This window comes from Myxocyprinus asiaticus, chromosome 11 (assembly GCF_019703515.2).
Source record: "Myxocyprinus asiaticus isolate MX2 ecotype Aquarium Trade chromosome 11, UBuf_Myxa_2, whole genome shotgun sequence".
In the NCBI taxonomy this organism is placed as follows: domain Eukaryota; kingdom Metazoa; phylum Chordata; class Actinopteri; order Cypriniformes; family Catostomidae; genus Myxocyprinus; species Myxocyprinus asiaticus.
In genome coordinates this window covers 49,186,370-49,330,548 of record NC_059354.1, presented here as the reverse complement: position 1 = coordinate 49,330,548, position 144,179 = coordinate 49,186,370, and the positions used below count along the sequence as shown (strand labels likewise).

The 144,179-nt window shown below is 39.4% G+C and overlaps 4 protein-coding genes, 1 long non-coding RNA gene and 2 pseudogenes across 7 annotated transcripts in view; 4 read left to right on the top strand and 3 right to left on the bottom strand.

Annotated features, from left to right (window-relative positions):
• Positions 1-12,855: 12,855 nt before the first annotated feature.
• Positions 12,856-20,814, top strand: LOC127448047 (transmembrane protein 169-like; annotated as a pseudogene).
• Positions 20,815-24,921: 4,107 nt separating this feature from the next.
• On the top strand, positions 24,922-47,484 carry xrcc5 (X-ray repair complementing defective repair in Chinese hamster cells 5). The gene is made up of 21 exons (XM_051710637.1): positions 24,922-25,034; positions 26,091-26,204; positions 26,296-26,479; positions 27,074-27,122; positions 27,216-27,338; positions 31,291-31,476; positions 31,617-31,731; positions 31,835-31,973; positions 32,192-32,304; positions 32,976-33,038; positions 34,859-34,996; positions 35,084-35,174; positions 36,638-36,768; positions 39,012-39,208; positions 40,009-40,096; positions 40,215-40,284; positions 42,622-42,731; positions 45,452-45,548; positions 45,628-45,695; positions 46,835-46,909; positions 47,123-47,484. The coding sequence occupies exons 1-21, from the start codon at positions 25,017-25,019 to the stop codon at positions 47,135-47,137; spliced, it is 2,184 nt and encodes a 727-aa protein (XP_051566597.1). The 5' UTR covers positions 24,922-25,016; the 3' UTR covers positions 47,138-47,484.
• A 4,635-nt stretch (positions 47,485-52,119) lies between these two features.
• Positions 52,120-77,970, bottom strand: marchf4b (membrane associated ring-CH-type finger 4b). The gene is made up of 4 exons (XM_051710682.1): positions 76,553-77,970; positions 59,547-59,702; positions 59,081-59,273; positions 52,120-56,231 (listed from the first exon to the last, which is right to left on the bottom strand). The coding sequence occupies exons 1-4, from the start codon at positions 76,904-76,906 to the stop codon at positions 55,771-55,773; spliced, it is 1,164 nt and encodes a 387-aa protein (XP_051566642.1). The 5' UTR covers positions 76,907-77,970; the 3' UTR covers positions 52,120-55,770.
• Positions 77,971-83,936: 5,966 nt separating this feature from the next.
• smarcal1 (SWI/SNF related, matrix associated, actin dependent regulator of chromatin, subfamily a-like 1) lies at positions 83,937-111,416 on the top strand. Of its 3 annotated transcripts, XM_051710625.1 has the most exons (18): positions 83,937-84,515; positions 84,656-84,704; positions 86,872-87,148; positions 87,824-87,874; positions 87,957-88,217; positions 88,782-88,832; positions 91,249-91,432; positions 92,850-93,000; positions 94,747-94,908; positions 95,000-95,065; positions 97,293-97,433; positions 98,236-98,454; positions 98,945-99,015; positions 105,276-105,378; positions 105,560-105,742; positions 105,957-106,057; positions 107,815-107,911; positions 110,221-111,415. In XM_051710625.1, the coding sequence occupies exons 3-18, from the start codon at positions 87,058-87,060 to the stop codon at positions 110,326-110,328; spliced, it is 2,040 nt and encodes a 679-aa protein (XP_051566585.1). In that variant the 5' UTR covers positions 83,937-84,515; positions 84,656-84,704; positions 86,872-87,057; the 3' UTR covers positions 110,329-111,415. The 3 variants fall into 3 exon arrangements, with proteins under 3 accessions (XP_051566585.1, XP_051566583.1, XP_051566584.1); XM_051710623.1 differs by lacking the exon at positions 84,656-84,704 and having other exon boundaries at positions 110,221-111,416; XM_051710624.1 differs by lacking the exons at positions 83,937-84,515; positions 84,656-84,704 and adding an exon at positions 85,569-86,495.
• On the bottom strand, positions 110,640-114,178 carry LOC127448293 (uncharacterized). The gene is made up of 3 exons (XR_007898501.1): positions 113,988-114,178; positions 111,857-111,970; positions 110,640-110,767 (listed from the first exon to the last, which is right to left on the bottom strand). It is a non-coding gene; the product is annotated as an uncharacterized LOC127448293 (long non-coding RNA).
• A 4-nt stretch (positions 114,179-114,182) lies between these two features.
• On the bottom strand, positions 114,183-131,499 carry LOC127448046 (thioredoxin domain-containing protein 6-like; annotated as a pseudogene).
• Positions 131,500-140,092: 8,593 nt separating this feature from the next.
• LOC127448289 (death-associated protein-like 1) overlaps positions 140,093-144,179 on the top strand; it is a 7,900-nt gene continuing 3,813 nt past the window's right edge. The window contains exon 1 of the mRNA XM_051710714.1: positions 140,093-140,356. Within this exon, the coding sequence (XP_051566674.1) occupies positions 140,296-140,356 (61 nt within the window). The 5' untranslated portion in view covers positions 140,093-140,295. The remainder of the gene's footprint in view (positions 140,357-144,179) is intronic.

Below are 144,179 nucleotides of genomic sequence, written 5' to 3'. Positions count from 1 at the left end.
TTTTGACATTTTTATGAAAAGACGCATTTTGTTCAGGTCATGTTTTTTTTTAACTAGAAAAATGTGTTTGAAAACTTTTTTGAAATTAATGATTAAGTTGTGCACACTCATGTATTTAAGTAGGGTGACCATACATCCTCTTTTTCCCGGACATGTCCTGTTTTTCAGACCTTGAAAAAGCGTCCGGCCGGGATTTCTAAATTTGCGAAAATGTCCAGGATTCGGCTTTAATTGCATTATGATGTGCATCTGGTCTAATACTTCATTGTGTGTGCGTGCATATTTGCATTGCTTTAACCCCTCTTTGTAAGTCCCGCCTTCTCGCACACCAATTGGTCGATTATAAGAGGCTTGCAGCAACTATTGGCCAAATTCCTGCCTGTCAATCTCTCCGTGAACGCGTGAAGCGCTGTTGTGTTCGGCTTCAAACAGTTGCTTGACAGTATCAGCAAATGACAGCTGAGTGGAAACAATGCCCAAACGAAAGTGCAAATTTACAGAAGATTTGCACAAAAAATTCCCATGCTTTCGTCTAGGTCGGGATCCGTGGGAAGCAGAATGTATGACATGTAAAGCTGGCACTTATAAAAGGTGCAAGTGATTTAGAAGCACACATTAGCTCTGTGAAGCATATAGGGTCAGCAAAAGGTGAAAGTTCATCAGGTAAATTAACGGACTACTTTTTGCGACCAGGTAAAACTGATATCACGTTGCTTCATTTTCCATGGCCATTCCAAATAATAGTAAATGAAGGTACACTCATGGCATCAAATATTTTATTTTAGTACATGGACATTCAAAAGAATGTTGGAAATGTTTATTTATTTATATATATTTATGTTACGCTAATAGAGTGTCTTTCTCACTGTATTAAAGTTTGTATTCATAGTAACACTGTTTTGAACCCTATTATTCCACCCCACCCCAATGGGCGAAAAAAAAAAAAGGTGTCCTCTATTTGGAAAACCAGAATATGGTCACCCTAATTTAAGGTGCAAGGAAAGCATTGTAAAAACCTTTTACTTGATGGTTACACCACATGACATTTTCAAGTCATTGATGTTTTTTTTTTTTCTTTAGAAAATGCCATAAATGCTTTTTAAAAGCAAATTGGACACAAAGATGACATTTCTGCAAACTTGGCACACGTATTTTAAACTAGATTTTTAAAAGATTTCTCGATTTTATCACCCCGGACAACTAATATCTGACTAAACAAATCTGATTTAATGATATAAATACCTGTCAGCACCATCAGTGAGGGAGACTGGGTCATCTTCACCTATCAAACAGAGGAAATACTGTTTTAAAAGAATAGATCACCTAAAAATGAAAATGTTGTCATTTTTTATTTAGTAAAGAGATGCGTGAAGATTCTTTAAAAAATATAAACTCAAAAATATTCAACAACTAAGACATAAACTGAACAAGTTTCACATGTGACTAACAGAAATGGAATAATGTGTCCCTGAACAAACGGGGGGTCAAAATCAAACAGTCAGTATCTGGTGTGGCCACCAGCTGCATTAAGTACTGCAGTGCATCTCCTCCTCATGGACTGCACCAGATTTGCCAGTTCTTGCTGTGAGATGTTACCTCACTCTTCCACCAAGGCACTTGCAAGTTCACTAGACATTTCTGGGGGGAATGGCCCTAGCCCTCACCCTCCGATCCAACAGGTCCCAGACGTGCTCAACGGGATTGAGATCCGGGCTCTTCGCTGGCCATGGCAGAACACTGACATTCCTGTCTTGCAGGAAATCACGCACAGAACGAGCAGTATGGCTGGTGGCATTGTCATGCTGGAGGGTCATGTCAGGATGAGCCTGCAGGAAGGGTACCACATGAGGGAGGAGGATGTCTTCCCTGTAACGCACAGCGTTGAGATTGCCTGCAATGACAACAAGTTCAGTACGATGATGCTGTGACACACCGCCCCAGACCATGACGGACCCTCCACCTCCAAATCGATCCCGCTCCGCCTTTGTGTAACGCTCATTCCTTCGACGATAAACGCGAGTCCGACCATCACCCCTGGTGAGACAAAACCGCGACTCGTCAGTGAAGAGCACTTTTTGCCAGTCCTGTCTGGTCCAGTGAAGGTGGGTTTGTGTCCATAGGCGACGTTGTTGCCGGTGATGTCTGGTAAGGACCCTCAGTCCAGCCTCTCTCAGACTATTGCAGACAGTCTGAGCACTGATGGAGGTATTGAGCGTTCCTGGTGTAACTCGGGCAGTTGTTGTTGCCATCCTGTACCTGTCCCGCAGGTGTGACATTCGGATGTACCGATCCTGTGCAGGTGTTGTTACACGTGGTCTGCCACTGCGAGGACGATCAGCTGTCCTTCCTGTCTCCCTGTAGCGCTGTCTTAGGCGTCTCACAGTACGGACATTGCAATTTATTGCCCTGGCCACATCTGCAGTCCTCATGCCTCCATGCAGCATGCCTAAGGCACGTTCACGCAGATGAGCAGGGACCCTGTGCATCATTCTTTTGGTGTTTTTCAGAGTCAGTAGAAAGGTTTTATAACTGTGACATTAATTGCCTACCATCTGTAAGCTGTTAGTGTCTTAACGACTGTTCCACAGGTGCATGTTCGTTAATTATTTATGGTTCATTGAGCAAGAATGGAAAACATTGTTTAAACCCTTTACAATAAAGATCTGTAAAGTTATTTGGATTTGTACAAAATTATCTTAAAAATACAGTGTCCTGAAAAGGGGACGTTTCTTTTTTTGCTGAGTTTATATATCATTTTGTGTTCCAAAAATAACAGCATACAAGTTTGCAATGACATGACATAATAAATAATGAAATAATGTTCATTTTTGGCTTAACTATTCCTTTAAGGCTCAACAGAGTTTATGCCAGTGAAGCAGGAAAGTGTGACTGGTAAATTACCCAGTGCGGATGTCAGTTCTTTCTCTTTCTCCATTATTTGCCCCTCAGTTGCCCTGATTCTTCTCTCAATCTCCTCATTCTCGACTTGAATCTTTAGCAGTTTTTGAGCCAGTGAGTCTAGACAGTATCTGTCCTTATACTGCTGAAACACGTTCATGTAGCTGTCGATTCTCTCCTGGAACATTTTCCTTCAAGAGTGACAAATTCCAAATGTGTTGGTGAAGATTTGTATTAAGTTCATTCATGTGTGCAACATTAAGTTGTTTATAGAAGTGTGAGTCTCAGATACATTTATAAATGTACTAAATATCATGCTAATCTGGACCTACATGTCTTGATTATAGTTGTCCTGCCTCTTCTCGAGCTCAGCTTCCAAAGTCTTTTCATACTGAAGCAAGAGACCTCCTGTGCGCCGGAGACTGTTAAGATGGACAAAAAAAAGCGATATCAGAATATTTTTCAATCATACTATATTATACTCCATTTGAGATATGAAACAATTTAAATATTGTGAGAGCAGCCTCACTTTGCCTTACTTTTTTGTGTTTTCTTTGATAAACTTCAAAGTGCCTTGTTTTTCCTGAATCTCCTCATCAAGTTTCCTGGTGGTCTTCTGAGTTGTGGTAATGTAATCCTTTTTCTCCTGAATGTTGGACTCACAAACTTAAGACACACCAGACAGACCAGAATCACGACAAACAGGCTGATTTGTTTTAATTTGAGAATTAATTTAATCAGCATAAAATTGGTCTTGATTCTATTAACTGTAAAAAAGCAATTTGATTAAAATAATGATTAAAAATAATTACAAATAATAACAATGCAAAATACTGTATAATGGAAAGTCCACTTTCATTTTTATTACTTGGTGCTCGAGCACATACAGAATGCACCTGGGTAGGGTTGCACCAGCTGTGCTTAAGTTCTCACTTAAGTTGAGATGTGAAGTTCACACTAAGGGCTTAGTAACTACTAGATAGTTTGTAACTAAGTCAGTGCTTAATTTGGTTGCACCACCTGTTCTTAAGGCAAGACTTAACTAGTAGGTCGTAAGCTCTCCGTAAAGTAATGCGTAGTCGCATAATATGACGTTTACCTGTATTATCCAATAAACAGCCTTGAAATTTGTACACAGAAGTGTTGAAAAGCTGTGAACTTCAATTTGATCTTGTTACGGTTGATGCTCACGTAACTGTCAGCTGTAATAAATGATATCCCCATTAAAATACAATACGTAATAATTTACTAATATGTAATAATTTAATAATTTGCCCTGCGTAAATAACAATAGGAACTGCATCTGAAATAAATAAGGGGTGATAAATAAATACTAATACAACAGGCTGGAAAAATAGACATTTATTCATTTTAATATCCTATATATATATTTTGAATGGTTGAAACTTGACACCGGGCGATGCACCCTGAAAACTGCACCGTTAGAGCAGTTTCATGCTGAAGAGCCACTTAAAAGTACGTTTTTTTTCCTCTCTGTCTGTCTCGTAAATGTCAACATCATAATGTCGAAATGATTGATGCCTGTCATGCAAAACATGAGCTCACTGATGTCATAAAATATCATTCTGCTTTTTTATTCCAACCGTTGCTCCTGGTCGGAGTCTTCGTAAATATTTTGTTCATACGTAGGTTTACGTTCTACCCAAGTTTAATGGTGCAACGCTCACATATTTAGTAGTGCGTAAATTGTGACTCAGTGCCCGTTTACACCACAACTAGGCTAAGTTGTAACTTACGTATATAGCTGGTGCAACCGGCCCCTGTATTTTAATTTCAACCCACAATTAAAAATGGCTACAATGCAAGCAATGCTTCACAAGCAGCTGTATGACCCGTGAATAATTTAGCAAATGCTCTAATGGCCATTGATAGGAAAAAGGTTCCCCACCCCTGATTTAAGTCATACGCACAAAGTCAGTGGGCGTGGCCGTGACGTTTTGGTATTTCCGTGCAAGCATGCGCTAAATCTAGTTGTAAGTGGGTTTGGCGCAATGTCGGCCATGTTTGGAATGCTCTCGGGAGGCTATTTCCAGTCATGCCAGTGCAGCTCCAATCTACTTAAATGGAGAAAGACCAAAATCTAAAAACGGTTGGTCAAGATTACGATCAAAGAACATTTCAAATTAGCAGTAAAATCTGACAATACTGGTATCACAAATGGTGCTGCTTTACCTCATATTACGTTAAAAAAACGCAATTTTCCCAGCTTGTATAGCTAATGCGCACGAGTTGATTGACAGGTGATGTCTGAATCTTAAAGGAGATTGGTTCTTTTCATTGTAAGGCGGGACTTCTTTTCTACATCCGTTGACCGTTGGCTGCAGTTGGCCATTCCAATTTCTCCCATTTATTTGAATAGAAGTGGCCCGTCGAAGGTTGTTATCTCAATATAGAAGATCTCTGGCTCAAATAATACACAAGTTTTAACAGAAGAATTAATGCAAGTGCTTTTATAACATTATAAGCTTCACATTTCTGCCTTTAAACCCACTACAAATTGGCCCCATTCACTTCCATTGAAAGTGCCTCACTGGAACCTCGATTTTTGTTTTTTGTTTTTTTTAAAGAAAAGGAGGGATGAGATGAAATTATTTTTGTGGTAATCAACATCATGCCACAAATGCTGTCGAATGCACTTAACTTTTTATTGAACCCAGAATATTCCTTTAACTTGCAAACAATTGAAATCAATGATGCTGAACATACTTTTAATTTGTTGTTTGAGGTCATCCTTCCTCTTAGCAAGTTCTCGAGTCTCTATACCTGATTTTGATATAAGAACACACAGATAAGCAAAACCTAGCATGTAAAATGTGTATTAGATTAATGGGATAAACAGCTATATCATGTACCTAACTGAAACAGCAGGTTGTCCAGTTGATTTACTGTCTGCTCCTCCATTCAAAACCCTGATAAACAAACAAACAAACAGTGATTGGAATACCTCACAGACCACTTATACGGATCTTTATTAATCTAAAAAGTAGTGTATGAATGAAAGGTGGCTTTAAAAGGCGGATATTGTGTTTATCAAAGAGATTTCAACGTGGCGCTCGAGCGCGACCGTTAGAGCGGGAATCGAATGCGCTCTGTCCTAATATGAATCGGTTCTATCGGACGGTTCAAAATGAACCGGTTCAACAATTCTCCGATTCATTGGAGTCCTTGCGCAGAAGTACCTGCGGGCCGTTTCACGTCTTTCCGTTGCGAAATATTTAGTTAAACGCTGCTGTTCGTCACTATGTTTTCGATGCAGTTGTATAAATTAGATGGTTTCTGGTTTCGCGATTGCACAGTGTACATTACTGATCCAATGTGAAGGAGTCTTTTAGGTGAACCAAATCAAAAGATTCGAGTTACTGTGATGAATCAAATCTCCACCGCTGAACAGCGTAAAAACATTGTCTGATTAGCCTAGTTTCCATCCACTTTTCGTGGATTTGTTTATCGACAAAGTGAAAATGCGTAAAATATATAGATATATATTTTAAATATAGCGAAATTTGCTGTCTTCTGCTTGTTTCCATTCAAATGGCCTTTTATTATTATTATTATTGTTTTTTGTTTTTTTTAGTCAATGCCACAAGAACAAGTATTACACATAGTCACATCATTTATAACATAAAAGTTGCCAGAGGGGGATTTTTGGGGGGGGGCTGGGCATGTTTTAGTTTGTAAAGTCAGCTCTAAGACCAACTGACCTTTCTGAGGTCAGCTCTTTGTATTTTAGGGCTATATAAATTCCCTCATGTTTCCTCGCTCATTGTCTAGTCTCGTATATTGTCTTCTTCATCATTAAAAGCTGCAATTGGGTTCACTAACATCAATCTCCTTGTTCGTGCTGACACTCTGATGCTGCACTGGATCAACTGAAGCAAAAGCCCCTCATGCCAAATTAAGTCAAAAGCTTTTTTGAAGTCAACAAAGCATGAGAAGATTTAACTTTTGTTTTGGTTGATTTGCCTGTCAATCAGAGTATGTAGAGTGTAAATATAGTCTGATGTGCGATTATTTAGGTTTGAAGCCAATTTGGCATTTGCTCAGGACATTTCTGTCTGTGAGAAAGTGGAGGAGTCTGTTGTTTAGGATGTTGCAGAATAGTTTACCTAGGTTGCTGCTTACACATATTCTGCAGAAGTTATTAGGGTCGAATTTGTCTCCACTTTTATGAATAGGGGTTATGAGGCCCTGGTTCCAGATATTGGGAAACATACCTGCACTAAGGTTTATATTAAAAAGTTTGAGAATGGCCAGATTGAATTTGTGGTCTGTGTACTTAACCTTTTTTATTATACTGTTCATTTGATTTTTTTCTATTTTTCTTTTATTTTTACATATTTTAATATGCATGTAAAAAAGAGGCCACTGTAACTCATTGCCCAACTGGGGTGAAACTATCAAACTTGAACATTTACATGATCTTATAATATATATGATTTACATGATACTGTATATAATACACACACATAATTGGTTTTTTAATTAGTTATTTTATTTTCAAATTACAACATCTAAAGATGTCATCCGGGGTGGATTTAATACAGGAATGGGGACCTCTTCATTGTTATTATTTTTTATGATTATAATTATTGTATTATTTATTGTGGTATGCCATGAAGAAAAGTGGTAGCTCATTCAAATAATCACTTAATCACACAATTTGCTTCAACTACAATCTTTTTTTTATTATTATATTTTTTTTTATAACCTTTTCTCCCAATTTGGAATGCCCAATTCCCACTACTTAGTAGGTCCTCATGGTGGCGCGGTTACTCACCTCAATCCGGGTGACGGAGGACAAGTCCCAGTTGCCTCCGCTTCTGAGACCGTCAATCCGCGCATCTTATCACGTGACTCGTTGTGCATGACACCGGAGACTCACAACATGTGGAGGCTCATGCTACTCTCCACGACCCACGCACCCCATTGAGAGCAAGAACCACTAATCGCGACCACAAGGAGGTTACCCCATGTGACTCTACCCTCCCTAGCAACCGGGCCGATTTGGTTGCTTAGGAGACCTGGCTGGAGTCACTCAGCACGCCCTGGATTCAAACTCACGACTCCAGGAGTGGTAGCCAGCGTCAATACTCGCTGAGATACCCAGGCCCCTCAACTACAATCTTTAATTTTTTTAAATGCCATAAAGTTTGCAAGCTTTGGCAAATCTAATAAAAAAGTTTTAGACTAGTTCTTTCGCAGAGGTGCTCACTGTAGCAGCGTGATACAAAAAAAAAAAAAAAAAAAAAAACAAAACACAAATACTTTGATTTTAAATAAATGTTTTTATTAATATATTAATATATATATTCATATATTAATCTGAATAGGCTATTAGAGGAAATCCACGAACTTGCATAGTTGTGTAAAACCCTGGAATATTCCAATAAGGCCTGATCTAAGCGGGATGCTTGCATTGACGTTGCTGAAAATAACAGCAATATTAATCATATCGGTGTTATAAAAGCAATAGTTTAAGTTTCAGCATATGTTATTTTGCATTAATAATAATTAAAAATACAATTTGTATTTTTAGGGGACCCTCAGTTTTTAGGGGCCTAGGCGGTTGCCCAGCTTTGCCTAGTGCTAAGTCCGCCCCTGGATGTCATTAAATTAATTCGATTCAGATTCAGTTTCATTGATAAAAGCATGACGTCGCCAAAGAATTGTTAACATTGTGCACATACTGTACATACACAATGACACACAAATACAAAGTATCTAAAATCAAATAATAATACTGTTAATAAAGTAAAAGTAAATATATATTACTTTTTTATTATTATTATTAAGTTTCATCAAAATTATATTAGTATTATATGGGGGGGCAAGAAGAGGTTGGAAAGGGGGGGGGGGGGGATTATATACAGTGCATCCGGAAAGTATTCACAGCGCTTCACTTTTTCCACATTTTGTTATGTTACAGCCTTATTCCAAAATGGATTAAATTTTTTATTTTCCTCAAAATTCTACAAACAATACCCCATAATGACAACGTGAAAGAAGTTTGTTTGAAAGCTTTGCAAATTTATTAAAAAAATTTATTAATTATAAAAAAATCACATGTACATAAGTATTCACAGCCTTTGCCATGACACTCAAAATTGAGCTCAGGTGCATCCTGTTTCCACTGATCATCCTTGAGATGTTTCTACAACTTGATTGGACATGATTTTACCTGTGGTAAATTCAGTTGATTGGACATGATTTGGTAAGGCACACACCTGTCTATATAAGGTCCCACAGTTAACAGTGCATGTCAGAGCACAAACCAAGCCATGAAGTCCAAGGAATTGTCTGTAGACCTCCGAGACAGGATTGTAGCGAGGCACAGATCTGGGGAAGGGTACAGAAACATTTCTGCAGCATTGAAGGTCCCAATGAGCACAGTGGCCTCCATCATCCGTAAATGGAAGAAGTTTGGAACCACCAGGACTCTTCCTAGAGCTGGCCGCCCGGCCAAACTGAGCGATCGGGGGAGAAGGGCCTTAGTCAGGGAGGTGACCAAGAACCCGATGGTCACTCTGACAGAGCTCCAGCATTTCTCTGTGGAGAGAGGAGACCCTTCCAGAAGAACAACCATCTCTGCAGCACTCCACCAATCAGGCCTGTATGGTAGAGTGGCCAGATGGAAGTCACTCCTCAGTAAAAGGCACATGACAGCTCACCTGGAGTTTGCCAAAAGGCACCTGAAGGACTCTCAGACCATGAGAAACAAAGATTGAACTCCTTGGCCTGAATGGCAAGTGTCATGTCTGGAGGAAACCAGGCACCGCTCATCACCTGGCCAATACCATCCCTACAGTGAAGCATGGTGGTGGCAGCATCATGCTGTGGGGATGTTTTTCAGCAGCAGGAACTGGGAGACTAGTCCGGATCGAGGGAAAGATGAATGCAGCAATGTACAGAGACATCCTTGATGAAAACCTGCTCCAGAGCACTCTGGACCTCAGACTGGGGCAAAGGTTCATCTTCCAACAGGACAATGACCCTAAGCACACAGCCAAGATAACAAACGAGTGGCTCCGGGACAACTCTGTGAATGTCCTTGAGTGGCCCAGCCAGAGCCCAGACTTGAACCATATTGAACATCTCTGGAGAGATCTGAAAATGGCTGTGCACTGACGCTCTCCATCCAACCTGATGGAGCTTGAGAGGTCCTGCAAAGAAGAATGGGAGAAACTGCCCAAAAATAGGTGTGCCAAGCTTGTAGCATCATACTCAAAAAGACTTGAGGCTGTAATTGGTGCCAAAGGTGCTTCAACAAAGTATTGAGCAAAGGCTGTGAATACTTATGTACATGTGATTTGTTTTTATTTTATTTTATTTTTTTTTTGTTTTTTAATAAATTTGCAAAGATTTCAAACAAACTTCTTTCATGTTGTCATTATGGGGTATTGTTTGTAGAATTTTGAGGAAAATAATGAATTTAATCCATTTTGGAATAAGGCTGTAACATAACAAAATGTGGAAAAAGTGAAGCGCTGTGAATACTTTCCGGATGCACTGTAAGGTCAAATATAAGATACAGTAAGTGACATAGTTAGGGGCTTTACAATACAAAAGTGTCATTCTTCTTATTGACAATTAATAACAATATTTCACTAAACAATTATTTACGCATACAGTGACTGATTGTTCTACTTGCTTGCTGATTGATATTATTTGTTATGATTTTAGCTGTGGGGCGGGGCTTTGGTTTACCATCTTCTGATTGGAGAGGACAGAAGTTCAGACTCAGTGAGCGGAGTTTGCATTCATTGTGTCCCACTGGCGCATCTGCATGGCGGGCGTGATTGAGTCTCAATAGAGTTGATGCACATTAAACACACCTAAACAACTCATCACAAGAGTTGACAACCGTTCTTTCATGCGTGTGCATGTGAATAAATGTAAATGTAAATAAGAGGGTAAAAACTCACCTGCGTTCGTAAATGTATTTATTTTTTAATTTATTTTTAAATATGCAATTTGCATATATATTAGTCTGTCAGTACATTCTCCCTAAATATCTCCTTTGGGTTTCAATATGTTTTTGCACCATATATTCATAGCAGGGGTGGGCAACTGTTTTGATAAAGGGGCCACAGCGGGCTTATTGTATTCCATTTGAGATACAATGTTCTGCATTGATTTGGCTTTTGTATATTTTAAGCCCAGAAATGGTTGTGTACTCGATTTTCTGAAGTGTATATGTGACTAATGGGACTATTCTGCAATTGCCTAAAGTATTGTATTGCTCTAAAAAGGTAGATACTTTTCTATCATGCATTAAAAAACTGAATAAAGGCTGAGCTTATTATAAATTATTTATTTTACCATCTCTACTTCCCTGTTAATTTATTATTCAATTTAACACTCTCTACATCAAGGGTCTGTTTTAATAAGAAAAATGGAAAATGATAGAACTTTTAATGTTTGTCGCAAAGCGGGCGTGTTTACTTATTCTCAAAACATGCGGGTCTCGTCAATGGTTTGACTTTCCTTTCAGCATACAACTGAATAAAACGGGCTGCATGACTATGATAAATGATTACTGCTAGAGTTAGATTAACATACAGGTGTGGGGGGCCTGGGTATCTCAGCGAGTATTGACACTGACTACCACACCTGGAGTCGCGAGTTTGAATCCAGGGTGTGCTGAGAGACTCCAGCCAGGTCTCCTAAGAAACCAAATTGGCCCGGTTGCTAGGGAGGGTAGATTCATGTGGAGTAACCTCCTCGTGGTCACTATAATGTGGTTCTCGTTCTCGGTGGGGCGCGTGGTGAGTTGTGCGTGGATCGTGGAGAGTAGCGTGAAGCCTCCACATGCGCTATGTCTCCGTGGTAACGCGCTCAACAAGCCATGTGATAAGATGCGCGGATTGACTCTCTCAGACGCGGAGGCAACTGAGATTCGTCCTCCGCCACCCGGATTGAGGTGAGTCACTACGCCACCACGAGGACTTAGATCGCATTGGGAGCTGGGCATTCCAAATTGGGAAGAAAAAAAAAATATCAGGGAAAATAAGGTAACAACAGCAATGTATAATGGATGATTATGTATAAATAAAATTACACATTTTAAATAGGGCCTATAAACACAACACCTTGAAATATATATTTGTAAACAAATGTAAAGAATAAACACACATCTCTTAGAGAGCAGACATCTAGATAGGATGGTTTGGTTATTTTCCAGACTAATTGCTCATATTTTCACTCTATGTGAGTTTTTTGCGTCTTTATATATCGGCAGTGCCTGAGTTCCTTCCTGTCTAATAATCCTGTGAAAAGAAGCCACGCTTTAGTTCCCAGCAATGATTTGCGTTATGAATAAATTATGCAGATTAGTGTGTACTGCTTAGCTTCTTGCCGATTTTAGATACACTGCTGTTATTTTATTTGTTGTAACTTTCAGTTTTTTGTCTATTTGTGATTATATGTTTTTAGTTTTCACCGTCATTGTGATTTGTATGTTAAATGATCAGGTCCATCTGTGTTGCACGTTGTCCTGCATGTGTGCGTTCTAAAAACCCATTGGACTGCTGAGAATTCTAATTCAATGTTTTTTAATTGTATGACTTGTTCTTGTTACTTTGCATGTGTTCCCGGGGCCCACTCAGGCATGTCGGGGCCCTAGGCGGTCACCTGTATCGCCTGTGGGACGGGCCAGCCCTAGTGACGGGTACAGATATAAGAGGCTATGAGAGTCCAAAATAAATAAAATCCCAGATGCAGTTTATTAATTTTCAACCAAAATCTGTCATTTTAGGCTATAAAAAAGAACTACAAAAAAAGATTCTTCAAAAATTTCTCCTCAGAATGGCAACGAGTATCACGACTCTTTCTCTTTGTTACAGGGTTATCATGATTGGAGCAAATAGCTTTTTCTTGTCTCTTTAAGTTGTAGCTCTTCTTAAAGCGTGTGAGATACTGACGGTCATAAACTGAAGGATGGAGCAGGTGGAGCAGATCAGAGCCGAAAGCCCCCAGCAAGAGTCTGTAAGATTAGAGGTGCACGAGGGGCCGCTCGATGAAGGAAGTACCGGCATGAGCATTCGACGGAAGGGGAGAAAACGAGAAGCCCGGCCAGAGTGACTAATTAGTTACATGTTAATTAGTTAAGGTAGACACATTTGTATAGGTATAAATCTTTGATGAAAGTATACCTTTAAACGCCATAAAATCAGTGGACATGCTGTAATTAAAAGTTGGGGGAAATCTGACATTTTATAGTGGACTTTTTCCAATAATATGCTCAAATGGGCAGATTCAATTCATATCAAGATTTATTGGCAAGAGAAATTTACTTTATTGCCAATGCATTGTTAGACACTATACATACAGATATAAAACATATTGAATGATGAAGTTTAAAATCTCAAAACTGTTATTTTCTCTGTCTGCCGTTCAGTCTCTATTGTGCACACGACTGGTCTCTCGCACTCGGTTTCTCTTTTGAAGCAGGTTCAGATGAAAATGAGTGAGCGTTTTCGGGTGATGCGAAGAGATACAGCAGCTTGCCCGTATCTCTCCCACACCTGGTTCACCACTTGCGGTGAAGTCTACATTCTCCATACAGTAAATCCGCTCCCGTGTTTTTTATGACTGGACATGCTTCGCACGTAATGAATAAGTGTGCACTGCTCCACACAATCAGTTTCTGTGCTAGGATGTGCATTTGAGTTGAGCGTGTTGGCTACATCCTGGAAATTTATATATGGCAATTTTAGCCACAGGAAGTGGGGAAAAACATTAAAAGTTGACTGTGTAACTTGTTAACTTCACTAATTGCAGAAATTAACCCATTAAATTACCCATCCCTAAAAAAAGACATTCAAATATTAGAGCACAACTGTCTGGTTTAAGTAAAAATCTCATTTGTTTTTTTTTTTCCATAGGATAATTGATTATTAATCATAACTTAGAAACCTTTAAAGAGCACCTATTATGTTTTTTAAACGTGCCTAATTTTGTTTTAAAGGTCTCGTACAATAGATTTACATGCATCCAAGGTCAAAAAACACTTTAATTTGCTCATAATTTAAATTGCAGCGTTACCTTTATTTCCCAGTGTCAAAAACGACTCATTCAATGATCCGTTCTAAAGGATTCTTTCTAAACTCCTCCTTTCAGAGAGCCTACTCTGCTCTGATTGGTCAGATGTCCCAGTCTGTTGTGATTGGTCTACCGCTTAGTGTAGTGTTTGAGGGCGGGTCAAAGCTGTTCGTGAGCAGCCAATGAAGACCAGAGGCGGGTTTTTTGTTACCAAATTACGTAGGTTAGTACAGGAAGTAAGTCTGGAATTACTAACGACTCGTTTCAGGTGTTCAGAATCGGTTCTTTCTTTTGGGAGTCAGTAACTCCATTTGTCGTGCACTTTGATTTTTTAAACTTTGCAGAATTTTTTACATTCACAAACAGCTATATAACACACTACATGAAAGGTAATATTTGGAAAAACCGTAATAGGTGCTCTTTAAAGACAGACCTACCATGAGCTCTGAGGTTGATAATCAATGGTATATGCTTCTGTTGAAGCCATTAGTCCATGTTATTTCAACTTCATTTAAAAAAAAATCATGTTTAATAGTTGAATTCCTGCTGAAGAACTGCACCACCCATGATCCTGAAGAGAAATGATCCACGGCCAAAAAGGCGTGCCTGAAGAGCTCTGTAGGGAACACCCTCTCCCTACACTCTCAAACTACTTATACATTTTTATGTATCTGAATATTTTGTAATAAACTTGAAATAAGTTGTTTCTATACTTATAATGAACAGCTTTCAATCAATGGTTTTATTTATTTATTTATTTTTATTACATTGTCATACACAATGCCTCATGGGATTGTTTTATACCTTGGTCTTTTTGTTTGATTATCAAACACTTGTTTTGTTTTTTGCCTCAAATCAAAGTTTGTAATGTTGTGAGTCAAGTCAAATTCAAGTCAAGTCAAATTTGTTTGTATAGCACTTTTCACAACAGGTGTTGTTTCAAAGCAGCTGTACGTGAAATTATGTTATAACAGAAAATGAATTAATATAATGCCAATATTAGTTATTTATGTTTAGAACTATTAGTGGTTAAAATTTGTAATTGTGGGTCAATGATTAAACAAAATGATTTTATGTGAACTATAAGTTTTAGTGTTAAAGTCCTTGAAGTCATCCCAAATTAACTGAGGAAATACATGTAGATGCATTGTCCTATGATTTGGGCCGATGAAGGCTTTTGTTAGTGGTTAATTGATTTTCTATGTAGTTTAAGAGAGTGTTGTCCCTCCTTTGACCAAGTTGATATAGGTATCATTCAGTGAGGAGCATCGCAGTCTGCCTGGAAGCTGATGGCAGGTAATTTTGGTGAACTCCATCCTGAGCCCATGCTTCAGACAGTGGCTCATGAAGAATCCCATGTCTTTGAGTTTGCATCAGTTCATCCTCTGTGAAGTCTGTCTTAGTAGACTGAAGTGAAGTCTGGCTGGCACATGCTGCAGTTGGTCATCATCACTCAGCGACACAGTGGGAATCGGACATCAGGCAGGATCTGGCAGCTCTGGTAACCTCTGGATATAATTCTGAGGTTTAGAAAAGGAAAGAAGTAGAATAAAATGAATGTAGATGCCATTCAATTTAAAGCAGGGTTAAAGAATAAGAGAAATGTTTTCGGTTCCGGCAGACTTAACTAAAGCAGCATAGCTATGAATTGACCGATAAATTAGGTGTATGCCTGGCTAAATAGATGAGTCTTTAGTCTAGACTAAAACTGAGAGTGTGTGTCTGAGTTCCGAACACTGCTAGGAAGACTATTCCATAGTTTAGGAGCCAAATATGAAAATGATCTCCCTCCTTTTGTGGATTTTGATATTCTCTATATTGTTAACAGGCTGGAGTTTTACGATCGTAATGAGCGCTATGGAATATAGCATGACAGAAGGTCACTTAAGTACTTTGGAGCTAGACCATTCAAATTTTGTAAGTAATGAACAGAATTTTAAAATTAATACCAAACTTAACAGGTAGCCAATGTAACGATGATAAAATGGGGCTGATATAATCGTATTTCTTGGTTCTAGTCAGCACTCACGCTGCTGCATTTTGAACCAACTGAAGTTTATTTATTAAACCTGCAGGACATCCACCTAGTAATGCATTACAGTAATCTAATCTTGAGGTTATTAATGCATGAATTTGTTTTTCGGCATCAGCAACAGAGAGCATGTGTCGTATCTTGGCGATATTTCTGAGGTGGAAGAATGCAGTCCTACAAATATTGGAAATTTGTTTTTCAAAGATTGCTATCAAATATAACACCTAATTTTTTTGCTGCAGTTGTTGACGTTACAGTACATACATCAAGAGTCAGATTATATTTTAGCATTTTATTTTTTTTAGGTTTTTGTTCCAATAATTAGTACTTCAGTTTTATCGGAATTGAGTAGAAGGAAATTTCTAGTCATCCACTCATTGATATCCTTTATACACTTTTAATTTGGAAACTTGTGAAATTTTGTCAGGTTTCGAAGAAATATAAAGTTTATTGTCGACATAACAGTGAAAACTAATTCCATGGTTCCTGATAATGTCTCCCAGGGGAAGCATATATAGGGAGAAAAGCAGAGGCCCTAAAACTGATCCCTGTGGCACTCCATACTTTAATTTGATCTGACAGTTCCTCATTTACACAGACAAAGTGGTAGCGGTCAGAAAGATAGGACCTAAACCAATCTAATGCCTGTCCACAAATGCCAACATAATTCTCAAGCCTATCCAAGAGTGTGTCGTGATCTATGGTGTCAATGGCAGCACTAAGATCTAAAAGCACTAGAAGAATGAAATGCAGCTGCGATCAGATGATAAGAGCAAGTCATTTGTAACTGATAAGTGCAGTCTCTGTACTTTGGCCTAAATCCTGACTGAAATTCTTCATATATACTATTTCTCTGTAAAAATGTACATAGAGTTGTGCTCAAAAGTTTGCATACCCTTGGAGAATTGGTAATATATGTACCATTTTTAAAGAAAACATGAGTGAGCAGGCAAAACACATTTCTTTTATTTCTTATGGGATTCATATTCAACTGTAGGTTATAACAGAATGACTCAATCATAAAACAAAACATGGCAACAAAGAAAAAAATGAAATGACCCCTGTTCAAAAGTCTGCATACCCTTAGTTCTTAATACTGTGTATTGCCCCCTTTAGCATCAATGACAGCATGCAGTCTTTTGTAATAGTTGTCTATGAGGCCCCAAATTCTTGCAGGTGGTATAGCTGCCCATTCATCTTGGCAAAGTGCCTCCAGGTCATGCAAAGTCTTTGGTCGTCTTGCATGAACCGCACGTTTGAGATCTCCCCAGAGTGGCTCGATGATATTAAGGTCAGGAGACTGTGATGGCCACTCCAGAACCTTCACCTTTTTCTGCTGTAACCACTGGAGGGTCAACTTGGCCTTGTGCTTAGGGTCATTGTCATGCTGGAAAGTCCAAGAGCATCCCATGCGCAGCTTTCATGCAGAAGAATGCAAATTGTCTGCCAGTATTTTCTGATAACATGCTGCATTCATTTTGCCATCAATTTTCACAAGATTCCCTGTGCCTTTAGAGCTCACACACCCCCAAAACATCAGTGAGCCACCACCATGCTTCACAGTGGGAATGGTATTCGTTTCACTATAGGCCTTGTTGACCCCTCTCCAAACATAGCGCTTATGGTTGTGACTCTATTTTGATCTCGTCACTCCAAATAACAGTGTGCCAGAAGCTGTGAGGTGTGTCAAGGTGTTGTCGGGCATATTGTCACCGGGCTTTTTTGTGGCATTGGCGCAGTAAAGGCTACTTTCTGGCAACTCGACCATGCAGCTCATTTTTGTTCAGGTATCGTCGTATTGTGCTCCTTGAAACAACCACACTGTCTTTTTCCAGAGCAGCCTGTATTTCTTCTGAGGTTACCTGTGGGTTTTTCTTTGTATCCTGAACAATTCTTCTGGCAGTTGTGGCTGAAATCTTTCTTGGTCTACCTGACCTTGGCTTGGTATCAAGAGATCCCCGAATTTTCCACTTCTTAATAAGTGATTGAGCAGTACTGACTGGCATTTCAAGGCTTTGGATATCTTTTTGTATCCTTTTCCATCTTTATAAAGTTCCATTACCTTGTTACGCAGGTCTTTTGACAGTTCTTTTCTGCTCCCCATGGCTCAGTATCTAGCCTACTCAGTGCATCCACGTGAGAGCTAACAAATTCATTGACTATTTATACACAGACACTAACTGCAATTTTGAAAGCCACAGGTGTGGAAAATTAACCTTTAATTGCCATTTAAACCTGTGTGTGTCACTTTGTGTGTCTGTAACAAGGCCAAACATTCAAGGGTATGTAAACTTTTGATCAGGGCCATTTGGGTGATTTCTGTTATCATTATGATTTAAAAAGGAGCCAAACAACTATGTGATAATAAATGGCTTCATATGATCACTATCCTTAAATAAAAGACAGTTTTGTTTTTGCATGATCAGTCATATTTTCAAAATCAAGCCAAAATTTCACAATTTCTTCCAGGGTATGCAAACGTTTGAGCACAACTGTAGTTTGAATTTGCTCAAATATGTCTGTAGTTAGAGACACTATCCTTCCATGCACCGCAAAATACCTCTAATTTTGTATTCTTCCTCTTAAGCTTCATTTTCCGAGCTGCTCTCTTGAGAGCATGAGTGTGATCATTGTACCATGGTGCGGGAAATGCTAATCCCAGTGTATCATTTTCGTTAGCTATGTGGATGTTGAAGTCACGGACGATTAAAGCTCTATCCACAGCAACTACTAGATCTGACAGAAAATCAGCTAATTCGTGAAGGAATTCAGAATATGGCCCTGGTGGTCTATATACTGTTGCAAGAACAAAAGACAACAAAGATTTTTTATTTATATCTGACAATGTCACATTAAGCATTATCAGTTCATTAAACTTATATCCAGACCTTTGAGTAACACTGAAAATATCACTGTAAATTGTAGCAACACCTCCTCCTTGACCTTTCAGATGAGGCTCATATTTATAACAATAACCTGAGGGAGTAGACTTATTTAAACTAATATATTAATCTGTTTTAATCCAGGTTTCAGTCAAAAAGAGTGAATACAAACTATGATCTGTAATAATTTCATTTACAATTACTGAATTGGATGAAAGTGATCTAATGTTAAATAGTCCTACCTTTATATGATGTTTATTTCTATTTTTTTCTTATTTTCAAGTTTGACATCAATCAGATTTTTTCTAAATGACTTAATGTGGGTTTTATGTTTGGTAGTTCGGGGAACAGACACAGTCTCTATATGATATACTGGTGATTCATTCTCTATGTGTTGTAGTTTATGTGACCTGTGTGACGTCTGAAGACAACTAGCAGACGTTCGGATTAGCCAGTTTGTCTGCTTCCTGACCTGGGTCCCAGTTATTCAAATACTATCACTATTAAGACTATGAGCCATATTACTAGAGAGGACAGCAGCACCTTCCCAGGTGGGATAGAGTGATTCACCTTGGAGCTGGTTAGTTAGGCTTATAAAGGATTTTATGAAATCCCTATGGGAAAAATACTCCCGGAACCAAGACAGCTTAAAAAAAAAGGTGGGTGGGCACTGTTGCGCTTTATTGAAAAAAACATTAAAAACATAATTGCATTGAAGAGTTTGCCCACGATCAGCTGTACAGAACAAGTAGCAGGCCAGAGATCTCCAAAAGAGGGCGTGGTTACTTCAGAAGGGGGCATGGTTACTCCAAAAGGGGCGTCACTTCCACACATGGTTAGGGAAAGGGTTAGGTTAGGGGCTCCCGCACCTTTTTTGGAGCTCGGCATGCAGTTATATCCTTCTCGTACAGAAAACGGTCTTCTTTCTGTCTGTTGAAATCCTGATTATTTCACAAATATGACAAACTATGCAAAATATACAGTTTTGCTATTAGATATCTAGTTGATTTGCTACTAAGCTTCTCAAATGAAACTCTAAATATTTTTCCAGCCTGGTAAGCTTTGTCAAATTCAGTGATGAGTTCGTCCTCAAATGCCAATCAGATCGGAACTGCTGATTTCAGACAGCTTTTTTTTTTATTGGCATGAGGCAGAGACTTAAGGAAGGCTGATGTATTTATTTACTTATTAATGAAGGGAAATGCATTTAAAATACTGCATCACTCAGGATTCTGGTATCTTTGCTACTAAGTGACTGACATTCTTCAGGCTTGTTTGTTTCTGTATTTTCCTTTTTCTAAATTAAATGTCTTCACCTTATTAGGTTGGAGTCTACCACCAGACAGCCGCTATGTGACGCTAACAGGGACCATCACACGCGGCAAGAAGAAAGGCCAGATTGTGGACATTCATGTCACGCTAACAGAGAAAGAGCTGCGCGAGATGGCGAGATCCAAAGAGCGTCTGGGCGCTGAATGCGAGGCCAGAGAGGGATCGAGCCGCTTGTGCACTCTCTGGATTTCTCTAGGTCCTCACATCGTCCTGTGGAGTCTCTCTTGTGATCCCATAGTCTTCGTTTTGTCCTTCATCACCTCGTTTTTCTTTGGAACTCTCACATGGTATAACATTTTCCTGGTGTACAATGAAGAACGGATGTTTTGCCATAAAGTGACAATTTGCCCCTTCCTCATCATCTTCTACCCTGTGCTGATTGTAGCTCTGTCACTGTCATTAGGATTGTGTTCAGCTGTTGTGCAGGTGTCCTGGGCATTTAGTGAATGGTGGCTATCCGTCAGGGACCTGGAGAAGGGCTTTTGTGGATGGGCTTGTGGGAAACTCAGATTGGAGGACTGCTCGCCTTACAGCGTAGTAGAGCTGCTGGACTCGGACACGATCTCTGGGAGTTTGCAGGGAAAGACTTTGCAGACTTCCTCAGTGTGAGTTTTGGAGCCACAATGTTCACTTTTTGAGGCCATGAAGTTGTAGGAAACATGCTTTTGTCAAATATCGTACAAGTCCAAAATCAAAAGCTTATGACTGTGTTTTATCCAGGCGCGACTTGTTTCCATGTAATTTGTCTGTCTAAAATCATGCAGATACAGGTCAGGAGCTTCAGTTAATGTTCACATCAACCATCAGAATGGGTGAAAAAATGTGATCTGAATGATTTGGACCGTGACATGATTGTTGGTGCCAGACGGGCTGATATAAGTATTTCTGTAACAGCTGATCTCCTGGGATTTTCACACAACAGTCTCTAGAATTTACTCAGAATGGTGCCAAAAACGAAAAACATCCAGTGAGCGACAGTTCTGTGAATGGAAATGCCTTGTTGATGAGAGAATGGACAGACTGGTTCGAACTGACAAAGTCTACGGTAACTCAGATAACCACTGTGTATAATTGCGGTGAGAAGTATATCAGAATGCTATTTCGAGATGCGGGTTGGCGCTGTTTTGGTGGCACGAGGAGGACCTACACAATATTAGGCAGGTTGTTTTAATGCAGTGGCTGATCGGTGTATAACTCAGACTGATGGCTTCAATAGAGGCAAATACCATCAATTAACAGTTTTGGAGCTCACGGTAGAAAAATAGTTAAAATGAATTCCCCTTTGAAAAAATTGACTGGATTTTTACTTCTGGAAACAGACTGTTGGGCTCTATAGAAACCAAGCAACTGAGAAAATGTGCTGTCGCTTGTTGTGGTCATGGCTGGTCAGGACATAAACTCAGTTTTACAAAGAAGAGAAAACTCGAATCAATGTCACATCACATGGTTATAACATGGTGTTTGACAAAGAGCAAACTTTTGTTTTACTTATTTTGTCTCTTTCTTACCAACAAAGTCCTATTTTGTTATCTATTTTTATCTTAAGTTATATGACACAATGTTTCCTTCACGGGGTGCTCCTTATTTTATATTAAACTTTTTAACAATATTTATTTTATTCTATTTTATTGTATTTATTTGAACAGTTTGCATGTTTTTTTGTCCAGTAAGGAGATGAGAAATAATTTCTCTAAATCAGAGGGGTTGAAGAAAGTGCGGAGAAATACAGGCTTTTTGTAACCTTCTGTAAAATTAAGCCATATATACAGTATATATGTAAATAAACTGAAACTTTGTGAGATTGTGAGGAAATTATTTTCAAAGTAGTCTCATTTTGCTAATGACTTTTGAACAGTTTGTGTGTGTGTGGATGGAGGCAAACAATTATTCCAAAATGTCATGTCTTGTGCAAAGATTGTGTCTTGGGAATCAAAAGATTTTTTTAGATCACTGCATATCAAAACCATCATAGAAATGGATGTGACTTCTAACATTTGTTCCAGTTCATTGAATTTTTCTTTTATCTGTTAACAGTTTGCTTTTAATATCATCTAGTGATGATCATAACACAATAAAATTAATATTCCTTTATTTACATTTTATATTTTTGGGTCTTAACTTATTTTGAAAAACCTGATAAAGTTGCATTAGATACAGTATATTAGGAATTTTGCTGTTTGTCTTCAGTCCACTTCTGTATTTGCCCCCATCATGAGTTATGTTTTTGTGTATATCTCATACTAAATTGTTTCAAAAATTCAAACAAAATGTAACATAAAACAAAGGCTATCTGAGTAAACACAAAATACAGTTTTTAAATGATGTTATTTATTGAAGCAAAAAAGTTATCCAATACCATCTGGGCCTGTGTGAAAAAAGTATTTGCCCCCTTAGTAACTAAATCCCCAAATCTATGAAACTGCATTCATAATGGGGTTCAGCTGGACTAGACACACCCAGGCCTGATTACTGCCAGCCCTGTTCAATCAAATCAACACCTAAATACAACTTTTTCAGCAGCATGAAGTTGGCTAAAAGGTCTCACCCAGTAGCACACTATGCCAAAGTCGAAAGAAATTCTAGAAATGATGAGGAAAATGGTGACTGAAATACATCAGTGTGGGAAGGGTTACAAAGCTATTTCAAAGGTTCTGGTACTCCAAAGAACCGCAGTGAGAGCCATTATCTCCAAATGGAGAAAAGTTGGCACAGTAGTGAACCTTCCCAGAAGTGGCCGACCTTCCAGAATTCCTCCATGAGCACAGCGACGACTCATCCAGGAAGTCACAGAAAAGCCAAGGACAACATCCGAGGAACTGCAGGCCTCTCTCGCATCAATAAATGTCACTGTTCATGACTCCACTATCAGAAAGACACTGGCTAAAAATGCCATCCATGGAAGTGTGGTGAGGAGAAAACCACTGCTAACCCAGATGAACATTAAGGCTCGTCTGAATTTGGCCAAAACGCACCTTGATGATACTCAAACCTTTTTGGAGAATGTTCTTTTGGGAGAATGTTCTGTGGACTGATGAGTCGAAAGTGGAACTGTTTGGAAATCAAACACAGAATTCCACAAAAAGATCATCATACCTAAGGTCAAGCATGGTGGTGGTAGTGTGATGGTGTGGGGATGCTTTGCTGCTTCAGGGCAACTTGCAATAATTGAGGGAAACATGAATTCTGCTCTCTACCAGAAAATCCTAAAGGAGAACGTCCGGTCATCAGTCCATGAGTTGAAGCTCAAGCGCAACTGGATTATGCAGCAAGACAATGATCCAAAGCATAGGAGATGCTGTGGCAGGACCTTAAACGGGCAGTTCATGCTCGAAAACCTTCCAATGTGGCTGAACTAAAGCAGTTCTGCAAAGAAGAGTGGGACAATTATTCCACCGCAGCGTTGTGAAAGACTGATCTCCAGTTAACGGAAGCGTTTGGTTGCAGTTGTTGTTGTTAATGGTGGCACAACCAGCTATTAAGTTTAAGGGGGCAGTTAGTTTTTCACATGGGTGATATAGGTGTTGGATAACTTTTTTGCTTCAATAAAAATAAATAAATAAATGAACTGTATTTTGCGTTTACTCAGGTTGCCTTTGTTTTATGTTATATCTTGTTTGAAGATCTAAAACAATTTAGAATGAAAAATACACAAAAGCAGAAGAAATCAGGATGGGGGCAAATATTTTCCACAGCACTGTATGTTGAAACACGTAGGAATATTCTATTAAAAATCAGATGTATCATGCTGAATCTTTGTTCCTCATCTTTTGCTAGATTTTCCTTGCTACTGTCAGGTTTGGCCTGTTCACTGGGGGTAAAAAAGTACTTTTCTCTGTAAAGCTTTGGAACAATATGAAAGTCTGTTGTGAAAAATCAGTGCTAGGAGGTTTTTAACAGTTTTGTGAGTCTTTTTATAAAGTTGTTATATTTCAATTTAAAGTACTTTATTGGAATGATTGTTTAGCATACAGCTCAGAGACGGTCCACTTCTATTAAAATAAATGTGAGAAATTGGAACGCTCAACCAAGAAGTTCTAGCATCCAACGGTCAACGGACGTAGAAAGGAAGTCCCGCCTTACAGGTAAAAGAGCCAATCACCTTTTAGATACAGACATCGCCTATCAATCATCTCGAGATTGCGCATGCGCATTAGCTATGCAAACCGGGAAAATTGCGTTTTTTAACGTAATCTGAGGAAAGACGCACAATTTATGAAACCAGCGTTGTCCGATTTTATTTATGATTTGAAATATGTTCTTTGATCGTCATTTTGATAAACCATTTTTGAGATTTCGGTGTTCCCCCATTCAAGTAGATAGGAGCTGCACTGGCATGAGTGGAAATAGCCTCCCGAGAGCGTTCCAAACATGTCCGACAGTGGACTGACTTGCTATAAAAACTTTGGTCACAATTCGAAACATGATTTGGCCAGTTTAGGAGCATTTCAAATAGTGAGAAGCACTTAAAACATCAACAATTGGTTTTTTTTAACACGTTTCACTATATTTGTGAGGACGTTTCAATGACATAAAAATAAGATGACATTAATGGTGATAAAAATGAATACAACAATATACAGAAAAATAAATTAAATCGTATTATTTTAGGATTGTGTTCCGTGTGAACTTCCCAGCAAAGCGCATGCGCGACTGTGATGGCCAATGAAAACGTTGCTGAGGGTTTAGTAATGGCTGAGAGGCGTGGTTTGGGGGGACGGGATGGATCACGCAACTTCCCTCACTCTAGGTGGAACTTTGTGTTACGCGCTGTTTTGTTCACCCGGAAAAATAACAGAAGGGAATACGCAGCGATGGCGCGGTCTGCGAAGGTATTTCATTGATTATTTTATAAATATATGATTTAAGTATTACTGAAGAATACATGTTTACTTATACGCAACTAATTATGAGTCGTAAGATAAAATGGCCATCTGGATGGTTCTAGAAATACACACAGCGCAGTGAAAGTTTGACCCACTTTTAGTTCGAGTTGTTTACAGTTTGCGTATATATAAAAAGTAACAGGATGAATAGTAGCATTATGTAAATTCGTTAGTAAATTGGCTGTCAACTGTTCATTGACATCATCACGTTTAGTCACACTTATCAATATTCATAATTATGTTGGCTTGACAAAACAAACATACTGATCTGCTATTTAAACATTATTATTATTATAATGAGACTACAATTTCTGACTCTAACTCCTCCTAACGTCAGATCTATCCATCTATCAACTACTTAGCAATGCCCTAGACAACACGCGAGCAACCGCCCAGAACACCCTAGCAATGCCCTAGTGACCACCCAAAACACCCTGGCAGCCGCGTAGCAACCACCCATGTCACCCTAGCAATGCCCTAGTGACGACTCAGAACACCTTAGCAAACACCTAGCAATTCCCTAGTAACCACCCTGAACAGCATAGTTAATGCCTTGCAACCTCCTAGCAACGACCTAGTGACCACTCAGAACACCTTAGCAAACACCTAGCAACGCCCTGGTGACCACTCAGAACACCTTAGCAATGCCCTAGTAACCACCCTGAACACCCTAGTAAATGCCTTGCAACCTCCTAGCAACGCCCTAGTGACCACTCAGAACACATTAGCAACGCCCTAGTAACCACCCTGAACACCCTAGTAACTGCCTTGCAACCTTCTAGCAATGCCCTAGCAACACTCAGAACATCCTAGCAACCACCTAGAAATCTATCTATTTAAACTTTCAGACAATGCTTTGTCAAGCCAACATCAAATTTTGTCTACAAACTTTATCTAGTTTAGTATTTAAGAAGTTATTTCTCTGCTTGAAATTTGCGCCATATTTCAGATTTTCTGTTATGGATGATATTATAAATTCTGGTTTCTGTTGTCTATCATTAGTCAGCACTGGTACTCTGTATGGATGTGGGTTTCTCCATGAGCAACTCTGAGCTGGGTCAGGAGCCACCTTTCGAACAGGCCAAGAAAATCATCCAGAAGTTTGTCCAGCGGCAGGTTTGTAGCTTTGGAAATCATTTTTTCCATTTACCTATAATACTTGCTGGCTATTATAACAAGAGCTTAACTGACTTTCTGTGTGTTGCAGGTGTTTGCTGAGAACAAGGATGAAGTGGGTCTGGTGCTGTTTGGTACTGATGACACTAAGAACCGCCTTGCCCAAGACGGACAGTATCAGAACATCACTGTTCATCGCCATCTAATGATGCCTGATTTTGAGCTGCTAGAAGAGATTCAGAATGAGCTGCAGCCTGGTGGGCAACAAGCTGATTGTATCCTTCCTGACACCTCAACACTTGATTGATCCATTTCAGGTTTTACAGCGAGTTAACTTACACCAAGTTAAATAGCATCTAGTCTCAACCTCAAACGGCATGCCAAAAGGACCGCCCACAGTTCATTTACTGACCATGTGATGCATATTACACATAAAACTGGAAGCGTTTTCTGACAAATTCTAAACTGGTTTTGGACCAGACTTTACACTAAAATCAATAGCTTTTTGGCTGAACTTAATTAAATCATGGACAGTGGTTCCACTGGTTTGAAATGAGTTATCTTAACTTAAAATTACTATGTAATCTCTTTTATTTCTTTATGTACAGTGCTAACTAGTGAAAAGGAATGTTAACCTGCTAAATGCTTAAGTTGATTTTAATTAAGAAAACTGAACAAGCAGCTTGAGTGTATGCCGATAGTTAAAAATGTACCCTGCGAGACTGAATGGAAATACAAACTAATATAGTGAAGTACAAAAATGTAACATTTTATGGTACCTCAAAATATTCATGTTGTATTATTGAATATGTTGTATTTGCATGTTACTGACTATGTACTGTATGTGAAGCCCTTGACTTGTTTATCAGGGCTTGATGCTCTTGTTGTCTGCATGGATCTACTCCAGAATGAAACCATGTGAGATCATTTGTTTGTCACACATTCTTCTGTTGATCCATCTGGACTTGAGAAGTTTCTGTGCTGTAGTCACACTTGTGATTGGTTGTTTAGGGGGAAGAAGTATGAGCGTCTGAACATTGTTCTGCTGACGGATCTAAACGTACAGAGCTCAGAGGACCAGCTAGATGTCATCATTAAGAGCTTGAAGAGAGCTGGTATTACCCTGCAGTTCTTGTAAGAAACATTTATTCAATGATCTTATATACCAGTAAACCCCAGGTCAGAAGGTTTTAAATAACTGTACATTTACTCGTGGCCTTTAAACATCTTTTTTTAATTTAATACCAGGTGTGCTATGACCAAAGAAATAATCTGAAGTGATTACAGAACTTTTTCGTTTTTGTGATCTGTCTCTTTAAGTGCTGCATGCAGCTGGGTCATTCTGTCAACTCAACCAGAGTTACCCTTGAATATTTAGTTTTTGTAAATGTTTTGCTGGTGGAAGGAGTACTTTATTAATGAAAGCCAAAATAATAAATGCCATGGATCAATATTTACTGATCAGTCCATTATTTTGTAGAGGGTGGTCAAAATTACAATTTTCACTTATGACTTTTGAGCAAAACTCCAAAGTCTGTAACTAAAATCATTTGACTTCAGCACCCCTTGTTGCATTATATGCCAGTGGTGTGAGTCCAAAAATGACAAAAAACAAAACAGCACTTTTTTTGTGTGTGTGTGTGTGTGTTATTTTTCCAAAATTGGAGTGGCTATAACTGTAGAAACATTAAAGTTATGTGAATATTCTTTTCTGAAATACAAAAACTAGATATAAGTGTTGCACTAACTGAAGAGGCACATGTCGCTTATTCTTAATCATTGTGGATTTTTAGACTTGTCGAAAATTGAGATTTTGACAATTGTTTTTATGTGAAAGTACATAAAGGTACATTTCTAGTTTCAGTATTATTTGTGCTTCACACCTATATTTTTGTGGACAAGAAAAACTAGCTACATACCATGTAATCCACATTTGGTTTTTGACCATTGAAGACAGGTAAAATTTTACAAATTATGAATGGAGCCATATTGAGACCTCCATATTAGAGGTCAACCGATAGTGGAATTTGTCGATACCGATAACCAAGGTGATGGAAAAGGCAGATAATTGTTTAATCAGCTTAAAATTGATTGATAGAATGTTAAACAAAATGTCCTTACTATGAAGCACATAGACACAGATGCTACAAGAGTCCAAAACTTTTTATTTTTTAACCAAAATCCCAATAATATTGAGGAAAAATTAAGATTTGTTGAATAACATGGGACTTTTAACTATAAACAGGCCCGAAACACACCAGGGACTCTTATTTTGACTTGGCTCTGTTACAGTGCTCTATATTTAAGTATTTACCAAATTAAGCTTGTTATAGCCTATAGATTCACCACATGACGGATTTTGTATACTGTATATAAATATTTCACCAGATGAGGTTTAATGAGGAATGAGGTTTATTATTATTCACAAGACATGAAGTTGGAGACTCGATGTGTGTGCTGACGGTGCACGTCTTCATATAGTCTAATTTTTCTTTGCATGCCCTCGCTTCAATTTAGAACACTTGATTATCTAATAAAAACAACAAAATATGCATTGAAGTGAGGTTAAAATATGGATGAATATTGTCAGTTATTACAGATTTAGATATAGCAAATCCCCGCGAGCTGTCTGTAACTATGTTTCCATCCAAGGGTTTTTTGCGACAAAAAGTGTAATGCATCAAAAAGTTTACCGATATAGCTGATGGAAATGCAAATCATCGCTAAAATTTCACAAGTGTCGACATAATATTTTTCCGTTTAACTCTAGCACATAAACTCTATATCAATACTTCAAATGTAGCGGAAAACTGGTTTGGAAACACTTTTTGTCGAGAAAATTGGCATTAACGCAAAAATGTAGCGTCACATGACAGAATTTACCTTGAAGCATTACTCGCACTGTTATGAATTGGTCTTAACGGCAAACCTGCACAGATCCGATGCTGCAAACACATCTGCGTCATGACACTTCCAGGAGTGCCAACACAAATATCTCGTATCATGCACCTGTCATCGACAAGTACAAGGAGAACAAATGAATGGCCACTGTTTGTGATTCATTTAATCGCGTTAGACATCCGTTTATTTTTTAAAGTTGCTTTTCCACACCATTCAAAATAGTAGATGGCAGTCACGGAATTAGCCCACAATACAAAAAACATCATTTCTGTGCACAAAGATGTTTTAAATTAAAAATGAATACACAATACTAGGAGAAAAGCTTCAATGTGATTTTTTTTTGGAACACTAAAATGCCATCAAAATTCCCTGTATTAATTTAAATTAATTACCAAAGGAATAAAGCATTAAATTAAAAAAATAAATGACCAAACGAACAAAATTATATTGTTAGACCTATATATGCCTTTTCTTTACACAAACTTTAATTAGCCATACCCTGTTCTGTAGACGTCCTCAGAATGTTCTACACTTTTTTTCAAGACTATAAACTCTCTGAACTATTTGTCCAATGCTGAGTTCACGAGCTTTTGAAAATTTTTAAACTTTTAAATATTTTAAATCGAACCCTCTTTACCTCGGATCACATTTGCTGAGCTTCTTTAGATCATGTAAATTGCATTATGACACTAAAATTAATTTTAGATGACAATCAAGTTCAGTTGGTCATTAAAAGTTGCTGGACAAATATATGGGACATAATACAGTTGTGATGGCGATGCTTTAGATTAGATGATTGTTTAAAGTAGCCTGTTGAATATCAGGAATGTATCATATATGTAAACCCTGATATTACACCGCATCAATGTTTCTTTAATAGCTGTGTACACAGCACATACACATCGATGGATGCTCCTGATACTAAGACTGAAAGTTTCCCCCACTATTGGTGCAAGTTGCCAGCTTGAACAGGGTCATGAAGATTCGCTTTCGGGTCGGAACCGGTGACAACCTGCGATTAGGCGCAACATCAGGACCAATATTATAGTCCTATCAGAAGAGCAACTGCTCCCTTTTGATTGCAATTCCTCCTCTTCTGATTGCATATATTTGTGAAATTAAAAGGACAGTAAGCTGGCTAATGTCAATGAATTGTCTCAATACTCTCCCCATTTTACCAAAAAATTAGGGACATATGGGCGGCAAAAGGTACACAGTTAGCAATATACACACATTTCTGAATGGAAACGGCTTAAGGGCAGATTTATTTTGCGATAAACCAAAACATATGCGACAATGTGTTTTTTTAGGCATGTCGTCATCACGCACACCATCTTTATCGATAAAAGGCCATTTGAATGGAAACAAGCAGAAGATGGCAAATGTCACAAAAAATGTTTTTACGCATTTTCGCTTTGCCAATAACGAAATAGCGCGAAGTGGACGGAAACTAGGTTAGTAATTGCTTTTATTTCGACTCTAGAGGCTGCTGTTACACTGTAGAACCAAGTCGATCTAAATGTAAAATCCTCCAGCGCTGTCGACAACTATCAGCATAGATTTTTACAGATAACCCATAGTTCCAAAAAGCAACTATCAACACCGATTAATCGGTAAAACCGATAAATCAGTCTACCTTTACCCCATATCTCTGGGCTTTAAGCATGTAGGGCCTTAAAAATGAACATACTAAAAGGAAAGTTTGTTCTGAACCAAAATCTAAATGGATATGAAGATACTTTTAATACTTTTGGAGTTATAAAAACTCCAACTTTGGAGAAATCTAGTATTTCTCCCCCCTTTTTGGACTCACACCATTGGCATATAATGTAACAAGGGCTGATTTTTAGTAATAAACCTACCTATCTAGGTTTTTTTCACCTGTAGTTTTGCTCCAAATTCATAGGCAAAAAATTAATTGATTACTTAGTAAATATTGATCTATAGCATTTAATAATTTGGCTTTCATCGTCATTTTTATTTATCTTTCTTTAGAAAAATTCATTACAATAGCAAAACATTCTGCCAGGGGAGTTTCTTAAATTTGTTTGATTTGACATGGAATAATCCAGCTGTATTTAGAGTTTGTGTTTCTAAACAATTAATGCTTATTTAATAAGTGTCAACATTTGCTTCGTGTTGTATGAAGCAGAGCACTGTTAATAAATCCAGTCTTCATGTGTAGTTTGCCATTCCCTGTGGATGTGGAGGACAGAGCGGATGGAGGTGGGGGTGGATCGAGGACGTCGTCAGCTCCACCTCGTCCAGATAAAGGTTTGAGCAGAGAGCAAACTCAAGGTTTGGAGATGGTCAAACAGATCATGTCTGCTCTGGATGAAGAGGACTGCTTGGAGGAAGTCTACACTTTTAGGTTGGAATTAATATCAATAAAAGAGAACTAAAAACTTTGTAGAGATGTCAGTGTGTTTTGATGTTTGGAGGATCTGCTAAATAACTTGTGCAACCAAAGAAGAGGATGTTTTTGAGTCATTGTGTCATCATTTTCTGCAGCGATGCTCTGGAGAAGCTGTCCATCTTCAAGCGCATTGACAGAAGGCCGATGGCCTGGCCCTGTCAGCTCACCATCGGCAGCTCGCTGTCCATCCGCATCGTCGGATACAAAGCTGTGAGTTCCTCTCGGATGACGCTTAAAAACGTCAGAATACACAAGCAGAATTATTGTTGTTTTCTACTCTAGTTTGTTGTAATGTTGTGCTCGTAACGTCCAGGTAACGGAAGAGAAGGTGAAGAAAACATGGGCCGTGGTTGATGCTCAGAGTCACCAGAAAGACGACATCAAGAGAGAAACGGTCTATTGTCTAGACGATGACAATGAAACTGAAATACAGAAGGATGACACTATTCAAGGTGCGGCACCTATCATTCTCACATTCATAGGGGCAAAAAAGAGTCCAAATCTATCCAAACCTTGTTAAAGTCAATGAGAAATGCTGTTCGTAACCCATTTTGCTTCTGTAATGTAATGCATTTCCGAATGAAATGAGATATTCAACAACAACAACAACAGAAATAATGTAGGACAGGACTTTGAGTTTATTTTCATCTGTCCTTTCTGTTTTTCACAGGTTTTCGATATGGAAGTGACATTGTGCCATTTTCTAAGTTGGACGAGGACCAAATGAAGTACAAGTCTGATGGGAAATGTTTCTCTGTGCTTGGCTTTACTAAACAGGAGCTGGTAAGATTCTCTCCATTAGATGGTGCTCTTTCTCAAACAACAACTGCTCAAATGAGTGAATGTCGTTCAGTAGCAATTTACTGTTAAGTTGTGTTTATTTAGGGTGGTCTCAAAACTTGATGTATATGTGGGTCAAGCAAAACTTGACCCACACACACATACACACATGCACACAAACACACACACACATTTCCATTAATTTCCCATTTGTTTCGAATGTCATAATATTATTAGCTCAATATAAAAACAATGAGTCAATGGAAACAAACGGGAACAGGAACACACACGAATACCTTCTACATAAATAGTCCAATGTAAATCTGGAGCATTTATTTTATTTAAAATGAGTAAATGTTACATTTGTAAATTAAAGGTTGGTTTATTGATGATAAAACAGTTGTTGGTTGGGGGTGTACAAATTGTGATTGTTTTAACTGCCATTTAACAAGCCGGGTCAATTTGACCCACTAAGTGTTAAAGTGTTACTTGATTGCCAACTACACAGAAGGCTTAAAATCACTGTTCCTTTTACTGTATTTTAACTTGTTTTTCACCATTCTTTGGGAAAATCGCATATATCTTACACTGTAAAGATCAGTCTTGTGCCTTGTTTTTTTCCCTTCTAATGTACAGTGACATTTGTTTTTGTTTTGTTTTTTCATATAATGCAGATTCATCGTCATCAGTTTATGGGAAGCCAGGTTGTCAAAGTTTTTGCACCCAGAGATGATGAGGTACAGTTTTACAAGACATTTGTTTTTTGCTGTGAAATAAAATGCATTGTAATTTTTATTTATTTTTTTCCTAAAGTTTGGTCCAAAAAAGGTCCATAAGTTTGAGATAATGTTGAAAATCTGGGTTTATAAAAAAACATTTTCAGGATTGAAGTCAGAAGTTTACATACACTTAGATTAAAGTCATTAAAACGAATTTAACCACTCCACATATTGCATATTAGCAAACTATAGTTTTGGCAAGTCGTTTAAGACATCTACTTTGTGCGCAAGTCATTTTTCAACCAATTGTTTACAGACAGATTGTTTCACTTTTAATTGACTAGATCACAATTCTATTTGGTCAGAAGTTTACATACACGAAGTTCACTGTGCCTTTAAGCAGCTTTAACCAGAAAATGATGTCAAGCCTTTAGACAATTAGCTTCTGATAGGAGGTGTACTGAATTGGAGGTGTACCTGTGGATGTATTTTAAGGCCTACCTTCAAACTCAGTGCCTCTTTGCTTGACATCATGGAAAAATCAAAAGAAATCAGCCAAGACCTCAGAAAAATAATTGTGGACCTCCACAAGTCTGTTTCATCCTTGGGAGCAATTTCCAAACACCTGAATGTACCACGTTCATCTGTACAAACAATAGTACGCAAGTATAAACACCATGGGACCACACAGCCATCATACTGCTCAGGAAGGAGACGCATTCTGTCTCCTAGAGATGAACGTAGTTTGGTGCAAAAAATGCAAATCAATCCCAGAACAACAGCAAAGGACCTTGTGAAGATGCTGGAGGAAACAGGTAGACAAGTATCTATATCCACAGTAAAACGAGTCCTATATTGGCATAACCTGAAAGGCTGCTCAGCAAAGAAGAAGCCACTGCTCCAAAACCGCCGTAAAAAATCCACTCTACAGTTTGCAAGTACACATGGGGACAAAGATCTTACTTTTTGGAGAAATGTCCTCTGGTCTGATGAAACAAAAGTTGAACTGTTTGGCCATAATGACCATCGTTATGTTTGAAGGAAAAGGGTGAGGCTTGCAAGCCAAAGAACACCATCCCAACCATGAAGCATGGGGGAGGCAGCATCATGTTGTGGGGGTGCTTTGCTGCAGGACGGACTGGTGCACTTCACAAAATAGATGGCATTATGAGGAAGGAAAATTATGTGGATATATTGAAGCAACATCTCAAGACATCAGCTCAGGAAGTTAAAGCTCGGTCGCAAATGGGTCTTCCAAATGGACAATGACCCCAAGCATACCTCCAAAGATGTGGCAAAATGGCTTAAGGACAACAAAGTCAAGGTATTGGAGTGGCCATCACAAAGACCTGACCACAATCCGATTTTTGCAGGCAGAACTGAAAAAGCGTGTGCGAGCAAGGAGGCCTACAAACCTGACTCAGTTACACCAGTTCTGTCTTGAGGAATGGGACAAAATTCCAGCAACTTATTGTGAGAAGCTTGTGGAAGGATACCCAAAACATTTGACCCAAGTTAAACAATTTAAAGGCAATGCTACCAAATACTAACAAAGTGTATGTAAACTTCTGACCCACTGGGAATGTGATGAAAGAAATAAAAGCTGAAATAAATCATTCTCTGTACTATTATTCTGACATTTCACATTCTTAAAATAAAGTAGTGATCCTAACTGACCTAAGACAGGGAATGTTTTCTACGATTAAATGTCAGGAATTGTGAAAAACTGAGTTTAAATGTATTTGGCTAAGGTGTATGTAAACTTCTGACTTCAAATGTATGTGGATATATATATACATACACACACAATATATAATACCTTGTCTGTGTGTGTACAGCATGCAGCTGTGGCTCTGTCTGCTCTGATTCGTGCTCTTGACAGTCTAAAGATGGCAGCAATCGTGCGTTACGCTTACGATCGTCGCAGTAACCCTCAAGTTGGTGCGGCCTTTCCTTGCATTAAGAAGAAGTATGAGGTATATGGATTTTTATCAAATGGAAAGCATGTTATAATGTTTTTATCTTCAGTATATTTTACACCTCTCTCTGTCTCCTGTGTTCAGTGTCTGCTGTATGTGCAGCTGCCCTTTATGGAAGACCTGCGACAGTTCACTTTCCCAACGCTAGAAAACAACAAGAAGTTCACTCCCTCAGGTGGGTTTTCTTTAGGGTTGGGTGATATAGCTAAAAACTTATATCTCAATATTTCTTAGCCTTTTGAAGATATGCACTCAAAAAATATTTTAGCCTGTTTTTAAGATTTGCGCATTTCAATTTCATAACAAAATTTCAAGTTGAACGGAGTAATCTTTAATATTCTGTTTTATTTTAAGAGGGATAGTTCACCCAAAAATGAAAATTATTTCATCATTTACTCATTCTCATGCCACCCCAGATGTGTATGACTTTCTTCCACAGAACACAAACAAAATTTTTTAGAAGAATATTTCAGCTCTGTAGGTCTATACAATGCAAGTGAATGGTGACCAGAACTTTGTAGCTCCAAAAATCACACAAAGGAACCAAAAGTAATCCATATGAATCCAGTGGTTAAATCCATATCTTCAGAAGCAATATGATATGTGTGGGTGAGAAACAGAAAAATATTTAAGTCCTTTCTTTTACTCTAAATCTCCACTTTCACTTTCACATCTGAAAGTCAAATGTGGTGCCTCTTTAGTTTCACTTTCACGTCTGAAAGTGGATATTTAGAGTAAAATAAGGACTTAAATATTGTTCTGTTTCTCACCCACACCTATCATATAGTTTCAGAAGATATATGTTTAACCACTGGAGTCTTATGGACTCATTGTGTATCTTCATGTTGTTCAGTAAAATTCTTACAAGATTCATATTTGCTGCTACTGAGTTATATGAACGGGAAGGGTTAGGGTTTAGGGTAAGGGTTGGAATAGGTTATGGTTAGGTTTAGGCTTGGGGGAAAGGTTAACAGTGTATTTACAGATGTAATTAAATGCAGGTACTTTAAATATAAATACAATGCAACAACACGTATGTACGTAATAAATGCTTAAATACATGGTAGGTATGAAGACACCTAATATAAAGTGGGTCCCTTAAAATAAATCTCAAATAAAACTGATAATATTAAGTTTATTATTTATTTCTTTATTTGTGTTTTATTAAAGATTACTTAGTTCAATTTGATGTAGAGTAATCTTTAAATCTTAAAAAAAAATAATTATTTTTATAGATTTATGCATTTTCTCTAAAATGGCTCGAAGGTTGTTTTTTTTCAGAGGAACTGACAATTCAACAAAACCGTTGGTGCCAAGTGGATTACATTTTTTTTTAATGCAAAATACAATAACGGTTAAAATCTTGTTAAAATTCATATTAAAGGCACGTTTTCCCCTTTTATTTACTGAATAAACACAAGAAAGAATATTTAATCATTTTCATTTACATGCAGTAATATAACAATACATAGTACTAAACAGCAATATTTATCTAAATATATTTTTTCTAAAAAATTCTGATCCTGAAGCAGCCATTTATCTTATGCAGACAAATATGTAGACAGAGAGATACATATTTGTATACTCCTGTCAAGAGATAGTTTCAGTATAATTGTGTTTGTGTAAATGTGTGTTCAGAGGGTCAGCTGTCGGCAGTGGATGCGCTGATCGACACCATGATGCTGGTGGAAAAAGACGAGGATGGAGATACAGTGGACATCTTCAAAGTCAACCACATTCCAAACCCACAGTTCCAGAGACTCTTCCAGGCAAGATGGGATGGGATGCTGCGAATTTAGTGGTTTAAATAAATGTTCCGGGTTTTAAAGGAAAGCTTAATCATCAGCGTTTTGGCATAATGTTGATTACCGCAATTTATTTTGTCTCTAAACAAATAGACAATGTTGGTTAACATGATTTTAGTTTCAGATCACTTGGTTTATTGGCGTTACGTCGCCATGACAATGAAGTTGTAATATTGGATGTAACTTCACACCGATAACGTTAGTTAACAATTCTTTCAGACTAAAATCAGATTAACACATATATTGTTTACATTTACATTTATTCATTTGGCAGACGCTTTTATCCAAAGCGACTTACAAAAGAGGAACATATAAGCGAATCATCTTAAGGAGACAGTGGTACAAAAAGTGCCATATTACAAAGTTTCACTAGCATCAGAATAGCATTCAAAACAGATTAAACATTTTTTAGTGACTGGTTAAGTTTTCATGGAAAAGATGCGTTTTTAGTCGTGTTTTGAAGACAGAAAGTGAGTCAGCTTCACGGATGGAGTTGAGAAGGTCATTCCACCAACGTGGTATGATGAAGCTGAAAGTCCGGGAAAGTGTTTTGGTGCCTCTTTGTGTTGGTACAACAAGGTGACGTTCCTTAGCCGACCGCAGGCTTCTAGTGGGCGCGTAGCTCTGCAGAAATGATTTTAGGTTTGCTGGAGCATCCCAGTGACTCTTCTGTATGCCAGCATCAGAGCCTTGAATACGTGCATCAACCGGCAGCCAGTGGAGAGAGACAAGGAGTGGTGTAACATGCGCTCTCTTTGGTTGATTAAAGACCAGACATGCTGCTGCATTCTGGATCATTTGCAGGGGTCTAATTGCACATGCAGGGAGGCCTGCAATGAGAGCGTTACAGTAGTCCAGTCTAGTTATGACAAGTGACTGAACAATAAGTTGTGTGGCATGTTCAGAGAGGAAGGGTCTTATCTTCCTGATATTGTAGAGTGTAAATCTACATGATCTTTGAGATGTGGTCTGTGAAATTTAATTTGTTATCGATGGTTACCCCTAGATTTCTGACCGTTTTGGAAGGTGTTACTGTAGTTGCACTCAGCTGCACGGTGATGTTGTGTTCAACAGCAGTGTTGGCTGGAAAGACGAGGAGTTCGGTCTTGGTTGGGTTAAGTTGCAGCTGGTGTTCTTTCATCCAGGCCGAGATGTCTGCCAGGCAGGATGAGATTCGAGCAGTCACTGTGGTGTCGTTGAGCTTGAAAGACAAGTAGAGTTGCGTGTCATCAGCATAGCAGTGGTAAGAGAAACCATGTGCCTGAATGATGGGTCCCAGTGATGTTGTGTATATAGAGAAGAGAAGTGGCCCAAGCACTGAGCCCTGAGGTACCCCAGTAAGTAGCTGATGTGACTTGGACACCTCACCTCTCCAGGCTATCTTGAAGGACCTACCTGAGAGATAGGAATTAAACCAGTCAAGCACAGTTCCTGTGATGCCCAGTGTTTATGTCTTGTGGCTATACTTGTGAAAAAGTATTTTAGCATTTACGGATTGGCCCCATTTACTTCCATTGTACCTCATTGTAACCCTTTTTTAAACTATTTTTTTGTTTTAATCAATATTATGCCACAAATGCTGTCGATTTAGCTAAAGTTGTTTTAAACCCAGAACATTCCTCTAAAAATCAGTGGTATCGCAAAGGTTTTTGGGTCAAGTCCCAGAAGGGCTGATGCAGTTATGCACTGTCTGGTTCTCAGCTGGGTTCTCTTCAGGACCCAGATCAAGTGGCGACCCGACACCAATCATGGTTCTCTTCGCTGCAAGTGAACCAGACTATTTAATATTCTAACGTTTTTATCTTGCGTAGTTTTCTTCAAGGATGAGCGCATGTCACTCAACTTGTCCATGTTGGCATCTACCTAATTTGGTCAGATTCTACAAGAGGACAAATGAATTTGCGCCACAATACTGTAGAGTTTGATGGATGCACGGCCTTTGACATCAACAACAAAAGATATGCAAAGCATATTTAATTTGCTTTTTCAACTACGCACAATCATATAGTTATTTGGATTTTATTATTTGTATTAGCATTGTTTTTCCAGCGTCCGTGACCCTGTCAGAGCAGATCTGTGAATCATTTTTGGGTCACTGCTCACTGGTTTAGAACCAATGATCTAGTCTTTTTACTTTCTGTATTGGAGTGATTCCGGTCTGTGAAATTCATGTTGCCTCTCCTCCTTTTTCTGGCTTCCGCTTCCAGTGCTTACATCAACGTGGTGTGAATCCTGACGGTCCCCTGCCGTCCATTGAGCCCTGGCTGAAGAGAGTCCTAGAGCGCCCCCAGGCTGTGGCCGCCCGCTGCCAGGCCCCTCTGCAGAACATCAAAACAAAGTTCCCCCTGAAAGAGGTGATGAAACGGAAAGAGCAGAAGACAAGTGCAGACGTGTTTGGCAGCAGGTGAGAATGGATCAAATCAACAGTCGATGAGAAATGCGAGAGTGTGATGGAGGCCCCGGCGGTATGACAGTATGTACCGTGCAATCATAGAAATGTGTTAGCAGGTAGATTTTTGCTATACTGTTTATACCGCTGTAGATACTGTATATCTGCATAGCCATCAGAGGGCAGGACTGCTTTACGTATGTACACGTGAGAGCGACAAACAAACATGGATTAATGTGACATTACAGAGTGGGACGCATTCCAAACAAGTCAAGAACTAGAAATAAGGGGTTGTTAATGTTTGATGAGCAACAATGCAACTTGATGCATTAATATGTAATTCAGCTGTGCAGAAACACTTTAATAGTTCTACATTTTAAAATTTAGAGTTATAACCATTCGTTTTATAGTTAAACTCTGTTTAGTTTTTAACTCAAGTGCTACATAATGTGAAAGAAGTGTTCCAGGTTCAATACAAGTTAAGCTCAATCAACAGCTTTTGTGGCATAATGTTGATTACCTCAGAAATTAATTTCGACTCTAAAAAAAATAAAGCAACAATCTGTGTTCAAGTGAGACACTTACAATGGAAGTCAATGGGGTGTTTGTGAACATAAAATACTCACTTTTTCAAAAGTATAGACATAATACGTAAACAATATGTGTGTTAACATGATTTTAGTGTGATAGCATATTTCTTTATTTTTGTATTATTTTCGGGCATTTTTACTTTTTGTAATTTAAAGTCATATTAGAAAATGTTTATTTTATTGCTGTTGTTGATGTTGTGGTGACGGAAGTTGATTGTTTGTCAGTGCCAACGAGCCAGACACAAAGAAAGTCAAACTGGATGAAGAGACAGAATTTATTCTGGCTGACATTACAGAGGGAAACGTTACATCGGTGAGAATCTTATGTGCTCTATGTGTTACACAGAAGAAGAAAAATGTATTAGTCATAATTGATAATGTGTTCAAAAATCCTTCATTCTTTTAATCCTGCATGAATGGTGCTCTTTCAGGTTGGTAGTGTAAACCCAGCAAGAGATTTCTGCAAGTTGATTAGAATGAAGAGCATTCCATTCGATCAAGGTGAGACTTGATTCTTCACTTTTATATTCTTTCATTTTTCACTTTTTCTTTATTTTTAAGTAGAGTCTCCCCACAGTCATAGAAAACCTGGAAATAACCGGGAGTTCTAACATTGTGAATTCCAGGCCTGAAAAAGTCATTTAAATGAGGAAAATTTTGGGGTCATGGAAATTTCTTGAATCTATGCTGATCTCTTGGCTAAAATAGCTCTTTCTGAATCCAATCTCTTTAAAAAAATAAATAAATAAATACTTACACTGGTGGCCAAAAGTATGGAATAATATACAGATTTTGCTCTTATGGAAAGAAATTGGTACTTTTATTCACCAAAGTGGCATTCAACTGATCACAATGTATAGTCAGGACATTAATAACATGAAAAATTACTATTACAATTTGAAAAAAATGTTCAGAACTTCTTAAACTATTTCAAAGAGTCCTCATCCAAAAATCCTCCATGTGCAGCGATGACAGCTTTGCAGATCCTTGACATTCTAGCTGTCAGTTTGTCCAGATACTCAGGTGACATTTCACCCCACACTTCCTGTAGCACTTGCCATAGATGTGGCTGTCTTGTCGGGCACTTCTCACGCACCTTACAGTCTAGCTGATCCCACAAAAGCTCAATGGGGTTAAGATCCATAACACTCTTTTCCAATTATCTGTTGTCCAATGTCTGTGTTTCTTTGCCCACTCTAACCTTTTCTTTTTGTTTTTCTGTTTCAAAAGTGGCTTTTTCTTTGCAATTCTTCCCATAAGGCCTGCACCCCTGAGTCTTCTCTTTACTGTTGTACATGAAACTGGTGTTGAGCGGGTAGAATTCAATGAAGCTGTCAGCTGAGGACATGTGAGGCGTCTATTTCTCAAACTAGAGACTCTGATGTACTTATCCTCTTGTTTAGTTGTACATCTGGTCTTCCACATCTCTTTCTGTCCTTGTTAGAGCCAGTTGTCCTTTGTCTTTGAAGACTGTAGTGTACACCTTTGTATGAAATCTTCAGTTTTTTGGCAATTTCAAGCATTGTATAGCCTTCATTCCTCAAAACAATGATTGTTTCTTTTTTGCCATTTTTGACCTAATATTGACCTTAAGACATGCCAGTCTATTGCATACTGTGACAACTCAAAGACAAACACAAAGACAATGTTAAGCTTCATTTAATGAACCAAATAGCTTTCAACTGTGTTTGATATAATGGCAAGTGATTTTCTAGTATCAAATTAGCAATTTAGCATGATTACTCGACTATACATTGTGATCAGTCGAATGCCACTTTGGTGAATTAAAGTAAAAATTTCCTTCCGAAACAGCAAAATCTGTACATTATTCCAGACTTTTGGCCGCCAGTGTATACGTTAATTGCTGAAACAAAATCACGGAAATGTATTGGTCAAAAGGTCTTGGAAGTTGGGAGCCCTGTTAGTAGAGATGCCAGTGTTAAAATATTTAATCATGAATATTCCCACAGCTTCTGTAGTTAAAGGAATATTCCGGGTTCAATACAAGTTAAGCTCAATCGACAGCATTTGTGGCATAATGTTGATTACCATAAAAAGAAATTCGACTCGTCCCTCCTTTTCTTTTAAAATAGCATAAGAGGTTCCAGTGAGGCACTTACAATGGAAGTCAATGGGCCCAATTTTTGGAGGGTTTAAAGGCAGAAATGTGAAGCTTATAATATTATAAAAGCACTTGCATTCATTCTTCTGTTAAAACTTGTGTTATTTGAGCTGTAAAGATGTTTAAATAAATTTTACAGTCTTTTTAGGCTTTTAGTGTTTGTTGACATCACACAGTCATGGTAGCAAAGTTGTAAAATTGGCTATAACTTAATACAGAAAAGGCCAGTAAGTGATTTTTATCACACGAAAATCATGTTTACATGCATATTGTTCACGTCTTGTGGTTATGCTTCTCAAAAAGTGAGTATTTTAATGTTCAAAAATTGGCCCCCATTGACTTCCATTGTAAGTGCCTCACTGTAACACAGATTTTTGCTCTTTTTTTTTTTTTTTTTTTTAAACGAGGGGCAGTCAAAAATAATTTTTGTGGTAATCAGTATTATGCCACAAATGCTGTCGATTGAGCTTAACTTGTATTGAACTCTGAATATTTCTTTCATATTTCTGCTCCAGTGTATTGCATTTCCTGAAATGTAATTGTCTTCAATAGTTAATAAGTCAGATACTTTTTATGTGATATATTCACCAACTGCACAATATGGATTGATATTTGATTATGGAGTAGTAGTGTTTCTGGATATTTGCTACAGTTGTTGTTGTTGCTGCTGTGTTGCCGTGGTTGCGTTGACAGTCATTGTTTTGTAACCTCGACAGCATGCCAGCAGCTGACCCACAGGATCGAGCAGTTACTGGGTAACAGGAGCCCAGAGTACTACAGGAAGAGCATCACCTGTATCCAGGCCTTCAGGGAGCAGTCTGTGGCGGTGAGCACTCAATTAAACCTCCACATTCACACTGGGATCTCAGAAGGATCAGTTGTTTCTCACGCTGCTGTAGGGCATCAGATGTTATTTCAGAAGATCCTGATATGAACCCCACGGCTAAAGACAGACTGAACCAATCTATACTTCGCTCAGCTGTAGTCTGAGTGTTTTTTAAATCTCGTCGAGTCTTGTCTTGAGGGAGCAGATTCATGACTAGCTGATTCACAAGTCTTTTTGACAGATTTGTTTAAAAAACCGGCCCATTTCAAGAATCAGACTGCACTGATCACGCTGTATGTTTGTGGCTGTAGTCCAGCTCTCTCATCACATTCAATTTGTAAACTCTCAAATATAATTTCTTTATCTGTGATGGTGCAGATTTAGGATTAGTGCAGCACTGTGCGCGGTGATTGCATTGGCAAATTCAGACATTCGTTAACAGACCTGAACATTTTTAAAAATGGAACTGGGTTAGGGCCTGTTTACATCGGACTGTAAACACTGTATTTCAGTTGTTTCCCCTTTGTAAACGCCCTTGGCTGTTGTGCCACGCATCGCTATTTTTCTCACGTCTCATGAGACGTGGTCGCTATAATGTGGTTTGTTCTCGGTGAGGCGCGTGGTGAGTTGAGCGTGGCTTCACGTCATCCACCGCGGCAACCACGCTAAACTCACCACATGCCCCACCGAGAACGAACCACATTATAGCGACCACGAGGAGGTTGCCCCATGTGACTCTACCCTCCCTAGCAACCGGGCCAATTTGGTTGCTTAGGGGACCTGGCTGGAGTCACTCAGCACACCCTGGATTCGAACTCGCAACTCCAGGGGTGGCAGCCAGCGTATTTTACCACGGAGCTACCCAGGTCCCGATTTTGCGTCTTTTTAAAGTGGTGCAAGATACATGATAATGGTCAAAGCCGTTCATCTAGTGTATAAAAACATTTAATTCCAGATAGGCACATGAAGGTGTCCTGTGTAAGTTCACTTTGCTGTAGATGAATCTCCCATGACAGGCCCATCATTCTCCTCTTCACCTGTGTGAACGACTGTGAACACCTGTGGGCGGGGCCTATAGTGCCATGACTAAAAATAGGCGTTGATGTCTTGCTGGAGGCAGTCATTATGCAGATGTATTTGGTCCTTGTAACGTCACAAGTTTTAAATAAATGCAATTTTTCTATTAAGGAGGAAGTTTTCAGTTCTGAAACTTACAGTATGTTTTTATAATACAATTACCTATATGTCAAAAGAGCAAGGAACATTTGATTCCCCGTGTCATGACCCCTTTAAAAAGAATTTCAAATGTTAAAAATGTGTTTCTAGAAACCTGCATTCTGCTTTTTTTGTGGCACTGCATCTTGCTTGCTTTTTATTTATTTATTTCTTTTTTTTTTTTTTTTTGCACAATAACAAGTTCAGTGTGAACGGTCCCTTAGAGAATAAACCTATTCACATTTATAGCGGAATAAACTTCTGAACTTGTGAATGGGAGACCACAGCATATATTATTTTTGCGTTCCCATTCCAAAAAAGCAAATAAAAAGAGAGAGAAGGATTACGACAGTCAGAAGTGAAAAATATGACACATTTCTGTCACACTCTCAGCAGCTGTTTCTGAAACCTCATTGCAGCTATTGACTAGATTTTTCCCCTTTTTCTCCCAATTCGGAATGCCCAATTCCCAATGTGCTTTTTTTAAGTCCTCGTGGTCACGTAGTGCTTCACCTCAGTCCGGGTGGCAGAGGACAGATCCCAGTTGCCTCCGCGTCTGAGACCGTCAACCCACGCATCTTATCACGTGCCTTGTTGAGCACGTTGCCACGGAGACATAGGCTTCACGCCATCCACCGCGGCAACCACGCTTAACTCACCACACGCCCCACTGAGAGTGAGAACCACATTATAGCGACCACGAGGAGGTTACCCCATGTGACTCTACCCTCCCTAGCAACCGGGCCAATTTGGTTGCTTAGGAGACCTGGCTGGAGTCACTCAGCACGCCCTGGGATTCAAACTAGCGAGCTAGCGAACTCCAGGGGTGGTAGCCAGCGTATTTTACCACTGAGCTACCCAGGCCCCAATTATCGGCCAATTATTGACCAAATTAAAACCATCAGCATATCAGTTATAAGCATGAAAATGCTTAAATGAAAACAGATGGAAGAGTTGGCACTCCTAGGAACATGTAATATTTCATTTGTATTCTTTCTCATTCTCACGTTAATGCAGAAGATCCGCCATAAACAGACGTGACAGTTGTGAAAGTGGCACTTGGCTATAGGCTACATGATGAGGGAAACCATCTAAAATACTTTGAAACCTGTGGACTTTGACTGCTGAGATATCAGTAATTATATACTGTATTTTGAAAATGAGATATATTGGAAATTACTTGCTAGAACAGTGAAAAATCTTCTGTACCTCTTTATAGATTTTTTTAATGCATTCCTAAGTAAAACAGTGATCTGATTACAGAATAACGTAAGTGGTAAAATATCGTTATCAGCCTATTGTTTTGTTGTTGTTGTTGATAAAATTGGTATCAGCCAAAACTTTTCATATCAGTGCATCCCTAATTTTAATTAATGCTAGGGTAATGTAACACAAAGGATCATTTTATAAAGGTATATTAATAAATAAAGAAAATAAAAATATATTAAGTTTGCTAGATTTACTCGAAAATGCGTCATCACCTTGTTGCACTCTGTTTTATTCAGACTGGAAATGCAGAGCTGTTCAACAGTTACTTGCAGTCTCTGAAGGGGAGCGTTCCAGTCCGGAATCTTCAGGAATTCTGGGATCTGCTCGTACAAGGTAACCGAACAGGAGTGAGTGCAAGCGGCCATCTGTTTATGTCGAGCTGAAGTCATTCAACTTTTGCTGTTGTTTTCAGATGCACTTACACTGATCAGCAAAGATGAAGTGGACGACAGCACCGTCTCCAAACAAGATGCAAACCAGGTATCACTTATGGCCTTAGACTGCCATGGAAGCAATTCACATTAAAGAAATGCTATTAGGGTTGTCGTGATACCCAATGTCAGTAGTCACAAACAATACCAGTGAAATTTCACGATGACAGTACATAATAAACACACTTCTTTAACCTGTTGAGTCAGTCCCCTTTTGGAGCACATACCATAAAAATGGCATAACCTAAGTAGTTGCAAATTTGAAACTACTTTTTTATTGAGAATGTTGGTATCTCCTGAAAATGTTGGTGTCCTCTAAAGGAGGACACTTAGGGCTCCCAATATCCAAAGTAAATTAAGTAATAAAAGCAAAAGCTTTAGAGAAGACTAAGTATTTTGAAACTGGAATATTTAGTTCAAAACATTTTTTTATTATGAAAAAATATATATGACAAAAGTGCCATAGCACCCTAAAAAAGCAATGGTCTCAAAGTTGCAAGTCTCAGATCGTAATGTTTGAAATTTGAGGATGATAGCACAAAAAAGTCTCCTGCAAGCTTTTTTTCAATGTCTAGGCATATATCAAGATGTCTGAAAAGCCGGCTCAACTGTTTGGCTATTTTGAATAAAATACCTCCTCTTTAAAAAAAAAAAAAAAAAAGGGGGGGGGGAAAGGGGGAAACAAGAAGAATTTGGAGGTGGGCTCATTTTGTTTGGAAGACTCTATGGGAATAAATCACATACAGCTTTATAACAGAAACACTGTTTCTGGAATGCCCAATTCCCAATGTGCTCTAAGTCCTCGTGGTGGCGTAGTGATTCGCCTCAATCCGGGTGGCGGAGGACAAATCCCAGTTGCCTCCGAGTCCGAGACCGTCAATCCGTGCATCTTATCACGTGGCTTGTTGAGCGCGTTACCACGGAGACATAGCACGTGTGGAGGCTTCATGCTATTCACCGCGGCATCCGCGCTCAACTCGCCACGCGCCCCATTGAGAGCGAGAACCACATTATAGCGACCACGAGGAGGTTACCCCATGTGACTCTACCCTCCGTAGCAACCGGGCCAATTTGGTTGCTTAGGAGACCTGGCTGGAGTCACTCAGCACTCCCTGGATTTGAACTCGTGACTCCAGGGGTGATAGTCAGCGTTTTTGATGGTGGATGTTATTGTGTTTGTTGTATTAGTTCATGGCGATTGAGCAGGAGGAGGACATTCAGGCCGCTCCAGCACAGGAGGACACTGGTGATGTTGATGATCTGGTAAGTTATTGATGTTTTGATGGTGTCACTATTTCCGACGAGTGTGTCAAATATGATGCATTTTTGAATTTTGATTTCTGTTGCCTGTAGCGGTATGAAGCTTCAGACTAGCTGTTATCCATTATTACAGTTTTCACATACCTTCCTTCAGCAACCTGTTTAAAGTTAAACGTTGTTTATGTTTTTTGTTTTGTTTTGTGTGTGTTTATGCAGTTGGACATGATGTGAAAAACAGATCTTGCTGAAAACCCGTCCAACCACCTCGTGGAATGCTGTACTAGTCAGTCACATCATGTTATTTTACTCTTTGAGAAAGTTTGGGAAAGTTCTCCTTGCTTTTGAAAATCATCATTAAGGCTACATCTTTGCCTTTTGACCAAAAAAAAGAACTTGATTATTTGAATGTGTCTTATATTGAACAGTTTATATTTGTTGGATTTTCTCAAGAAAAATAAATCTAATAAATTGAAAAAAGAGTGGGGTTTACTTTATAAAAAAAAAAATTAAAAAAAAATAAAAAAAACCTAGGAAACAATTTCTATGCAGAAATTGCTAGTAAATTTAACAGACCATATTTTTATGTGAAGGCTACACACAATTCTTGGTAGCTTTAATTAGAAATTCTTAAAGGGATAGTTTACCCAAAAATAATTTACTCACCCTCATGCCATCGCAGATGTCTATGCCTTTCTTTCTTCTGTAGATTTTTAGAAGAATATCTCAGCTATGTAGGTCCATACAATGCAACTGAATGGTGACCAGAACTCAGAAGGTCCAAAAGCACATAAAGGCAGCATAAAATTAATCCATATGACTCCAGTGGTTTAATCCATGTCTTCTGAAGGGATATGATAGGTGTGGGTGAGAAACAGATCAAATTTTAAGTCCTTTTTTTTTTTACTATCAATCTCCATCTTTGACTAACCCCAACCAGTAGGAATGTGAAAGAGTAGATTTTCTGTAAAAAAAAAAAAAAAAAAAAAGGACTTAAATTTGTATCTGTTTCTCACCCACACCTATCATATCGCTTCAGAAGACATGGAATAAACAACTGGAGTCATACAGATTACTTTTAGGCTGCATTTATGTCTCTTTTGGACCTTCAAAGTTCTGGTCACCATTCACTTCCATTGTATGGACCAACAGAGCTGAAATATTCTTCTGAAAATCTTCATTTGTGTTCTGCAGAAGAAAGAAAGTCATACACATCTGGGATGGCATGAGGGTGAGTAAATAATGAGAGAATTTTCATATTTGGGTGAACTATACCTTTATATAAAGTTTACTTTGCAATACTCTTGTTTCAAGTAAATTTTACTCACTGTTTGTTTGTACATTTTACTCAAGCAATGTTGCACTGAATTAAGCCATGCTTTTAAAAGAGTACTAGTATTTCAATGCTTTTTAACACACTTAGTCATGTACCTCATGACACACGAAAGCCTTCCACAGGGAAGCTTAATGCATGCTATGTAGTCTATTAGACAACTTCACCTTGCTTTAATGGTGTTAGAAATGATATTTAGAGCGGCACACTCAGGCCTCATCACTTGGTGCACAAAACACGATGATGGTAACAATCAACAGATAATTTTTTTTTTTATCATGAATGGGTAAAATTGAGTAGAAAATGAACTTCATACTTAACAAAACAAGAAGTTACTAAATGTAACAACAAAATCAACAATAAAAACAGTGATAAACATGCAAACAGTGAAACCATGCATGCTCTTTAATTATTCAAGCCCAGTGCATGCTGAGAACAACAGCTTCAAAAAGTTACGTCAAATTTAGTTATTTTATTTACCTTTGAAATGTATTCAAATTTGAAAAATAAATGTGACAAGGTTTTCTCCCAATTTGGAATGTCCAATTCCCAATGCGCTTTTAAGTCCTCGTGGTGGCGTAGTGACTCGCCTCAATCCGGGTGGCGGAGGACGAATCCCAGTTGCCTCCACGTCTGAGATCGTCAACCCGTGCATCTCATCACGTGGCTTGTTAAGCGCGTTGCCACGGAGACGTAATGCATGTGGAGGCTTCACGCCATCCACCGCGGCAACAACGCTCAACTCACCACATGCCCCACCGAGAACGAACCACATTATAGCGACCACGAGGAGGCTACCCATGTGACTCTACCCTCCCTAGCAACCGGGCCAATTTGGTTGCTTAGGAGACCTGGCTGAAGTCACTCAGCTCTGACAAGGTTTTCTAATTCAGGATTGATACATTTTGACACATTGTAGATAGATAACAAATACTCATAATAAATATTTACTGATAAACTAGAGCATGAATTGTTACATGTTTGAAGTGAGTACAAATGTAGAATTTACTTAATATTTTCAAGTTCACGCTTTAACTTATTCAGTGTAGAGAGCACTAAATCTTCTCTGCTATATTTACTTCACCACAAAATCATTGTTTTTAGTGTAGTGTCTACTTTATAAAGCCAGCGAAATTTCAAATGCTCGAAATAAATAAAACCAATTTCTTAATCATAATTCACATTCTGTTTTTTTTTTTATAAAAGTTGATAGACACTTTGAACACATGCAAGGTACTGAAAATAATCCACTTCAAAATGAATGTAAAATCTTTAAAAAAAAAAAAAATTCCCCATCTGATCTCAGAAAAGCAGATCAGGTTGTGAATTCCAATTGGTAGTTCAACTAGTTTTCTTTATAGCACATTATAAATTATTATGTGTCTCTGTTTATCAACTTGTTATTTTTTGGTGTCGAACACAAAAAAAGGAATTTTGGAGCATCTTTGTGCATTTAACGACAGTTCATACACATGGCTTGAATAAAGGAAATCTGTCATGAAATCCACCCTGTATCTCACTGTACAACTGATATTAGCGATCAACAATTCTTCCAATCCCACAAGGATCAATGTTTCATGTACTTTTCTAATCTTTTTAAAAGGCCCTGTCTAAATCTTCATCATATATCACACTGTAATAGTTTCTTTGTATTGTGGCTGTCGGTGCTCAAAGAGTAAGATTAAAACAGTGGCAAGGGACTGCAGTGCATCAGCTCATCTCTGACGCAGCATTTTGATGTTTCCAGATGGAAAAACTCCAGCAACCTGTAATGACTGTCATTTCAAACTTCAAAAGGAGCTGGGAAGCAATCCGATGAGCTTTTCCCCCCATTCTACCAGTACTTTTGAGAGGGAAGATAAAAGGAAACGAATTTCATGGTTTTATGATCACAGTATAGTACAGATCTCTGGATAGCTCTGGATCAATTATGCATTGATAGTTTTCCAAGTCTGTTATTTCAAATGTAGGTCAGTTTTTCTGAAACCTGAAGTTTTAAGCAGAAGACCTAGATCAACTTTGAGCTGTGAGAAAACTTTGGAAAAATTAAATTTTTAATGTGCAGTTGTTTTACTTCATTTAGAAATTCTCTCTTGTTTTTTTATTGAAGTGTAAGTGACCCCAAAAAAACTTTTGTGAGTTAGGCCTTGTCCACACGTATATGGATAGTTCTAAAAATAGTTTTCAATCATTAAAAAATAAAATAAAAATCCTGTCCAAACAAACTGCATTTTAGGAATTCTTTCCACCTACACTACAGCACTAAAATACCTTAAAGGGACAGTTCACCCAAAAATGAAAATTCTCTCATACTCACCCTCATGCCATCCCAGATGTGTATGACTTTCTTTCTTCTGCAGAACACAAATGTAGATTTTTAGAAGAATATCTCAGCTCTGTAGGTCCATACAATGCAAGTGAATGGTGATCAGACCTTTTATAGCTCCAAAAATCACAAAGGAAACAAAAAAGTAACCCATATGACTAAAGTGGTTTAATCCACATCTTCAGAAGTGATATAATAGGTGTGGGTGAGAAACAGATCAAAATGTAAATCCTTTTTTTACTCTAAATCTCCACTTTCACTTTTACATAAGAAGTCACATGTGGTGCCTGCTTAGCTTCACTTTACATCTGAAAGTGGAGATTTAGAGTAAAAATTACTTGTATATCGATCCGTTTCTCACCCACACCTATCATATCACTTCTGAAGATATGGATTAAACCACTTTAGTCATATGGGTTACTTTTATGCTGACTTTTGGAGCTTCAAAATTTTGGCACCCATTCACTTGCATTGTATGGACCAAAAGAGCTGAGAAATGTTCCTAAAAATCTTCATTTGAGTTCAGCAGATGAAAGGAAGTCATACACATCTGGGATGGCATAAGGGTGAGTAAATGATGAGATAATTTTCATTTTTGGGTGAACTATCCCTTTAAAATTCTTTCATAAACATGCCAGGCCAGAGGTGTTGGCGGTATTGTGCCGTAAAGCTTTTATATCAAGAACCACAGAAGAACATTATGGGCATGTGTTCTGAAGTTCCTTTTTTACTGCCGAGAGGTTTCGTTATAATTAGCAGAAGCAATGTATGCATAAGCCTCCGAAAAGCGGTGTAATGATGAAGCAAATGCAGGCGGACTTGTAAACATGTCATGAAACCTATTACACTTAAACAAAACAAAACAAACCAGGGTTCTGCCATTGCTGTCAAATTCCAGTGCATGCCCAATATTTTTAAACAGTTGTTGCCATAGTCTAGCAGGCTGCGCTCATGACGTGTGGTGCTGATGCATCGCGGGTGACCTGAGTTCGAGTCCCAGCTCGTGAGGTCCATTCACACTCTTCTCCCTCTCATTTCCTGTCACCTCTCTACTTTCCCTATCCTGCCAAAAGGCCATAAGGAAAAAGAAAAGAAACAGCTGTTGCCATGCGCAAATTGAGTGCATCTTTTTACTATATTCCCAAATCTGCGTTTGACCCGTCTACACGTATCACGGAAAATACAGATGACCTCAAAACTTATAGATGTGGACTTAAAGCCACAAAAGATTCAAATCGTTCATACTCTTTAGAAGTAGTTGACTCCCTCCTGTTTACCTTATTTTTAAAGATACAGAAGTGAAAAGGTGCTGACTTTATGAGATCTGCAATTGGAGCAAATTAATTGCTGATGAACATGAGCTCAATTCTGTGGACGGACTGTTATTTGAACTCCTTCCCATTGATAGCAGTACTTCATCAACTGAATTATTCAGCACTCAAGAGTTACCTGAAGCCCTACAGGTACTGAGATGCGTAACAGTAGTGAGCAAAAATGGCCAAGAGGCTCTAGGAATGGATTTTGAAGGTCCAACATGAGAAAAAGCCTATAATAAATGTTTCATGCTGATGTTTGTCATTTTCTGCATTGATTTTATTTTTCCAGTGGATATGAAATGGCAACATGACAAAAATATGGATCTCAGCACACCATGTAAAAGTTCATACAGTTAATTTGAAATATATAATAGCAAAACAAGTAAACTGAGACAGCAGGGACTGTTTAAAAGCTATAGTTTACCCCCCCCAATCAGTTACTCAACCTCATGTCTTGTTTTCTTCTGAGAAACACAGTAGTAGATTTTAGGCAGAATGTCTAAACTTCTGTTTTTCATACAAGGAAAGTTGATGGTGATTTGTAGAGAAAGACCTGTAATCTGTTTGACCGATATTTTTAACCAATGTTTACTCTTTTCCACAATCGGTTAACGATTCTTTAAAGAGCACCTATTATGGTTTTCCAAATATTACCTTTCATGTAGTGTGTTATATAGCTGTTTGTGAATGTAAAAAAAGTCCACGACAAATGGAGTTATTGACTCCCAAAAGAAAGAACTGATTCTGAACACCTGAAACGAGTCGTTAGTAATTCCAGACTTACTTCCTGTACTAACCTACGGAATTTGGTAACAAAAAACCCGCCTCTGGTCTTCATTGGCTGCTCGCGAACAGCTTTGACCCGCCCTCAAACACTACACTAAGCGGTAGACCAATCACAACAGACTGGGACATCTGACCAATCAGAGCAGAGTAGGCTCTCTGAAAGGAGGAGTTTAGAAAGAATCCTTTAGAACGGATCAATAAACGAGTCGTTTTTGACACTGGGAAATAAAGGTAACGCTGCAATTTAAATTATGAGCAAATTAAAGTGTTTTTTGACCTTGGATGCATGTAAATCTATTGTATGAGACCTTTAAAACAAAATTAGGCACGTTTAAAAACCATAATAGGTGCTCTTTAATATCGGATTTACCCATAAAGTTATATATATCGTAAATAATAATTAAGTGCATAAGTGTACAGTATATTGCAACTAAAACTAGTTAAATTCATTCTTTGTGGACAGAATATTACTTTGTGCACAGTATAAAGGGTGGTTTTATAAAGCAGTTCACCTTCAGAGTTTAGTGATGCATAATTAAGTTGTTATTGTGTCTTAAAACAGAAATAAAACAAGAATTAATATCGCTTATTCATATGAGCTATCCGGTACTTCAATGCAAATATAATTAATATCGGTCAATTTAAAACAATATCAGTTGATCTCTAGTAATATTTTCACTGTCAAGCTTTAAACAGTACAAAAAAATTTGCCAAAAAAGTACTTATAACTTATGTTCTATGTTCCAAATCCTCTGAAGTCGCACAATAGCTGATAAAACTGTTCTGAAGAAACAATATATGGAGTTGGAATGACATGAGGGTGAGTAAGTGATGACCAAACCCACAAGTGCATTAACCGAAGGGACATTTAAAGTCAACATGAAATGCTATTCGCAACCCATTTAACTTCCTTAATGAGCCATAAACATGATTGTATCCATAGGAAAATGATTGGATCATCAAGTGGGTGTTACATACCAGAATGGACTCCGGTGATTGGATGTGAGTGGTTGAAAATGTAGGATTTGTGATGTCATCCAAAAAGCAAAGTTGCTTCAGAGGAGGAAGCAACTTTTTTACATTTACATGTTGATGAATTGTTTACATTAAGACGAGGAACATTGAGTAAATGGGGTCATTTTGATTTCATGTTGACTTTCAAGTCTAGCTCAAGAAGGCAAAATTGATAGGACCTTTTCAGAGGCTGCTGTGTTGGATCATTAGAGATGTTCAGTATCCTCACAAAAGGCATTTAAAACGAAAGCATGCATTACCGGCAAGCATGAAAGGGATAGTTAGAAAAAGAGAAGTTGTGCTTTTCAACTGATTTAGCCCAGAAATGCAGGCGCTGCTGTCCTGGGTGCCATTTGTCATACGGATGATTGATTGACAGCTGCCAGTCATAATGGATAGACAGTGAAAGGATCATGGGCTGATCCATACGCCTCATTATTAAATATCATTATACAATAGTGATACGTTTACGTTGTAATTTCTTAGGGCTTTTATTTTGACAGTAGTTTAATTCTCTTCTCATTCAATATCTGGTGAAATGCGCAACCGGTGCCCTTCTCAATGCATGTTATGAGCGAACCACAATGTAGCATCTACTGTACATCTAAGATAAAGTTTGTGTGGAGCGCCAACATATTACGTATTCAGGGAAGCGCACTGTGCGGGATGCAGACTGTATATTCATTTATTAAACACAGTTTTCAGGAGTCTTTGAACAAAATTAGTCATATGGACTAATGTAATGGTGCTTTAAAGGTTTTTATGTAATTCTTTGAGCTTGTCTGTATTGACCGTAACTAACATGTGGTATTGGATTTGGATCGGGCTTGTCAGACCGATAACCGATACGGGTAAAAACATCAGTATCGGAGCTGATACCAATCCAGCTACCGGATCTGTGCATCCCTAGTCTGAAGCCTTCCTTATATGGAATTCAGGAATTAACTAGCAAAGACACATTTAACTAACGAATCTGCGGTGTATGCAGCGTTTGTGAATCAGGAGGAATTTATTCAGGAAGGTCCATTTTAAGCGCAAATTACACCCATTTACTCCCAGTGTCAATATTGGGAAAAGTGTTCATTTAAAGGAATAGTTCACCTTAATTGTCATTGTTTACTCACCCTCATATTGTTATAAACATTATTTTATAATTTTTTTGGAACACAAAAAGAGACATTTTGAAGACTTCTTATTGCAGGACTTTTCCAACAAGGGACCATGTTTGCCAAGTTACAAAATGGACCAAAAAACAGTACTGAAGTCCCATAAAACTAGTTACGACTTGTGTGCTTGATCTGTTTGTGTTCCACGGGAAAAAGAATTGAGGGCTAAAACTCTCTACGCATGTGTGTGAATGCAGACACTTCTATTTACACAAGCTTGATGTCTTGCATTGTTGCGTTCCAAAATGCGTCCGACCACAGTTCATAACAAATGTTGAGAATGTTGCCACTTGGAATAGAAGGTGATAGAGAAAGAATTTGAGAAATAGAAAAAAATAAATAAATTCTAGTGTTAGCTGGCACCTAGACGAACGAAGACCAAAAGTAGAGAGAGAGCAAACTGAGCCTTTATTACAAGCTTTTGAAATTGAACATAAAAAGGGTCAATTTGACCCTTAATGACAACGTAAGGACTTGATCGTTAAGACCAAGGAGGGGTTAATGGCACAGAGAACTGAGGGTTTGTTACCGCCACAGTAACACAAGAATGCACACTAAGCATGTTGGCAATGAGTGGGCCAAGTTCTCGCATCTGAATGCTTACTTGCGTAAAGTACGTTTCTGGTCTAAAGTACGTACAGGTTTGGTATGAAATGACGGTGAGTAAATAATGACAGAATTGTCATTTTTGGCAGAACAATTTCTTTAAATTCAGCAATTTTGCAATCATCATTAATGTGAATTCTACATATCAGCCACCCTGTTCTCTAGATATCGGCATCAGCAATGGCCGATATCGGTCGACCACCAGTCACAAATAATCCAAGGATTTTAATATGCAGAAAGTGTGATAAAACTGTGCTTGTCTCTTTGTGCTGAAAAAACATTTAGAGTCAACCATCACAAGGCCTCCAGTCCAAGCGTCCTCAGACAGTGGTGACTCTCATAACCAGTTCTCTAGGTTTGTTAGTGTTAGCACTGCCAGTACTGACCGGGCTCCATGGCTCATGAGGCCGCAGATGACTCAATAAATGAAGGAAGTTATACGGACAGTGTTGGTTGGGCAGAGCTGCCCTGTCTCCATGAGCGTCACTCTGGTGTGTGCCTGAAGAATCCTGCCTGACCGCGGTGGAGTTAGTGGTTGCAGTGCTAACAGCCGCATCAGAGGCGGGCGTTCCGGCAGCAGCCAGTAGCGATGAAGGCGAAGGTGATATGTCCAATCCGGTTTGCTCTCTCTGGTGAAGGAGCGATCGAGTCCATTCCTCATTGTTCTTCAGCTCCTCACTGTCTGTCTTCTTGTCATAATTTAAAACTTTCCACTGTTGATTGACAGCCTGCCATCGATGAAATATTCGGAACACGGAGGGCCCCTCATGGACTATTAGGGCTGTGGAGAAGAGAAGTTAATTATTATATTTTCAGACCAGAGTCCAAATTCATTGTCAATGTCATCAGTTACTCGCCACCATGTTGCTCCAAATCCCTGTCAAATATGGCACAAGTCAGTGTCAGTGGCGATATTTGCCGGGGGCCTGGGTAGCTCAGTGGTAAAGACACTGGCTATCACCCCTGGAGTTCACTAGTTCGAACCCCAGGGTGTGCTGAGTGACTCCAGCCAGGTCTCCTAAGCAACCAAATTGGCCCAGTTGCTAGGGAGGGTAGAGTCACATGGGGTAACCTCCTTGTGCTCGCTATAATGTGGTTTGTTCTCAGTGGGGTGCGTGGTGAGTTGTGCGTGGATGCCACGGAGAATAGTGTGAAGCCTCCACACACACTATGTCTCCGTGGCAACACACTCAACAAGCCACATGATAATATGCTCTGGTTGACGGTCTCAGACATGGAGGCAACTGGGATTCATCCTCCACCACCCGGATTGAGAAAAAAAAAAAAAAAAAAAGAGCCGATGTTTGCCTGTGGAATTGACTTTCAGGGGCATTTTTTACTTTTATGAGGGCAGTTCTCATTCAGTGTCTCATCCATTTGTCAATTTAATAAATTATTTAATAATTTATTTTATAGATATAAATGTATTACTTCTTACTAGGACTGTCAATTGAACGTGTTAATTCAGGGTGATTAATTCTATAAAAAATAACACATTTAAATAATTCAATTAATTACGTCCCAGGACATAGGAACCACCAGAGCAATTCAAGCTTGAAGTGCCACCTGTTTTCAGCAGAGGGCAGTAAGTGAAACTCCAGCTGTACAGAGAACAAACCACACAGCGACAGCACAAGATGAGAACGCGTTCTTGCGTTTAAAAAAGCTGGACGGAGCGCAATTCTGAATGCAGGGATCTCGAGACGTGTTTAACAAAGTATCACACTACGTTTAACTTGAAATAGCGACCTAAAAACACAGTGTTTATGACAACCAAAGTGAGACTCTAAAAGTGTCCGTCTGATGCATGTGTACATTGTACATCCTTAGAAAAGCCCTTATAATAAATCTTGGACTAATTGACAAATTCAGTTGCAAAATGGATTACTGTGGACCAAAGACAGGCTTATGTTCAATAATATGGCAATAAACAATAAAATGCCGTCTAAAGCCACTTTTTGTGTTGTCTTATTAATGCTTTACTCATCTGCCACGATAATGTAATGTATTTTAATTATCAGAAATATTTATTATTATTATTTATTTATTTAAAATAATAATAATAATTATTTTATATTATATCATATATTTATAATTATTTTATCATAATATATTGAATTCTTGTTATTTGAGGGCCTTTCTCAGCAATTATTTATATGCGATTAATTGTGATTAATTGCGATTAATTTGATTAATTGATCGACATATCATGTAATTAATTAGATAAAAAATTAATCGATTGACACACTTCTTACCCTAATAATTAAATCAACATCAACTCATATTTTGTCATAATATGTACAGTAGAACTAGGACTATAATAGAGTATTAAGAACTATACAAGTACTATAAAAAAAAGCATAAAGTATATATTACAAGGTCATTTTTTGCCCTCACATTTTGAATTTTGGGGGCATTTTTTGTCATTTTTGTTGGCATTTCTGCCCCTAAAACCCCTTAAATTCCAATTCTAGCCGAGGTTTTATGTCAAATTTGATTTGAGATCTGCATAATGATTTGATTTGAGAGAAATGAATGACTTAAATATCCATCTGTTCCTCACACAAAACTGTCATGTGGTTTCAGAAGACTTGGAATAAAGCGCATGAGTCATATGGACTACTTTTATTATATCCAAGTCTCCTAAGCAACCAAATTGGCCCGGTTGCTAGGGAGGGTAGAGTCACATGGAGTTACCTCCTTGTGGTCGTGATTAGGGGTTCTTGCTCTCAATGGGGCGTGTGGTAAGTTGTGCGTGGATCACGGAGAGAGTAGCATGAGCCTCCACATGCAGAGTCTCCGCGGGGTCATGCACAACGAGTATCGTGATAAGATGCGCAGATTGACGGTCTCAGAAGCGGAGGCAACTGAGACTTGTCCTCCGCCACCCAGATTGAGGTGAGTAACCGCACCACCACGAGGACCTACTAAGTAGTGGGAATTGGGCATTCCAAATTGGGAGAAAAGGGGATAAAATTCTTCTAAATTTTCTGCTTGTGTTCCATGATAAAATATAAAATGACATAAGGGTTTGGGACAACATCAGAGTGAAGGAATGGATCACCCAAAAATGTCACTATTTACTCAAAGCGGCACTTTCCTGCTGTGATTATATCATGCATGAATCGTTTTCTGTACTTATCTACCATACTTGAGTACCATTGGTTTGCACTGCATACGACACACAAAGTGTCTCAAGTTTATGGGTCAGTCATTTCCTGTATGCTCAGTCAGAAAGCCGAATGATTTTAAGCATTGCAAAGTATTTGATACTGTGCTAATCTCTCGGATTCTGGTGAATGTTCTTTGAGCATTGGAAATCTCATTTAGGATTCAGTTTGAAAAGTTTCTTTTGGATTATGCTCATTTCCTTCTCTGTTAGTATTAATGGAGGTGGACTTATTATTTTGGAACTCTCTGGGCCTGTTTGTTCAGTGTCATGTGAACTCATTTTTTCCTTGTGTTTTGTGTTTGGTAGTGTTTTGTGTGAGCAAGGTGCACCTTTTCCTGTCATTTTTCCTGCAGCTTCAGAGTGATTAGTCTATATTAGTAGTAGATTAGATGTGGATGTAAGCGATCAAATCTAATTGATAACCAAACATAAATAAACCACTGTAACACTGTACATACCGATGCAGACCACATCCATGAAGCCGTACATCCCGTAGCAGATCTGGAAAAGCAGGTCTTGTCGTTGCCACTTGGCTGAAGGGCTGAGAGACGACCAGACCAGCCATGAGATGCTGGCGATGAGAAACAGGGAACCTAAGATAGCCGCTGCAATCTGAACCTTCTCTATAACCGTGAGGGAGATAGCTTGCCACTTGATTAAAAGAAAGAGAGAGAGAGAGGAGAGAGAGAGTGCATGGTTTTTCAGTGGTACCATCCTTTCCAAAAACAAATAACATGTAGTTGCTTTTATGGTATTATGGTGCAACAATGGCTTTGTTCAGAAAGGCAGCAAAAATCTGATTTTTTTTTTTTTTTTGGATTATCCAACAAGTTTGAAGTTTGAACAGCAAAAAAACAAAGGTTGCAATAGGGTGCAGTGTGAACAAAGCCATTGACATTTGAGTGTTTCACAGTTGTGTTGTACCTGCAGTGGGTTCTTGGTGCTGATGGCGATGACCTGATACTTATAGTAACAGAGTTCACACGTCCACAAGCCTCTCTCGCTGATCCACTTAATGAGACACGACTGATGAGTGCTGCGAACTGACCCATTGCAGCGACATGGACTCAACAACTCGCCCTGATACACACACACACACACACACACACACACACACAGAGATGAGCTGAGATACAAAATTACAGCTTGATTGGAAATGACGTCCAATAAAAAGTTATATTTCCCTTGATTTTTCTTAGTTTTGTCTCATATTTCATCTCAAGCATGCTCTTGACTGACACTTTTCTCCACTTGATTAACAAGTACACTAACTTTTGAAAAAACGTTGTTTTGGAATTTAAGGAATTGTTGTGGGACAGTCGTAATTTTGGAAAAATTGATAGAAATCATTTTCACACAGTAAATATCGAAATGGCTTATGTTTATTTCAATCTTCGTTTAGATTATAATAGCTTTAAAAATGTAATCATTTGTGTTTTTATAATGGATTTTCATAGTTTAATATTGAAAGTCTGGGTCTGGGACGAGGCTAAAATCTGTACATAAAAGGCATTTGAAAAGACCAAAAAATAAATCATGCAGACCTGGTAAAAATTTCCAAGTCAGTTTAAGAAACATTCAACCCCAGGGAAATGAAAGTGCCTAAAGTTGAAGAAACACCCATTAATTTTGGCATTATGTCTGCTGAGAAACAAGTTTCTTCTCTCCATTTTATTTTTCACTTTTATGTTGCTCTTTAACATAAACTGCAGTTTACGGTTTAAGCAGAGGAATAAAGAAAGGGGTGAATTGAAAATATCAGAATAAGTCATCTTCCTCATGGACACTCTATAAACTGTAAATAGAATTCCAAGCATCAAAGCCCTATATTTCACTCTGATAGCAAACAATTTAACTGCTACAATATGGAAAACTGGTGGTTACTGAATATCAGTCTGCTTTGATCAAATCTCAGTAAACTAACTGACAGATTGCTGTGTAAATCCACTGTGGCGTTCATGCTGTCAATACTACAATGAATAACATATGTGCCCCCCCCCGAACCCACCCTGTCCCTCAACAAACATCCCTGTGGTCAAAGCCTAAATTACACAATGCACACATATAAACAAACAAACAAACAAACAAAAAATATATTTGAGAAAATCAAAAATATAAAAAATCATCAAATAAATAGAAAAGAAAGAAATCCACAAAGAACAGAATCCACAATTACTACCACAAATTTGTCTCTCTCCACATGGTCCTCACTGAGAGCCTTCCAGAAAGGTCATGTATTTGTCCCATTTCTTCCCATGCATGTCCAATCTGCCAAGCTGCTTATGTGACATCTTTTCAAATGCCGCCACCCTGCCCAATTCGGTGAACCACTCTTGAAATGAGGTAGTGCTTTTTGACTTCCATCCTCTAAGAATTATCTGTCTGCCAATCATTACAGTAGTTTGGACTCAGCTTTTTGTATATTTGTCGCCTACTTTAATAACCGCCCCATCACTCAGAATACATAGTGTGGGGCAAAATTAAATGTATCTGAGTATCTAAAACCTCACAGATAAAATTCTGTACTCTTAACCAGAATTCTAGAATCACAGAGCATGGGCCATGTCTCCATCTTCCAACTAACATCGCCATCAGATCGGTATGTCCTTTAAACCAATCCTAAACAATCTAGAGGGAGTCCAATAGAAATGAAGCAAAATCCTAAACTGAATAAGTCGTACCCTTGCAACTCTAAACATGGTTTTAACATTTTGTCAAATTCTTTTCCACTCCCCATCCTCCATAACTAAGTTTAAATCTCTTTCCCAAAACCTCTTAAGAGCTGTTAAGGCTCCATCACCAAGACTCTAAATCAACGAGGAATAACACACTGTCGCTTCATGCCCCTTTCCAAAGGCCGTGAGCTGCAGAGGGTGTCTGCAGCTTTAGGGGGCTGTGTACTACCCCCAAAAATAGTACAAAGTAAATGGCGCAGCTGTAAATTCCTGAAAAATTGAGACCTAGAAATCCCAAATTCATGTGTTATATTTTCAAATGTTCTCAAAGCTCCGTTTTCATAAAGGTCACCAAGTGTAGCAACACCCCTCTCCATCCATTCTTTCCAGCAAATGGGAGACATGTTAATGCACAATTTGGGGTTCAGCCATATGCTCGAGGAAACATTTAGGTAAGTATCAAAATTTAACATACGGGAAACCTTTGTCCACACTGAATGTAAGTGTGAATTAATGGGATGCATTTTTACATCTCTAGGCAATTTGATAGAAAGACTTTGCAATGGTGAGATTGGGGCAAGGACCGCTTGTTCAATGTGGTACCAGGGAGGGGCTCTCTCAGGTGGAAGAGACCAATGGGCCAGGTGTCTGAGACTAAAGGCATAGTAGTAAAACAAAAATTTTTGTCAACTGGTCTGTGTAAATTAATGAAATGCAACCGAGGTTGTTTACCATTCCAAATAAAAGACTCAGATATTCTATCAAACTGTTTAAAATAAGAAAGAGGAACTTCTAGAGGGAGAGACTGTAGTAGTTAAATGAAATTGGGGATACAATTCATTTTTATTACACTGACCTTCTCAGTCAAAGACAAATGTAGTGAAGCCCACCTATCAACATCACACGAGAACCTTTTCATTAATGGGTCAAAATTAACTAACTAAATCTCTCAGATTTTCTGGAAATAAAATACCTTAATACCTTCCGATTTAGACCAGTTCACCCGGTATCCTGAAAATCTGGAGAAATAATTAATAATTTTATGTAGGCTAGGCATAGATCTTCTAGGGTCGGAGACAAATAATAATAAATAATTTGCGTAAAGAAGAAGTTTATGCACCACACCTCCTGCTACAATACCAGGAAAATCATCTTCTTTTCTTATTGCGTCAGCTAATGGTACCAGGGCAAGACAGAACAATAAAGGGGAGAGAGGACAGCCTTGCCGGGTTCCCCTTCCAAGAGAAAAATAATCTAAAATGAATCCATTAGTTTGCAATGGTTGTTTAGTAATATCAGAAAACAACCGAAGTAATTTCAGAGTCAAGAACATCTTTTTGATCACTTGTCAATTTAGGGAGTTCTAATGGCTCTACGGAGTTGCTAATATACTCATCAGTAGACGAAGGCGTGGAGCTATAAAAATTTAAATAGAATACTTCAAAGGCTTTATTAATATCTGTGGCAGAAATAAATACTGTATACTGCCTCCAGAAGACTTCACTGAAGGAATGGAGATAAAAAAAACTCTCTGTTTTATGTATCTGGCAAGAGTTTCCCTGCTTTGTCCCCTGACTCAAAGTATGTCTGTCTTGCCCTGAATAACCAAAACTCTACCTTCTGTGACAAAATAGTATTGTACCTATACTTTAGCTGTGTCATCTCTCCAAGACCATTGGATGACATTCGGCGATTCAGCTCTGTTTCAGCACTTTTAATACTCTTTTCCAGTTCTATGAATTATTGTGCTTTTCTCCCCAATTTGGAATGCCCAATTCCAAATGCGCTCTAGGTCCTCGTGGTGGCGTAGTGACTCGCCTCAATCCAGGTGGCGGAGGACGAATCCCAGTTACCTCCGTGTCTGAGACTGTCAATCCTCACATCTTAGCACATGGCTTGTTGAACACGTTACCACAGAGACCTAGCGCGTGTGGAGGCTCATGCTATTCTCCTTGGCATCCAAGCACAACTCACCATGCACCCCACCGAAAGCGAACCACATTATAGCGACCACGAGGAGGTTACCCCATGTGACTCTACCCTCCCTAGCAACCGGGCCAATTGGTTGCTTAGGAAGCCTGACTGGAGTCACTCAGCACACCCTGGATTCGAACTTGCAACTCCAGGTGTGGTAGTCAGCGTCTTTACTTACCGAGCTACCCAGGCCCCCGAATTCCAGTGCTTTGATCTTTTTAATGAATGAGGCATATTATCTGATCTGCCCCCTAAGAACTGCCATAAGCGCCTCCCATGCCACACCCACAGAGGACACTGAGGGCCAATTGCCATCCACATAAACATTAACTTCTGTCTTTAACATTTGTTGAAATGCTTGGTCCTGTAGAAGGGATGTATTAAAGAGCCATCTATATGATTTTCTTTTCTCTATATGTGGCAACATCTCTAAACACACCAAACCATGATCTGAAACTAAAATATTCCTAATTGAGCAGTCAGTGACAGATGGAATAAGTGACTTAGATATATAAAAAAAAATAATCTATATATTCTAGAGTAAATCTCATGAACTAATGAAAAAAAAGGTGTAGTCTCACCCAGATGGATTCAGGAGTCTCCAAATGTCTGTAAGACCAAGATTTTTACACATCCTCTGTAGTGTCAACGTTGCTCTAAAGGGTCTACACACCTTTGCATCACTATGATCATGGACTGGATCCATTAAAAGATTGAAGTTTCCACCTAAACCATATCATTAAGGACCCCAGCTGCTTGTAATGTTCCCTCAAGATCTATAAAAAAGTTCTGATTATCAGCATTGGGTGCATAAATATTAGCCAAAATAGGATTTTGCCCTTGTATTTCAGCCAAAACAATAATGTCTCTTCCTAAATTATCTTTGATCTGTTTGAGACATTTAAATTGTAAATGCTTACTTATCAATGTGATGACTCCCCTGCTCTTACTCGAACCAGCACTACAAAACCACCCCATGCCCTGCCAAGTTTTTCAGCTTCCTGTGGTGAAAGGTGCGTTTCTTGAAGGAACACTATATCCAATATTTTACTCTTATGAAAAGATGCCACCTTTCTTCTTTTTATAGGGTGCCCCAGCCCATTAACTTTCCACGTGGAGAGAAACATTTTACCTATATTAAAGTGTGACATAGAACAATTGTGCACCCAAGGCTAAATTATATAGACCACAGACCAACACTGATGCAACAACAAAATCCCCAACAACCCACAGAACAGAAAACAATGTGCTTCAACCTCGCGCATAACAGTCCCAACTGGTGTCCATCGCTCGGAAATTTGATGGTCCATGCACGCTCACGCGATTTTCCTTGACATTGTTGCTACCAGATTGCTCAATTCGGGTGATTTTTACATATACATATTTGTTTCCTTCTTTTCCCTTTCTTTTCCCTTAACATAAACTGTGCCATTAAACTGTACCTTTTACCCTGTGTCCAATAAAATAAAAAATTTAAATTAAATAGGATCCAGTAAACAATAACATTGAGCCCACAATGTGAATGGATGAGCACAACAGCAAGTCAAAAAGGGAGGAAAAAAGAAAAGGCAAAAAAGAGAGTCAGGCAGGAGCCAGTGGGCAGACAACAGGACAACAAACCCTCTCAGGCTGCATCAGTAAAATGCACGATATGTAGTCTGTATTGATCAAGTGCAGGCAAAATTACCCACTCACACCATTGATTTAATGAAGGTCATAGCTTGTCGTGGGCATGTAAAAGTCTTGCGTCCATCCTTGGCTTCAATTCTCATCTCAGCAGGATAAAGCAGTGCGAAGCTTACCTTCTGTTGGTGCAGTAATTTTTTACACTATTTAAAACCATCTCGCTTGGGTTGCTCTAGCAAAGTCCGGAAAAACCATGATGTTGTAGTCCTCCCAGCACAACTTGCCTTTATGCCTCGCCACTCTTAGAACAAAGTCTCTGTCAGCCGACCGCAAGAATCTTGCCAGGATAGATTGGGGTCTGTCACCCGCCCCGAGAAGCTGACCAAGAGCTCTGTGTGTGCGCTCTATCTTGAACCGGCAGCCCGCTGTGTCGATAAAATTCGGAATAAGCCTCTCCAAAAACCTCACCATATCTTGACCTTCCTTTCCCTTGGGGATTCCAACGAAACGCACATTATTACATCTGCTCCGATTTTCCATATCCTCTAGTTTTTCCCACACTCGTTCCACATCAGCCTTGGAAGCAAGCGGGTTAGCCTGTAGCTCTCTTTCGGCCGACTCCAGAAATTTGACCCATTTTTCAACATCATCCATTCTTGTGAGCATGGTGGAAAATTTCACATTTTAAATTTTTCGACATCCTACCCTCCCAGCACAGTTTAACAATCAAAACTATTAAAGTTCTCACTGGTTAATATTACTTAAATGGGGGGGCCTGGGTAGCTCAGCAAGTAAAGACGCTGACTACCACAACTGGAGTCGCAAGTTCAAATCCAGGGTGTGCTGAGTGAGTCCAGGCTGGCTTCCTAAGCAACCAGTTGGCCCGGTTGCTAGGGTGGGTAGAGTCACATTGGGTTAACCTCCTCGTGGTCGCCATAATGTGGTTCTCGCTCTCGGTGGGGCGCATGGTGAATTGTGCATGGATGCCACAGAGAATAGCGTGAAGCCTCCACACGCGCTAAGTCTCCGTGGTAACATGCTCAACAAGCCACGTGATAAGCTGCACGGATTGACGGTCTCAGACGCAGAGGCAACTGAGATTCGTCCTCCACCACCCGGATTGAGGTGAGTCACTACGCCACCATGAGGACTTAGAGCGCATTGGGAATTGGGCATTCCAAATTGGGGAGAAAAAAAAAATACAAAATATTGCTTTAAAGGATAATTGTAACAAAGTTTAAGCGGAGCTTGCCTTCAAGCAATCAACCTTCGCATAGCGTCACTTGACTGTGTGCTGATTTTTATTTGACTGTGGTCAGATCATACAGTAGATGTTCCTTGACTTCAATTTTAGTCAGGATACTGCCTTGGAAGTCAGTTGCATATGTAGGCAGTAGACAGCATGCCAGCTCACTTTTGGAACAGAGCCTGAGTGTGTGTCTTGTGTAGTGTTAGGATGACTGAACAGTGTTTTGGCATTGTATTGAGTTATGTGTGAGTGAAATTCACATCTGCTGCTAGAACACCACACTGTTAAAACAATGCATATTGATGCAGACTGTCGAGTCTGTGAAGCATAACTAAAGAGTAGACACATGAACAGGTGTGACACTGTGTGAGCACTCACCTTGCACCAAACGCGCTAGCAACACGCTGAGAGACACACACACACAACTTATTCTCTCTGTGAAATGTGCATAAAATCAGAGCATTCAAAATCTTTTCTTTTAACATGATTTGGAGGAAGAATTTAATGAGAAATGTTTGAGGTCAAATTGAGATTTCAGCCTTTTGATTAGCTCAGATAATTTGGATTGATGGAGTGAAAAATGTTTGAGGTCTTATTGAGATTCCTGTTATGGAAAGTCTGAGCACACCTTGAGACATCATTGAGATTTCATTTGAGCCTTTAGAGGAGACACACGTGAAATTACTGGAGTCTTTTTCCTCAGTAGAACAATCTGAGTAGAAGTATCAATTTGCTCTCCATTTAATCTCATTGCTGTCTAGGACAAACAGTTGAGGTAGTAAAGAGATCTCATTTGTGTTTTTTTCCCCATGGGTCTGTCTCTGTCCGCCAAGTAGTGCAGCTCTCAGTAAAAGCCGCGTCGAGCTGAATTTACATGAATATTACATAAGCATGACCCTGATGCTCCTCAGCCAACAGAGCAGCACCTCCGTCACAGCATCAGAGGAAATGGAGAGGGAGTGTTGGTACAGACACAGGCCTGTCTGCAGATGGACTTAGTGGGAATAAGTTGGCCGGACAGTATGAGGAGAGCAGGAGCAGCCAATGAGATGAAGGCAGCACAGGAGGAGACAGAGCACGGCCAAACCTGCAGCCTGATCTACCTCCATGTTCTCAGGGCAGCGAGAGAGCAGCATAAATGAGGCTCTCGTTGCAACTGTGACAGTCTGTTTCACCTAATGCTTTCTCTGAGTGTCACTGACACTATCAAACATCTCTTCACTCGAATGCAGGGGTCACACACAAGAGAGCGAGAAGAGTGTGAGAAATATTATCATATTAATGATGATTTAATATGATTAATATATCGATACTGATAGCTGTGTATTAGGGGTGCTTGCCAAAGCAAACATCACTGTAACTATTGCCAACCTAGTTATGTTTTGAAATTGTCTGTGCATGCTCTTCGCGTGGGGAGTGCTGTTTGTATTATACACAGAATTGCTGACTATATAGTGTGTTCCCAATCTGTCACTTATGAGGTTCCTTTTGGGTTTGGATGCTGCCTAAGAAATCAGGTCCCTGTGTAGGCAATAGACAGGAATGGAAGAGGCACGTCATGTCAGAAAGGTTGTTGACCTCTGATCTAAAAATATGTCGCTGTTAGTGCATTGTATTTACAGGCCGTACACAAAGTACCTTAGTCAGATTGTAATGCCAGATTAAACTGTGTCAGTTGTGTGCTGTTGTGAATTATGAATAAGTATGACTCAGAAATAAACAAGCACTTGAGCCATTGCTGGGTGGGTGGAGACTTACGGAGGGAATCTAATAGCTTAACTTCCAGAAAAAAAGAGAAACCATGAGGGACACTGTTTAAATTAAATGAGCTGGCAGCCACTCATGTCTGAAATTTGGAATGCTTAAGGATTTTTGAGAAGATCTGCATCTTAATGGCAATTTTAAAGCAGATTAAGACACATTACAAAGATAACTATGTAGTTGACCTATAGCATGTCCATGGACCTTTTTATAATCAACATCAACATATATATTTTAGACGAATGTGTTAGGGGTAGGACGATAATGGTTATCTTACGATTAGGTTCGATGTTCAATATGAAGTTCATGATTCGATATAATCTCAATTCGATATAATACACAATATAAATGCTCAAAGTTCAGAACGGAACATATCCTGAAAAATATGATGGGTTGCAATCAAAACTCCTCTAGAACATGCAAAGGACAGCTGTACTTGTTTCTAACTCAGGGCCTTTTTTTGCGAGGAAAATATACATTTAAAAAGACACATTATTCAATGAAAGTAGAGTGCGTGGATCTCATCTTTGATGGACACACATTACACGGAAGAAATGTTCTGTTTTAATCTCAAGCACATTAGAGCACTTCAACAAAACAGGCTGATTTTCCAGGTATTCTAGTACCTTTTAAATTTCTAAAAGCTAAATTCAAGCACTTTAAGCACTTCAAAGACCTTGTGTGAACCCTTTAAATAGTGTAGCAAAAAGTAACAGAGAGATTTTGATTTTGAGAGTTTTGCATGGCCGAGCACTAATGTAGTGTGTCATACTGTCTGAAGAGCAAATTAAATCCTTTTCGTAAATCTCTATGTAGTAGCAACAAAGTAATCTGGGCCAGTAATATTGTGCTATTAAATGTGTGTCATTCTTCACTTCTGTACTGATTACAAGCCATCTAAGACCTTTTGAAAGCCTGGCACTTTGGTTTACAAACTACTTTCACTTTTCAACAATATTCCAGCTGTACTAAAGAAGCTAAATGAATTGAATCAGTCATAAATAACAAAATATACGGTGGGACAGGGGCAGCCTTTGCCTCTTAATGATACACAAATGCACTCCACAACAAAAGGCACCACATAAGCACAGCCTGAAGCAATTCTGAAATAGCATTTCCATCACCGGCTTGCTGGAGGTAAACAGGGTAGTTGGGTCTCTATATTCAATGTGATGTGAATTTAATGTGGCAGAGAAGTGGAGTGTACGCCTGTGTTATTGTGAATGTAGAGAGAGAGAGAGAGAGAGAGAGAGAGAGAGAGAGAGAGAGAGTGATTGCACAGGATTACTGGATGCAAAATAATGTCCATAAAGGCATTGAGAAGAGCTAGGGTTTGACTTTTTGAGTTGTTTCTAAAGCTATTTTACTAAATGCAATTTGCTTTCTGCATGCCATGGTCCAGTATTAACAACCTGGTCTCACAGAATCACGTTACTATATACTTATCTGAATCATTAGTGAAATGAACACTAGAGGTGCTAAAACAACAATGACTTTTATTCCCTTTCACACATAATCTGAGTAAATCATATAATCAGTTCATAAACACTTTCTTTATGCCCCGGTCCTTACACAATGCTATATTATGACATTTAAACACTTTTTCTAAAGTGCATGACTTGTTTTAGCATGCAAGTCGACACTTGAGCCAAAAGTGTCATAGAAGCACCACAAAATCACGTGAGTGTGTGCTTCATCTCACATTTGTTTTTTCTGACACTATCGGTTTGGTTTAAGGTTTAGGGTAGGGAGGTCGGTTTTGTTGATTTAAAACTCAATATAGTATTAACCTTAAAAACAGCATCTGTTTTGGGGAACATTATCTTGCTTTTAGCACCACATAGTGGACATTTCAACTCGGAACCGCCACGATACATATGATCAACCAAGTAATATAATTTTCCAAAAATGTCATCACCATCATGTAATTTTCATGCGATCAGTGTCATTTACATTTTCCCTATGATAACAGGATTATTTGAGGTCATTCCTACTATGCTATATATTTGCATGTTGCCATCATGTTTTAATATTTTGGCTAAAACATGAAACTCACAATTTATAAAGATTTAAATCATATTAAATAGTTTTCTTGTATCACATAGTCACAATTAAGTGAACATAAAGGTGAATTTTAAATTTCACTACTTTGGTTGGAGCGGTTGTTAATCATGTTTTATGCTTAAAGACTTCTTAAAGGGATAGTTCACCCTAAAATGAAAATTATCTCTTCATTTATTCACCCTCGTGCGATCCAAAATGTTTCTGACTTTCTGCGGAACACAAACGAAGATTTTTTGAAGAATTTCTCAGCTTTGTAATCCCATACAATGCAAGTGAATGGATGCCAAAATTTTGAAGCTCCAAAATGCACATAAAGTCAGCATAAAAGTAATCCATATGACTCCACTGGTTAAATCAATATCTTCTGAAGTGATATGATTTGTGTGGGTGAGAAACAGATACATTTTTAAGTCAGTTTTTACCATAAAGTCTCCTTTCCTGCCCAGTAGGGGGTGATATGCACAAAGAATGCAAATCGTCAAAAACAAAAGAAGAGGGGGCCTGGGTAGCTCAGCGAGTCAAGACGCTGACTACCACACCTGGAGTCGCAAGTTTGAATCCAGGGCGTGTTGAGTGACTCCAGTCAGGCTTCCATAGCAACCAATTGCCATGGTTGCTAGGGAGGGTAGAGTCACATGGGGTAACCTCCTATTAGTCGCTATAATGTGGTTTTCACTCTCGGTGGGGCGGTGGGGAGTTGTGCGTGGATGCCGTGGAGAATAGCGTGAGCCTCCACACATGCTAGGTCACCACGGTAATGCGCTCAACAAGCCACGTGATAAGATGCACGGATTGACGGTCTCAGACGTGGAGGCAACTGAGATTCGTCCACGAGGACTTAGAGCGCATTGGGAATTGGGAATTCTAAATTGGGAAGAAAAAATAAAGACTTAAATATATATCTGTTTCTCACCCACACCTATCATATCACTTCAGAAGACATGGATTTAACCACAGGAGTCTTAAAGTTTTATTTTATGCCGACTTTATGTGCATTTTGGAGCTACAAAGGTCTGATCACCATTCACTTGCATTATATGGACCTACAGAGCTGAAATAGTCTTCTAAAAATCTTTGTTTGTGATCTGCAAAAGAAAGAAAGTCATACACATCTGGGATGGTATGAGGGAGAGTAAATGATGAGAGAATTTTCATTTTTGGGTGAACTACCCCTTTAAATAAAAACTGGCAATTTATTAAGAAATATTACAGGTGTATATTTCCCTTTCCCTGTTACATTTGTTTCTTGGGAATATTGTTTTAATTGGTAATAAACTTATAGTTATTTCCTGTGTCCTTAATATAAATTTCAATAACATTAGTCTTCTAGGTACACAAGATTGATTTTTGTGCATTGAGCATTCCAAAATGTGTCTAAACCCAATTCATAACACAGCACATGTGTGCATTGCATTCTCAAAGTTGCCACAAGGGGCGCCATAGCTTTCAAGTCAACTACTGTCATGGAGGAGCAATAGTTCGAAGAGAATACTGCTGAGCAAATTAGATAAAGTCAATATATTTTTAGCAACTTACCTGAATAATAACACGTCCAGTTTAATGGCACAGACTTTTGAAGGTAACTCTATCGCCCCCTTGAGTACTGAGGTATGTTACCGGCACAGTAACGCAAAAATGCACATTAGCAATGCGCTGGCCAAGCGCTCACCTCTGTGTACTTGTGCTTGCATAAAATATGTTTCTGGCCAGGCTTTACCTGGTTACGTATATATAAATATACAATATTTAAGTTTTGTGGCAGGGTCATTCAGATAAATCTGTGCATTTTCCTTTTCCAAAACGTGATTTTTAAAAGTAAATTTATGTAAAATTTAAAATATCCTATCAGAAAAAGCATGTCTTTGAGTGTTTAATTGCACTGTGCCATCTCAAGCTAAATTCAAAATTTATAAGATGTGTTGGGATGTAGCTATGCCGTAACAAGGTTGACAGTTTTTCAGTACATTTAGCCATTACTAGATTTATGCTCACGGTCATGACACTACACGGTTTGTATAAGGTTCCACAAGGTCAACTTTTTAACTATCAGGTGTTTTCTAGATATCATCATGGTAACAGGAATAGCAAGTTAAGATTGTACCCTACTGACAAACCTAACAAAATATAAGATAAAGTCATAAAAAAGGAGTCACTGGGGCTACATCCACATTCTTTTGAAAATGGCATTTTCGTTTTCGAAACGCCCTCAGTCCTCACTGCCGTTTTCAAAAAGTCGCTCGTCCACTCTAAATCATCTGAAAATGCTTAAAGCCCCTTACTGTGCATGCAGAAAAAATGTAAGCAGCGTGGTCTGAAATGCCGCCGGACAGCAATTCCGAGTAAACTTCCCATTGCCTTTGAAGGAAGACTGTACAAAGTAACATTTATCTTTAACAGCGCTATCAAAGTGGATAGCAGGCACAACAATGCCACTACAACATGGTCCGCTATCTTGATAGTTTTGGTTTGAATAGATCACATAACTGCATCACATGACCAAAAAATCTAATATCTCTGTTTTCCCTGTCCACACTACAACGCGAAGAATGCATTTACAAATCTATCCACTTGGAAGAGCGTTTTCGAAAAGCACAGATTTCACTGGCCAAAAACGGCATCTTAGTGTGGACAGAAGAGCAAAACATAGTGAATTTAATGCTTTTTTAAACGAAACCTATTAGTGTGGATGTGGAATAGGAGTTCACATCCTGAAAGGATGATGATATAATTTTGACAGTGTTTTTTATTCATGGAATTGTACATTGTTTTAATAAGTTGTGATGGTAGCATTGTTCACATATAACTTCGGGACTCAACTTTATGTCTTTAAAAAATATGTTATGTGCACTTAAACATAAAAATATATATAGAAAGAATAAATTCTAAATACTAATATTTCCAGTGTATAATTTTTTATTTTTTATTTTTTAATCAAAATGTGCATTTTTTTTATATGTGCATGTTAGACCCAAGAAGAAGTTGGAAACACAGGCTTGGGACAGGCCAAAAGGCATCCTCATTAAGAATGATGATGAAAAAAACCCACTTTAAGTCACTGGATTTTAGCTGATGTATTACGAAAATTCATTAGTGATTGTTGTTTACACAAATGTTTTTGCGTAAATACCCAACTACAGCACTGCCACTGTCTTTCTTCTAATTAAAGGGACAGTTCACCCAAAAATGAAAATTCTCTCATTATTTACTCACCCGCATGTTATCCCAGATGTGTATGACTTTCTGTCTTCACCAGAACACATTTAAAGAAATGTAGAAAAATATCTCAGCTCAGTAGGTCCTTAAAATGCAAGTGGATGGTGATCTGATTTTTGAAGCTCCAAAAATCACAGACAGTCAGCATAAACATCATCCATGCGACTCCAGCAGTTAAATTAATGTCTTCTAAAGTGATATGATTACTTTTGGTGGGACAAAAGATCAATATTTAAGTATTTTTAATCCAACGATTCCTGTAATATTCACGAGAGGGCTGAGTTCATGTGGTCTCTCCTGCTGTGACGTATTCACGTTGCCATGGATACCGAGGCAATCTCGTGCTCTCCACTCAGTTGAGACATCCAGGATAAGCACACAAACGCACCATTGTGTGTAAAGAAACAGATAAATCCAAATCTAAACCAAAACCAATGAAGCTCTGTACAGCGTTCCTCCTTCTCACTTGTAAACAGCGCTGCTCTGACGCACATGCGTCAGTTCTCACGTGAACATGCCAATGTGATTACATCATACGTGTATACCGCTGCACAATGGAAGCATGATTTAGAGTTTAAAAAGTACTTACGTATTGACCTTTTTCGCACCAAAAGTGATTGTATCACTTTAGAAGACATTAATTTAACTGCCGGAATCATATGGATGACGTTTATGCTGACTGTCTGTGATTTTTGGAGCTTCAAAAGAGAAATCACCATCCACTTGCATTTTAAGGACCTACTGAGCTGAGATATTTTTCTATATTTCTTTAAATGTGTTCTGGTGAAGACAGAAAGTCATACACACCTGGGATATCATGAGGGTGAGTAAATAATGAGAGAATTTTCATTTTTGGCTGAACTATCCCTTTAAGTATCAACAAGAAAGCAAACTGTATCACTCACTAACTGGAAGAATCGTCTGAAATCATTCCATTAGGTTTGTCTACACTCACATTTCTGTGCTTTACATTTACTGCAGAGCTTTTCAAAGATATCACGCTGTTTGCTTTGGGGCAACAGTCTCATAATTGGATGAGCACAATTGTTGGTTTACAATTAGACTTGAAGTTGTGTCAGAGCAGTTAATTAAACACTGAGTGCCTTAGAGGGACTTTCTCTAATTCATAAACAAGGGAAATGTATCTGCAAACACAAGATGTCACTCCTTTTATGATACAAGCCTTACAGTCTTGGCTACAACAAAAGCTTTTACTGTTCATTTTGCTCATTTTGACCTTTTGTGATGCGCAACTTCCTCCAATATTAATGTGACAGCTAAACTGTATGCACTTGTTATCCTCACTGGATGAAAGTTATCTATCCTTCTCTGCTCACCTGGGTCAGGTTACTTTGTTTCAATACAGGTGAAGGCTCACCTCAGGTAGGAGCTACTTTAACCCGCTTGTTGGGCTGTGATACACCTCACTCCAGTGTTTTTTTCATTTACTCTGACTTGGCACTACCTCACTGAAAGAAGTGTGAAATAAACGTCTTTCAGATATAAAATGCTGGTGAATCTGCTTCCCTTTGGGTAATGACGGTGCAGAGGTATTTGAAGCTGGAACCAATTTGCATATCATGAATGATTTAATGAGTCCTGCTCTGAGTCTGAGCTACAGTTTTCCTGCTAAAACAACAAGCATTAGACTAAAGGCTCCACTGCCAAGTGAAAGGGCATGACTTAACAATCATGAGGTTCTTTCGTTCTGCTACAGCTGTACCCCGTTGGATAATGGATTGATGTTGGTGAATACTGAGCATGATGTACACATTTTAATCAAGTAGAATGAACATGATAGGATCTTGCTGAATCTATTTATTTTACTCAATATAGTTGACCTCTTTTAACTAAAAAATAATGAGCCTTTTCAACCCAATTAAAAGAAGCCTCATGTACATATTTTAATCCAGTAGAATGTACATGATAGGATCTTGTTGTATGTACAGGATTTATTTATTTTACTTTATATAGTTGACCTCTTTTAACCAAAAAAATTAGTCTTCATAACATATATCAAGTGTATATATCATGATATTTATGTCAAATGTACGTAAATAAATTCCGTGCAGCCATTTACCTTAAAAGATATTGTACATTCAAAAAGCTATTTTCAGGGGGCCTGGGTAGCTCAGTGAGTAAAGACGCTGACTACCACACCTGGAGTCACAACTTCAAATCCAGGGCGTGCTGAGTGACTCCAGTCAGGCTTCCTAAGCAACCAATTGGCCCGGTTGCTAGGGAGGGTAGAGTCACGTTGGGTTAACCTCCTTGTGGTCGCTATAATGTGGTTCTTGCTCTCGGTGGGGCGTGTGGTGAGTTGTGCGTGGATGCCGTGGAGAATAGTGTGAAGCCTCCACTCGCGCTATGTCTCCACGGTAACGTGCTCAACAAGCCACATGATAAGATGCGCGGATTGACGGTCTCAGACACGGAGGCAACTGAGATTCATCCTCCGCCACTCGGATTGATGCGAGTCACTACGTGACCACAAGGACTCATTGGGAATTGGGCATTCCAAAAAGGAGAGAAAATTCCCCCCCCCCCCAAAAAAATACAAATAAAAGTTTTTTTTTTTCCGTGCAAAATCAAAGTATGGATTTGTTTTTTTTTTTTTTCACAAAAATTTATTACAAATTTTAATACAATCTTAAAAAGTCAAAAAAATATCATGGCAACAAGAAAGTGAATAAAATGTCTCATTTTAATGGAAAATTTGGAAATAGGATGGGAATTGGAATTCATAAAAGCTTAAAAAGTCATGGAAATTTCTATAGTGAATAAACTGGTGAAAAGTTTTTCTCTCCATGAAAAGTCATAGAAATTCATGAAATCTTAAAGATTCCTTGAAAGTCATGTAAATGTATATATTTAATAAGAAAGTCAAATTCCAATGAAATTTTTTAAATATATCATTACACTAAAAATAAAAAATAAAATAAAAACTTTTGCATGAAAAGTCATAAAAATGCATAAAATCTTAAAGGGTCCTGGAAAAAAGTCATGTAAATTTCAATAGTGAATAAGCATGACCCATTGCCGTGAAAAATGTAGACAGTTTGGACAATAAAAAAATAGATTAAAAAAATTATCCATGAAAATTCATGGAAATTTCTATATAGTAAAATAAACAATTTGTTCACCAATGAATGAGTGCAACAAGTTTTTTTATGGTCACAAAGGGCTTGAGAAAAGACATAGAAATCCATTAGTCAGAAAGTGTAGGAAGAACCCTGTTTAAATAAATGCAGGCAATGAAAGTTTGAAAGGTTGGCCTAGTGAGAGTAGTCTTGAATGTGTTTTTTTATTATTATGGCTAAATGGAATTTATTTATCATAAACACTTGCTTAATTGTATAGTTATTTACCTGTTCCGGCCCTTGGAAGCATATCCTGCACACGGGGGTCCCTTCAGCATAACTGATGAATGAAAACCTCTCATCCCTTCTGTCCTTTGAGAACTCATCGGCTGCTGGGTAGAGGTCCGCTGCAGTGCCCGTCCACCCCGAACCGTCCGTCACTGCCTCTAGCCCAACAGTGTCCTCTGTGGACGGGGTACTCCAGTGTTGGAGCCGGTGGGCCCTTAGGGTGTTGTTATTATCTGAGGCCGCATAAGGAGTGATTCTGGATGTTTGTCCACTCATGGGGCCTGTAGGAGCCTGTGGCCTGAGCAAAAACAGCTTGAGGTCACTGAAGAGGACACAACAGCGGCTCTTCAGCATCCCGTGACCGCACCTCAGCCAAAAAGAGGAGAAATAAAGTCCAGTGACACTTTCCAGGCTAAGTTTTGGGGTACCTTTTAGTTTAGACTAAACTAAAGCCATGGTTATTATTCCACAAGCTTGCTGACCCTTTATGGTGCCAGACTCAGTCAGGTGTCTTCATCTAAATCTCAAAAATGAATTCCAGAGGTTTTATTTATTAGTTCCTGAAGGAAATAACAGTGCTTGTAAGGCAGCCTAAGAATAGTTTTAAATTTTCAATTGTAAATTCAGATTTTAGGCTTTGGTTCTGCCATTGCTGACTGAAAATAGATGCTTAACTGCTCACTGTTCAGTATGCAACTATAAGAAGAAGTCCATTTACATTTTTTACATGCAAAACATTCAAGGTTGAATCTTAAAAATATGCATATGCATACTTTGGGTCAGAATTCAACTATTCTTCCTAAGTTCATGCAAATGTAATTCCACTGGTACAAAAGAGCAGAAGACATGTGTCGGAAGCCATATGATTATTCAAGAAAATCAATGCTTTCCTGTTGTGTTTGTAATCCAGCTCTTGTCCTGGGTCTCCAATTATTAAAAAGAAGCAGAACTCTTCCCGTAACGCTTCAAAGTACCATGTCACATTAGTGTTAAAGCATTTGCATCATCATTTTCGGCCAGGTCCACCTTCAGATGATCATCTTAAAAGCTCTTTCAGGTAGGTTTTGTAAATGCACCTAAAGGTTTCAGATACCTTGGGCAAAAGCAAATACTTCCAAACACTTCTGGACGCATCTCTTCGGTTGTGTCGTACTATATTTATATCAAATGCGGGTCGAATGTTATTCTGCAGCGCTTTATAAATCTACCTAGGACGATGGTTGATATGTGTCATTATACGGACGCTTTCCTGCGCATCTGCGTCATTCTGGATGTGTGCGGTTCTTCGGGGTAATTCATCAGGGATTCATAATCCAAGACCACCGTGAGCACTCCTCATCTCAGAGATTCTGCTGGTCGGTGTCGGAGTGGCTCTGCGGTTTCAGCACTGTGCTTCCCGGGACAGCTCCCGAGCAGAACACGTCAAGCGCCACGGAGTGATGCAAGAGGAGAGAGAGAGAGAGAGAGAGACTTTCAGCCACAGTTTAATGGGAGAGAGAGAGAGACTTTCAGCCACAGTTTAATGGGAGAGAGAGAGAGAGAGAGAGAGAGAGAGAGAAAGAGAGAGAGAGAAAGAGAGAGACTTTCAGCCACAATTTAATGGGAGAGAGAGAGAGAGAGAGAGAGACTTTCAGCCACAGTTTAATGGGAGAGAGAGAGAGACTTTCAGCCACAGTTTAATGGGAGAGAGAGAGAGAGAGAGAGAGAGAGAGAAAGAGAGAGAAAGAGAGAGACTTTCAGCCACAATTTAATGGGAGAGAGAGAGAGAGAGAGAGAGACTTTCAGCCACAATTTAATGGGAGAGAGAGAGAGACTTTCAGCCACAGTTTAATGGGAGGGAGAGAGAGAGAGAGAGAGAGAGAGAGAGAGAGAGAGAGACTTTCAGCCACAATTTAATGGGAGAGAGAGAGAGACTTTCAGCCACAGTTTAATGGGAGAGAGAGAGAGAGAGAGAGAGAGAGAGAGAGAGAGAGACTTTCAGCCACAATTTAATGGGAGAGAGAGAGAGACTTTCAGCCACAGTTTAATGGGAGGGAGAGAGAGAGAGAGAGAGAGAGAGAGACTTTCAGCCACAGTTTAATGGGAGGGAGAGAGAGAGAGAGAGAGAGAGAGAGAGAGAGACTTTCAGTCACAGTTTAATGGGAGAAAGAGAGAGAGAGAGAGAGAGAGAGAGCAAGAGAGAGAGAGAGAGAGAGAGAGAGAGAGAGACTTTCAGCCACAGTTTAATGGGAGAGAGAGAGAGAGAGACTTTCAGCCACAGTTTAATGAGAGAGAGAGAGAGAGAGAGAGAGAGAGAGAGAGAGACTTTCAGTCACAGTTTAATGGGAGAAAGAGAGAGAGAGAGAGCGAGAGAGAGAGAGAGGCTTTCAGCCACAGTTTAATGAGAGAGAGAGAGAGAGAGAGAGAGAGAGAGACTTTCAGTCACAGTTTAATGGGAGAAAGAGAGAGAGAGAGAGCGAGAGAGAGAGAGAGACTTTCAGCCACAGTTTAATGAGAGAGAGAGAGAGAGACTTTCAGCCACAGTTTAATGAGAGAGAGAGAGAGAGAGAGAGAGAGAGAGAGAGAGAGAGAGAGAGAGACTTTCAGCCACAATTTAATGGGAGAGAGAGAGAGACTTTCAGCCACAGTTTAATGGGAGAGAGAGAGAGAGAGAGAGAGAGAGAGAGAAAGAGAGAGACTTTCAGCCACAATTTAATGGGAGAGAGAGAGAGAGAGACTTTCAGCCACAGTTTAATGGGAGGGAGAGAGAGAGAGAGAGAGAGAGAGAGAGAGAGAGAGACTTTCAGCCACAATTTAATGGGAGAGAGAGAGAGACTTTCAGCCACAGTTTAATGGGAGAGAGAGAGAGAGAGAGAGAGAGAGAGAGAGAGACTTTCAGCCACAATTTAATGGGAGAGAGAGAGAGACTTTCAGCCACAGTTTAATGGGAGGGAGAGAGAGAGAGAGAGAGAGAGAGAGAGAGAGAGACTTTCAGCCACAGTTTAATGGGAGGGAGAGAGAGAGAGAGAGAGAGAGAGAGAGAGAGAGAGAGAGAGAGAGAGAGACTTTCAGTCACAGTTTAATGGGAGAAAGAGAGAGAGAGAGAGAGAGAGAGAGCAAGAGAGAGAGAGAGAGAGAGAGAGACTTTCAGCCACAGTTTAATGGGAGAGAGAGAGAGAGAGAGAGAGACTTTCAGCCACAGTTTAATGAGAGAGAGAGAGAGAGAGAGAGAGAGAGAGAGACTTTCAGTCACAGTTTAATGGGAGAAAGAGAGAGAGAGAGAGCGAGAGAGAGAGAGAGGCTTTCAGCCACAGTTTAATGGGAGAGAGAGAGAGAGACTTTCAGCCACAGTTTAATGAGAGAGAGAGAGAGAGACTTTCAGCCACAGTTTAATGGGAGAGAGAGAGAGACTTTCAGCCACAGTTTAATGGGAGAGAGAGAGAGAGAGAGAGAGAGAGAGAGAGAGAGAGAGAGAGAGAGAGAGACTAATCATATCTACACACTCCACTCACTTATACAGAATTCAGCAAACAAAACAAGGCAAAATATTTAGCTGCTTCACTGACTTAAAAAGGCCTTTGATTCAGTTTGTCATAATGGACTCTTCCTTAAACTCATCCAGAATGGAATAGGAGGAAAGACATATGATGTCATAAAAGACGTGTACAAAAACAATAAATGCTGTGTTAAGATTAATGACAAAAGGACCAGTTATTTCAATCAGACCAAGGGAGTTGGTCAAGGCTGCAGCCCGACTCTATTTAACATTTATAGAAATGAACTGACCACAACCCTTCAAATGTCACCTTTCCCTGGACTGATCTTAGATGGCAGAGAAATCAAATGCCACCTTTACGCTGACGATCTCCTGCTGCTGTCACCTAATGAAGATGTACTACATGAAAGCCTCTCGATTTTAGAAAAATACAGCAGTGATTGGGCTTTACCAATAAACACGCAGAAGTCCAAAGTCATGATTTTTCAGGAAAAAAATTCGCATTTTGAACAATCCTTCATCATACCAACTGCTATAATTATTTGGGTCTTACAATCTCTGCTTCGGGACAGTTTGATTTGGCAGTAAAAGATCTGACTGACAAAGCCCGTAGCACATATTATAGAATAAGAAAATCCTCCATTAAACTGTGGCTGAAAGTCTTCGACAGCATCATCAAACCTATACTTCTATATGGCTGTGAAATCTGGGGCCCCAAATATAAATTAAAAGATGAATCCTGGGAATTCTGAAATCCAGAAGAGAGCAACTAAGTTCTGGTTCCATTTGTCAGACACACCTCTAGATAACTACCATCACTGTGCCTTTACACACAGGGCAGGACACCCAGAGAGTGACCCTATGCACTATTTAGTGTAAAAATATCAACTAAAGTCATCCATCTAGTTCAGACTAGCAAAACTGAAACAGACAGAAAGAATAACCCAAGAAGAATAGATTCATGATTGGCAGCACAAAGTCACACAAGTACATAAATTAAGTTACTTCCACCGAATCAAGACTGATTATAAACTGGCACCATATTTGATCCATATTAAAGACTATCGACAAAGAAAGATACTGTCAAAGTATCGTCTGAGTGAGTACGGGCTGACACAGACAGAACTGGCTCTCTGTATTTTACTTTGTCATTTGTTTGATTTTTATTTTATTATCATAATTATTTATTTATTGTATATACATGTGTTTTTTTATATTTGTAATACATTTATTACTCAATGCTCTGGCTACATTGTATATGGTCATGCCAATAAAGTTAATTTGAATTGAACTGAATTGAAATGAGAGAGAGAGAGAGAGAGAGAGAGAGAGAGAGAGAGAGAGACATGATGATGGCCAGATGGGCTATAGCAAGCACAGAACGTTCCTCAGAAGTTATTTTATAGATCCCATTTGGTTAATTGCTTTGGAACCAACTCCCAACATTCTAAGAACTTTATTTTTAGGTTTTATGTTTTAAACAACCATAAACTAACGTTCCAAGAACGTTCTGGGAACCATAAATTGTGGACTGCTGACTGTATCAGGTTTGAGTTCTGCCCATCGAGTGAGTTTAATTTTACATTTTAGCCTTACTCAGTTAATTCGCCTATTATTTATTTTAAAGCTACACAAAAAAAAAAAAAAAAACTTTCACTATTGTCAGTTTTACTTCAAGGTGCACCCAGTAATATTTTCCCCATTAAAAAGGTTTTACTCCTAAAGAAATGAATTTAAAATTTTGAAACATATCAATAAAATCATGAACACTAACATGAGATGAAGACTCCAGTCATATCAGTAACCTTATAAAAGCTGTTTTATTCTACATGGGGCAGGGGCACCCTCATGGGGGCGGCCATATTAGAATCACATGACCAGCTGAATACTACTCACTTAATCACAGTAACTAAAAGTCTTGTTATTGGACACTTTCACTCTCATGGCTGATTGGGAATAGTGAATTTGTACAATGGCATCTGTAAGTGAAAACTATTGATTTTGAATCACGCTGCATCCACACCACTAGGTGTCACTGTAAGTCCAAGATGACATGAGCAAAAAGTTACCTTTAATCCTCCCATATTCCTATTACTCCAAAAAATTAATGCAACCAAAGGAACTTAAATTAACTGAGTTGCTTTAACTTATAAGAGTGTCTTGTCAGCTGTACTTAATCCATTTGCATTGGGACAATATAGAACATAACATTACATAGTAATTTTAATTTAAGAAAACTTATTTCAAATATGTGGAACAACTGTCCATGTATTTAACTAGAATCAAGTGCCATATCATTATTTAGTGTCTCATTGGATGCCATGAAAACTTGAATTCTGGAATGACTTTGTTCATCAGTATAGACTATTCATTAGTCAAGTGGGGAAAAAACAGCATTCTGTTATCATTGTGATTATGTCCAGTTTATTAAAGAGTTTTGCAAAAGTGAATCTCACAAATAATGTCCTGGCCATATTCATGTACCCCCCAAATTCGCATTATGCTGCTATTTTACTTTTTCAGCAATGATTCTCATTAATGCAGTCATTTTACTCAATTACAGTAAAAATACCATTTTTAGTTTTGTATAATAATAAGCATGAATTTAAGACAAATATGCCATGATGTACTGGCCTTCCATGCAATTTAAATGATATGTTTGTTTGTTTTTTTCACATTACTGTAATGAGAATTGACAAGGGATGCTAACATTCATGAAAATAAACTCACAAAGCAAAAACTAAACAGTTAAAATAATTAAAATCAATGTAATGGTCGTCCAAAAACAGGACTTATATTTGTTTAATGCTGGAGAGGTTCTTGACAGATTTCTATGCATTAATTCCTCAGAACATTAAAAAGTGTAATTTAAAACCAACTGTTCTATGTTACATTATGCAAAGGCCTGATTTACATTATACATTAAAAAGTCTAACTGTCGACGTATAAGTCTAACCTATCCATGTGTTTCTCTTAGCAGTGGTAAGCAAATTCGTAACTTTTCGCAATACACGCAATACACTTGCTGGCATATTTAACTAGAATATTTGTATCATATTTAACCCTTGTACGTCAATTTAAAAAACTCACACTCAGGACCTTAGAGGACAAAAATGTCCATGTCAAAAAACTGCCATAATAATATTCTATATTAATATTATTTTCCACTTTCAATTAGTAAAACATTTTTTAAACCAACATCAGTCCTGATCATAACTACCAAATATTCATTCATTTTCAGGATTTGAACCCTTTAAATGCCAGTTTGTTTACATAATGCCACTGTTGTTTTTTACACACACACACTTCTCAATACACACTTACAGAACACACTCTGTCATTCATACCAACACAGCCACACAATTTTAGCTGCATCATTTATTCAATTGTCCTGCAGTGCTCTATAATACAGCAAACAGAAAATAGGAAAAAAGCATGTATTTGCTCCATAGGCTAAACACGAGAAAAATGGCGGCATCTGGTGGAAAATATAAACAATATAAATTTTCAATTTTGAATGAAAGCATAATATCCTAGAATTCATGATTTTATACTTTAATGGCACTGGGATCAAATATTGCCGTTTTAATGGGATTCAATGGGGACATTTTTGTAACTATTTTGTGTACATAGTGTATTATAGATGTATTATAGGAACTGAGGTTGAAATATCAAAATCCCCCCTAAAAATACACACTTTGGCAAAATGTACGCCGTTGCCATTAATACAGCCAAAATGATCGAAAAATACAAAAATGTCCCGAAGGTCGCACAAGGGTTAAACAATCGTGTTAATCTTTGCTCACGCCCTCCTTTCAAATCTGGGATCCTCATTGGTTAATTTTAGCGTCAATCACAATGTGTCCCGCCTTTACGTCACGTCATAGCGTCATTTCCTGCTGCGCACTGCGTCACATCGTTTGAAGTTGAAGTTGAAGTTTAGTTCGCGAACCTGATATTAAATCAGATTTACACCCGTTAATTACCTTAGTCCGGTCATAGAATTCGTATATACTGTAATTATCACCGAACTGAAAAAGTTAGTGACTGTCAAACACTCTTCGATGTTGACTTTGGCTGTATCTTAAAGCGACAGGATATCAACAACGATCTGTAAAGAAGCTCAGGAGCTGCCATACTTCTTTCTTTTATGCATTACATCACGGTTTATTATGCATATATATATATATGGCACTTTAAAATACTACAGGTATGTTCTTTGCGACCCTGAGTGAGTTTAGGGAGGAAATCACAAGACTGTATAGACTTGTTATCATAAACATGTCTGTGAGTCTCACACCAGAACAGCAGAGAAGGATTGAAGAGAACAGACAGCGAGCTCTTGCCAGAAGAGCTGAGAAACTGGCACATGTGTCTGCCCAAAACAACCCCGCACAGCCCGTCTCTGGTGTGCCATACATCACAGGTGGGCAGGCGAAGAACAGCCAGGTGTTGGCATCTGTTCGGGCACATCCAGGTGTAAGGCAGGTGGGCACGTAAAACTTACCGTTACACATTTCTAAGTGAAAAACCTACTGATTCAGATGATTTTTGTTAAAATCTCCAATGACAAATGTGCAGAACTGATCTTTAATTGTTTTTTGGCATTTGTATATCTATACATACAGCTCTGGACCACTGCAAAATTATCAGTTTCTCTGGATTTACTATTTATAGGTATGTGTTTGAGAAAAATGATCATTTTCATTTTATTCTATAAAGTACTGACAACATTTCTCCCAAATTACAAATAAAAATATTGTTATTTAGAGCATTTATTTGCAGAAAATGACAACTGGTCAAAATGACAAAAAAGATGCAGTGTTTTCAGACCTCGAATAATGCAAAGAAAACAAGTTCATATTCATTTTTAATCAACACAATATTAATGTTTTAACTTAGAGTTCAGAAATCAATATTTGGTGGAATAACCCTGATTTTCAATCACAGCTTTCATGCGTCTTGGCATGCTCTCTACCAGTCTTTCACATTGCTGTTGGGTGACTTTATGCCACTCCTGGCGCAAATAGTCATGCAGCTCGGCTTTGTTTGATGGTTTGTGGCCATCCATCTTCCTCTTGATCACAGTCCAGAGGTTTTCAATGGGGTTCAGGTCTGGAGATTGGGCTGGCCATGACAGGGTCTTGATCTGGTGGTCTTCCATCCACACCTTGATTGACCTGGCTGTGTGGCATGAAGCATTGTCCTGCTGGAAAAACCTCAGAGTTGGGGAACATTGTCAGAGCAGAAGGAAGCAAGTTTTCTTCCAGGATAACCTTGTACGTGGCTTGATTCAAGCGTCCTTCACAAAGACGAATCTGCCCGATTCCAGCCTTGCTGAAGCACCCCCAGATCATCACCAATCCTCCACCAAATTTCACAGTGGGTACAAGACACTGTGGCTTGTAGGCCTCTCCAGGTCTCCATCTAACCATTAGACGATCAGGTGGAGGATTGGTGATGATCTGGGGGTGCTTCAGCAAGGCTGGAATCGGGCAGATTCGTCTTTGTGAAGGACGCATGAATCAAGCCACATACAAGGTTATCCTGGCATGATATTAGCAGTAGTTTTATAAAGCAGTTCACCTTCAGAGGTTAATGATAAATTAATAAGTTGTTATTGTGCCTTAGAGCAGAAATAAACCAAGAATTAAAAATTGGTTATGCATTTCGTTTATCAGACACTTAAATGCAAAAATAATACTGCATCGTTCATTAAAAGTCAGTAGTGGTCAATCTCTAATATACATAATATAATATAATTTTGATGAGGAGGAGATAACGGAAGAGCCAGGGATGCCAGAGAGAGAGCGAGAGAGACGCATGCGGCCACTCTGTGTGCGCGCGTGTCTATGTGTTTTATGTTTAAGTTCCTCTGAGTCATTAAAGTTTACGGTGATATCGTGTTACATTGTTGCCGAAACCCGGGAAAGGAAGGGGGGCACATTGTCCGGGAGAACTCGCCGCTGCCGTCGGCCATGGAGGCGGAGGAGCCCGCTGCAGTCCGCCGGGGGGCGGAGGAGCCCGCTGCCGTCCGCCGGGGGGCGGAGGACCCGCTGCCGGGCACCATGAGGCGGAGGAGCGGCTGAGGACCAGGAGGCATGCCCACGGGAGCCAAAGAAGAGTGTGTTCTTTTCTCTCTCTCTCCCGCTCGCTCTTTCTCTCTCCCCTCTCCCTCCCCTCGTCTCTCTCAAATTCTCAGGAGGCGGGGAGGACCATTGGGTGGTGGAATGGCCAGAAGGGCAGCATCTCCCCTCCAGAGATGTGGGGGGGGGGTGGAGTAAACCAGTCCGGATGGCGCCCCGGCCTGAATCGGGCAGTGGAGGAGTGTGACGAGGTGGAGAGCATGGCCGGGTCGTGAGGATGCATGCCTGGCACTGAGTTGCCTAATCAGTGGGAGAGAGATAAAGGAAGAGCCACAGACACCAGAGAGAGAGAGAGAGAGATACGCACCCGGCCACTGTGTGTGTGCGTGTGTTTTATGTAGTCATTAAAGTTTACGTTGATTGCTCAGCTGGTTCCCGCCACCTCCTTTCCCATCCTTGAACCATGTTACAATAATATAATTTAATACAATATATATATTACTGAAATTGACAAAGCTTTGGTACAAAGTGGAATAGGCTCCTGTGCCTGATTGGCTGATGGTCACTAAATGGCCAAATACCGGCCAATTAAACAACCTGGCCAATATATCAGTCTAATCAAAACCAATACTTCAGCACTTATCGGTAAACTTTATATTAAAGAAAAGAAAACCGTTTAAATGGAGAAGAGTGAATATCGGTAAGAAATATTGGTCAAATTATCGGTCTCTCTCCAATGTTCACTCTTGTCTTTGCAGGCTCAACTCATAGAGACTAAAGGAACAAAGACTACACCTTCGACTTCCAACACTGCTACTGCAGCCTGCAGCTTTTATGGCCAGGTTGGCAAACCTCCCACAGGAGAAAAGAGGGCATCTAAAGCCTCTGAACCCAGTGGAAATGTTCCTGCTAAGAAACCACAGGTGACCGTTAAGGGGCGATGCATGCCTCACTCGGACAGTCGGTTCAGAGTGGAGGTTGGCTACCACGCAGATCTCATCATGGTGTTCAAAAGCATTCCGTCCAAGAACTACGGTGAGTATATACAACAAGTATGCTGTCATCATTTACTGAGTGTTTTATAGCAGGCACATATGCTGTTATTGTTCTGAAACCCAAATGGAGAAATTCTGACAATAGTTCATGTAGTTTTCTTCCATAACAACTAAAGCTCATAGTGATCACGGCTGTCAAGCTCCAAAAAAAGACGAAAAGCTCAAAGTAAAACACATTACTTGTGAGCTACAGTATATTGCAAGTCTTCTGAAGCCATACGAGAGCATTGTGTGGGAAACAGAAAGAAAACGAATAATTACACTGATAATCTTTCTCTCTGCCAAGCTCTGAAATGTCATTTGTATTTGTTCAGATTTCAAAAATGGTGCATTGATGTGTCACATCAGGTTTGATGTCATTGACACCAAAACGCCATTGGTTCTGTGCGTTTCATAACTGAATGAAGAATGAGACAGCTGAATAACAGCAGTCGTTTCTTCATACAAAGCTATCGTATGGCTTCAGAAGACTTGGAATAAAGTGTACGAGTCGTATTTTCCTACTTTTATATGATTTACCGGTATGCTTTTTTTTTTTTTTTTTTTTCAATATGAACATGAAAGTGCTGCATGAAGATTGAATGGTTGATAATGACACAGTTGATTTTAGTTTGCGTAGGTGCTTTACGAATTCCTCATTTATCTGCCGTCACAGATCCTGCGACAAAGATGTGGAACTTCAGTCTGGAGGACTATCAGATGCTGAGTATGTTTGTGTGTGTGTTGACTGATTAATGCAACGAGTTCATGCAACACAGTGAGTACAATAGAATTTGTTTGTGTTTCAGTGGAGCAGGCTGCAAGTTTCCCCTCCGTCTCTCTGAAACCTCTGGAAGGAATGGAAGGGCTGAATATTACAGCATCCACCAGTCGGCCCAAAGATGCAGCAGCCCTGGCAGCATTGATGAGGCTCTGTCAGGGTTGGCAGAAACCAGGTGCCATTATCAAAGGGAAGTGTATTCTAGTATCTCGCACTCGGCTGGAGGTGGATATCGGATACCATGCTGATGTTATTGGAATCTTCAAGCAAATGCCATCCAAATGTTATGGTGTGTGTAATAAATGTTTATTAAAAAGAGTAAAGAGACCAGGGCCTGGGTAGCTCAGTGGTAAAATACGCTGGCTACCACCACTGGAGTTCCCTAGTTCGAATCCCAGGGCGTGCTGAGTGACTCCAGCCAGGTCTCCTAAGCAACCAAATTGGCCCGGTTGCTAGGGAGGGTAGAGTCACATGGGGGTAACCTCCTCGTGATCGCTATAATGTGGTTCGTTCCCGGTGGGGCGTGTGGTGAGTTGAGCGTGGTTGCCGCAGTGGATGGCGTGAAGCCTCCACACGTGCTATGTCTCCGTGGCAACGCGCTCAACAAGCCACGTGATAAGATGCATGGGTTGATGGTCTCAGACGTGGAGGCAACTGGGATTCATCCTCCACCACCCGGACTGAGGCAAATCACTACGCCACCACGAGGTCTTAAAAGCGCATTGGGAATTGGGCATTCCAAAATTGGAAGAAAAAATAAATAAAAAGAGAGTAAAGAGAAAGCATCTGGCATGCACAAATTCACACATTGAGTCTTTTTGTTGTTGTTGTTTTTTTCTTTGGTTATTATTAGACATGAAGACCAGAAAGTGGAGTTTCCTGCTTGAGGACTACGGCAAGCTCAGTGAGTCATTTTAATTCTGTTCATTTAAAGGAATATTCTGGGTTCAATACAAGTTAAGCTCAATCGACGGCATTTGTGGCATAATGTTGATTACCGAAAAAATTTATTTAAACTCATCCCTCCTTTTTAAAAAAAAAAAAAAAAGCAGAAATCTGGGTTACAGTGAGGCACTTACAATGGAAGTGAATGAGGCCAATCCATACCCGGAATATTCCTTTAAAGGGATAGTTTACCCAAAAATTTTATCAATAATTTTTCATGATTTTGGGCACATTTTAGCTTTTTAAAAATGTACTTTACAGTATATACTGTGTATGTATATATATATATATATATATATATATATATATACACACACATGGCGGCCAAAAGTTTGGAATAATGTACAGATTTTGCTCTTATGGAAAGAAATTGGTACTTTTATTCACCAAAGTGGCATTCAACTGATCACAATGTATAGTCAGGACATTAATAACATTAAAAATTACTATTACAATAAAAAATGTAAACTACATTGAAGTTAAACTACTTCAAAGAGTTCTCATCAAAAAATCCTCCACGTGCAGCAATGACAGCTTTGCAGATCCTTGACATTCCAGCTGTCAGTTTGTCCAGATACTCAGGTGACATTTCACCCCACACTTCCTGTAGCACTTGCCATAGATGTGGCTGTCTTGTCGGGCACTTCTCACACACCTTACAGTCTAGCTGATCCCACAAAAGCTCAATGGGGATAAGATCCAGAACACTCTTTTCCAATTATCTGTTGTCCAATGTCTGTGTTTCTTTGCCCACTCTAACCTTTTCTTTTTGTTTTTCTGTTTCAAAAGTGGCTTTTTCTTTGCAATTCTTCCCATAAGGCCTGCACCCCTGAGTCTTCTCTTTACTGTTGTACATGAAACTGGTGTTGAGCGGGTAGAATTAAATGAAGCTGTCAGCTGAGGACATGTGAGGTGTCTATTTCTCAAACTAGAGACTCTGATGTACTTATCCTCTTGTTTAGTTGTACATCTGGTCTTCCACATCTCTTTCTGTCCTTGTTAGAGTCAGTTGTCCTTTGTCTTTGAAGACTGTAGTGTACACCTTTGTATGAAGTCTTCAGTTTTTGGGCAATTTCAAGCATTGTATAGCCTTCATTCCTCAAAACAATGATTGATTGATGAGTTTCTAGAGAAAGCTGTTTCTTTTTTGCCATTTTTGACCTAATATTGACCTTAAGACATGCCAGTCTATTGCATACTGTGGCAACTCAAAAACAAACACAAAGACAATGTTAAGCTTCATTTAATGAACCAAATATCTTTCAGCTGTGTTTGATATAATGGCAAGTGATTTTCTAGTATCAAACTAGCAATTTAGCCTGATTACTCCAGGATAAGGTGTGGGAGTGATGGCTGCTGGAAATGGGGCCTGTCTAGATTTGTGTGTGTGTGGTGTATATATAGATATACACCGATCAGCCACAGCATTAAAACCACTGACAAGTGACGTGTTTAACATATTTATCTCATTACAATGGCACCTGTCAAGGGGTGGGATATATTAGGCAGTAAGTGAACAGTCAGTTCTTGAATTTCATGTGTTGGAAGCAGGAAAATTGGGCAAGAGTAAGGATCTGAGCGACTTTGACAAGGGCCAAATTGTGATGGTTTAGACGACTGGGTCAGAGCATCTCCAAAACGGCAGGCCTTGTGGGGTGTTCCCGGTATGCAGTGGTTAGTACCTGCCAAAAGTGGTCCAAGGAAGGACAACTGGTGAACCGGTGACAGGGTCATGGGTGCCCAAGGCTCACTGATGCATGTGGGGAGCGAAGGCTAGCCCGTCTGGTCCAATCCCATAGAAGAGCTACTGTAGCACAAATATCTGAAGATATTTCTTTTTTTTATTTTTTTATTTTTTTATTTCCCAACATAAAACCAATGTCACCTAACAATAATTGATTTTGAGTTCCAGGGTTTTAAAATAAAATATCAAACAGAATGAAATTTCAATGCAACATTTGTAATTCAGTAATATGAGATAATTGGTCAGGAGTCTGTCAAACCAAACTTTTACTTGGATCTCTGTACTAAACTTATTTGCCACTATATTTCTCAAAATCGGTAGTGAGTGAGTTCTGAACATTTACCAGCTTGTAGCTAATCACAGACACTTTTAGTTGCATGGTTTTAGATTGACCTTGGGAATTAAGAATCAAAATTAAAATCATTCAAATGAAGATCGCAATGCATCAGAAAAGACTATTAGGCAGAATGTTAGCCTTCACTTTCATTGCATATTTTTCCTATACAATGAAAGTGAATGGTGACTGAGACTGTCAGTCCCTTACATTATGCATAAAATCCAGTTCCAGTGCAGTGTGTGTACAGTGGTGAGCATTCAGTGCATTTATGTGATCATGTTCTCTTGTGATCAGTGTTTGGTCTGAGTGAGCTGCCTGGGGTGGAGATTGAACCTCTTCCACAAGCTGTGCTGCAGTCCTTCGCCACCCAGTTCGAGAAGAGCGAGTCTAAACCTGCGGTTCCTCCTGAAGCTGATCTCTCCAGCATAGATCCACAGCTCACCCGCAGCCTTATGCTCTTCCAGAGAGACGGAGTCAAGTAGGTCTTCATTACAGCAGGTTATTACTGTATGTGTTCAGGTGTTCTAACAATGAAAAACATCCCATAGTATGTTTGTCTGAAGGTCTGCAGACTCCACAACTTCTACTCATGATTGTCAAATCTGAACAGGAGAGCTTCTTCTATCACAGTTCACTGATTCTTGAGTATTGGGACAAAGCAAGCTACAGAACTAAAAAAAAAAAAAAAAAAAAGTTTTGTACAATGGAATTATTTTGGATTAATCTGTTAAACATGTTCAGAAGTATGCACTTGCGTTTTGGTGCAGTTTTCTGCCGATTTCATAACCGTCACATTTTATATAATGTGCAATGCCTTATCAAATCCTTTTAGAAACATTGAAAAACCTAGCCTTCAAGGTTCAAATAAAAAAAGTGCACAATTTCAACTTTAAATACTTTCTGCGCCACTAGTGTCACCAAACAGGATTGCAAAAATAATGATTGTTTCAAACAGGTTGCCCAACCCCCCCACAAACCCCCCCCCCCTTTGGTTGTTCAGCAGTGACGATCAGGCGCTACTGAATCTCCAGTGGCGTCGGAAACTAAATTATATTTTACCAAGTTGTACGCTTGAAGTTTGAATTAAATATGATAAGATAAGAAGAGCTTGTACTGCGAAATAGCACCAAAACCAACACAACTGCAATCAAAAACAAACATGCATGAAAAGTACAGTCCGATTCACAAACAATTGACTCTTATGAACCAGTTCTTTCATTGAATCGTTTTAAATGACTCTTACGAACCATTTTCTATTTGTATTTTATTTTTTTTATTTATCGTTCCAAATGAGTCTTCTAATCTGTTCTTTCAATTAATCATTCCAAATGACTCTTATAAACCAGTCCTTTCAATTAAATATTCCAAATGATTCATATGAACCGGTTCTTTCAATTAATCATTCCAAATGATTATTATGAACCGGTTCTTTCAGTGAGTCATTCTAAATGACCCTTATGAACCGATTATTACAATGAATCATTTCAAATGACTCAAATATACCGGTTCTATCAATGAATCATTCCAAATGACTCTCATGAACCATTCTTTCAATGAATCATTTTAAATGGCTTACCCACTCAAGAATTTTCAGCTTAAATAAAAAATGTTCACTGAATGAACTCAATGAATTGATGAGAATGGTTTCTAAACTAACATCTGATTACTTTCAGTCATGCCCGACTCTATTTAAAGGTTTGTTTTTATGACAACGTACACAAAATAATATAAAACATATATATTAATATTTAACTGCCCCCAAGCCCCCACCCTCCACTGCAAAAGCAGAATTTAGTAGGAAATAATGCTGTGACTGTCTGGTCAACATTGATAAAATTACGGTCCTTTGCTTTAACAGTGCCTGGACTTTGCTAATCTTTGCTAATGTGTGTCAGTTTTGCAGTGTCCAGAGAGGGCCGGCTGCTTCTGGCTGATGACATGGGTCTGGGGAAGACTCTCCAAGCCATCTGTATAGCCGCATACTACAGGAGTGAGTGGCCTCTGCTTGTGGTCACCCCCTCCTCAGTGCGCTTCACATGGGCTGAGGTACACACCTAAAACATGACGCCAAAGATGGATGTTAAACATTTGTTCACTTCAACCACATTTGTAGGTGGTCGAAAACGCATGTGACCACGTTGGGCTCGTAGTGTTAAATGCTCATTCGTTCAAAGTCATTTGAACAGTAGCGAAGAACTGCCTACTCACCTGTCAATCAACTGCTGCGCTGAAACAAGAGCTTGAACTTTGTCAGTTTTGTGCGGCTTTAAAAGGAATATTTGAAAAAGCGCATACGTATACATGCACAGGAACTGCACAGAACTTCTTCAGTCTGGCTGATATCAACATGCAGTGACACAGATGAGAAGCACACACATGCACCTGTAGCTCAGTTAATGCAGGTACTCCACTAAAATAATGGAAAATTCTGCTCGAAATGCAAATATATGTCATCAGGAAATTGGAGACCCTCTTTTTGAAAGTGCTCAAAAGAGACATGTATTCCCCTGGAGTCGTGAGTTCAAATCCAGGGTGTGCTGAGTGACACCAGTCAGGTCTCCTAAGCAACCAAATTGGCCCGGTTGCTAGGGAGGGTAGAGTCACATGGGGTAACCTCCTCGTGGTCCCTATAATGTGGTTGTCGCTCTCGGTGGGGCATGTGGTGAGTTGTGCATGGATGCCGCGGAGAATAGCGTGAAGCCTCCACATGCGCTAGGTCTCCGCGGTAACGTGTTCAACAAGCCACGTGGTAAAATGCGTAGATTGACGGTCTCAGATGCGGAGGCAACTGAGATTCGACCTTTGCCACCCGGACTGACTCACTACGCCACCACGAGGACTTAGAGCGCATTGGGAATTGGGCATTCCAAATTGAGAGAAAAAAAAGAGACATGTAAAACAACCAGGTGTTAACAGTGATGTGTCTCACTTGTCCACTTGTCATCAGATCATCCAAAATGTGTTTTAATACCAGTTGTTAGGACATGTCACATCTAGATATTTCAGGCTTAAATTATGAATAAACTTTTGTGAGTTTGTGAGTCTTTTGTGAAACAATATTTCCCAAATATACCTGAATTAATGTGAATAATTTCAGTGCTAATGTAATGTTTTGATCTGAATTCTTGATTATTTTTTATGGAGTATTTGTGTAAACTTCAGGTGTGTGTGTGTGACCTTCTCACAGTGATTTCAGGCACACTGAAAATGTTTCATGAAGCTCTTGTGCATGTATGGTTTTCATCATTTTTGATCAGCTTTTTTGTCTTTTGCTAATTCATTTTAAATCATCCTGCGTTGCGACAAATGCATTTTTAAAAGTAAAACAATACTCAAGTATGAGGTAGAGGTCTTCTCGGGTCCTAAGATCTGTACCCGACCCGAATCACTTCTTACCTGAACCGGATGTGCATAATTTGTATTTATTTTTTTTTAAGAAAACCCCGACCCGAGACAGACCTGATAAAATTAGACCAGGGTCTGGGTTTTTTGCACAGCCTGCACGCACCAGTATCCAGGAGGGTTTGGTAATTTACACACAGAAGCACAGATTGACAGAGAACAGAGAAGAAGGGGGGTAATAACATTGTTATGCAATTATTTCATATGTATATGTTTTAAATAATAAAACATTGTTTAATGCCCAAAATGAATAATGGAAAGTTGGCATATTTTAAAAGAATCGTGTCTTCTCAGGTCCATTCGGTAAAATCACATTTATTTAAAATTCCCCAAGACCCAAGGCTACTAATATCAGAGTTTTGGCCACCATGAATTCTGTTTTTGCTGCAGGCTTTCCATCGTTGGCTGCCCTCCGTAAGGGCTGACAGTATTAATGTGGTCGTTAAAGGCAAAGACAGCCTGCACTCTGGTCTGATCAACATCATCAGCTACGATCTGCTCAGCAAGATGGACAAACAGCAGCCGTCCAAGTCGTTCAATGTGATTATTATGGTGAGTCGAGTGTGCGCTTCAAATTTCTGTTTGATCTTGATGCTGAACTGAACTCACCTCTTTTTTTTGTTTTGTGGGTTGGTTTGTACAGGACGAGTCTCACTTCCTGAAGAACATGAAAACGGCTCGCTGTCGGGCTGCTCTTCCTCTGCTGAAGGTTTGATGATATAGACTTATTTTCGGTGTTGTCCTTATTATTACATATTCGTGATGATTTTGAGGACTATTTCAAATTGCAATTACAACATTGCGGATGTATTGGCTTTTATCTGGCCACTGAGTTTCGGGAAGACTGTCATTAGAATAGTTTTGCAATTCTTCCTTGTCTTGTGACTTGTGAATATGAGAACGTTAAAACAGATGTGTTTACTAGCGTCTGATTTAAACTTGTAGAAGCAAAAGTGCTGTTGGAGTTGGTAAGCTTGATTAATTTTTTTTTTTTTTTTTTTTTTTTCCCTTTTTCTCCCAATTTGGAATGCCCAATTCCCAATGCGCTGTAAGTCCTCGTGGTCGCATAGTGATTCGCCTCAGTCCGGATGGCGGAGGACGAATCTCAGTTGCCTCCGCGTCTGAGACAGTCAACCCGCGTATCTTATCACGTGGCTTGTTGAGCGCGTTGCCACGGAGACATAGCGCGTGTGGAGGCTTCACGCCATCCACCGCGGCAACCACGCTCAATTCACCATGCACCCCACCGAGAACAAACCACATTATAGCGACCACAAGGACTGTGACTCTATGTGACTCTACCCTCCCTAGCAACCGGGCCAATTTGGTTGCTTAGGAGACCTGGCTGGAGTCACTCAGCGCGCCCTGGGATTCGAACTAGCGAGCTAGCGAACTCCAGGGGTGATAGCCAGCGTATTTTACCACTGAGCTACCCAGGCCCCATAGCTTGATTCATTTTTAAGAATCTGTTCAAACTCTGATTCTCTGATTCGTGGCATCATTCATGATTTTGGTCATTGACAAATAAGGTTGCCCGAGGTGATACAAAAGAGACACCTTTTAAAAATCGTAGAAATTGAATCTTTGTGACCAATTTGGTTTCACAAATGTTTGAAAAACATTTATAGCATTTTCTACAAAAAAGAAAAATGATTTAATTACTAGAAAAATGTCATGGGGTGTAACCATCAAGTAAAAGGTATGAAAATGCTTTCCATGCACATTAAATACATGTTTGTACACAACCTTATCATTAATTTAAATAAAGTTTCAATCACACAGTCATTATGATCTAAAGGGGTTTTCTTTTTCCTAATGATTTGGTCGACAAATTAATATTTAAAAAACTGTTGTTTCACTGATTAAAAAAAAATAATAATAAAAGTTTTTTTTTTTTCAACTTTTCTTTTTCCAAGATATTCATCTTTAATGAGACTTTAAGCCCTAGAAAAAGTTACTTGGAACTCAGTAATTGAAAACATGTATAGAATAGTTTTATTTAAAGGGATAGTTCAACCAGAAAATAAAGATTCTCATCATTACTGCCCCTCATGCCATCCCAGATGTATATGACTATCTTTCTTCAGCAGAACACAAACAAAGATGTTTAGATGAATATCTCAGCTCTGTAGGTCCATACAATGCAAGTGAATGGTGATCAGACATTTATAGCTCCAAAAATCATATAAAGGAAACATAAAAGTAATCCATAAGACTCCAGTGGTTAAATCCATATCTTCAGAAGCGATATAATAGGTGTGGGTGAGAAATATATCAGAATTTATGTCCTTTTTTTTTTTTTTTAACTCTATATCTCCATTTTCACTTTCACTTTTATATCTGAAAGTGAAAGTGGAGATTTAGTGTTAAAAAAGGCTTAAATATTGTTCTGTTTCTCACTCACACCTATTATACCGCTTCTGAAGATATGGATTTAAGCACTTGAGTCATATGGATTACTTTTATGTGATTTTTGGAGTTAAAAGGGTCTGATCACCTTTCACTTGCATTGTATGGATCTACAGAGCTGAGATATTCTTCTAAAAATCTTTGTTTGTGTTCTGCTGAAGAAAGAAAGTCATACACATCTGGAATGACATGAGGGTGAGTAATGATGAAGTAATTTTAATTATTGGGTGAACTATCCCTTTAAGTCATTGCTTTGTGTGAATGGCATTTTTAATGTACAAAAAATGAGTGTCCCATCATTGACCCACTAACCACTTATGGGCTGTGCAAATCCATAAACTGCACTGTTTACAAAAAGTTACCTCAATGTCTCATATTAGAAGAACCGTATATGACCGTATATGAACTGTTGAGTATAAACTGTATATGGACCGTGTTCAGATGACATCATGAGTCATGAGAGTTTTCTTGTTTTTCTTTGTTTCTGATGCTGCTAATTGAATGTTTATCACTTGCTTATGGAACAGACTGCTAAGCGAGTGATCCTGTTGTCTGGAACGCCAGCCATGTCCAGACCTGCAGAGCTCTACACACAGATTCAAGCTGTGAGACATTCACTGTTTCCACGCTTCCATGACTTCGGGATACGTTACTGCGATGCCAAGCAGGTACATCCATCCGCATATAGGTGTGAGTTTTAATCGGAAATCAATGCAAGTCTCATTCAGATTAGATCGTCACATTTGTCAGGATTTTTGGTTAAAGACACTTTCACGCCAGATGTTTTTGGTGCACCGAAACTAAGGAAATAGTGGCTTCAACGCCTTGTGATTGTCCAGCCAAATGTGGAAATTCATATTTTCATACTGCATGTTCTCTGAATTTGAGCCAAACCTGCCTATCACAGGACAGACTAAAGTCTAAGAGACACGGTTCTGGTCATAACTGAATTTTGATAAAAATGTGTAGATACTGCGTTTTGCCTTTTGTAGGGTAGTGTAGCAGTTTTGGACCCAAAAGTACAACGTGAAAAGAGACTTGGGGTTGGAATCAAACTCGGGTTCATATCAATGAATAAAACCAAGTACAGCGACTGAGTGTGTTTACATGCACACCAGTACACTGAAAAATCAGACAAAGCAAGAAGATCAGCTTTCCATATGAGAAGCATATTTAGCGCTTATAAAGCACCAAAAGCGAGATGAATATCATAAAATTCATTTCGGCGGACGCTGAAAATTTTTCAATGCAGACCCTGCAAAATCTGCATAATGGACAAAAATCTACCCATGTTGATCGTTTTATTCTTATGTCGTTTATGACCTTACTCCCATAAAGGAATGTCATTTAATGCGTTTGCATGACCACACACGTTGTCGGCTTATTATGCATAATCGGTGTAAGATGGTGCACGTAAACGCGCTCAGTGAAGGACAGTTACTCCATTAATGTCTCTGGATCTGGCTGTAGTTGCCGTGGGGGTGGGACTACTCCGGTTCCTCTAATCTGGGTGAACTGAAGGTTCTTCTGGAAGAATCTCTGATGCTGAGACGCCTCAAATCAGAGGTGCTCTCTCAGCTTCCCGCCAAACAGCGCAAGGTGGTTACCGTGACGATAGATGGCATCAACTCCCGCACTAAAGCTGCCCTCAGAGCCGCCGCTAAAGAGCTCGCCAAAGGATGCCACAACGTGAGTATGACATGCTGTAATTAAACATGTTTTTTATAGAAATTAATCATCCCAGAAAGTGAGAATTCTGTCATTATTTCCTCACCCTCATGTCATAAACTTGTATGCTGTTGCTTTGTCTGTGGAACACAAAAGGAGACATTTTGAAGAATCTTTACGCAGCTCTTTTCCACACAATGACAGTTCGTAGTGACCACGTCTTTTAAGCTCAAAAAACAACATAAAAGCATGCTTAAAAGTAGTCCGAACAACTCTATTCCAAGTCTTCTGAAGCCATCCATTGGCTTTGTGTAAGGAACAGATTGAAATTCAAGTCATTAATTACTTATCCACAGAAAAAATAACAGCATACAACAAAAAGGTCACTTGTCATTTTTGGGTGAACAATTCCTTATAGGTTTGCATTTAAAGGTAATGAAATGTTTGTGCTCTTTCTCAATGTATTTTACTGTACAAGACCCTGATGAGCTTTTTCTGTGTTTGCATGCAGAAGATGCAGGAAAAGCAAGCTCTGCTGGTCTTCTACAACCACACAGCGGAGGCCAAGATCAGAGCCATCATGTATGTGAGATGTTATATACAGAATCAAATGGCATACACCATCACAGAGGGTCACCAGTGTAATTTTCCCTTCGCCTAGCCCCGCCTTAAAAGCCTTTCTGAGCAATCCTGTCTTAGCAACTGTTGGCCCGCTGCCATTTTTCTGCCAAGCATTTGCCTTCTTACAATGAGATCCTACAGGAGTAATGTGTGTTTGAGTAGTTTCGAGCGGGATTTTAATTGAAATGATCCACAAATTTAAAAACGTTGTTGCTGCGTCACTTGTGATAGTGATACGAGGTACCTAGAGACGATACATGCAGTGTGTTTTCTTTATATATATATATATATATATATATATATATATATATATATATATATATATATATATATATATATTTAAATAAATATTGAGAAGAGTGTGCTATGGATTAATCTGTGTCATTCCTCATTCCCAAATGAGCATGTATAACATCAGCGAGGACACTTACATTTCCTCCAAGGTAAATTAAAGCTAACGACCTAACAGTAGTTAATTTACGTATTGATTCAGGTCTTAGTACAGGTGATGGTAACTAGAGTTCACAGCATCAAAATGAGTGTGTTATGAGACGTTATAAGCAGTTCTTTTCACTTACACTAATGTTATGAGGTTTGTAATTGCTATCAAGTGACGCTTTACTCTTTATGTGACTGTGATGATCGTTTGCCTCGATTCTGATTCACAGTGTAACACATCAATGGAAAGGAGGTGACGAGAATCAGCTTGGCAATATAAATAATATTTTAATAAGATACTTAAACCAAAAAGACAAACACAGGTAGGTGACGGACAGCTGTCCGTAACTCTCTCTCTGTCGCACTGCCGTCTCCAGTCGGCCTTTATCCCTCTCGGGCTAATCAGCCTGATTAGGAGCCGGGTGTGTAAAATCTCAGGCCGGGGACCCCCCGGCATGACGTACATCCCCCCCCCACCCTCTTTCCCTGGGAGGGGCGTGCCTTCCGCCCTGTCTGCCGGCAGGTCATCCCCGTGTACCTGGATCAGGGGAGGGGACAAGGGGAGGGAAACAAAAAAAAAAATGTGGCACCTACACGCCGTAACGGCGATCGTTCCAAAATAACAAAAACATTTAAAAAGAGAGGGAAAAGGCCAAAACAGAGCGGCAGCAGGAGAGAGAGAAAAAAAATTCACTTGCCGGTTCTCCGATACGCCATAGCCTGGTCCTCGGCCACTCCTCCACCCTCTGTTGGACGACAGCCGCGCCTCCCCAGGCGGATCAGAGGCAGTCCTCCAGCCCCTGGCGGACGGGACGCCCCGCCACGTTTTCAGTGGACAGAAGGGTCTCCCCCCCCGCCCCTGGCAGCGGTTCTCCCGCTCCAGGCGGTCAGCCATGAGCCCCTCCCCGCTCGCGATCGGCGGTCTCAGACCCCGCCGCGTTTCAGCGGCTGATAGGGATCTCCTCCGCCCCTGGCAGCGGCCCTGACTGCTCCAGGCGGTCGGCGGCCGTTCCTCCGCTTCCAGGCGGCCGGGCTCCTCCGTCCCCCGGATGGCCGCGGCTGCTCCATTGGGGTGGATGGTTGTGGCGTGGAATCACGACCCGGCCCCGCCCTCCGCCCTCCGCCCTGCCACACACAGTCTGCACAGTTTTCAATCAAATTACTGTGTAATTTAACAATTTCTTTTACAAGAAATGTCAGATAAATATGCATTACAATGCCACTCTGCATACCAGCCCATGTAAAAATATTATCCATTCCGTTTATGAGAATATTTAGCCAAAAACTGCGGCATTCACGGCTATCTCCGATTCATTCCTCTGGGGAAATCTGTAGAGCTTCTCAGAGCAAGCAACCGTAACCAAGGAGGACGAAGCTTAGCGAAGGGTTAATTGAGCTGAATTGCATACTGACAAGAAAAAGTGGCCCCTTTGTGTATTCAATTTAATGGATTGCATTAACATACATTGCTGTATAATAAAATATATTTGAAAAGATCGTTAGTTAAAGGAATAGTTCACCCCAAAATGAAAATTCTCTCATCATTCACTTACCCTGATGCCATCCCAGATGTATATGACTGTCTTTCTTCAGCAGAACACAAATGAAGATTTTTAGAAGATGGAGCTCTGTCGGGTCTTTATAATGGAAGTGAACAGGTGCCAGCATTTTGACTATCCAAAAGTCACATTTAGGCAGCATAAAATTAATCCACATGACTCCAGTCGATCAATGAATTTCTTCTGAAGCAAATCGATATGCTTGAGTAAAAAATTGTTAATTGTAAAGTTATTAACTTTTAAAAAGCGCTTCCTGCCAGCAGTTGACACATCACGTTGCTGTCGCGTGACATAAGCGCGTCGACGAGTTAATTCGAGAATTCGGAAGCGACACTTATTTACAACAGAAGAACGAACGTTACGCGAGAGTTTGCCCATTTCAAACTGCATCAGAGCCTTGGACGGAAGTGCCGATTTAAAGTTTAAAAACGTTTCAATTATCGACTTGTTTCTCACATAAACCTATCGATTCACTTCAGAAGACATTCATTGATCGACTGGAGTCGTGTGGATTACTTTTATGCTACCTAAATGACTTTTGGACCGTCAAAGTGCTGGCACCCGTTCACTTGCATCATAAGGACCCAACAGAGGTCCATCTTCTAAAAATCTTCATGTGTTCTGCTGAAGAAAGACAGTCATATACATCTGGGATGGCATCAGGGTAAGTGAATAATGAGAGAATTTTCATTTTTAGGTGAACTATTCCTTTAAATGTTGAAATGATGCCATGAACATTAATTTGTATGTTTTCATATATATTCAGATGTTTCTTTAACTTCTCTCACAAGTGTATTTAATTTGTCTACTAACGATGTCCAACTGAAAAATTCCCTTCACATTGTCATTTCCAGCACATCTCAAGTTCTGTATTGTGTTTAATAGATTTGGAAATGACGCTGATGGAAATGACACTTTTTTTTTTTGTTTTTTTTATTTTTTTTGTTTTTTTGCCCGAATAACACTTTTTATTGATTTGTACAATTGACACAGAAAAGCAAAACACATATTCACAGAATCAACATTTAACCCCCATTATTCCCTTTCCCCCTCCCAATCCCCAACCCCACCCTGACCCTCAATAAATATCCCTGTGGTCACAATTTGAGGATACACGCAGGGAGAGAAAAAAAAAAGAAAAATCTATTAAAAATTATAATAATCACACACATTTAAAACTCTCTCCACTGTCCCTCCCCGAGAGCCCTCCAAAAAGGCCAAATTGCTGTCCCATTTTTTATTAAATGAGTCTAAGTTGCCCTGCCATCTACATGACATTTCCTTGAATGCCGCTACCCTGCCCATCTCTTTGCACCACTCTTGAAATGAGGGCGCTCCAGCCGACTTCCATCCCCTAAGAATGATCAGTCTGCCTATCATAACACTGGCTAGGACCCAATTTTGTATGCATTTATCCCCTATGTTAATGAGCGCCCCATCACCTAAAATACAGAGTCTGGGGCAAAATGAAATTTGAGTGCCCAATATATCACACATAAAACTCTGAACCTTCAACCAAAATTCTTGTATCTTAACACACCACCAAAAACCCCATCTTCTGATTGGCATCGCCAGCAGGTGGGTGTGTCTTTAAGACCAAGCCTATACAATCTAGAGGGGGTCCAATAGAATCGATGTAAAATCTTAAATTGCATCAGGCGCACACATGCATCTCTAGATGCAAACTTGATGTTTTTTAGAATCCTAGCCCACACTCCCTTCTCCAATATCAAGTTTGGATCTTTCTCCTATAATCTCTTGAGAGAAGTTGAAGCTCCGACCCCCAGACTATGAATTAGCAGGGAGTAATACACTGATGCCCACATATACACACATAATACAATGATCTTTTCCAAAAGCAGCAATCACCACTTCTAGAGTTTCTGCCACTATAGAGGGGTGTATGCTACTCCCAAAAACAATACAGAGCAGGTGGCGCAGCTGTAAATACCTGAAGAATCGAGACCTGGGAATCTCAAAATGTTGAACCATATTTTCAAAGGATCTCAACACTCCACTCTCATACAAGTCACCGAGCATATTAACCTCCCTCACAATCCACTCTGACCAACAGATAGGGGATTTGTATTAATACATAACTTTGGGTTCAGCCATATGCTCGAGGCAACATTTAAATGTCCGAATTAAACCCACTGGACACTTTTGTCCATATCGAGTGCAAATGCGAGATAACGGGGTGTAACTTAACTTCACCGGTTAGTTTAATAGAGAGGCTTTGCATTGGCAAAATAGGGGCAAGAACTTCCTGTTCAATACAAAACCAGGGAGGGGCTCTCTCAGGTGGAAGCAACCAATGAGCCAAATGTCTGAGACCAAATGCATAATAATAAAACAAAATCTTGGGCAGGCCTAGCCCACCTTTGTCAGTCGGTCTATGTAACTTATTGAAATCTGGGACAATCTAAACAATTAATGAACATGCACCTGTGGAACGATCGTTAAGACACAGCTTACAGACGGTAGGCAATTTACGTCACGGTTATAAAAACTTAGGACACTAAAGAGACCTTTCTACTGACTCTGAAAAACACCAAAAGAGAGATGCCCAGGGTCCCTGCTCATCTGCGTGAACGTGCCTTAGGCATGATGCATGGAGGCATGAGGACTGCAGATGTGGCCAGGGCAATAAATTGCAATGTCCGTACTGTGAGATGCCTAAGACAGCGCTACAGGGAGACAGAAAGGACAGCTGATCGTCCTTGCAGTGGCAGACCACGTGTAACAACACCTGCACAGGATCAGTACATCCGAATGTCACACCTGCGGGACAGGTACAGGATGGCAACAACAACTGCCCGAGTTACACCAGGAACCCACAATCCCTCCATCAGTGCTCAGACTGTCCGCAATAGGGTGAGAGAGGCTGGACTCAATGTCGCCTATGGACACAAACCCACCTTCGCTGGACCAGACAGGACTGGCAAAAAGTGCTCTTCACTGACGAGTCGCGGTTTTATCTCACCAGGGGTGATGGTCGGACTCGCGTTTATCGTTGAAGGAATAAGCGGTACACCGAGGCCTGTACTCTGGAGCGGGATCGATTTGGAGGTGGAGGGTCCATCATGGTCTGGGGCGGTGTGTCACAGCATCATCGGACTGAGCTTGTTGTCATTGCAGGCAATCTCAACGTTGTGCGTTACAGGGAAGACATCCTCCTCCCTCATGTGATACCCTTCCTGCAGGCTCATCCTGACATGACCCTCCAGCATGACAATGCTACCAGCCATACTGCTCGTTCTGTGCGTGATTTCCAGCAAGACAGGAATATCAGTGTTCTGCCATGGCCAGCGAAGAGCCCGTATCCCAATCCCGTTGAGCAGGTCTGGGACCTGTTGGATCGGAGGGTGAGGGCTAGGGCCATTCCCCCCAGAAATGTCCAGGAACTTGCAAGTGCCTTGGTGGAAGAGTGAGGTAACATCTCACAGCAAGAACTGGCAAATCTGGTGCAGTCCATGAGGAGGAGATGCACTGCAGTACTTAATGCAGCTGGTGGCCACACCAGATACTGACTGTTTGATTTGGACCCCCCCTTTGTTCAGGGACACATTATTCCATTTTTGTTAGTCACATGTCTGTGAGACTTGTTCAGTTTATGTCTTAGTTGTTGAATATTTTTATGTTCATACAACTATTTACACGTTAAGTTTGCTGAAAATAAAAGCAGTTGAAAGTGAGAGAACGTTTCTTTTTTTGCTGAGTTTATATTCTGCTCACAAGTGATATTTCCCTTGATTTTTCTTTGTTTCATATTTCATCTCAAGCATGCTCTTCCACTTGTTTAACAAGTACACTAACTTTTGAAAAGTTTATTAGGGGCAAATTTGTTTGGTGTTACTCTTTCACTCTGTTTAGATGATCATAGTTTTAAACATGTAATAATTTGTATTTTTATAATGGATTGGCATAGGTTAATATTGAAAGTCTGGGTCTGAGGCTAAAACAGTCAAATCTATACATAAAAGACATTTGAGAAGTACCAAAAATAAATGATGAAGGACGGAAATCTGTCAGTTTTAATAAAAATCCCTGGGACAAGAAATTGTCAGATATTGATAAATCATCCGCATGTATTTCAATGTGCATGAAATTAATAATCTGCTTAATTGTGCTGAAAATAATGTTCATCATGTAAAAATTTCATCACGTTTCTAATTCATTAAGCAAGATGTAATCTCAAATTTTTTGTTCGACCACGTCTCTCAGGGAGTACATCTCAGACATGTTGGAGTGTGGCCGAGAGAAGTTTCTGGTTTTTGCACATCACAAACTGGTGTTGGACAGTGTGACCAAAGAACTTGCTGAGAAGGTGTGTCAAATTTGTTTAGTCTATAGAAGTCCTGTGTGTGTGTACATAGTTCTAAAGAAATGATCCAAAAATGTGGTAAAACGTTGTTGTTGGTGCACTTGTATCATCTTCATAATAAATCAGATCTAGAATTATTTGAGCACTTTGAGTACCGAGTTGACACATTGTTTTTTGTGTGCAGGGCATCAGTTATATTCGTATCGATGGCTCAACGGCGTCTGCAGAGCGACAGCAGCTGTGTGAGAGATTCCAGTTGTCACAGAAGAGCTGTGTGGCCGTTCTCTCCATCACAGCCGCTAACATGGGGCTCACGTTGCACTCTGCCGACCTCGTGGTGTTCGCAGAACTTTTCTGGAACCCTGGAGTGAGAAATTAAAATATACTCTCCTAGATATCCCGAACAGTGAAGCCATTAAAGCTGGTGCACACGCTGAAAGGAATAGTTCATCCAGAAATGAAAATTGTCAATATTTAGTCGCCCTCATGTCGTTCCAAAGCTGTATGCTTTATCCAGAAAGCCAGCTAAAAACATATGTAATTGAGATAGATCGCTAATGAAAGGTGTTTCTTTCATACAGGTCTTGATTCAGGCAGAGGACAGAGTGCACCGGATTGGACAGACCAGTAACGTCAACATTCATTACCTGGTTGCCAAAGGCACTGCGGATGATTACTTGTGGTGAGTGGAATTAACAGAATTAGGTATTTTCCATAACATTTTTCACCAAGCGGTATGTTCCAATTGGTAAAGGTGGGAAAAGTTGTGTATTTAAACCAGACGCCACTACGGAGGGTGACAAGTTGGACAACGAGTGTTTGGAGCACATGGTCAGGGTTATTTGTTAGCGCTGCTTGAGCACAATATACTCCGGCCTCCACTGTTGAAGGAGGGGAGTAGGTACTGCTTTTAGGACCAACAACACGTCTAGTTTTTAGACTGTTCTTTCTGTTTTAGACTGGAAATTTCAAAAGTGTGGGAGATAAATTTGCATTTGAATGTAAAAAGTAACCCAGAATTTAATAGGTTTTATCTTATAATAAGTCTTATATATACACTATATTGCCAAAAGTATTCGCTCACCCATCCAAATAATTGAATTCAGGTGTTCCAATCACTTCCATGGCCACAGGTGTATAAAATGAAGCACCTAGGCATGCAGACTGCTTCTACAAACATTTGTGAAAGAATGGGCCGCTCTCAGGAGCTCAGTGAGTTCCAGCGTGGTACTGTGATAGGATGCCACCTGTGCAACAAGTCCAGTCGTGAAATTTCCTCGCTACTAAATATTCCACAGTCAACTGTCAGTGGTATTATAACAAAGTGGAAGCGATTGGGAATGACAGCAACTCAGCCACGAAGTGGTAGGCCACGTAAAATGACAGAGCGGGGTCAGCGGATGCTGAGGCGCACAGTGCGCAGAGGTCGCCAACTTTCTGCAGAGTCAATCGCTCCAGACCTCCAAAGTTCATGTGGCCTTCAGATTAGCTCAAGAACAGTGCGTAGAGAGCTTCATGGAATGGGTTTCCATGGCCGAGCAGCTGCATCCAAGCCATACATCACCAAGTGCAATGCAAAGCGTCGGATGCAGTGGTGTAAAGCACGCCACCACTGGACTCTAGAGCAGTGGAGACGCGTTCTCTGGAGTGACGAATCACACTTCTCCATCTGGCAATCTGATGGACGAGTCTGGGTTTGGCGGTTGCCAGGAGAACGGTACTTGTCTGACTGCATTGTGCCAACTGTGAAATTTGGTGGAGGGGGGATTATGGTGTGGGGTTGTTTTTCAGGAGCTGGGCTTGGCCCCTTAGTTCCAGTGAAAGGAACTCTGAATGCTTCAGTATACCAAGAGATTTTGGACAATTCCACGCTCCCAACTTTGTGGGAACAGTTTGGGGATGGCCCCTTCCTGTTCCAACATGACAGCGCACCAGTGCACAAAGCAAGGTCCATAAAGACATGGATGAGCGAGTTTGGTGTGGAAGAACTTGACTGGCCTGCACAGAGTCCTGACCTCAACCCGATAGAGCACCTTTGGGATGAATTAGAGTGAAGACTGCGAGCCAGACCTTCTCGTCCAACATCAGTGTCTGACCTCACAAATGCGCTTCTGGAAGAATGGTCAAAAATTCCCATAAACACACTCCTAAACCTTGTGGAAAGCCTTCCCAGAAGAGTTGAAGCTGTTATAGCTGCAAAGGGTGGGCCGACGTCATATTAAACCCTATGGATTAAGAATGGGATGTCACTTAAGTTCATATGCGTCTAAAGGCAGGTGAGCGAATACTTTTGGCAATATAGTGTATATATATATATATATATATATATATATATATATATATATATATATATATATATATATATATATACAGTACTGGTATTTATTATTTTATTATTGTTATTATTCAATTTTCTTATTATTTGCTGCTTTTTCCCAGGCCCATGATCCAGGAGAAAATGAATGTCCTGGAGCAGGTTGGGTTGTCTGAAGCAAATATTTCAGACAAGGCTGAGTCGGCCAGCTTCCACAGCAAGGTTGGTATAAGCCGACCGTCTGTCGTCAGAGTTTGACATCTGCACTTCTTTAAAATCAGTCCAATTCAACCATAGATAAAATCGTTAACTAGGGATGGGAATTGCAAGAAATGTAATGATTCAGATTATGGCTGGGCGATAGGACGATGTTATCGGATATCGCCGATATTATACAAAGATCCCGATGCCGATTGCGACACTCAAAAACAGACGGTGATTGACAATATTGGGAAATGGCAAAACCATGGAGCCAAATATATTAAACTGTGGCCATGGTGTGAAACTTTGTTTTAAAGAAACAGACAAAAGTGATAAAATCATAAAGTAATACGAGACACGTTCACTTTGAACCTAAATGTAACGGGGTTCAAGGATGGGCAAGGAGGAGGTGGGAACTGGCAGAACAGTCAACATAACTTTGATGACATAATTCAACTTAAACAAATATAAACGCACAGACACCCACACAGCGTCCACGTGCGTCTCTCCTGAACTGGCGCCCCCGGCTCGTCTTTATACCCCTCCCAGCTAATTAGGAGAATTCAGCGCCAGGCATGCATCCTCAAGGCCCGGCCACGCCCTCCTCCTCGTCACACTTCTCCACCTCCCGATTCAGGCCGGGGAAACCTCCAGCTTGACGTACTCCCCTCCATTCCTGGAGGGGAGGGGTTGCACTTCCAGCCGTCCTTCTGCCGGCAGGTCTTCTCCTCCTCTCTGGAGCCCTGGGAGAGATGAGGGGAGAGGGAAACAGCGAGGGGGAGAGACAGAGAGAGGGGAGAGAGAGAGAGAAACTCGTACACGTCGTCGCCTGGTCCTCAGCCACTCCTCCGCCCCCTGGCAGATCTGTATCTGTTGCAATGGCAAAATTATCTGTATTCTGATCTAAACGGATGTGGGTGTGGTTTAAGCCGGAAGTACATAAAAACTAAATGAAAAACTAATTTTTAAATGTAACTATTCTATAAATAGTTTCCATATAGCAAATATGCCTTGTATAATTCATAACATTATTTTTATTATTATTCATTTTAACTGTTATTTTATTTTTTGCACGAAGAACAGTGCGTCACCCATTCGCTGTGAAGCACACACAGACCATGTAGGCTATTAATTTAATTTAACTGCAGCCTTTTGCGGTTTAGTAATCACATATGACTATATCACGATTTTGATGGTATTGTGATTAATTGTGAAGCCCTGAAGGATCGTGAAATTAGTCTAATGAAGCGCTCTTTAGGAAATTAAGTGGTCAAATAAAAAAAGTGCATTAACATCATCGCGATATTCACGATATTGCTTCATTTTAAATCACCAGCTAAATCATTGCGATGATATCCCAGCCCTATACAGCCATACTTAACAGTCCGTACTTGTTGCAGGTGACTTGCGTTCACTTTTATTTAGAAAGAAATAACTGCTCGTCTGCTTGAGGAGCGAAAAAGACATAGATGCATGTTCTCGTGTATCTCGCTCGGACTACACTGGCAGTCGCACTGTTTTGTGCTGTAAAAAGAGCCGGTTCATAAGAATCATTCATTCGGGAGTCAGACCACACTGGTCATGCTGAAGATTTCGTGTAGAAGTTTCAAGAGAACCAACTCATGAGTCATTCGTTTGGGAATCGGACTACACTTGTTGCAGTGTGTTTTGAGCTGCTGATTCAGTGCCGCTGATAAATGCACATACGAGAACCATTAACGTAACCGAAAGTCATGGAAATCATTTGGTTCCAGTGTAAAAAAAAAATGAGAAAAATTGAACCAGTTCTGAAAAAAATATCAGTTCCCAACCCTTCCCAGAAGCAGGTTGATATTGTCCTCTGACAACTGTTTCTCCAAACATTCTTTACTCGAACATAAACTTGTTTGGCTTACCTGTCAAACTGTTCATACAAAGGGACAAATGCACTTCTCTTTCCCATTTCGTGCATCTTATCACGTGGCTTGTTGAGCGCGTTGCCACGGAGACATGGCGTGTGTGGAGGCTTCACGCCATCCACCGCGGCATCCACGCTCAACTCACCACATGCCCCACCGAGAACGAACCACATTATGGCGACCACGAGGATGTTACCCCATGTGACTCTACCCTCCCTAGCAACCGGGCCAATTTGGTTGCTTAGGAGACCTGGCTGGAGTCACTCAGCACGCCCTGGGGTTCGAACTAGCGAACTCCAGGGGTGGTAGCCAGCGTCTTTCACCACTGAGCTACCCAGGCTTCACGTTTCGATTTTTTTTTTTTTTTATTTAATTTTCATATAGCCCCCTGTTGGAAATTATAGAAATAAGTCTTGTCTTCATGTTTATCAGGACCCTAAACAGCAGACAATCACCGAAATGTTCCAGAGGTCCTTCAGTGAGGAGGACATGAATGAAGCAGATCTTCTGGAGGCTGTGAGTGAATGGACAGGTGACTGAGTGACTTATCCTGTCACTAACTAGATAAAAACATATAATGGCTTTCTTTAGCAGCTTCATGATGATCAGGATGAACATTAAAAAAAGAGGTTTATTCCATTTTAAGTTGTATTTCTTTTTTATTTTTTATTTTTTATTTTTTTTGCTAATCACTGAATGAACATTACATGGATTTACCTAGTGCATCACATATTTGTATGTAACAAAATGTAAAGTAATAAAACTGTTCTTGTATTTGTGATAAATTCATCTGAATTTGTCTGAATCATTTAATCATCAAATATCAGCCTATTCATAAAGCAATTGTTTACCCAAAAATAAAAATTGTCTTTACACCATGGGACCACGCAGCCATCTGCAGTCTCCTAGAGATGAACGTAGTTTGGTGTGAAAAGTGCAAATCAATCCCAGAACAACAGCAAAGGACCTTGTGAAGATGCTGGAGGAAACAGGTAGACAAGTATCTATATCCACAGTAAAACGAGTCCTATATTGACATAACCTAAAAGGCTGCTCAGCAAAGAAGAAGCCACTGCTCCACCATGTCAGCCCTGATCTCAATCTGATAGATAATTTGTGGGCAGAACTGAAAAAGCGTGCGAGCAAGGAGGCCTACAAACCTGACTCAATTACACCAGTTCTGTCTAGAGGAATGGGACAAAATTCCAGGAACTTATTGTGAGACGCTTGTGGAAGGCTCCCCAAAACATTTGACCCAAGTTATACAATTTAAAGGCAATACTACCAAATACTAACAAAGTGTATGTAAACTTCTGACCCACTGGGAATGTGATGAAAGAAATAAAAGCTGAAATAAATCATTCTCTCTACTATTATTCTGACATTTCACATTCTTAAAATAAAGTAGTGATCCTAACTGACCTAAGACAGGGAATGTTTTCTACGATTAAATGTCAGGAATTGTGTAAAACTGAGTTTAAATGTATTTGGCTAAGGTGTATGTAAACTTCTGACTTCAACTGTATATGGTGCTTTTAGAAGCTTCAGTACATTTTTAAAGATTTCTCTTTGTGTTCCACCGAAGAAATAAAGTCACAAGTTTGGAACGACATGAGGGTGAGTGAATGATGACAGAATAAAGCACTGAAACACAAGATGCCGTGAGTTGCAATGATTTTACCACGGATAAGAGGCGTTCTTTGTGCCTAAAACCCCCATAACCGTGGCAAAATCACTGTAACTCATGGATTCAAGTGGCTTATTGGGGTTATTAAACAGAGGCAAGAGCAATGTGATGAAAGACATCAAATAATAAGCAATATAATGTATTATTAAAAGAATATTCCAGGTTCGATACAAGTTAAGCTCAATAAACAGCATTTGTTGCATGTATTGATTACCTCAAAAATGATACTCATCGCTAAAAAGCAAAAAACGAGGTTACAGTGAGACACTTACAATGGAAGTCAATGGGGTCAGTTCTTGAACATTAAAATACTCTGTTTCAAAAGTATAACCACAAGACATAAGTGTGTTAACATGATTTTAGTGTGATAAAATCATTAACCTTTTCTGTGTAAAATTATAGCCAGTTGTTTAAAATCTTTGAACACCCGACTTCACCTTTTCCCATCCTTTTCATCGACGGATGATCTCAGATTTCATGTACTTGTTTGATCTTCTGAAATACAGAGCATAAAAAAGTTTACAGTAAAATAAATGATGGTTATTTACAGTATTTAAAGTCTTATAAAGATACTGACCATGTATGTTTAATGTTTTGATTTTAGTCAAATTCATATAAAGTTTTTTAGTAACTAACTAAAAGTAGCAACGCTACTAAACTTAGTGTGTTTTTAACTATCATGACAGATATTGAGCTGTTTTCAAAGCACTGTAACATTTTGCTCAATGAGTAGCAGATGTAGCAAGTTAAACTACATTGTAGCAAACAAACAAAACTATGTAGCAAAAAAAAAAAACTCAGTTAAGTTAACCTTGGGAACACTTTATAATAAGATTGTATTTAATAACACAATAGTTAACATGAACTAACAATGAACAGTTCTTGTATAGTATTTATTAATCTTGGTAAATGTGTAGAATTTTTTACAGTAAAAGTTGTGTATATTAACATTAGTTAATGCATTATGAACTAGCATGAACAATACTACATTTGTAAATTAACATTAACCATGATTAATAAATTCTGTAAAAATCTTGGGTCATTGTTAATGATACCTAATGCATTTACTGATATTAATAGAGCCTTATTTTTAAATGTTACTTCTTTTTGTTAGTAGCTTGTAGTGTAGCTTACTAACTTTGCAAATGTTGACTGTAGTTGATTATATTATGAGGAGCTTGTAATTCGGCAAACTACAGTTTCAAAGCATCTTCCCCAACACTGATGCATCTTTCTGCAATATTATTTTTACAAAGCGTGACTGAATCTTTGCACTAGACCTCAGTGCCTTTTACTGTTTCTTGGTCTATATGTACTTGACTCGTATATTAATATAATGTCATCAAGTGGAATTCAGACCTGTGTCATGCTGACTGGAGGAGGGTGTCTCTTATGTTTCTGTCTGATGTGAGACAGCCATGAGCTGTTCAGGAGATGCTTTGTATCTCTCTGTCATCTCAGGGTTAATTTCATCAGCAGCTGCTTATACACAATAAGGATAAGTAGGGGGTCTGGGTAGCTCAGTGAGTAAAGACGCTGACTACCGCCCTTGGAGTCACGTGTAAGAATCCAGGGCGTGCTGAGTGACTCCAGCCAGGTCTCCTAAGCAACCAAATTGGCCCTGTTGCTAGGGAGGGTAGAGTCACATGGAGTAACCTCCTCGTGGTCGCTATAATGTGGTTCTTGCTCTCGGTGGGGCGTGTGGTGAGTTGTGCGTGGATCGCAGAGAATAGCGTGAAGCCTCCACACGCACTAGGTCTCCACGGTAACGCTCACAAAAGACACGTTATAAGATGTGCGGATTGACGGTCTCAGACATGGAGGCAACTGAGATTCGTCCTCCACCACCCGGATTGAGGCGAGTCACTACGCCACCACGAGAGACTAGACTTAGAGTGCACAAAAGTGGGCTTTTGTGTTTACATGTGACTTTTCCCAAAGGTCTAGCCTCAAGTTAATGGGCTTTTTGCTATGGACTTAAAGGAATATTCTTAGTTCGATACAAGTTCAGCTCAGTCGACAGCATTTGGACATGATGTTGATTTAATTTTGACTCATCCCTCCTTTTCTTTAAAAAAAGTAAATATCTGGGTTCCAATGAGGAAGTTACAATGGAAGTCAATGGGGGCCAATCGGTAAACGTTAAAATATTCACTGATTCAAACGTATAGACACAAGACATAAACAATGTGTGTTAACATGATTTTAGTGTGATAAAATCACTTACTAACCGCATCTGTGTAACGTTATGTGCAATTTTACAACTTGCTGTCATGACGATGTCACGGCATAAGCACTAAAATAACTGTAAAAATGTACCGTAACAATGTCACAACTCAAATAATACACAAGTTTTAACAGAAGAATGAATGCAAGTGCTTTTATAAAATTATAAGCTTCACATTTCTGCTTTTAAACCCTCTAAAAATTGGCCCCGTTGACTTCCATTGTAAGTGCCTCACTGTAACCTCCATTTTTGCTTTTTTCAAAGAAAATAAAGTAAAATATGAACCTGTAGTGCTCGGTTCTGTCTGGTTCCTCTGGTCATCAAATGATGGTGATCTCGAAGCTTGTAGATTTTTTTTAACTCTGCAAAACTCTCCTCCACCTCTGCAGATCGGAGAACATCACATTTTAAATATTAAACAAGACATTTACTTTTTAAACATGACTAAATTTGCATTAATTAGGGTGGAAATAAGATTAAGTTGCTCTTAAGTATACATTGGTTCTTGAAAATAATGATTTGGTTTGTTAAGATGTTCAAAGCAGTCATGTGTGACTGTTTTTCTCCCTGAGGTCCACTTACATTGTTAGCATTGTTGTCATAATTTCGGTGGCCATTTTGCCTTTATTTTGTGCCTTTAAGACTTCCATGTAAACGGCCTCTTTACATGTGAAATGAATGACAGCACATTGCTGCGCTCACACACAAGCTGCAGGTTTGCTGTCGCTGTAGTTTTTAATTGCCGCATCCTTCAATATAAATTTGTGCAGCTGCGTTACATTGTGACATTCATAAAACAATCTGTGCTTAAATGTGACACTCAAACTGTTCAGATCAGACTGAAATGATCAGGGATCTTCTTCAAAATAAACTTCATCTCTTTTCTAATGTCGGGATTCTTCAGAAGGATCTGCAGAGTGCTACACACAGACAGAAACGGCACAAGATTGGACACACTTTACCACATTTCACTCTTATTGTTAGGTCTGGTGTTTGGGAGTAGTATCTATCTTACTTCAGTAATATCTCGCCATGACTGAGCTGACAAAGGTTATGAACACTGAATAGGCATCATTGATGTTTAAATGTGGGCAGTCATGAGTTCAAATTTATGCATCTGTCTAACATAGAAAGTTGTGCAAGTTCTTGCAGAAATACAGACTTTTAAACTGGGATGGACATGTTTAAGTTTCGGAAGTTACAGTATGTTTTCATAGTACTGAAATGTATTCAGATATGACCGTGATGTTGATTGACAGCAGTGGTGAATGTGATTTTGAGCACTTAAAGGAGGTGAAGCAGCATCATGGAGGAGTTTGCTATCTGAGCCGATGTCTCCAAAGATAAACTGGATCTTCTCGTGTGCATGTTCTGTGTTGGAGGAGCCGTGGACGATGTTCTCTAAGATGTCTTTAGCAAAGCGGGCTCTTAAAGACTCCGGAGCCTTCTTTCTCGACTTGCTGGGGTCCGTAGGGCCCATGGCCACCCTCCATTCCTCCACTGCGTTCTCCTACATCAGAACCAACATCAAACATGAGAAAAATCGACCACTTTTTCTCAAACTGTTCCTAAGTTCCTCATGAGATGTACAGTACGTACCAGCTTGTCTTAAATATTAATATGATAGAGAAACTTTGTTTTATAATGATCTGACTTGAAATGCTATTTTTGCTTATACAAGGCACAGAATAACTTTTCATTGTAGCCTGACACACTATTGCCAAAATGCAAGAATGGAGATTAAATGAGGTCCTTATCTGTTTTCAGATATCAAATGGCAGCATGTGTCCATGCACCGCTACAGGCCGTTCATGCGAGCGCATTACCGCTATTCTCCGCGGCATCCATGCACAACTCACCACGCGCCCCACCGAAAGCGAGAATCCCATTATAGCAACCATGATGAGGTTACCCCATGTAACTCTACCCTCCCTAGCAACCGGGCCAATTTGTTGCTTAGGAGACCTGGCTGGAGTCATTCAGCACGCCCTGGATTTGAACTCGTGACTCCAGGGGTGATAGTCAGCGTCTTTACTCGCTGAGCTACTCAGGCCCCTCGAAGAAGCAACATTGAAGTACGTAAACTATAGCAAGTTTAACACATGAACAGTATGATTTGGCTATTGACATTTGGGTGTACTACTGAAATTATGTAAGTTGTGTGTCTATTTATACTCAAAATGTGTAAATACATATGTGTATCTTATGTGTTATGTGTAGCTCAATGTGTGTTTGATTCATGAAAGTTTTGTGTCATTCAGTGTGAAAGCAATGAATACTGTTCTATATTTGGCCTGATTTGTTGCATTACCTCTTTGATATATGAAAAATAAAGGATCAAAATATATTTTATTTTATTATTTTCTAATAGGCTTAAAAATATTTTGAAAATGTTACACTATCTGGGCATTTTATAGATCCGTTTGTGATAGAAATACGTGCCGGGTCTCTAAAGACACAAACATGTAAGAGTGTTTGGTGAAATTCCCATGAAATTAAGAGTTGGTCTATCTTGTCAATACAATAGCAGAGGTTAATTAGTCACTTTAAAGCTTTAAAAAGTATCATATAAGTAGTCCATGCGACTGTGTCATATTCTTAGTCTTCTGAAGGTGTACAATAGGTTTTGATGAGAAAAAAAAAACACAAAGTCATTTTTCAAAAGGAGACATTATAGTGAAAATTCCAGTCCATTTTTATCCGGTCTGATATATTGTAAGTGGATAATCTTGATAACATTTTTACTGAAAAATTACAAATTTCAAATTAATTCACACCAAAACCTATCGGACGCCTTCAGAAGACTTTGAATATGATGCATGGATCGGTACTTTTATGACACTTCTGGGTCCTTTTTAAGCTTTAAATGAGGCATTATCCATTGACAATATATCGGTCCGGAAAAAAATGGACCGGAATTTTCACAAAAATGTCTCGTTTTGAATAAGAAAGAAAGTCACACAGGTTTTGAATGACATTAGGGTTCATTCTGAACTAACCATTGGTCGCTTTCTAATGACTCAGGTTAGCTGTGTAATAACAGGTGTTTCGATAATGTCTGGCATAAAACTCACTGACATATGTAATCCACCAGCTAACTGTTCTTTATAAATCTCTTCTGCCATCTCTCCGGACAGAACCATGTCCTTCAGGTGAGAAATGGTGAATCCTCTCGCCAGAATCTCTTCCAGGATTTTCCTATGACAATGGACAAAAACAAACCAATAAAAGAATTAAAAAATTCTGTTTTCACACCCGGTTTGTTTCAGGGGATTTAAAGCAGTTCATAACTTCTGTTTTACATGTCAAGGCTCCAAACTAACTGTGATCCTTTTAAAGTAAACCGAACTGAGACTTAACTCTGTGTTCAGTGTCAGGTTTAATGACGGCCAGCGTTTGCTCTGTGGGGAAGGAGAAGCCGATTTCTCTCTCTGCCTCCTCTGGACTTCCACTGCCATGCAGCTGGTTAATACTGGGATTCCCAGCAGAAACTGAGCTCGCAAGCTACATCAGAACCAAACACACACACTGAGGAAACGGGTCAGAATCAAGAGCAACTGTCCTTACTAGAGCCAAAAACTTATTAGCATGGATGATGCTATCTAACACTTTTTGACACGTGATATAAAGTTTGGTAGGAATGTCATCGATAACTAGAAAAGGAAAGTTCATTAAGACAAACTTTGATGTTGGCTTAAAAAAGCCTTTCCTTAAAGCTTAAAGTTTCAAGATAAAGGTCTGACAGATGGAAAACAGAGAGAAAACAGCTTGTCCGACAGCAACCGATGCAGAACAGGCTGTGCCAAGTTTGGTGGATGTAGCTTGAAAGCTCTTGGATGAGGTAGTTGAAAAAAGATTCTGGAAGTTATGAAACTACTCTGGATATTGTCTTACCACTCAGGTTCCTCATCTTTGGCCTGGATGTGATCTTTGGGTCCCAGGATGCTCCTCCAGCTCCTTACAACTCCTTGCTTGTTGTAAATAAGATGCACTGTAACTCATGTATAGAGATAAGAACAAATGAATTGTTTGAATCAGCATGGCTTGCGTATTCAAAGATTTTGCTGGAGGATGTCATGGGCACAGCAAAATAGATGGACAAATATATTTCTCCACATAGCATCCGTGCTTTAACATTTCAACTCTTTGATAGTGAGCTAATATATTGGCAAAACTATATTCATATTAACTGTGTGTATATTAATGAACCTATAGCGACTGTTCAGTTCTAAGATAAACAATGATTTAATGTTAGTAAATTAGGTGTACCAACAGTTGAAAATGAGGATCTACTCTGACAGCATCTGTAAATGTGTTAAGAATTTTCCAACGGAAAAAAACTAATTTGGGTTTTTCATTAAAACTGGGACAGATAATGGACAATGTGGTGTTGCGTCACAGCAATAATCTGAAAATAAAAAATCGAAGATATTACTTTCTATGAAGTCCATATTTATAATGCATTGTAAAGGCGTTATAAATGTATCATAATGCATTTGTAAATTCTCATTTAAAATGTTGTAACTTCTTTACCACAATTATAAAACATAAAACTTAATACTTATTCATAGTTATACCTTAGAATATAATGCATTATAACATGACCAACATTACATTTTATCTGTAGAAGTAATCATGTGTTACATCATCTTATTAACATCAATAAGATATTTTTACTTTGTTGTAAGATATTACAAGACATTACATATGTTTTTGTTTTTTTTCTCCCCAGTTTGGAATGCCTAATTCCCAATGTGCTCTAAGTCCTCATGGTGGCGTAGTGACTCACCTCAATCCGGGTGGTGGAGGACGAAACTCAGCTGAGACCGTCAATCCGCGCATCTTATCACATGGCTTGTTGAGCATGTTACCGCGGAGACATAGCGCGTGTGGAGGCTTCACGCTATTCTCCGCGGCATCCACACACAACTCACCATGCACCCCACCGAGAGCGAGAACCACATTATAGCGACAACGAGGAGGTTACCCCATGTGACTCTACCCTCCCTAGCAACCGGGCCAATTTGGTTGCTTAGGAGACCTGGCTGGAGTCACTCAGTACGCCCTGGATTCGAACTCATGACTCCAGGGGTGGTACTCAGCGTCTTTACTCGCTGAGCTACCCAGACCCCCACATTACATATGTTTAAAATGTTTGTCTCAACATTTACATCGATAATGTGTGTTCCTCTGTATTCTGTGCATTTTCCTTTCAATTCCATTATATAAGCTTGACTTGTAATCTATACTGAAAGTTTGTTATATAGGAAGATATTGCTTTTGTAACTTTACGTAAAGCAGGTCAAGACCACTTCTAATGGTATATGGTCATATCAATCCTTATGACTGTATATTATGTTACAACTTTTAGGGATGTAATGTTGAATGTTTACTGTGTTATAATGCCTTATACTCTTTTAACTAAGTTAAGTATTATAATGTGTTATAACTGTATTTACAATTATTTATGAGAAGTTATAACATATCATAAGATGTGTTATAATACATTACAGATGCATAATGCTTTTTATTTTTTCAATATTTTTTTATATAATAATTATATATTTTTTTCAACGGAAATCCACTGGCATAAACATGTACTTACTACATATTATATGAGTGTTACAGTAAAGCAGAGACAAGAAACATCACGAGCTGGCTTTAATGTAACAGTCAGAAGTTATTTACTGTAAATATATAAAGTAAAATTAAGTAAAAATCGATTTAACCCGACGTGATCTGAAAATGTGTAGACCTGAGGCCAGATTCACATAGCGTACTCAATAAGTCATTATACAATTCAAGCATTGCAAAGGAACTGTAATTAAAAAATGGGGCAGTTAAAAACACTTGGACTTGACCGCAAAACCGTGAGTAAACAGTTTGATTCATGAATATTTCAAATGTCATGACTGTTTGATAGTTTATGTTGCTGATGTGCTTGAGTGAACAGCTTAATATATTCAGATGCAAAGTGTTGGATGTGCGTTATGTGTATACCTTGAAATTTAGTTTTATAATGTTGCGGAGACCTCGTTTATTCTCTTCCGATTGAGTTTCAAAAATGGCTATATTTGAGCAGCTGCACGATGTTAGCCAATCAGAACAGTGGGCATTTACATTGAAGTTTAAAGGAGACGCTGAGGCCAAAACAGAGCGTTTCAGACAGAGGGCCAGAGACGGTGGAAAATTACCGTTGATTACTAAACTATGATAGTTTTGGTGGGCAAAAAACTTTACTGGCATTATCAGTGGACCTCAGGGAAGATAGCATTTCATGACCCCTTTAACTTCTGTTTCTCTCATAATCTTTTGATCTAATGGCTTATGCTAATATGCTTGAAATTAGTTTTGCAATCAAAACCAAAAATTGTCCCTTTGTATGAATCTTTACAAAAATCATAATTTTTAACTACATTTCTTGTATGAGTATCATAAGTAGATACTGAGGGAAAAGCAGTCAACAAGTGTCCAGCATCCATGTGAACTACGTAATTCCCAGACTTCCATTTGAGTTATTGCATAGTTTTGATGACTTTACTATTATCCTAAAATGTGGGAAATATTTATAATATAGAACGAATGTGTCCAAACTTTTGACTGGTAATGCATGTAAAGCACTTCAGTAGTTATTAAGCACACTGTACAGTATTAAAATACGTGCGTGTAGACGTAAAGTTGGCACATGCCTCTGTTTTCCCTGGCAGCGTCTAGGCAGATAAGTGCCAGCGTCCTCTCTACAGGCTCCTATTCCGGCCCGGCCCACTCTGAGACCGCCTTCGCCATCCTGAAGTTCGGGAAGAAGAACGCCAGCTCCCTGCTGGCACGCTTGCTGTCATGGCTACCGTGTAGGGCGTTAAAAACGCTCTCGGTACCGTACCGAGCTCGCTGGCTGAAGAACGAAAGCAAGGAATGGATGGATGGAGAAAGAGCAGAACAGATGGTCTCGCAGTTGGTTCTCAGCCAGGGCAGATAGGAGGAGAGTCCACACAGGATGTGTTGTGCTATAACTGTTAGTGCTCAAATCTGTGAGCACAATATGGAAACACAACGCAACTCCCTGATATCATTTTTAAAGTAGATTTAATATGCATCAGGGAATTGCTGAGCCTGTATGTTATGACTACTCAAAGAGCACCAAAATAGCAATTATTCTAGTTGCAGAATATACTAGCTGTATTTTAATAGTTCATATACAATGGCCCAAAAAAGCAGTACACTGACTTCATATCCACTGTAAATGGGACCAGTCAGTTAAAAGGCATTGCAAAAATAGCTAAAATGTGAAATTAGTTCAGAGAAAAAGTCTAGAAACATTTGTTTGCAGATGCCACTTGGTTTATACTGTTAATGGTAATTCAGTACAAGTGAAAGATTTAGTCATGTAGCAGACACTTTCATCCAAAAGTCCACCAAATCTGCAGTATCACACTGCTAGGGACAAGTAGCTAAAATAATGTATGACATACAAGTCCAATTTCTTTTTAGGGCCACTGTATGTCATTATCTTTTTTAACTGAATTGAACTGTGACTCATAATACAGAAATGAATATTTAATTAAATAAATATTCCAGGATCAATATAAGTTAAGCTCAATCAATAGAGTTTGTGGCATAATGTTGATTACCACAAAATAAATTTCCACTCGTCTCTCCTTTTCTTTAAAAAAAAGAAGCAAAAATGGAGGTTCCAGTGAGACACTTACAATGGAAGTCAATGGGGTCCATTTTTGGAGGGTTTAAAAGGCAGACATTTTAATAAAAGCAATTGCATTAATTCTTCTATTAAAACTTGTGCATTTTTTGAGCTGTACAGTTGTTTAAATCTTAATTTTTGGGGTTTACGGCTTGACCCCATTGACTTCCATTGAAAGTGTCTCACTGTAACCCAGGGCAAGTTTAAATTACTTTTTGTGGTAATCAACATTATGCCACAAACTCTATTGATTGAGCTTAACTTGTATTGAACCCGGAATATTCCTTTAAGTTCTTCAAAGTTGACAGCTCATTTAGTTGTCAATTTCAGTTTCATCCGAACACTTCAGTTACACTTAAAAATGTAAAAGATAACAAAGTATCAAAGCAAGTGGCATCTGCAAACAAATTTTGCTCAAGCTTTTCTCAAAACTAACTTTAATTCTCTGAGCCATTTTTGCAATGACTTTTAAGCAAGTGTCATGGTGATTTTTAGTGGCCGTATAAAGTTCACACAGGTGTCCCGGCAGAGTAAACACAGCTGCCGTTCAGCACATTAACTATGGAATAATGCAATGACATTCACACATAATGGCTTAAGTGTACAAATACTTTTTGGGGCTTCGTGTACATGTATGCTCTGTGTATAAACTCTGCACATTTGTGTTCCTGAGAATGCAGTACCTCTCCGGCTGTTTCCTCTTGGCCTCTTCGATGTCCGGTGGGCCAATGAATTCCCGCCAGGCCGGGATGACGTCATCACAGTCCTCCATCTTAGAAATGACCAGAATGTGGGACGGACCGCTCGACATAAACTGGATGAGCTCCAGAAAGTATGGCTTCGAGAACGCACACATGAAATAGGCATGCCAAGTTACATAAAAAAAACCACCCACTGCGTTATAACACACAGTCAGCAAAATTATAAAAAACATACATATACTCTATTTTTAGACAGCTGACCAGCACACAGGTGTCAGGTGAATTAGATCTAACAGGAACTGAATGATGTTTCTTCATTTACCTCTGTGGCTTTGTGTTGATAGAAGTCATGCACTTCTGCTTCAGTTAAAGTTCTCTCCTCATGAGCTAAAATCACAAACCCTGTGTCCTGAATCCGGAAGCAAATCGGAAGAACATACAAAATGACTATCATGTGGAATATGATCCATTATCAACATAAAATCTGTGTTTGTTAAATAGAGCTCTTACCTTCATAATAATCTCATTTGCTTTGCCATGAGCAACAACATCTGGCTTTATTAGTGCCACAGTGTAAGACTTATGAGCAGGAACTAAAATAAATCAATTAAAGCAGTGCAGTTAAATGCAGCAAACAGGTACAAACTACAAGTGAGTGTCAGGGGCATTTATTTACCTTCACGATGGCATATTTTGTTCTAACCATTAAAAAAAACATCATCCTTTTATGTCAAATACTTCAATTTAAAATAAATTCTCCATTTTTATCATGTGGGTTATCTTCGGTGTCATCGTTCACCTCTTCCTCAATTAAACCTTCATTTTTTTGGAGACCTCACATGAAACACAAATGTCTTTTCATCAAATCTGTAATTTTATTTCCAATTATTTATAGGTCACTTTAACATGTGCAATGTGAAATGACGCTGTGCTGGGAATTTTCAAAATGACACAGTAAATCTCCTGTGATGCATGTACAGACACTGTCGGACATTGTTAGTAGACAAATTAAATAATCTAGTGAGAGGGTGAAAAATGTTTTAACGAGACTACTTTCTAGAAGTCCACAGTGATAAAAGTGCACAATGTTGTAGAAACACCCATAAATGTTTTATTCAGTATAATCAATTTCTTCATTACAGTTTATTGGGCCTATAACTGGATCTTTTTCATCGTAATCAAGACGTCGTCTGTATCCAGAAATGTGACGCATACAGTAATAAGGGCAGATACGTAACTCATCACTCAGCATCCTGCACCGTGCTCTAGAACGTTCTTCTCTTTGCTCAGCTCCTCTTTTAAGGCCGTTTGCAGGAGAGGAGCATTTGGGCCCAAAGAACGGCCACCAGTTCCCCACCCTACAACACAAACACCTCAGCAGGACACATAATGTATGAACAGACTATTTGGGTGAATCTCATTAAAACATGTACAGGTCACATTTTAAACAAAAATAAAAAAATAAGAAAATTATATTTTGCATAAAGAAAATAAAGTCTATTTTTAGGACCAATAAAACACATTTTCCTTCAATTTCTTGTTATTGTTATGCAACCGGACGTTTTATTTTTCAGTGCAATTTCCATTAATTTAATTTGTTATTCATTTATTAGATTCTTATTACTACAAAACAGTCATTGTTTACTGTATTACATCAACAAAACAGAAAACTCTAAATTACTGTAATACAAAGATTTGTATTTAAATCGGCATAAATTAAAGTCAGTAAAACAAATACTGATATAATGTATAAAACAATTTAAATTAGAATTTTCTTTATTTAAATTTTAACAGCACAATCTAAACATTTACTGTAACAAATCTCATTCTCATTACTGTAATGCTATATATATATATATATGTTTCTTACATATATGTTATACATATATGTATGTATATTGCATTACAGTAATGAGAATGAGATTTTTATGCATTGTAGTAATAAGAAATGGGCAGGGAAAATGTGCTGCATTTAAAAAAAAGCTTCATTGTCAGTATGCAACACACACACACATATACAGTATATTATTATTATTATTATTATTATTATTATTATTATATTTTTATTAATATTATCTTTTTTTTATTTTTTTATTTTTATTTTGGGTGAATCTCACAAAAACATTTTACACCAAAATCATGCAATTAAAAATGAATAAAATAAGAAAATTTAATTTTGCATAAAGAAAATCAAGCCTATTTATAGGGCCATTAAGATTGAGCTGAGACTCATCACGTTTTATTTTTCAGTTTTTGTGCAATTCCCACTAATTTCATTGGTTATTCTCATTAGATTCTTATTACTACAATACAGTCATTGTTTACTATTACTATTACATTAACAAAAAACTCTAAATAACTGTAATATAAAGTTTTACATACTCAAACCAGCCCATCTGGCACCAACAATAATGCCACGCTCCAAATCACTGAGATCACATTTTTTCCCCATTCTGATGGTTGATGTGAACATTAACTGAAGCTCCTGACCCGTATCTGCATGATTTTATGCACTGCACTGCTGCCACACTATTGGCTGATTAGATAATCACATGGATGATTGCTGGTGCCAGATGGGCTGGTTTGAGTATTTCTGGGATTTTCACACACAACAGTCTCTAGAATTTACTCAGAATGGTGCCAAAAACAAAAAGCATCCAGTGAGCGACAGTTCTGTGGACGGAAACACCTTGTTGATGAGAGAGGTCAACAGAGAATGGCCAGACTGGTTCGAACTGACAAAGTAACTCAGATAACCGCTCTGTACAATTGTGGTGAGAAGAATATAATCTCTGAATGCTATTCTGAGATGCGGGTTGGCGCTGTTTTGGCGTCACGAGGGGGACCTACACAATATTAGGCAGGTTGTTTTAATGTTGTGGCTGATTGGTGTATGCATACATATAATGGGGGCGGCTGTGGCTCAGGTGGTAGAGCGGGTTGTCCACTTATTGCAGAGTTGGCAGTTCAGTTCCCAGCCCACATGACTCCACATGCCAAAGTGTCCTTGGGCAAGACACTGTACCCCAAGTTGCTCCCAATGGCAGGCTAGCACCGTGCATGGCAGCTCTGCCATCACTGGTGTGTGAATGGGTGAATGAGTCACAGTGTAAAGCACTTTGAAAACCACTTAGGTTAAAAAGCACTATATAAGTACAGACCATTTACCGTATATACTGCATAACATTAGTGAGATTGAGATTTTTGTGCATTGCAGTAATAAAAAATGGGCAGGGAAAATGTGCTTAGTTAAAAAGTCTTGCTACATATAATTTCTTTTTTTTCTGTTGATTTTGGGGTTATATTTGACGGGGATTTTTTCACAGGTTTTTTAATAGGTTTTTTTGATTTCACCTTGTTACAGATGTTTAGACTGGCAATTTAAGAGTATCCTCTAAGAAATAATAATCCTATTTTAACCCCATTTTATTCAAAACCTTTCCCAGCAAGGTGATCGTTTGTGTTTTATCCTTGGACTGTCCAATGAAACAAACTGCATGCCTTGGTCTGAAGATCATCTCTGACCAAGATTTAGTGAAGATTAGAAAAATTGGAGTGACATAAAAATAAAAAAATAAATGATGACAATTTAGTGGGTGGAAAAGACCATGTGCTATAAACTCAGCATGATTTAAGGAATTCAGGAAGGTTATAAGCGCACACATGAGTGCAACTTTGAATTGCTGATTGTGCTAAAGTATTAAGCTCATTTTGAACTGGATTGGCGATAGTATTTGCTTGGAATCATCCAAAGAGATTTACAGTTTAAGAAAGTTTTCTTTCGTGTGGATGTACCGCATAAAACAGGAAGATAGGCTCACAACTCCCTCTGTACTTCTCCAGAGCTTCAATGCCATCTGCCTCAGCCTGCAGGAATGAAAAGAGAGTAATGTTGACATTTGAAATGATTGTTTGTGTGCTATCTCATCTCTGGAGCGGCTTATCTTACTGTGGCTAAATGCAGCAGGTCATCTCCCAGTTCTTTCTTGATTTTTGTAAAGAGGCTGACGGCCCACACCACTGCTGGTACACGTCCACCACTGACAGAGGAAATAAACCAGGTCAGAACAAATACTACACAGACTGAACTTACAGATGTCTGCTGGTCTGTTTGCTTGACAAATAAAAAGTCAAATCAACCAGACAGATCAGGATGTAGACCAAGACAAACCAGACCATAAGAAAGAGGTCAGAGGTAGGATAATGGAGTTATCAACTTTGTCTCAGAAGTTTCTCCTGAAAAATCCTTTGGAGAAATAAATATAGATAAATGATTCATACGTTGACATACAGTAAGAGTATAGAGATATAAAGTGAATGTGGATAGTATAGCTCAGATCATCTGGTTGTAGAATATTTTGATTAAAAATGACTTTTGATTGCAGACTTTCTTGACTTTTCTTGGATCTTGGGAAATCTGATCACAGTTTGAGGCTTTTTCTTAAGATAAATATCTGAGAAGTAGAAGAGTGCACAAATGTCTCAATTTGCTCTCTGTTTACTGTAATCTCATTGCTGTACAGGTGAATTGATATTGAGATTCAGGTGTCCAAGAGGGGAAATCACAGGTGCTTTAGTTCATCCAGAGACTATTTAGCTTTGATTCATCAAACTAGTCACAATGTTTTTTTGTCTTCATTTTAAACAGTATATCAATTATGATTTCATTTAAATATAATCAGACAGACAGACAGACAGAAACAGAAATAGTGACAGACAGACAGACAGATATATATATTAAACAGAAATAGTGACAGACAGACAGATCAGAAATAGTAACAGACAGACAGACAGACAGATAGAATAGAAATAGTGACAGACAGACAGACAGATAGAACAGAAATGGACTGACAGACAGACAGACAGACAGACAGACAGACAGATAGAAGAGAAATAGTGACAGACAGACAGACAGATAGAACAGAAATAGTGACAGATAGACAGACAGAACAGAAATAGTGACAGATAGACAGACAGACAGATAGAACAGAAATAGTGACAGATAGACAGACAGACAGATAGAACAGAAATAGTGACAGATAGACAGACAGACAGATAGAACAGAAATAGTGACTGACAGACAGACAGACAGATAGAACAGAAATAGTGACAGACAGACAGACAGACAGACAGATAGAACAGAAATAGTGACAGATAGACAGACAGATAGAACAGAAATAGTGACAGACAGACAGACAGACAGACAGATAGAACAGAAATAGTGACTGACAGATAGACAGATAGATAGAACAGAAATAGTGACAGACAGACAGACAGACAGATAGAACAGAAATAGTGACAGATAGACAGACAGATAGAACAGAAATAGTGACTGACAGACAGACAGACAGATAGAACAGAAATAGTGACAGACAGACAGACAGACAGATAGAACAGAAATAGTGACAGACAGACAGACAGACAGACAGACTGACAGACAGATAGAACAGAAATAGTGACAGACAGACAGACAGACAGACAGACAGATAGAACAGAAATAGTGACAGATAGACAGACAGATAGATAAAACAGAAATAGTGACATGCGCAGCACGGACTGTTTGATCTCCTCATTGCTTAGCAACAGTGTTTTAAGTACTTCACTGACGCCATCTGCTGGATTGGGTATGTATTGCAGGTTTTCTTGGGTGCGTTTTAGTTTAGTTTTACAGTTTTTCTCAATCGCTTTGGCTCATTTTTTGAAACAGTCTTACCATTCTGTGAACTGTAAGTGCAATTGTCACAACTGTTTTATGGGACATCACAACTCTACTGCATGTCTGCGAAATGTAGTACCTCACCCAAAACATTTAATTCATGCTTCAAAACCTAGTTATTGTGTCAGTAAATTGGCCAATGCCACTGTAACGGGGTTCAGGATGGGCAAGTAGGAAGCGGGAACCGGCAGAACAGTCAACATAACTTTAATGACATAAATCAACTTAAACAAAAATAAACACACAGACACGCGCACACACACACACAGAGAGAGAGAGAGAGAGAGAGAGAGAGAGAGAGAGAGAGAGAGAGACAGACAGACACACATACACACACACACAGAGACACAGAGAGAGAGACACACACACCATAGGTGAATTATGGACCGGGCCAATGGGGCCAGTGCCCAAGGGCCCTTGACTACCAGGGGCCCGGGGGAGCCCTGGGCTGCAAGGTCTCGCAACTCATCAACTCTGAAAACAAATGTCTGTATATGCTTAAATATATGGGTGCCACAGCTTATACAAGGCCCCCTCAACAGGGCCCTGCGACTATGAGGGCCCCCAGCCCTCTTATAGGACCCTTTTGCCTTCCTGTTTCTAATTAAATTTTTTGAGCCACTCTTTAATCTTATAACGCTGCCTTGTGAAAGTTTCCATGCTCTTCTGGAAGTAGAAGACCTTGTAAAATAATTTCCAAAATAGCTACCTTCATATTTTGATGCACTCATCATTTTTATAAGAAATCTTTGCTGATTTTGATAAAGTAAAATTAACAATAACGTTTATATTGTTACTGATGTTTCAAAATGAGTATTTACTGAATTCAAGCAATATGTGCTTATTTTATCGAAAAACAGGTTTAAACAGGTTTAAAAATATATAATTTTCTGACTTTTAATTCATATGTTAGGATTTATATGGTTAAGCTTAATTTGTTGTATGAATGGGCAGTCGAACAAAAATGTTTATTGCTATAACGACGTGTTTGCCCTACATTATAAAAAATAACTTGGCTTAGGTGGTTGGGAAAAAGAAAATATCGATATTTTACTTTGAGTGGTTCAAAAGTACTGATTAAACTAGATACGTAAAGTTTGATGAGACAAACTATAATGTTGGTCTGACAAAACCTTGTCTGAAAGTTTAAAATAGTTTTAACTGTTTGAAGTTAGAAATTGTTACAGATTTAACAGTAAGTAAGAAAGAAAGAAGAGAGCATCTTAAAGCAGATTAAAGGGCTTGTGTGTAAGTTTTGAGAACTGACGTGTGAAATTACGAACATTCCAAAACAGACTCGTAGCTCATTTAAATATTCTGTCGATATAATGTAGTCTAGGGGATTTATGCACACTTTGAAAAGGCTTAAATGATCCTTAGCAGGGCTTTTTGATGGAAGAATAATGGTAGCTAAGCTGTAGGGTTGTTCCAAACAGAATTTCCCAAAAAATGACCAAATGACCACTGTTTTTGAGCCCCACATCTTTCAGCCCTTCAAAGGGAGTGTAACATCTTTGAAGGAAATAGGATGTAGGGATGATCACTTCTGAATGCACCCCATCATTCAGATGAGTTAGAAAACATATACAGTAGCAGCACGAAACAGAACTGCCTGAACTCTTTGCCAAATTACACCAAACCCTTGCATAGATACTGTAGGAGCCCACTGTATTTGTTAAATTCATAAATATTTAAAGTTATGAAGTTAAAATATTTCATAATGTATTGTGGCCCTTTTAAATATATGCAATTTGTAGGCATAATTTGTAGTATTTACAGTGAGTTTACATTATGTACAACAAATGTTAAACTGGTACTGTCTCCTTAAGGACAGTGGCTGTTCAGCGACCGTGTTTCACTTGAGCGGTTTCTTTACCACATCCATGCTGTGTGTTTGAATAAATCTGACTGTAAATAACAGAACAGGTATTAAAAGAGACTTAAATCAATGAAAATCGATTGCGTAGATCTCAACTTTAAAACATAATTGGACCGGGGAGGGGGCCCTAAAAGAAAATTGGCCCAGGGGCCCTGGCTAGTCATAATCCGCCCTTGAAACACACATACACACACAGTACCACTGGATCGATCGTCTCCTCGGCGTCGCGATCCTCCGTCAGCGGCGAGGGCTCTCTGACAGTGCGTCTTTCTCCATTCCCGGGTTTCGGCACCACTGTGGCAGACAGGTCTCTTGCTCATCATAAAGGAGGAAGCGGGAACCGGGTTTACAACCAAAAGAATTTTAATTCAACTCAACATAAAACTGCTCCGTGTGTTCTCTCATTCTGATAACTTTTCAGTTAACAGACAGAATGCACACGTTTGGCGGCTGTGTGCACCTTCCTCACTCTCTCGAACTGGCGTCTCCGGCTCCTCTTTATCCCTCTCCTGGCTGATTGCAGTAACTCAGCACTAGGCATCCATCCTAACGGCCCGGCCCGGCCCCACCCCGCCCTCCTCCTCGTTACACACTGCTACAGTAACACAATTGAAGTACATAGAGCCAGGCAATAAATATTAAAAAATAAACACAGTTTTGAAAGTATAGCCAAGACTTTTGCATAGTGAAAACAAAGACAAGCTTGATGTGACCAGTATTAATACAGGAAATGCAGCTTGCAGAAAAATACATATGTTTATTTGGTTAAAACTTTACCCAAAATAACACTGTTTAAATACATGTAACATACAAGTATAATGTGTGGCCTCAAGAGGCCCACTAGCGACTGACGCTAGGGGCTGTAGCCTTTAGCCTTCTTGTTAGTGCGCCTGACTCTCATGCCAGCTGATCCTGGTTTGAATCCCGCTTGAAGCGGGTCGAGCAGGACCAGTTAAAGTGGTGCCGTGACCCAGATGGGAATGAGGTTTAAGGTGGTGAGTGTAACGGGAGTCAGCTGGTACGTGATAGCTGTGTAGTATGTGTAAACCTAACTCCCCTGGTCTCAAGAGGCACACTAGCGACTGACACTAGGCGCTGTAGCCTTTAGCCTCCTCGTTGCCTGTTTGAATCCCACTCTGAGCGGGTCGAGCAAGACCAGTTACACTCGAACTTCCCCTGCTGATGCAAATTGGCCGTGTAAATTGTGATTGCTGAAATGTGATTTAATGAGCTGGATTAATTTGACCACCTAAGTGCTACAGTATATTAATAAATATAAGGTTACAGTGAGGCACTTACAGTGGAAGTCAATGGGGCCAGCACACAATTACCATTAAAATACACACTGTGTCAAATGTAAAGCCACAAAACTTAAACATTATTTGCCTTAACATGATTTTAGTGTGATATAATTGTTCTCTTTCATCATCTCGTATTCGAGATCCACCTATGGGAAGGGCATACGCACCTGACCTCTGCAGAAGCATCCGATTGCACCAAGTCTGGCTTGACAGACAGGCCCCGCCCTTACCCGAGGGCATAAAAGGACCTGTACACACTACTTTCCTCAGTTGACATTCGCTTCTCGCGACCTCTATACGGAATACTCACAGCTCACTGGTTCTCACATTTGACTGTCAATCAACAGTCTGTAGAAGGGCACATCTTTGGATCAGCCTTCACCAGGTGTTACTGCCAAAGGAGTTCTTGTCAGTTTGCTGTTTTATTCAGCCTGCAAGCCACTCACGCTCACTGGCCTTTGGACAAGGATGCTCCTCTCTGTGAATACGCACTGGCACACCCATGGCCCAGTGTGCTGCTCTTTGCCTTTCCCCCACTCAGCTTGATTTTTCCCACTCTAGCCAAAGTGAAGGAGGAGAGCTTGACACTAATTCTCATAGTGCCCAGATGGCCCAAACACCATAGCTGGCAGAGATAATTCCTCTCCTTAATGCCCAGCTGTGCTCTTGTTGCACACAGACCTTTTGTCTCCGGCGAACAGAGAAATATACCACCCTCACCCAGATAGGGCGGCACTATGGGCCTGGACCATGAGAGGTCCAACCTGAACACATTGGGGCTTCCCCCCGAGGAGGTTGCCACCATACAAAATGCCAGGGCCCCGTCCACAAGGTCTTTGTATGACTGTAAGTGGCAAGTGTTTGAGAAATTATGTAATACACATCATCTGGTGTCATATCAGGACTCAAGATGGCACCGTGTATGGCTGCTGTGTTGCGAGCTCCAACACAACACTGCAGTTTTTTGTTTGTTTTGTTTACAATTCTTTAAAAAAAAGTTTTTTTGTTGTCTGCCTCATTGTGTATGACAGACAAACAATTTTGGACACTGGTTCTGCAATAACACACCGAAAACCGGACTTTAATTACCTCAATGCCGACCCGCTGTTTACAAACATGCCAGCGGAGCCCTTTGTCTGGGCAGCCCGGCCGCAGAAACGCAGAAGGAAAAAGGGAAGGAGAGCCGGCGTTCTCATCAGAGTAAGACGTTGCGCAAATCGACCACCGCAACCCAGTATTCTACTGGCAAATGTCCAGTTTCTGGACAACAAGCTCTGCGAGCTGAGAGTGCAGATCTCTTTCCAACCAGAGACGAGGGACTGCTGCATTATCTACCTTACAGATTCTTGGATGTCTGCTGAGATTCCAGATACAGCCATCGAACCCGCGGGGTCCTCCGTGCACCGAGCGGACAGAGCGAAAGACCTCTCAGGTAAAAGCAGTGGTGGTGGTGTATGTTTTATGATCAACAAATCCTGGTGTGATCAGAGGAACGTACATTCTGTCAAGTCTTTCTGCTCTCCTGATCTGGAATTTCTCATGCTTCTGTGTCAACCATTCTGGCTACCGAGGGAATTCACAGCGGTCATTATCACTGCTGTGTACATCCCGCCACAAGCTGACACAGACCAGATATTCAAGAAACTGTATGGGAGTATAAGCAAGCAGGAAATCGCGCACCCTGATGCCGCATTCATTGTGACCAGGGACTTTAACAAAGACAATTTTAAATCAATTGCACCAAAATACCACCAACACATCAGTTTCAACACACCAGGGGACCGGGTTTTGGACCATTGCTACTCTCCCCTCCGGGATGGCTACAAATCCCTCCCCCGCCCACCATTTGGCAAATCAGACCACTCTTCCATTCTTCTTCTGCCCGCTTACAGGCAGAAACTGAAACAGGAAGCACCCACCCTCAGAACGATCTAGTGCTGGTCGGACCAGTCAGATTCCACGCTACAAGACTGTTTTGATCACGTGGACTGGGAGAGGTTCCGGTCCGCCTCTGATGACGACGTCGAGCTTTATGCTGATAGCGTCACGTGTTTCATCAGAAAGTGCGTAGAGGATGTTGTTCCGACCAAAACAATATGGATCTACCCTAAACAGAAGCCATGGATAAATAGCGATGTTCGTGCTGCACTTGATGTGCGGACCTCCGCTTTTAATTCCAGGAACGCGGAGGAGCATAAACAAGCCAGTTATGCCCTCCACAAAACTATCAGAGCAGCCAAACGCCAGTACAGGGACAAGATTGAAGGACAGTTTAACACCACCAACTCTAGAAGCATGTGGCAGGGAATTAATATCATCATGGACTTTAAAGGGAATAAAAACTCCATCGTGAACACCACTGCCTCTCTCCCGGATGAGCTAAATACTTTTTATGCTTGTTTCGAGGGAAATAACATCGCCCTTGCGGAGAGAGCTCTCACGGCCGAAGCTACAGAGGTTAGTTCACTCTCCGTCTCTGTAGCGGATGTAACCCGATCCTTCCGACGGGTGAATATCTGTAAAGCCGCGGGTCCAGATGGCATTCCGGGCCGCATCATCAGAGTGTGCGTGAACCAACTGGCTGATGTTTTTACGGACATTTTCAACCTTTCCCTCTCCTTGTCTGTGGTCCCCACATGCTTTAAAACATCCACCATTGTGCCTGTACCTAAGCAATCCAAAATCGTTTGCTTAAATGACTGGCGTCCTGTTGGTCTGACCCCCATCATCAGCAAATGCTTTGAGAGACTAATCAGAGATTACATCTGCTCTGTGCTGCCTCCCTCACTGGACTCATTGCAGTTTGCTTACCACAACAACCGCTCCACTGATGATGCCATTTCATCTACAGTACACACTGCTCTCTCCCACCTGGAAAAAAGGAAAACTTATGTGAGAATGCTGTTTGTAGACTACAGCTCAGCATTCAACACCATAGTGCCCTCCAAGCTTGATGTGAAACTCCAGGCTCTGGGCTTAAACAGCTCACTGTGCAGCTGGATCCTGGACTTCTTGTCAAGCAGACACCAGGTGGTTAGAATGGGCAGCAACATCTCCTCATCACTGACCCTCAACACTGGAGCCCCGCAGGGCTGTGTTGTCAGCCCACTCCTGTATTCCCTGTACACACATGGCTGTGTGGCAACACATAGCTCCAATGCCATCATTAAGTTTGCTGATGATACGACGGTGGTAGGTCTGATCACTGACAATGATGAAACGGCCTACAGAGAGGAGGTGCACACTCTGACACGCTGGTGTCAGGAGTACAACCTCTCCCTCAACGTCAGCAAGACAAAGGAGCTTGTGGTGGACTTCAGGAGAAAAGACAGAGAACACAGTCCCATCACCATCAATGGAGCACCAGTGGAGAGAGTCAGCAGCTTCAAGTTCCTCGGTGTCCACATCACTGAGGAACTCACATGGTCCATCCACACTGAGGCCGTTGTGAAGAAGGCTCATCAGCGCCTCTTCTTCCTGAGACGGCTGTGGAAGTTTGGAATGAACTGCCACATCCTCACACGGTTCTACACCAGCACTGTAGGGAGCATCCTGACTGGCTGCATCACTGCCTGGTACGGCAATAGCACTGTCCACAACCGCAAAGCCCTGTAAAGAGTGGTGCGAACAGCCAGACACATCATCGGAGGTGAGCTTCCCTCCCTCCAGGATATATATACCAGGCAGTGTGTGAAAAAAGCTTGGAGGATCATCAGAGACTCCAGCCACCCAAGCCATGGGCTGCTTTCACTGCTACCATCAGGCAGACGGTATCGTAGCATCAGGACCCACACCAGCCGACTTCATGACAGCTTCTTCCCCCAAGCAATCAGACTTCTGAACTCTTGATCTCTCACTATCAATATACATCAGCACTGCACTTTATTAATCTTATTATCTCACACTGGACTGTCATAAATCATATTCTCTCTTAACAACACACTGGCAACTGACTATCAACCGACAGCCTGAATGTCAATACAGTACAATACAACCTACTGTATATTTTATATATACTATATATACTATTTTTATTGTATAATGTGTATTCTATATTGTATGTGTATTCTATATTGTGTGTATTTTATACTGTACAATATTCTATATTGTGTGTATTGTATACTGTACATTGTATATTATTATTTGTATATTGTGTTGTGTGTAATTATGTGTATATTAGATATGTACATTGTGTTGTGTAAATCTGATGTTTATTGTAATTTGGTATATGTCTCATCACTGTCATGACTGCTATGTTGCTCGGAACTGCACCCAAGACTTTCACCCTCTATTGCACTTGTGTATATGGTTGTGTGACAAGAAAAGTGATTTGATTTGATTTGATATTAGTGTTCAGTCTCTGACATACTATGCTTTTTACGAAACCTTTTGGACAAGGGTAAATCCTTTTCTGCCATCAAGTTTTTCCTGGCAGCCATTTATGCTTGCCACATTGGCATTCGTAGATACATGGAGGGTGCTCACCTTTCTGTGCCAGTTACTAGAAAGCTTGTTCCTGAGTGGGACCTCTCCATGGTGCTGGAAGCTCTGTCACAGTAACCTTTCAAGACCTTGGAGAATATTTATTTAAAGTTGTTGTCTTACAAGACAGCTTTACTCCTGGCGCTGGCATCAGCCAGGCGTGGCAGTGATCTGCCCTATCTGTTCATTCTTCTTGTACAAGATTTTCCCCGAGCATGGAGAAGGTTTCTCTTAGACCCAATCCAGCCTTTATGCCTAAGTGCTTTCCTAAATTCATAGGGGAGGTGTTAGAGCTCAGCACTTTCCACCCACCTCCTTTCACCTCTCTGGAACATGAGAGGCTGAATGCTTTGTGTCCTGTGCGTGCACTCTACATATATTTGCTTAGGACTGAGAATATCAGAAAGAGCGACCAGCTCTTTGTCTCATAGGCTTCCCCCCACATGAGTAAACCTATATCAAAACTACGCCTTTCCCATTGGCTTGTGGAAGCAATATCTATGGCATATAGCTCTAAGGGGCTGCAGCCAACTTTAGGCCTTAGGGCCCACTCCACAAGAGGCATGGCTGCTTCCTGGACCCTATTTCAGGGAGTCTCTCTGCAAGACATTTGTTGTGGAAGCATGTTGGGCTTCCACCCACACTTTTGTCAGGTACTACCAACTTGACGTCACCAGAAACCTAGTAACGCATGCAGTTTTGGGTGTGGGGGTCTTCATACTGGGTTCACACATAACCCTTTCTCCCTCACATTGTGTACATGTGAGGCAGTGGTGGCTCAGCAGTTAAGGCTCTGGGTTACTGATCAGAAGGTCAGGGGTTCAAGCCCCAGTACTGCCAAGATGCCACTGTTGGGCCCTTGAGCAAGGCCCTTGACCCAATCTGCTCCAGGGGCACTGTATCATGGCTGACCCTGCACTCTGACCCTAGCTTAGCTGGGATATGTGAAAAAAAGAATTTCACTGTATATGTGCAGATGTGTGATAAATAAATATAATTATAAATTACTGTACAATCATTATAAAATACTGTCACCCCATAGGTTTCACACCAAGCACAATGCGTATGGGTTATAATGCCTGCTAATATTATATAGGATGTGTCAGGCACTACCTTTAATTAGAAGACCATCCTTTTGGCTGACAGCATCTCCCTGTGAGCCTAGAGGGCAATCGGGGAGTTGTCCATATCTTCCCATAGGTGGTTCTCGAACACGAGATGATGAAAGTGAACGATAGGTTACTTATTCTGTAACCCCAGTTCTCTGAAACATAGAGTGGAGAGATCCACCAAGCTTGCCCCGCTTGCTTCACGAGAAGTGAATATGCTCACTGAGGAAAGAAGTGCGTATAGGTCGTTTTATGCCCTCAGGTAAGGGCAGGGCCTTACAGAGGCATTGGACACGCGCTCCTGTCTGTCAAGCCAGACTTGGTGCAATTGAATGCTTCTGCAGAGGTCAGATGCGAATGCCCTTCCCATAGGTGGATCTCTCCACTCGATGTTTCAGAGGACTGGCATACAGAATAGGTAACCTATCATTTACTAATCACATCTCTGTAAAGTTATATCCAATATTACAACTTTGTTGTCATGATGACATGACACTGGTAAACCCTGTAATCTAATAAAGCCAGTAAATCCCTGAATTTATCATACTAAAATCATGTTTACGTCTTGTGGGTAAACTTTTGAAACAGTGAGTATTTTAACATTTATGGCATGGCCCCCATTCATTTCCATGTAGGTCCTTCACTGGAACACAGATTTTTGCTTTTTTATTTTAAATAAACGAAGGACGAGTTAAAATTATTTTCTGTGGTAATCAACATTACGCTACAAATGCTGCTGATTGATCTTAACTTGTATTGAACCTGGAATATTCCTTTAAATATTTGCAATTAAAGTCAAATTCATTCCATTTGCCAGATGATACTGACGATGAAATCAAGAGACAGAGGATATTTTCTCATTAAAGTAACTTTGATGCACAAACTACTCCCTAACTTTGTAAGGCTCTAGGATGCACAATGGGCTCTATTTTTGTAACCGCGCAAAGCGCAGTGCTACGCACAATGACAGTGTTAACAGGCTGGGCGGTTCTTCCGATTTTTCCAATTAATTCGAATTTACGATTTTTTATTTCTTTTTTAATCGAGAAACCGAGATTTTGCCAAAAATATTGCAAAAGCTAAAGTTAGATACGTTGTAAATCCACCAAAGGCTAAATCCATCAGTGAGATTTTAACCCTTTAAATGGCAGTTTGTTTATATAATGCCACTGCTGTTTTTTACACACACACACACACATACTTCTCAATACACACATACAAAACACTCTGACATCCATACCAGCACACACACACAATTTTAGCTGCATCATTTATTCAATTGTCCTGCAGTGCTCTATAATACAGCAAACAGAGAATAGGGAAAAAGCATGTATTTGCTCCATAGGCTAAACATGAGAAAAATGGCGCCATCTGGTGGAAAATATAAAAAATGTAAATTTTGAAGCCAGGGCTCTGGAATGAAAGCATAATATCATAGAATTCATGATTTTATGCTTTAATGGCACTGGGATCAAATATTGCAGTTTTAATGGGTTTCAGTGGGGACATTTTTGTCCTGAAGGTCCTGAGTGTGACTATTTTGTGTACACAGTGTATTATAGATGTATTATAGGAACTGAGGTTGAAATATCAAAATTCCCCCAAAAATACACACTTTGGCAAAATTTATGCCGTTGGCATTAACACAGCCAAAATGATTGAAAAAACAAAAATGAAAAACACAAAAATGTCCTGAAGGTCGCACAAGGGTTAAGACCATAACTAGCCACAGCGTGCGCATGTTGATGAACGGTCTCCTTTCTTTTCACCCATAAAAAATCATTAGTTACGTGACAGTTATTGCACTTCATTTCAAATCATGGATAGGCAATATATGGGAGAATCAAACATCCACCGCTTCTTTTACCATAATGATTCAGATAGATCGCTAATTATTGCTTTGCTCTGTGATGTGTTTCAAGTGTACTGCATCTATACCCAACATTTGGCAAGCGATCATTTTGACAAACTTTGCTAGTTGAATTGTAATGATAAATTATTTAATAATGCTGCGCTGCTCAGCATGAACCGCTAGAGGGCGTGTCTCTATCTGCAGGGGTTTATGAATATACACACAAATTGTCTGATATACAATGAGTACTTTCTAGATAAACTTTACATATTGATTTCTAGATAACATTCTAGATAGACTTGGTTTAGATAAAATGAATACCTACACTGTCTAAGAATTATTTTGCAGTTTTCTTATTCTATTGTTTCTGAACATCTGGGTATATTAGATTTTCATTTATTTTACATTTACACTCTGTTGACAACTTCCCCCTGTGGTGCATTTGGTGCATTTGTACATTTTCCTTGCACACCTTTGTTTCCTATAATGAAAAGAACTTGGATTTCTCTAACCAGGTTACCTTGCATTCTAATAAAGGACATACAATTTGAAATTTTTTGGAGTACATTTAAAAGTTGAAAAAATCGAATCGTGAATCGTCCATAAGTTCGATAAAAATGTAGATTTTTTTTTTCCTTGCCATATTTTTTTGCCCACTCATTATTTTAATTATTTTTTCGTTTCGTTTGAAGTGTAATTTGAATTTAGAAATAATTTTGGTTTATTTTTTTCTTGTTTCAATAAATGATTTTAATGTTTCAAAATCAAACGTTAGAGGTGAAGTCCTGCCAATACAATCACAGTTAATAGGCTAGACATAATATAATTTAACGGAGTGTAGATTTTCATGCATATAAAAAGAGTGTGCCACTTTTATAGAAATATGCCTGACATTCAACAAGGACACAGCTAATGCACAAAAGAATGTACGTACACAATTCTATTCTTCTCATTTATTGCATACAGCCCATTTACACTACCAACTGCTTATGTATGTGCTGTCTTTGTTTATGTCGTTGGTGCTCTGAGCAGGTCGAGCAGGACCGGTTACACATGCTTGCATGAAAATAACAAAACTTCACGCCATGCCCACTGACTTTGTGTGTAGGCCCTATGACTTATGGCATAGCGGTGCGCTAGTGCTCTTAAAATAGGGCCCCATATCTCAGTCACCATTCACTTTCAGTGCATCTTTTTTCCATAAAATGAAAGTTAATAGTGACTGAGACGAATATTATGGGTCTGTTCATTTTTTATATATACAGTATATATATATATATATATATATATATATAATGAAATACAATTACTCTGTTCTTTAATATTCTATACCCCACTCTAACAATTGAGATTTTAAAGTGAAAAAAAAAAAAGTTATATTGCATTGAGCCTCCTCTGGGCAACATACACACATTAATTCATATTGACTGACCATGTCTAACAGGTGATTATACTTGTTTGTTCAGTTTATCTCTGAGCACATCTTGCTCAAACTTGCCTCTACCTAAGGGAAATGTGTAAAAACACTTTTCCCATCCTTACAGTTCTGTTTGACAAGTGATCAAAATATTACAGAACAAAAGAGGGCATTGACTGTTGTGCAAGACCTCAAGTAGAGGAAAAACACCTTGCAATAAACACAAGTCCTTTTGCAAAGCCAACTGGTGATGCAGCGTTGATTATTATGCTATTCGGGTAGATTCAGACCGCACTGCACTAACTGTAGTACATATAGCACCTATATACAGTGTGTGCCCTGTGTGACGTCACTGCGGTTTGTCGACTATATAAACACGCGAGTAGGCGTATGAGAGTAAGAAAGTGTTTGTGCTGCTGGTTTAGTGAAGACAACGGACAATGGTGCAACTTACTAAAACTGGAATGAGGGACACACTGAAAGCTGGACATCCTCCTGCAGGTGTGGATATTTTATTGCGTTTTTATACACTTCAGAAATCTTAGTTTTGTTTGCGGAAAAGTTATTGATGCCTCGTGGGCGGAGCGTTTTTAGTAGTTTGAGATTAATTGTCACACTTCTGTTTTACGAATCATGATGCTTGTGATGTGTTTCATATCGAATGCGTGGTCATTTTTTGTTAGTTTAATACTGTGAGTTTTAGAAGAAGTTTGGGGGCGTGAAGTGGGCAAAACAAACAAACATCGACTTTTTTTTTTTTTTACTACGTCGTCGACGACAGGATATGAGCGTTCATAAGAATTTAGTTTCAATTTCTACTTCTGCTATTAATTATGCGATTAGCGCAGTAAAGCTCCTTTAATAAACACTGATACCAAAACAACGGTAAACTATTTTTTTAAAATTCACTCTCTGGCTGTGTTTCAAACACCTAGGGAGCTGCCTACATAGGGAGCTGCCTACATTGAACACATTCTGAATTTTTTTTTTTTTCTTTGTTTTTTCAAGAAATTATTCAGACTTGTATGAAACGTGTTATGTATATGCACCTACACTCCAAAAATATTTTATCTTGTTTAAGGTTTACGGATTTTAGTTTCATAACAAAAATTCCATCAAATTGAAATATTTTGTTTAACAATATAATTAAAACGTAGTTTTTTTTTTATTAACGATTACTGAATTTAATTTGAGTTATTTTATTTATTTTAGTTTTTTTTTTTTTGTGCAGTTAATTGAAGAATTTATTTTATTAAAGATTACTCCGTTCAATTTGGTGGAATTCTATGAAAATTTAATACATAAAGCTTAATATTTTTTTTTGTATGTATTAATAGAATTTTTTAATTTTAATTAAAGATTACTCAATTTGGGGGGCTTGGGTAGCTCCGCAAGTAAAAACTACCACACCTGGAGTCACGAGTTCGAATCCAGGTCGTGCTGAGTGACTCCAGCCAGGTCTCCTAAGCAACCAAATTGGCCCAGTTGCTAGGGAGGGTAGAGTCACATGGGGTAACCTTGTGGTCTCGATTAGTGGTTCTCGCTCTAAATGGGGCGCGTGGTGAGTTGTGCGTGGATCGCGGAGAGTAGCATGAGTCTCCACATGCTGTAAGTCTCCGGTGTCGTGCACAGCGAGCCACGTGATAAGATGTGCGGATTGACGGTCTCAGAAGCGGAGGCAACTGAGACTTGTCCTCCACCACCTGGATTGAGGTAACCGCGCCACCACAAGGAGGGAATTGGGCATTCCAAGTTGGGGATAAAAAGGGGATTAAAAAAAAATAAATTAGCGTACTGTTCCTGTTTTAATATTATTATTATTATTATTATAATAATAATTAATGGCAATATATCTGTACACAAATTTATATAAAATACATGAATGAACGTTTCCCGCCGAAAGTTATTTGGTGCACGAGAGGTCTTAATAATAAATTAATTAAAAAAAAATCACAGGGTTTAGACTAGCCTACAGGAAAAAATGGACCCTGTTTTGGCGTATCTCTCTGCTTCTGGCTGTCTACTATCTTATGTATGAAGATGAATGTAAATAGCGGAGGAGAAGTATCTGTTATAAAAGGGCTGTAGCGCTTGCCCAAGCGTTTGAATATGTAATATGTTCTGATCAACAACCTTGCTTTAAAATATATCCTGAGGACACGTCACCCAGGGTCACATGATCATAAACAGTAAAATGAATTCCTCGACGTGAATATCGCATGTACCCTTCTCTAACGGCCTTGAGGAAGGGCCCATCGTGGAGTGCTTGAGTTGCTCACTTTCATTTGGAACACCCCTTCGTGTGGTCCCCTTCCCGCAGCGCCCTTCAAGGGCGCAAAAACGCAGTTTGGAATTTGCCCTTTGTTTGAATGATTCAGCATCCAGGCCTCTAGGTGTCAGTGTAAGCCAATGTGGGTCACTTCGACATGCTTCTAAAAATTACTGAGTGCACCTTTTAATAGGAAGAAATTTTCACAAATAGTTGACTTTCATGCATTTCACTAAAACTTACCAGGAAAATCCTAACCTCTATTTTAAAGGTGCACTAAGTAAGTTTTTGCTAATTAAAGAGTTTTACATGTATAAAGACATAAATCGCATTTTTTAGAAATATGTTAAATGATGATGTACTCTCTCATGAGATGAAGACTCCAGTCATATCAGAAATCCTATAAAAGCTGTTTAATTTTACATGGAGTGGGTCGCCCCCTCATGGGCACTGCCATGTTGACAACACATGATACTGTGTCATGCAATGGTCATCAGTGTTACCAGTGATGGTACGGTATTGATGAACTGGAGCGTGATCCACCAGACAGTCCAAACAAAATTAGTAAAAGTGGAAAGATGAAAATATCCAAGCAGTTACGACCTGCAGCTCTCACGGTGCGGATCACGGATAAGCAGCGCGACATCAAAAGCCAAGCGCGAGCACAAAGCAGTTTTCAGCCTCGCAATTCACGGCTGTCCGGTCGCAGTCCGACGTGCAACAACACGTTAAAATGTGTTAGGAAAAACACTGATTAAAAGTAACCAAACCGATAATAAACACATTTGGTGTGAAGCGACAGCCCTCCAGGACAATAGGTGTCAGTATAGAGTCCAAAACCACAAACTACTTCTGGGACCGATGGGACAAGAGCCAGCTAAATCTTTTCTTAAATCTTACTTGGTGCACCTTTTAATGCTCTGCATTATTTGATAACGCGTACAAACAATATTTTCGTGTCTCTTTTTACTTTAAACCCATAAAAGTCTGTTTATTTAGAAATGATTGCAGAGTTTTACAAAAGATCTGTCCATTGCAATGGAATATAATGGTTGCTTGGTGCATCACCACTTTTTCAGCTATGTTGCTTGTTGCCATAAATGCATTGATATACAGAAAAGTCATAAGAGCTATGAGTAAGGGCCAAAGGTCATGCATGGCAGTTTAGAGGTCACATCACAACCTGAATTGTTTTTAAAATGGCTTTTAAACATCAGTTCACTGGAGTGGAGACCAACATCAGAGGCTTAAAATAACAAACCCTAACTGCACACTTGCATGCGTGCACACAACCTCAGTTATGAACAATGCTACAGTTTGGACACGTGAACAATTCAGTGTTTTGGGGCTTTTAAAACTTCCAGCTGCAAATACTGAACATTCCTCTTATTATAACACCATTGGAGAGTTGCCTTCACAGACTGTATTATGGCCCTCATCCTCAGGGCCCTGGGCAGACCTCCCAAATATTCACAACAGCAGGGCCAGTGGATTGAACTGATGGTAGTAGACAGCTAAACCAGTGCTTAAATGGTTTCGCTTCAGGACCCTGAGTTTACACTGGACATCATGTGCCAGAGTACTACAATCGTTCGCAAACAAAATTAAACCGTTTTCCATTAAACCTCGAAATGTAGAGGTATTACCATGAACCGTGTGGTATGGGCTGTATAAGAAAAACTAACAATCTTTAAATGCCAAAACAGAAATTTGCCGCCATGTCCTGTGCTCGAGCCCCTCCATTATGGACGGCACACCAAATCGGTTTACTATAATGCGCTCCAGGACTATGTTAAGTTGCGAACAAAAGATTTTGGAATCGTTTCTTCTCCCTTTAAAAGAAAGTTAATAAGCCCAGTTATGCATGATTGTATGTTTCGTTCCATTTTATTATTTGCATATAGCACTGCTGTCCATGACCCAATCGAAACAAATCTGTGACCGATTTTTGGGTCCCAACCCACCAGTTTAGAACCGCTGGTCTAGAGGGCTTTACTTTAAACTCAAATGACACAGACTGGGCTTGTAAGCATGGACTCTTACAGTAAAATTTAT

Bases quoted from the DNA above. Each gene is read 5' to 3' on its own strand.
- xrcc5 (XM_051710637.1), top strand. The intron at 31,974-32,191 runs GTGCGGCACCTA...TGTTTTTCACAG, and splicing joins GAAGGATGACACTATTCAAG to GTTTTCGATATGGAAGTGAC. The intron at 40,285-42,621 runs GTGAGACTTGAT...TAACCTCGACAG, and splicing joins GAGCATTCCATTCGATCAAG to CATGCCAGCAGCTGACCCAC.
- smarcal1 (XM_051710623.1), top strand. From the start codon at position 84,240: ATGTTCTTTGCGACCCTGAGTGAGTTTAGGGAGGAAATCACAAGACTG. The intron at 87,875-87,956 runs GTATGTTTGTGT...TTTGTGTTTCAG, and splicing joins GGAGGACTATCAGATGCTGA to TGGAGCAGGCTGCAAGTTTC. The intron at 88,218-88,781 runs GTGTGTGTAATA...GGTTATTATTAG, and splicing joins AATGCCATCCAAATGTTATG to ACATGAAGACCAGAAAGTGG.
- marchf4b (XM_051710682.1), bottom strand. From the start codon at position 76,906: ATGCTGAAGAGCCGCTGTTGTGTCCTCTTCAGTGACCTCAAGCTGTTT. The intron at 59,274-59,546 runs GTACAACACAAC...CTTTTAATCAAG, and splicing joins GCACCAAGAACCCACTGCAG to TGGCAAGCTATCTCCCTCAC. The intron at 56,232-59,080 runs GTATGTACAGTG...TCTTCTCCACAG, and splicing joins CATGGATGTGGTCTGCATCG to CCCTAATAGTCCATGAGGGG.